The sequence below is a fragment of the Coloeus monedula genome (genome assembly GCF_965178545.1).
Source record: "Coloeus monedula genome assembly, chromosome: 12".
Classification (NCBI taxonomy): Eukaryota; Metazoa; Chordata; class Aves; order Passeriformes; family Corvidae; genus Coloeus; species Coloeus monedula.
This window is the reverse complement of record NC_138792.1, coordinates 8,152,853-8,295,793: the sequence shown is the minus strand read 5'-3', so window position 1 is coordinate 8,295,793 and position 142,941 is coordinate 8,152,853. Positions and strand designations below refer to the sequence as shown.

At 46.1% G+C, this 142,941-nt stretch overlaps 1 protein-coding gene across 3 annotated transcripts; it reads left to right on the top strand.

The window, feature by feature from the left end:
- The first annotated feature begins 55,651 nt into the window (after positions 1-55,651).
- Positions 55,652-120,781, top strand: PAK3 (p21 (RAC1) activated kinase 3). Of its 3 annotated transcripts, XM_082289562.1 has the most exons (16): positions 55,652-55,728; positions 91,213-91,409; positions 96,671-96,771; positions 99,926-99,970; positions 101,016-101,169; positions 102,203-102,240; positions 103,494-103,625; positions 104,240-104,402; positions 108,790-108,853; positions 112,547-112,595; positions 114,278-114,390; positions 115,266-115,383; positions 115,738-115,837; positions 116,268-116,464; positions 118,818-118,955; positions 120,516-120,781. In XM_082289562.1, exons 2-16 carry the CDS (start codon positions 91,235-91,237, stop codon positions 120,603-120,605), a joined length of 1,677 nt encoding a protein of 558 aa, XP_082145688.1. In that variant the 5' UTR covers positions 55,652-55,728; positions 91,213-91,234; the 3' UTR covers positions 120,606-120,781. The 3 variants fall into 3 exon arrangements, with proteins under 3 accessions (XP_082145688.1, XP_082145686.1, XP_082145687.1); XM_082289560.1 differs by lacking the exon at positions 99,926-99,970; XM_082289561.1 differs by lacking the exons at positions 55,652-55,728; positions 99,926-99,970 and adding an exon at positions 55,753-55,808.
- Positions 120,782-142,941: the final 22,160 nt, after the last annotated feature.

The following is a 142,941-nucleotide window of genomic DNA, read 5'->3' as shown; positions in this document are numbered from 1 at the left end:
AAAGCCCTAACTGGTTAGGCAGTTATGTAGATCTGCTGCTGTAATACGGTTGACAGCTACAATAGCATGGTTAAGTCTAATTCATTTGTGTATCTTTCCTGTAAAAACTGAGTCTTGTGAAGGTAACCATCACTTCAGAGTCAGTTACACTCAGCTGTGAGCTTGGGGTTTATACCACAGAAACATTTGCCCTAGCACAGGGACAAGTGGGTAGGAGTAAAAGTAGTAAAATATTAACTTTGGATTATACTATTTGTTGCAAAGATGTGAAAATAAGTGAGAGGTGCTTTACCTGTGAATGAAGTACAGTCCTGAAAGATAGAAGTATGGCACAGTGCTGAACAGTATGGTACAGGTAGGGCCATCCCCCTGCCATAGGCAGCAGTGATCCAGAGCATGAATCTGACTGCATCTGTTGTCTGACATAGATGTTTCAATTGCTGAGATTTCAAATTAGTCTGTAAAAACTAGGATAACACGTCCCCCAAAAGCCTTACCAGCAGTTGCAATGTTATTTGAATGCTGTTGTGTGGATTTCTCTTTTAAACTGGGTTTACTCTCCAGAAGCCAGGGAAATCTGAATATTTATCTGCATTAGCAGAATGGTATTAAATGCAAAATCCTTAGCTGCCATGAATATTTATTCTTATCTTAGCTGGCTTCAAACTGCATCTCTGGCTGATTGCCATCCCTGAAGGTTATTTTCACAGAGGTTTTGGAGTGGACGCTCACACACTGATACACCTCTAGATTTCACGTTCCCTGATATTTCTAAACAGATTGTCAGTATTGGCAAACAACTCCATAAAAACAGACAGTCATTGAAGAAAGTATGGGCCCAAAAATACCTTTGGGCATCAACAGATATCGCTTTAAATCATTGTTTCAGTATATGTAAATACTCCCAGTCTCTCACAGTGCTCTCTTAAGATTGAGTGCCTTGAAATTATCCTCCTAGTTGAAGCCTTAGCTCTTCAGATAGAATAAGATACATTTTGAGATCCTAAAGGATTTTTTCATTTGAAAACTCCCCAGTAATCTTTCTTTCAGTGCATCATATTCTACAAGGTTTCACTATGGAACCAGTAGTCCATAGTCACAGGTCTGTCGAGCACAGCACGGTATGTATAGCATCTCCATGGACACACTGGGACCACAGTGGATGAAGTGTTCTTCAAGTACACTGGAGGGGGTTTCTGAGTGTAGAACTCTCTAGTTGTGGGTGTTGGCCCTTTTGGGTATTTTGTGGGTGCTGCTGAGTACTGGCAGCCTGTCTCCATTCTTAATCAGTGCAGAGGGTGAGTTTAAGTATTATAGAAATATATTAATATTTAATAAGGCCCTACAGTATGATTCTAAATTTACCTAAGAAAAATCATAGAATAATTTAGGATGGATGTGACTTGTGGGCTTGGTATAGTCCAACTTGCTGCTCAAAACAGCACCAATTTTTAGCAGATTACTCAGGACTTGGTTCAGTTAAATTAGCACTACCTCCAAAAACAGAGATCCTACAATCTCTCTGATGCAATTTCAATGTTTGACCATCCTCATGAAAAAAAAAGTCTAATCAGAATTCCCCATGTTTCAGTTTGTGTCTGTTACCTTTCACTGTACACCTCTTGGAAGAGTCTGGCTCCATCTTCTGTACCTTCTTGGTAGGTAAAGGTATATGCATAAAAAGGTAGATAGAGAGCGAGGATAGAAGAGATGTGAAAAGGGCCTTTTCATAGCTGCTTTTCATTTCAGGCAGCCTTCCTAAGGTTTACACCATGTGGTTTACTCTGATGTGAAGTTAAGATTGGCACAGCTGTAGCCTTGCAATGAACCTGTCTCCTAAATCCTGCCTTTGAATGCAGCCTTATGTGACAGACTGCGGACTGTGTTACTGGACTGGATGAAGTGCTGAATTAATGTGTCTCCTTCTCTACCTCTGGGGTTTTCCAGGACCCTCTTGCAGTTTCAAGTCATGAAACCCGTTCATTGGCATGTTTTTCTTTCAAGGGATTAATTTGATTTTGAGGTGGATCCATCCTGTCATATTTGTACGGCATAAGACATTGCCTTCCCTGATACCAAGTGTGTCCCAAGCAAAGTCACTGACCAGTATCAACAGTTTTCCAAATTTCAAACCTTGGGCACCATCAAGTAGCAGGATTATCTGCAAGGCAGCTTGTGACCATGAGCATCAAACACAGTGGAAGTTACAGATTTCTATGGGAAAGGGAATGGGAAAGGGAGAGGGAAAGGGTAAGGGAAAGGGAAAGGGAAAGGGAAAGGGAAAGGGAAAGGGAAAGGGAAAGGAAAGGGAAGGGAATGGTATGGATCACCTGTGCTGGCCTCACATGTCACTAGGCCTCATAAACAAGAGATTTGGAAGAGTATGTGAAGAGCATGAAGCTGCGTCGGGAGAGGTTTAGGTTGGATATTAGGAAAAGGTTCTTCACCAGAGGGTGGCTGGGCACTGGAACAGGCTGCCCAGGGAAGCAGTCACAGCACCAGCCTGACAGAGCTCAAGAAGCATTTGGAGAATGCTCTCAGACACATGGTAGGATTACTGGGGTTGTCCTGGGCAGGGCCAGTTGGACTTGATGATCCTTGTGGGTTCCTTTCAACTCAGGATATTCTGTGGTTCTATGATTCTATGAACATGTGTCAGCCAAAGCAAAATGGAAATTAAACTGTGTAGGAGATAAAACCACCTTTGTAGGTGAAATAACGAAACACACCATTTATGACTTCTGAAGTTGAGAAATTTGTATTTAACTTTTGCCATCCCTCCCATGTCCTGGACCACTGCTCCTTTCTCCTATGTTGTTGTTAGATTGTACGGAGTTAGTTAATAAAACCTTTTCCAATAAGCTCAAGCAGGTTAATGCACTTTGATATACATATGGTATTAAAATATTACATATTTAATACATTAAAAAACGTATTAAAAAATCAGTGAAGCACTGATTGAATTTTCAGTAACAATTTCTGTTCTAGTTCTTAATGGCTGATTTATGCAGAGGTTAGCAGAGAGCAATAATCAAACAACGTCTCTTACATAATCAGGATCAGCTGGAAAAACTGACCTGCTGTCTGGCAGTTGGTGTGAATGTTGTATTTTTGTGGTAGCATAAGGACTGCAATATTAGAGTAGGTCTGAAGGTCACCTACTCTGCTGTTCTAGCCTGATATGACTTGTCCTGGGCAGCTCAGGTGACAGTGTAAAGACCATATGATAGGAACTTGCTGGCCAGTCCATTTCCCCACATTGTAGCTCATTTTCTTGCCTTCATAGATCAGCACACAGATCAATATGTTTTTCAGAAGTTTGTCCTTATAAATTCAAGGATGCTTGAATTCAAGCAGCAGTGATACTAAATTCTACAACAGGCTACCTAGAGAGGATGCAGCATCTTCACTGCTGAAGATTTTGGGGAGTAAGAAAGCAAGTATTGCTAAGAACATAAGTATTCAAGTGGGGGGTTCAGGTCTGCACCATCAGTAAAACATTGCTGAGAGCTTTTATTTCACACACAGGTGGTCACTCCTGAATGTCTGCAGGACAACCTCTCTTCCTTGCCCACCTCCCAGATGTTGCCATCAAAAACATCCCTTTCATCCTGCCTGTGGGTGAATGTGCAGCACAGGGCTGACTGGCAGGGAAGAGGCTGTGACACTGCAGCTTTTCTGCCACGTTAAGTAGTTCAAAACATGTAGGGTGTGGAGCTAAGCAAAACATGGGAGAGGTTACCATTTCCCTCTTTCAGGATGCTGGGGTGGTTACACAAATACATAAAAATATGGGATAGAGCAGTGGGAAAAGATATGTGTAGAAATACCCGTCATAATTCTATTGAACTCAACAGGAATTTATGCCCTGATCTCTAGGTTTGCTCTACACCTAACCTTTAATGTATTTAATCAATCTTCCCATTGCTCAAGGGCCTCATCAAAATTTGATTAGCCCTTTTAAGGAAAACAGTTTATTGCTGAGTAACAGTGAATCAAATCCTTCAGATTAATTAAAGTCAGGAAGAGCCCAGAACCAAACAAGGCGGTAAGATCGCTGACCTCTGTAAGAAGCCCTGGAAAGCCTGCTACTGAAGGAACTTTCTCTGCTCATCCACACAAGCTCCTATAGCAGACCTGTGGTACTCTTTGGAGTACACATTGGCAGGACAAACTTATCTGAGAAAGAGGCTGTGAGTACAGGAAGATCCCCATTTAGTGCTGAGGTCACAGGACTATTATCAGCTGATTTGGGTTCTTGTCCTGCCGTGAGAGACTGGATTGTTCACTTAACCTCCCTGCACTTTGCATCTTCCAGATAGAAAACTATTTTTATTTATCTCTTTGAGATCTCTGTAAAAAGGATGCTATGTATCATTCTCAGTCTTTACAGACAGCTAGAGGCAAAACATATTAAAGGTCCGTAAATGCAGCACATTTTGGCCTGGCAGGTCTTTAATGACTATTTCACTGGGACTCCTTAATAGCTGCAAGAACTGAAATGGAATATCCTCCTCTTTCATAGTCAGAAAGACACTTAAGACAGGTGTCTGCCCAGGCCATTGTCCTGCACAGAGTGCACTGGGAGAGCACATGCCCACATGAGGTTTCGTCAGAGTGTGGGATTTCATTTCTGCCGTACCACCTGCAAATCGTGGCAGCCATGTGACAAATGGGGCAAGAGCCTTTTGCCTGTTTTCTGGGACTTTCCCATAGGATCAAAAAAACTGTCCATTTTCATTTTCAGGTTAGTGCTTATATTATTAATTAATGAAGAAGGGGGATAAAGAGGTCTGTTGGCTTTGCCCCTCCTTAATGTTTATCAGGGGAAAAATTATACCTTGAAGAACTGTTTATTTTAAGATTTTTCCTCTGCTAACAGCTAACGATGTTTACCACTGATCTCCCCAGCAGGGGCTGTAGTGTCTTTGGCTCTGAGCCTGCACAGGAAGAATAAGGGAATAATAAGCTGAAGGGTTGTTTTTAGGGGATTTTTGACTGTTGTTTGTTTTCTTCATTATCTGTTCAGTGCTTGTCTCCATGAGAAAACTCTAGGTAACCATAGAACTGAGGAAATTCTAGTATCTTGGGAACTGAGGAGTGAAAGATGAGAAATATGATGGAGAGCAGATTTGCAGGCAAGAAACTGTTTATGTTTATACAGAACATTCAGCACTTGCCTGCAGTGCTTTGGCTGCAGTGTGGGTTTTTTCTGTAGACCACCCCAACAGAATCTGAGAAGAATAAATTAGATATTAGAGATCATCTTGAAATAATACTTCTGCAATCACATCCCAGCTCTGGCTATAAATATCCACCACAAAAGCAGAGTAATATCTATATGTAGTGTTTTACTGTAATGTTTGTGTTTGTCTTCCTTCCTTCACTCATTCTCACTCTGTGACAAGTGTGAGAGGTCTTAGCACTGACAGGAGGAGATGACACTTCCCCTCCAGCACAAGTTACTGCCTCGCTTCTGCTCACCTTCACCACTTAGGAGACACCTGCAACAGTGGAAAGTTCTTCCCCCCAAAGGTAGAGCCAAGAAATGCTGCTAGATTTACATCTTCTCTCTGTTAAACAATGCTCAGTATTAAGCAGAGTGGGCCATGTTCCAGTGGCAAGATTGTAAATTGCCATTTGGTATAATTTTTAGAAATTCCATCCCCAGAAGTATCTGATTGGAAGGAAGTTCAATGAAAATTGAAATTCTTGAAGCCAAACAGTTCAGAAAAATAAGCCCTAGGTTCCAACACCTAAGCAGCTCTGCTCAAGATTACATGAGGAACCAGCTTTTAGTCCCTCCCCTTGGTGTTTTTTCATATTTCACCTATCGACTACAAAATCCTCAGCCACCTTCTGAACACCTCATCTAGGAAAGGACCCTCCTAATTCTGTGGAGTCCAGTGATCTTGTGACCCAAAATATCCTCCAGTTTATTCAAAAGTTTTCCTTAATTCCATAGAGTTTCTAGAGAATTAATTGTTTTCCAGTAGTTCATAGAGAAGGAAAACGTGCTGATCAAGATACTGAAATAGTTATTTGCTTTAACTGCCCAGATATGGCTTCTTGAATTTTCCAGTCAAGCTCCAGAGGTATTTATTCAAGTAAGATGATTAGATGACTTATTTTCAGTTGGTAATTAGTACATTGGCTTTAGGGAATGAAAACTGTTACATGAGAAACAAGAACAGCAACATCAACAAAAGATTTTCGTCTGTTCCTTATGCCAGTATGTGTTGTGTGTAAATCTGTAATTCTCAGCTGCCTTACCATCAACCATGCCTGGAATCTGGGGTGTGCCTGTGGTGTGGAGTGACTTGCCTTTGCTAGCTCCTCGTCAGGCTTGTTTTGGAGAACAGCTTGGGAAGCTAAAGGCTTGCTGAGCCTGCCAAGATCTGTTCTAGGGAATCCCTGGCACTGTCACCATTGGAGATTTACACTTTTGACTTGGAATGAGATTGACCATCTATTGGACACCCTGCAGATTTTTAACACCAGTCTTTGCTTCAGAAGTTCCCATCATGGGGATCTGAAGGGGGATCCAAGCAGGTGAAGCCATGATTGCAATTTTCTAGAGTAAGTGCAGTGATAAGGAAGAGGTATGTGGGCACACGATACCTGTGTGGATTAACTCCTCTTTAATCCTTTAGGTTTGGGAGTGGAAGTAGCACCCCCTTTTTTTTCTTCCTGTTTCTCAGATGGAGGCAAAAAAAGAAGAAATTATCTCCGCTCTTCTGTATCTTTCTTGCAGAGAGCTTGTGAGGTAGTAGGGAATCTCTTGATTAATTTGCTTCCTGTTCTTTCAAAAATGAGGTTCTTCCTCTAGGTTTTTCCAGATTTGATTTGACTGATGCATATGATGAGTGGAGTTAAAGCATCCTCTTGATGGTTAATAAACAGCCAGGAAAAAAACTCAGCTGAGGATCCCTGTCCAAGGGGCTCAAAATATGATGAATACAGAGTCATATTTTCAGAAAACAGAAATTAATTATTAATTTATTATTTCAGAAATCTGAGTTAACTCAGCCACGAAGACAGACATCTAAACACAAAGATTTCGTTCATTATTGATGTTAAGATATCAAACACATATTCTGGGAGACTTTATTTAAAGTGGAACTTACCTGTGTTTTCTAGAAAGGACAAAATATCTCATGAAAGTTTGCATATGATATCCCGAGTCTCGCTCTGAACTTCTCTCTGGAGAGTCCAGTCCTTGGCTGCTTTTTACTTAACTCTGAGGCTTAAATTAGGAATGGGGTGAAGTTTTGCCTCTTTTAAGATCAGGACAGTCTTAATTTTGAATCCAGGTGAGCATATGGATTTCATACCCTTTTTAAAGAATTTGAGGCACAGTTTCCAATTTTCTATTTGGTATTTATTCTGATTCTCAATGAGACAGTCAAGTGGAAATCAATGTATATGCCATTTGTGCTTACAAGAAATTACAGCTGTAATTACACAGAAAATTGGAAGCAATTTTAGGGAAAAGAAAGTCTAATTTTAGGAACTCTTAAGTAATTTGTCCAAAGTGTTTTAACATACATGAACAAGGACTGCTCATTTCCTTTTGTTGTATGTGCAAAGTTTGAATAAGGGGCTTATGGAGTGCAAGTAGTTACAAAGGAAATAGATTTCTTTATTGCTTGGCTTGCTTGTGAAATACATTTTATGTAATGAAGCACCGATTACCTAAATTAAAAATCCCAGACAATGCTGTTGTCTCGTTTGCTTGAAAGCAGAGACTCTGTGGACAAGGGAAAGCTTGCTTAAAGGCAATCTGTGACCCACTCTGTACCATTCTTATGCTAATGTGAGAATGGGTATCCTGGGCACCATCTGCTGTCCCTGAGGTCCTGGCCTTGGGCATTCAAAATTGGTTTGCTTTATTAATGCTAGGCCATCCAGAACAGCAGTGGTGCATTTGTTATAGTCTATGAAATCAGAAGTTCCAATTGTAAGCATACAGAGATAACTGTCACTTTTAATAATACACTCAAACATGATAGCCACCACTTTTTCCAACCTCTCAGGCAGAGATGCCATCTTTCAAGCTGGAGTTACCTTCAGCAAATACAACAAAGGCCTCTCTGGCTTTTCAGCATGATGGGGTTTTACTTCCTTGGAAGGTCATTTCATTATGTACTGGATGGATTGGCTGGCTCTGCATTTTAACTTTTGTAAATGCCCCCTAGAGAAACAGAAGTGTATCTTGATATAAATCAAAATTAATAAATAGGACATACAGTGTGATTATTTTTGAGGGACTAAAGGGTTGGGTTATCAAATATCCTCAACTAGTCTAATTAAACCAGTTGAGATTTAAAGGACACCATGCATCAGTTTTGTCTAAGCTTATTGTCAAGACAAATGGCTACAATCTCAGTTGTAAGTACCTAATAAAGTCTCATCTAATGATGATTCTGTTTGTGCTTATTAGCTATATGGTTCTTCCTTTGGTGTGCATGGCTAATTAGGAAACAATTCTCATGAATACTTACATTGCTCATTGTCAGGAGCCCCAAGTACAAGTCAAGATAGTTCAGCTGGTAGCCAGCAAGCCACGTGCTCCTGCCCTGCTGCTTGGGCCTGTAGTCTCAAAAGAGGCAGAGCACACAAAGCTCAGAACCTGCATGTCTCCTGCTTCATCCCTGTCAGGCGTGCTGGGCAGTTCCTGAGTTGACAACCAGTCCACTGCCTCCTATAGGACATAGAATCTTGGCTTCCTTCCATTTCCCAGGTGAGGGAAGCAGGGCTAATGCTGTGCCCTGGGTCCCCAAGCCTGTACCAGCTCTGGGAGCATTGGGGCTGTGCCAGATTCAGCCCCAAACTGCCCACAGTGGGGGTACAGGGGGATCTGGAGGTGTTCAGGGTGTGGGGAGGCAGTGAGGCCATGGTGAAAAATGTGACAGCCTGTGGTCTCAGCTGATGGCAAGCTTTTTGTGGTGTCACAGTGAAAGAGTGTTTTATGGCAGAATGGGCATGGAACAGGTCCCCCAAGGCTGTTGGGTAATCCCATGAGCGTGTAATTTTGGGGGTTAGAGTCTGACTCTCCTGATTGCCCCATTTCAACTTGATCTGTATGCAGAATTTATTTATGATGACCTCCGTGAGGAAAAAAAAAATTAACCAGTTACCTAATAAGCCATGCAGCCAACAGGGAGAACAACTTTCAGCAGCTGGTTTTGTCCCCTCCCTTGCCTACAGAGCTTTCTGTTGTTTCTTTCAGTTATGGGTGAAGGAGACAAGCACTCCAGGGCCAGAGAAAATGAGAGTTAATTACACTGTGAAAGGTGCTGGTTCTTTCTCATCCCTGTCTCAGGTGCTTGAGAGTACAGCAGAGCCAGCAGAGTTCTTCAGTACTGTCATTTGCTTATTTTGAAAGCACTGGAAATACAAAGCTGGACCTCTTTCCCTTAAATGAAAACAATGAAGAGTAGGCTTCTTTGTGGTGTCAGCATTCATGTAAGTTGTGTCAAGATCAAGTGAAATTCAGCAGAGGTGGATCTCATATTATGTGTATATTTTAGAAAGGAGAGTAACAGTATGTGTTTGCACTCCATAAAGTTTCTGGTGAATCTGTATTTCAATAGTTTTTGCTGTAAAATCTAGAAGGAATTGAGACATGCTGAGACATGCATAGAGGAGAAAATATTTGTATCTTGAGGACAAAGTTGAACATTTGGATGTGGAAGGTTGTCCTAGAAATCACTCTGGGTAATAGAATCACAGAATCCATCTTCCTTACTTTCTGGGTTCTTGTTTAGGAGACTGTCTTAGTGGAATGCAGGTGTAAAACAGAGGTGAAGAAAGGGGAGACGTGACATTCTACAGAATAATGAGGGGAAAGCTGACAACGATGTCCCCTTTGGCTCTTCTCAGCTGAAGTGCTGAACTTGGGCAGAGACCTGAGTATGTAAGACATGATTACAGACAGATAGGTGGTTACTCTTCAATTTCTCAGTGATTGAGAATGATCAAATCCCTGTGAAGTAGGGCCGTTACTGACCAGAGGAGCATTGCCAGGCTGTTACAGGGGCTGCTGCCCTGCTGCTCTGCCAGCTGCACACATGGAAGTTGTTCAGCATGTAGGTGCATCTGCTTATGAATGTGGTCCTAGAGACACATGCAGAGCTAGTGCAAGCACTGAACCAGGTATGAGGGGTTCAAAGTCCCTGATCTGTCAGGACAATTTCATTTCACATCAGGGACTAGTGTTTGAATCTGTCACATCTCAGCTTAGTGTAATAATAACTGGGTTTGCATGTCCTGGTTGGAAAGACTCCCATTTAAATGTGGATGATGCTTCAGAATGATTCTGCTGCATGAAAATACCACAATAGGTTTGTTTTCAACTCACTGTAGAAGGCACTGAATTACTGAAACTTGAAGCAAGTGCCATGAAGCAAAATAGTTGTCTTCTTATCAGGTCTTGTATGTAATACCTTCAGTTCACACAAACTGGGACTGAAGAGTATATGCAGGGTGTGTGTAAAGGCACAGCAGAGAGACTTAATGAATTGTTTATCATCTGGGGCGCCAATCTCTTTTAATGGTTGGCCAAAAAATTCTGCTGTGCTTGTACCTTGCCTGTACACTCTGATAATTATAGCAGTACAAGGTGTGAAACAGTAAACCTTTCAAGTTGAATTCTGGTGTTCCTACTTGATTCTTCTCTTGAGAGATATGATACTGACAGGGTTGATTGAACACTTTTGAAATATGTTTTTAGTTTCTTCCCTAGAAGTAACATGTGCCACTCCATTGGAAGACAATTGACAGCAACATCTAGGTTCTGGTAAGTGAAGGAAATCAGAAATGGCCAGAAGCAACTATTGTTAGAAATTAAGAGTTGGTGTCTGCACATGTCAGTGCAGTGTTCCTTATAATTTCATTGTTGACTGGGTAGGAAAAATAGTCCTGTTAGCATGCTGGTGCTTACATGAGGTGTAGGGGTATCTGTCAAAATCTATTGAGGTGCTTGAAAAGTTGTGAAATAACATCTCTGCAAAGGATGCGTAAGCTCTTGGAGAGACTGCGGCAATGCTTCCAAGCCTTTATCACAGCCTGGAAGTCTCCATCTTCAAAAAGGCCCTGTTTATACTTGGACACAAACAACAGCAAGGGAAAGTTTGTGTCCAAAGAAGTTAGAAATAAATTGTGAGAAGAGATATATTCGGAGATGGCAGGACTGCAATGAGCAAGTCTTGGTTCTTCTGTGCAAGACTCTCTAGAGTGACAACTTTAGTTAGGGAGAGTGTAATTATTTGCTTTTGGAATGCCTAATATTGTTTCCTTCAAGCTGAGTTAACTTAACTTACTGCCACAGTATATACCATTTGTTCCCTTGTCAGCAGATACTGGTTGTCTTCTGCTCCCTTGTTATAGGAAGGACAGTTCAGGAGGCCAGAGGACAGGGATGACTCTCAGAGACACTGAATGCTGACAGTGGCTCAGTTTTGCTTACAATTATTTTTGTATTTCTGACTTGATCTAAGCTGAACAAGGTACTTAGTTCCTAGGTAGGTATTTTAAGATGCTGAGATATCAGTGTTACACAAATATTTTTGGAAAACTGTCCATCTCTCCTTCTCTCTAAACACAGTGACATTTGCTGCTGCTTGGCACAACGTCCCAGTTGGGAACCAAAGCCTCATGGTTAACCAGGAACTGGCACTAGGAAGTTGGACCTTGTTCTTGCACGCTTTTTCAGACATCACACAGAGCTAGATACAGTGGGTGGGCTTTGGAAGCTGCTGATTATAACAGTAACAGTGGCAGTGCCTTCCTCCCACCTTGCAAAACCGGTGCTTCCAATAGAGCACTTGAGCTGAGGGTACCTGGTCACGTTGGGATGACTGTTGGGTGGAAAACGAGAGCAACATTACATGCTCCCAGTCACCAGCTTCTCCTTTCCCAGAAATCTCATGAGTACTCACCTTATACCTGCAGATTAAAACATATTTAAACCTTAAGAAACATCTCGTGATGTGATTTATATCCTTGCATTTGTGCACAGTCACGGTTCCTTTCTAAGCAGAAAAGGTCCTAGCAGAATACAGGCAAGGAAGAAAGCTGAATAAAACAGTAACAGCAAAGGAGCTGGGAAGAACAGGACTGCTGTTTACCTCCTGCTGGTTCTGTTCATCTCCTGGTGCTGCTGGGACACCTTCCGCTGACAGGTCCGTACTGCATGTGCTCAGCAAGAGCTCTTTCCTCGCTCTCTGTGTGTATGAGGCAGTTCATTTGCAAGGCCTCATTTAAACTGGTAGATGAAAATGCTTGCAGCTCTGCATATGCTTCCTCAGGAGAAAGGAATGTTTTCTCATTCCTGTCCTACTTGATATTTCACAGCTGCAGTTTGTCTTGTGTTCTCCCTGCCTAAGGCCCAGGAAGTGCTGCAATGCACAAGGGTGTAAAGGATTATTTACTTTAGGGCATTGATGCCTACTTTGAAAAGCTGTGTGTGTTTAGTTTGTTTTACTAGGGGCTCTTATTAGAACCGCATGGGGAGTCTTCAGGGAGGAAAGGGAGGCAATGAGTGTACATATCTCTTCCCAAACCAGGTTACAGAAAGGTAGGTCTCTCATTATCTTAAGCAGGCAGGATGGATTGTGATGATCTTTGCTCCTGCATTTATTTTTCTTTCAGAGGGCCTGTACATCCCATTTTCTCCACCTTTGTATGACTCCATCACTGATTGCACTGATAGCTGAATGTCCTTAAGTTATCCAACACAGGTGAAAATGATAGGGAAATTAACTTCAATTAACTTCAGTAGGAACATGATTAGTCCTTAGCTATACCATCTCCAGCCAAAACTGACTCTGGTTATAGTGTTGGAAGTGAAGCATCAAAAAAGAGCTGCCAAGTCCTGATGCCTGGCCTGTGGGCCTCTGCATCATCATGGTAATGGTATGTTGCTGCTCTACTTCTTAGAAAACTTGGAAAAGGAGGTAGACTTGGAAGAATAACCTGGAAACAGCCTTGATTGTTCTTGAAAGCTTTCAGGTTGGTAAACTGTTGAGTGCTCGTTCCAGGGTGATGTAGCAGCACCAAATCTTGCCATTTGGCCAGGCTACTGCTAAGCAGTGCAGCGGTGTCACTTCTGAAGGATAAGGGAGGAGATGGAAGTGTGACCTTCACACCAGTTTGAGATCCTGAAAGTGTGGATGGAGTCTTGCCTCGTGCCCAGCCTGTATTTGATTATTTACACCAATAGGTCACTTTGCCATCCCCCTTCTCCCAGAAAAGAATTCAACAACAGAACTTAAAGAAAGTGGCAAGTCTGAAATATATTAATGTATGTTAAAATCTCCCCCTCTCTCTAGGATCATTTGCATTTTTTAATTCAAGAGGCAGCTTGCAAGTCCATCCATAGTGTGCTACTGATCAGCCTCTCTGATGTCTGGTAGGCTTTTATCAGCTTAGGGTTAATTTGTCCTGCTTTGTATGGGAGTGCTGGAGGACGAAGTTGGTTTACACTTGCTGATGATTGGGATACATACAGTTGATTTCTGCTCCCTCATCTCCCACCCTCAAAATGAGTAATATACAAAGCTAAGTCTTGCCTTAGACTTTCCCCAGACCTCTGGAAACTTTTGGATCAAGGCCTCATGAACAGCCAGGCTTCACACTACTTGATAGTCATTGTGTCCCAAACTTGGGCAGATGTGGATTTAGTAGAGCTTTGATGTCTCTCTCATACGACCAAAGGACATGGATATCCTCTAATATTTCAGGCTGCACGAAATGACTGTTACAATTCTGATGGTGTAAGAGGTTTCCTCTGAAATACATTTTGTGTAGGTTTGTAAGTCCAAATGCAGATGTACCTGTTTACTGAACGTAAGTGTCCCCTTTGTGATAACTGGGACAGACCAGGTAACAGTGGCCACAAGGAGAGAAGACAATTCTTGTATCTTTTTTACCTGGAAGAAACCTGTACAAGAAAATGTACTTCTAATGGGGATATGCACTGCTAATTACTTCTATGAGCCATCAATCTGATGAGGTGGTATATTTTTCCTAAAATCATAGCACCAGAAGTCAGATGATTTATGGGAAGATTCTCTGTTTTTATTTAGAAGACAGTTTCTAATTCTGCTTGCTGAGGAAGAAAGGAAAAAAAAAAAAAGAGAAGGCTTGAAGATGCAAAAGGCAGAAACACCGTAAGGCAAATAAAACCTTTAATATCTAAACCCATCTTTATTGCTAAGCCAATCTCATTATTTTTTAGGATCTGAGTAACGATTTTTGAATGCCCAGGTTGGCTTTGGAACCAAGAGACCTGATTTTCACAAGCTCTAAGTACTTTACTCCAGCTGTCACACCTATAAAAACCACCCATTAAAATCATGCCTGGGCTCCAGTAGTCAGACATCCACAGCTGGGGGTGGAAGAAGAAATGCAGATACATGGCACATGCAGGGCTGTTCCATAGCTGCCCTATAGCATGGTAAATGTGCAGTGTGTTAAGCAATATTGTGGTCTCTTAGGCAGAAACAAGAAATAACAGTAGAGGCTTCTTCATACTATCTTTTATAATGTAAAACATTAATGTAAAAATATTATGAATTGGTTATGAAATCAGGAGAGCTGAGATTTACATCTAAAGAACAAATTAGGTTAAAGGGAGGGTGAAGCAGAGAAAAACAACATGATAGCAAGGGGAAGCCAGAAAGGCTCTTTCTCTGGGGAATATTCTGAAGTAAAACTGAGGAAATTGGGAATTTTTAATTCATTTGGGAAAGGAGGTATGTGGATACTGGTGCAAAGTCTTAATTTTGCATCTTGAAGTGTTATTTTATTACAAATATTGCTGGTTTGGGGTTTTCCTTAAGGCCTCAGCTCTGGGATTCAGGGGTATCTCTCAGCATCCCTTAAGGAATTTCCTATGCTCCTCATCCATGGAAGAGTAAGTGGAAATTTGAGCCAAAGAGGAGACACTTTTCTCTGTCCGCAACCCAAAGACTGCTGTTTGTGTGTATTTATTTTTAATCCTGACTCTTGATTTTCAAGTGGCTGGGGTTAGTGATACTCCATCTTTTACCCCAAGGTCACTGATTGAACCTTGTACTCTTCCTGGTGGAGTTTACCTCATTGAGCACACTCGAGGCTGGGATGGCAGAGCTGCATCTCTGCTACACTTTAATCTAAGGATAATGGTTCTCTGTAATTATACTTCTTGGTCTTTTTGCAGCTCAAGGTTCAAGGCCAGCAAATAACCAGAGAGCAGAAGCACTCAAAGCTTTGACTGTTCTGTAGTTTTAAAATAACATAAGATTGTAAAACAGAAGTAGAAGGGGAGAAATTTCCCAACATAAATTTTTGGGACTCCATATATTTTGTTTCTTTGTATTTTTTTACAGGCAAGCCTGTTGTGAAATGTGGATCTATGTTTGAGTTTTTGGCAACAAATTAGTAAGTCACATGCTCAGTCTTTGCTTTGAGATACTTTTTGTGTTTAAAAGGTGTTATAATAAAAACATTTTTTTCCAGCAGGTCCTCTGGGCTTTTCAGGTCTTTGGATGGGTAAAAAAGTTGACTTGGTTTTTGAGGGAAGACAATAGAAATGTGTGTGTGTAAATAGCAGTAAAGAGAGTCCTTACTGTGGGTGCATGCTATATATTCTACCTGCTCATTTTTCCAATTAATATATATACACCAAACCCAAAAGGCCCTCAGTGAAAAGTGCCAAGCCAAAACCTTACTAACAGAGTACTCTGAATAAGTGCATTTCCTTCCACAATTGTACTCATGTTTTTCAGTGAAATAAGCTGATAGTTCCACCTACATGTTCTCCTGTTGTAGGAGGCCTTTCTCTGTTTGCTGGGGATCTTCCTGAATGTAGAGGGTACACAAATCCCCTCTCCCTGCAAGTGAAAGAAGAGAGCTGTTCTGTACAACATAGTGGTAGCTGGCAGATGAAACTCTGTGTCCACAGAAAGCAAAAAGTATTCTTTTTTCTGCATAAAGGGGCTTAAAGTGGGTTAATTAACACTGACCCCATTTACAGGGATGGCTTATGTGCCTACTTGAGGGAGAAGTTTGAGTTTCGCATGTGTTGGTGGAAATCTCTTTCAGTGTATTTGCAGCCGGGTGCTGGGCTGGACAGGCAATGAAGCCTGACAAATCAAGCAGCTGTTTGCCCCACAATGAGCCAGCTGGTTGGAAATCCAGACTGTGTCCCTGAGCCACCTGCACATTCAAAACCAGGGCATATTTGCTCCTTTAATTACTGTTCCCCCTGGTCCTTGGAATATGGGTTTGTGACAGAGGGCTTGTTCACAGAAGATCAAGAAAGATTTCCTGCTTTCCCAGCCCCTCCGAGGGGTGGGGAGGACAGCTGGGGACTGCTCCCTGCATGGGAGGGTTTCTGTGTGGCTCAGGCGAGGTTCAGCCATGGCAGAGGGGTGGAGGGAAGCTGCTCCTGCTCACTGCAGGCAGGGTTTGTGTCACACCAATGCTGTACATTTTGCTGAACTACAGCATTGCTTAAACTTGAGGGAGGATTCTGGGAGAGATGGAGCCTTAAGGACTTTAAACTTTTCTTTGGATTCATCTCATCAGGTGCGTGGAAGCGGCTACAAAATAAGTCTGTCTTGGTGGTTGTCTGTAGTGTGAGGGTCCAGCTGTGTGATCCCAGCAGAGATCTTACATAGATGTGCTCTCTACCAGCTCTAGGAGTGAGAGGAAAACCTCCCGTGTGACTAATGTAGTGCAACTAACTGGGCTTCTGTTAAATTACTTACTCAGTTCAGTTCTGATGATTCAGTTGTCTTTTGTCCCTGCTGGTCCAGACTCTTTCCTGACAAGGTAACACAGTCCTCATAGCCTTGCTGATAAGCCCTGAGCACTTAAGCGCACAGTGAAGGAATTTACCTGATGCTCCCAGTCTCCACAGGGGATATTGCCTCTTGGTGTCCTCTATCAGTGACTTCTTCTGGTGATGCAATCAGGGAGCTGCTTGTATTGAAGTATTATCAATAACACTGAGAGCTGTCAGATCACTTTGGGTGGATTTGCTCTTGCTCCTCTCTCTCTCTGTGTAGGAGAGGCAAAGCAAACCCTGCATTTCCAGGGAAACAAAAGGTATTGCACTTCCAATAAAACTTCTTTTTGAAAAGAACGATGATAAATTGGCAAACTGCTGAGCAGGGTTGTTTGTGCTGTGGAAGGAAAGCATTGATCCCCCCCAAGACTGACCTCTTTTTTTTGGTCGTTTTAGCAATATAATGGGGAATGGATTAAACTGTGACTTAGTTTAACTCTTTGTTTGTAGTAATGATGTTATGAGAAATCCAAATGAGGAGAAAATGGAAATTGGTATTTAGAGTCTCAGAAAAATGTGGCAAATTAACAACAGTTTCCTATTTTTTCATATTTTTATTGCCTGCTTTTAAAGCCCACAGAGAAATAGAGAAGAAGGTGTGAATAATCTCATTAGAAAACTTGACCAGTTCTTTCCTTCTCTATTTTATCTTGAGAAAGAAAGAGGAAATTCAAACTGAAAAGTGTGCCATGAGTAACAACAGAAAGACCTTATTGCATACAAGGGACTGGACTATAAGAATTATCTGCCAAGAGGCATTTTCAAGGAACAGAATGGGATTTGAGGACACAGTAAAATTTTACCAGTGCTAACAGCTTTGGCAGCTATAAAGCAAAGATGATGTGGAGGGCAGTCAGTTGTGAGGCTTGCAGGCTGCAGCATCTGCTATTTGAGAGGCTCTCCTTTTGCACAGAATCCTTCTGCATGGTGATAAGAGGTGGAACAGGGGGGCAGGACAGGGCTCTTTGTCTGCCCAGAGACTTCAGAGCTTCTTGGAAGTGGCACTGAATAACCAAGAGCGTGGCAGATCATCTTCCTCTGTGCTGCATTAGCTGTTGAAAGAAATTGTACATGTTGTTTAATTAATTAAGTTTCCAAGCTGAATAATAGCATGTTTGCTGGAGAGAAACTTTAATGACACCACAAAGTGTCCTTGAGCAAATTAAAAAGATACTACTTTGAAAGGTAACTGCTCTGAGCCACACAGGGACTTCTGGGAAATGCCTGGGATGTCTCAAGCAGAAAGACACGTCTTTGTTATCAGGAGGATAGTCCATGCTCCTGGGCACCCACAGGGAAAAATCTGCCATTCCCAGGAGGACCTTATAATGAGGCTTCTGGTGGGGAATTCTGCCCCCAGCCCTCCAGTGGGGAAATGGGTGAAGTTCTGAGATCTGACAGCAGTCCTGCCCACACCCTCAGGGAAACCCATCTATGAGCTGCCTTGTGAACCTGAACCCCACAAACCCAGTGAGATTCCCACTGCTCTTGGTAGCTTTGGAGTGGGTGATAAATGCTTTGTTGCCATATTGAAGGGTTTTGGGGACAGCAAACTGAGGTGGGGACTATAAAATGTCAGTCATGCATCCCATGTCTCCCTTCTTCCCATCTTTCTATGTTTTGTTCTCATTTGACTTTCACTTTCCTTTGTCGAAGTCCTTGTTTCCTGGCCACTTGACCTCCTGCAAACCCCCTCTGGTCAGTGGGGTGAAGGGAAGTTCTGAGACCAACTCCTCAGGGTTGAGGACTTTTCACTCATGGCTTCAGAAGAGCTGTTGAGGCAGCCTGGGCCCAAACAGCTCCTCTCGCACATGGGTACCACACCAGCACAGGGTGTGGGGCCTGACTTTGGGTGTTCATTTGGATCTGAATTTGCCTGTGTAGAAAAGCAGTTGGATCAGACCTTCAGTTCGAAACTCCCTGAGGATGAAGCTGTAGGCTGCTCCACAGCCAAGGGGGGTTTGGCTGAGGCAGTGGGTACTTTGGATCAGCCCGGGGGTGGAGTGTGAAGCTCCAGGAGATGCTGGCAGTGGGTGCTGGGGCAAACTAAAGCTCATTTCTTTCTGCTTGGTCCTCTGCTGCCTTTCTGGAGGCTGTTGTACTGTAGCAGAGGCAGGAAAAGTGGGGGTGTCTTCACTCTTCAATCAATCATCTTCCAGGAGAGAGGGACCTGGTGAGAGGTGAGATGTGTGAACAGGGGGAGCAGTGAGGGGATGAGGGTTGCCTTGGGCTTGCCACATTACAAACAAATGCTCATTGGAAAGCTGGTTTCTGGTTTCCATTTCCAGCTCTCCCTGTTGGACTTCACTTGGCAGAGCTTTGGATTTTGTACCTTGCCCTCTGTGAGTGCTGGAGGGAGGTTTCCCGCACAAGGCTGTTTTGCTTGGAAGCATCTGGGATGTGACCCAGGTGTGGGGCCAGCCCTGTCCTGCCCCTTGCTGCTGGGGACTGAGTATGTGCCCTGGTTATGACATGAATCCCAGGATGTCTCCATACTGAGTTTCATTTAGCTGCTGTGTTTTGTGCACTCTGCCAGGTGAATTCCCATTCTTGGTTGTCCCTCAGCAGGTGTGGTTCTGCCCTCCTGAGGCCTCCTTGCTGATGGAGAGGCCATCACAGGACCTGCACCTCCTGGGGAATGCACATTTATTGCTGAAGTGTTTAGGGTGTTAGAAATTACTCTCTGATTCTGCAGCTGACAAATTCCCCTTACAGTAGCACCCTTCCCACTCCTTTCCTGGCCGCTGAATTTTCCTTTGATGAAAGCAAGCAGCACGTGTGTTCAGAGTGCCGGTGAAAGGGAATTTCCTAACTCAAGGTGAACTGTTAGGGCATGTGTGGGCTCCTTTAGGAAAGTGAGTATGTTTGTAATAAAATTTTTCCTGTATAGAGCAGGACTTTTTGATCTAAAAGTTCAAGCTGCTTTTTGGCTTCCATAATGGCTCCCTGGATTGTTTGAAAATCTTGACTTGGTTACAAAGTCTGATACAACCTGTGTGCACAGCAGTCCAGAGCAGAACTTACTGGTTATTTAACTGGAATGCAGGGACTCGGGGGAAGACTGTTAATGCATTTGCAGTATTTTCACTGTGTGTGGTGATCTCAGTGATCAGATCTCTATGCACAAGAAGAACAGGGATGTTTGCAGTTCCTTAGTCCCATGATTTTCACAAGATCCAGGAAAACTGGAGGCACTCCCTAGACAGGAGTGCACTGGACAGACATTCAACAGGTAACACAGTAGACAGCCATGGCAATAGCACACCAGGGACCTTTCATGAGGCATGTCAAGCAGCTGTGCTTTAAAAAAACAGAATGAAAATTACTTTTTATTACCCCCTAAAAGGTTTTGGTAGAAAATTATGCATGATTGAAATAAAATACTTTCCTATTCTTTGATAGAAAGGTGGAAAGCAATCAAAACTTATTTCAAAAGAAAACGTTTCTTTTGTGTTTGATTTTTTTTTTCTTGCTTTGGGTTTTCTTGAATGCTCCTTTCCACCACCACCAGCATTTTTGAACTCCTAATACAATTGCATGAATAAAGCTTAGGATCATTTTAGGGATATTTTCTTTTGCATTTTCCTTTTCCCACTCCTTGGGGAAAAAAAGCCCCCAAAACCTGTGTAAAAATTCCAAAGTGAAACTGAGAAGAAGAAGGCAGCAGTGTAATTTTGTCACTCTGTAACTTTGCCAAAATTAGAGAGGCTTGGAAAGGTAGAAAATAAAAAGGAGGGGACAATAAAAAGCAAGAAAATCCATCTTCCTACTCCTATTATTTGTATCTAGGAACAGAAAAGAGAAGAAGCTTTGAAAGATTTTCATTATAGCAATGTTAACTTCCACTCCCCTCCCTCCTCCTGTCTCCCCATGTGCTTTTCATATGTTTTGTATTCCAGATGCTTTCAGGAAGGAAGGCTGGAAGACAAGAGAAGGGTGTGAGTTTCAGCAAGTCCTAATGAGAAGCACCTTGGGTGTTTTTGTCTCCTGGGAGAGCAGCTTGCTGTGTGCTCCTGCCTTGGCTCCTCCAGCAGCGCCGAGGGGAAGCGGAGCATCCAGGCCAGTGTCACCACCAGGGAAGAGGCTGCTGGGATTTCACCTGAGTGCTGGACCAGACTGACAAACAGTGGTTAACCAGAGCTAAAGAGAGCATTGCAGGCATAGTTGAGCTGAAGGAGAAACAATGTGAATCTAATTTGACTGGGTTGCTAATTACAAGGCTTATTTTTCAGACTCTTCCTGTATCATTACAGGGTGGAGGGGTGTAAAAGTTGGGTGAAGAGTTTCTCTAGGAGCAAAAATCCCTGCTGCTTAGGGGTGTTTTTTCACTGTTGCAATATGTGGGAAGGGTTCAAGATGCAACTGGATTGCTTGGTGGAAAAGAGATATTCAACTAAATGTTCAAACTTTGCAAGAGATCAGTGCAAATGAATTTCTGTTTCTTAATGCTGGGGTAAGGCAACCACCATGTTGTCACAACACTCCTCTTGCAAGGTCTTGCTACATTTTGTGATATGATCTACACCACATGCACCCCGGAGTGTTAAGCATTTCCTTATAATGCATAGGTTAGTGAGAAGAGACTTGTCATCTCTTTTGGGGCTCTCCTAGGCCTTTACAAATTGCAGCAGGAAAAGCACTAGCAGGAATGGGGGCTCCTTGCTGAGCTTCCTGGCCAGTGTTTTTAAATTTAGTACACTTATGATGTGGAAAGTAAATTTACTTTCAATAGGAAGAGCAAGAATGGTTGATCTATGTTCTGTCCATCGCTATCAACAAGATTTGCCTGTCACATACTAAGCTGTGACTGGAGCAAGTGAGCAAGCTGAACAGCTCTTGGGGAACTCTTATTTAAGAAATGAGTTCTCCATTCTCTTTTTTTGTTTGTTTTTCCTGTTTCTGTAGAGTGATTTTCCTCAATTTTATTTTTTTTTAAAGTGTGATGGAGCTATACCTTGTGACAATTTCTTAAAGATTTGTCATCTGAACAGGATTGCATTCAACAAAACCCATTCTTTTTAAAAGCAAGTTTGGTTTCATGATCTACTTGACTTTATCTGTCCAGTTCTGTGTAATCTGGATAGTAACAGTTGCCGTCATGTGTAGTTTTGATCCATGAGAGGCTACTTCTTGTTTGATCCTACTGTTTTCAGGAAAAAGAACTCACGTTGCCAGCTTCTTGTATTGAAAGCTGTGGAAACAAGGTCCAAATAGATTGGCTAAGCAGATTCCTTTGGCCTAGCAACAGTTTGTTTCACCCTGTTAATTGGGTGAAAATGGCTTCTGGAATTAGTTCTGCAGGGAAATGCTCATTTTTGCAGATGCAACACTTACTCTCTGATTGTCTTACAATCTGGTTTCAGCAAACATTCCAATTTTCTGGTTTCAGCAGGCTGGGTTTTTTTGGCAAGGAATATAATTTACCAGGAAAGATAAGCAGGGGGAAGGTAAAAGGAACATGAGCACAACCCATGTAAGGTACTGGCATCGACATCTGTGTGCCATGTTTTGTTCTGGTGAAGGTACTGCAACCAGGCTCTGGATTCAGCGTTGCTCTTGTGATACCAGTTCTGTGTCTGCTTTGGTTTGAGATGATTTACTGTGTGGTGCATTTGTAAGCAGGATATGCCAGAATTAGAACCATTTATCTGCCTGCCTTTTCCTTCCCTCAAATGTACCACTTTCAGCAACAGGGCCTTGATCAAAACCAGTTCTGACTTTTGTCCTTTTCCGGTAAGAAGGGCAGAAGAAGAGGGTGAATATTTTTTGTTTTCAGTCCTTTATCTCTCTTCAGCGTTTTTTTTTTTTCTAGAATGGGTTTGTTTTGCAGATTGGAATTCGAAAGGCAGAGTTGACTTTTCTGCCCCAGGAACTGGCAGAAGAGTCCCAGGGAGCACTGACCTTGTAATGGCCATGGCTGCAGAAAGCTGTGTTATTGTGACAGAGCTGAGTTGTGTGCATGGCCAGCCCATGCAGGCTCAGGAGGTGTGGGTGATGAAGAAAAGGGGTGGACTTACTTTGTCCTTTTGAACAAAACCCCAAAAGCAGGAGCAGACAATGCAGGGGCACTTTTGCCAGAGAGGTGAGGTGTTGTGGTAACTTGTCATCCTCTTTGGTTGAACTGCACATGACTGCACCATGGAAATCAGCCTTGTCAGGGACTAAATGTGCGCCTCACTAACTTACAGTATATTCAGACTGACAGGGTTTTCCCAGTTTATTAGGCTCATTTGAAGGGGAAGCTGGATGTATTTTGCTAGCACAGCGTTTTGGACACCTCTGTGATCTTCAGCCACACTGTTAAACCTGAAAGTAAATTCTTATTTAATATAGGGCTTACTTTTCCAAGTAAGTACAGTACAGTACCCAGCTATCTTGGACTCTGAGGCTGCCTTGTCATTTCCCACAGATGTAAGGGTTGCACAGGGTGCCCTTCCCTCAAGCCCCAACAGCAGCTGCTCACTTCTCCTGACCTCCTGTTTCATAAGCGGCTTCCTGAGCGGAGCTGCAAGCCACCCACCCAGTTCCCCTGTGGACCTGTGAGCCACCAACCCAGCCAGTTCATCAGGAGAGAAGGTGCTGTGAACTGGGGATGAGATTTAACAGAGCCATGTGTTCAGATGAGTCCCACTAGAAGGCAGCCCTGCCCCAAGAGCTCCCGGCAAGGGGCAAAGGCAGTCACCTCCTCAGGGAAGGCTTTTGTGGCATGTAGAAGAACGGGATAGTGGGTCAAATCTGTGCTCTTGAACATTGCTGCTGGACAGATGGTGAAATGTGCTGGTTTGCTTCTTGCATGTAGGGAACAGTGAGATAAATAGCTGCTGCTTTGGAGGGGTGTGGTGGGCAGCAGTGGAGTGGAGGCGAAGGCTCCTTTATCTTTACCCATCTAAAGGCTGCATGACAGCAATTCTGGAGTAAAATTCCCAAAGACTCAAGGTGGGTTATTTTGGGCTGCCTACTTGCTCTGTCTGCAGAGGAGGTTATCTGAATAGATCTGTCCAGACATTTCTAGAGTTTCTCTTTCCCTGGCTATGCCATGCACAGTACTCAGCTTGGCTGTTCACAGCTGACTAAATCCTTTTAAGAATGAGTCACTCCTAAATGAGAGGTGACAATGGATATGCAGACAGCAAGAAGTCAAGAGTGAGATAATGAATATTAGAGAAAGGCTAAACTCAATGGGGAATGAGCAGTATGAACTTGCAGCTCTTATAAATAGCACTGCACTGAAAGGATGGGTTTTATTTAGAAATGTAGTTCCCAGGGAGAACTTAGATTTCTTGACCCATAAGTTTGCATCTGTGAACTTGTCCTTCCTTCCCACCTGTTAAAAGAGAGACGGGTTGGCACAGGTTAATATTCACCAGGGAGATTCCAGAGACAACATCCCCCTCCATATTCACTGGAGTTGTGGATTAGTGTCTGATGAAATGATGCTTCTCCCTGTCAGTCAGCCTTGCCGGCCTGTGGAGCAGAGGAAAACAGAGGGGATGCACTCCTTGTCCCAGGCTCTCAGTGTAACATCTCATGTGGTGAAATCCCCCACTGGCTTATGGCTAAACAGAGCACTCCTGCTATGGGCTCTAGCCACAGTGGCTGCTTTCATTTTGGAGATGACTGTACCTCAGCAGAGACATAAGTCACCCTGGAATTTGTTTTATACATTGGTTTGGGGTGGACATTGGCACAAGGTCATTGCCTAAGGCAGAGATTTGCAAAGAGCTGAGGGGAGTTAATTGTCCAAATCCCATTAAAATGCAATATAATTATAAAATCTCATTAAAATGCCATATAATTATATAGCTTTATTTTATTTTAGTTATTTATATTTTGTGCAATGCACAGGGATTTTTGTGCATGCATGTCTGTTAGAAGCACTCAGCAAGATGAATGTCCCTCCTGGTGATGAAAATTAGCCGTTTACTTTTTCTAATTTTACAGTTTAAAAAGGAATTGTTTGACTATTTAAGAAAGATAGTGTCTAAAAACTTCGTTTATCTCTACTTACATTAAAAATCTCTGCCATGACTAAAAAGACGCATTATTGCTTTTGTCTTAAAATAAACAAATTAGACTTTGAGGCAGCCAGGAATCCTGAAGTAAAATGAGAAAAGGACCCTATGGATGAAATGGTGGCAGAGAAGTGGAAGATTATCTAGTGGAGTTGTCATATTGGCTTCCCGTGGCTTTCACTCATAATTGAATTAAATGTAATTTAGCTGTACATAGATAACACAAGCAGAAGGGTGTCTGAACATTATCTAGTAGCTATGGGAAAAACAGTGAAGGAACTGAGAGAATTTTTCCCATTAATAAATGAAAAGGCTTGTGGGGTTGGGTTTTTAAATTTCTTCTCTGTGGAAATCTGAAGCCAGAAGCAGAAGGGTGGTGGGAGGGAAAGAGGTTACTGTGTGTGTGAAAGCCATTGGGACCTCAAATGATAAGTTGGGCTAAAGGTTGTCCTGGGGCATTTTTTGGATCTTTGGTGGAAAATTATTTTCAAATTGGTCCCAGACAGAACTTCATAATACTGTGAAATATCAGCTTTGCAGAACATCTTCCCTTTGGGAGTGATTCATTATGGCAGCTGGGATTTTCTGTTTAAGTTTGTTTGGTTGTTTTTTCTTTTTGGTAGTGGTATTTTTACCTCTACTTTCAAAAGTTTAGGAAAAAATGTGCTGCTGGTAAGAAAGGTGCAGGGAGGAAGTACTGAGCTGATGAAGAGAGGGTTTGCCCCCTTTACAAAAAACCAGTGATTTGAGGCATGAAGATTTATTAGTTTAGGAAAACACGTGGTATTAAAAGGAGATAGCAGAGCTCAATTTCCTCACATGCTCTGATCTCACTGACCTCAAAGTAAATGGCTTTAATTTTCTTTGCTAATAATGGTGCTTTATCTCAGTGAAGATAGAGCTTTGGAGTTACCTGAATCATTGATATTGTCTTAGACTAAATGATGATCTGTGGTTGGATTATCTTCAGATTTTTTTTACTTTGATGTTTATCTCAAGTGCATCTAGAGTATATGGAGAGGCTGCTGCTGCTTTGGTTTGTTGTGTTTTTTTTTTTTAAGGTGAGGTACAGGTAAAGTTCTCCCATCCAGGTCCCCTCTATCTTCTCTCTCAGCTCTCTGTATCATCCTTCCCAGAGAGCAATGAAAGTTGTCAAATCTCATTTTACCTCACTTGTCTTGGTCCTGCAGACGTCACCTTTCTAGACTGATGGCTGCATTTCCTCCTCTCTGAAGATTTCTCCACTGTCCTTCACCTTTTCCCTCCTGTCAGGCACAAACTGCTCATCTTCCTTTCCCTGATTCCTACCTGTGCACTCTCCTGAAGCTGCTTCCAGCCACCCTGCCCAACACTAGGCGGTAGCTCATCCACTTGGAAGGTGGTGGCATCTGGGAAAGAGTGAGGAGCCATTTCACTCCCATTCTCTCACTTGAACTAACATTAAAAGCTGTTTAGTCTGTTGGGGCATCTTTGACTGCTGACCGTTGGACTTTGACTCTCGTGGGGGAAGTTGTTCTTCCAAGATCCCCAGCAGAACTTTATTTTCTTCCTTCTTAATCTGCTTCAAAACTCTGTCTTTCACAGTAGCATTTATTAAAGAGTATTCTTTAGCTTCTTTTGACAGTGGGCAGCACTGTTCCCATGTTTGACCCAAATCCTCCTGTTATTCCTTTATGCATCCTTAGCTGTACCCACATGTTCCTTCATGCTCTCTGGGGAAGGCTGCTTGTCCTCATTTGGTCCTCAGTCCTGGCCTTGGAAGGTGGGTCTTGCAGGCCCCACAGCAATACTGATGATCAAGTTTATTTTAGAGTTGGCTGACAAAGGCAGTGAACTCGTTGGTTACTGAGGACACTCAGCTAAGTGCTGGTTCCTTCTGTGCACCAGCATCTCAGCTCTTTCGGAATAGGCACTTGCTGCTGTTGGATCAGACTTGCATGTTCTGCACTGTTAATTTCCCTCTGCTACCATCAATCTCTTTAATATTAAGAGACATTAAATATTGAGCCATATTTCAGATCAAGTCTGTAAAATTACTGAGCAAATGTGACCCACAAGGTCAGTCTTTAAATGGTACAAAGGGGCAGAAGTGCCCTGCATCCCTTTATAATCATTTGACATTGGGACTGGAGAACAGTTCATGGGACATCTCACTGAGACAAAAGTGGCCTGAGAAATGGAAGCAGAGGGTACTTCTTACTGGCACCCCTAGTGCTGTTCTCCCTCACAGGTCTTGCTGAATCATGAAACAGGGAAACACGGGGCAGGGGAGAAGAGGTGGATCCCCATGAAGGCAAAGCAGGGTTTCTATAAATTTCTGTAAATATTAGTGCCAACTGCTTCTGCTGTGTGTTTCAGTTCCTTCAGGAACTGAAGAGGAGCAGCAGCACTGGGAAGAGGACAGAGAGGCTTATGTAGGACCATATTAATTTTTTCACACTCTTTTTTTTCCCTGTTTTGTACCTAAGGAGTTGGACATGTAACACTTGTGGTGCATTCAGGTGAGTCTGTGGTGTCACTGTGCATAGAAGAGGAGTCTTTGTTTATTTTTACCTGATTGAAGCAGTCTCTCAAGCAAACCAAAAAGCCACCTACTTTTCATTTGTTGTCGTAGAATATTCTTAACACAATCACCAGTACCCATTGTAGGCAAGGTTGCAGTTCATCTGCTGCACAAGAGCAACACAATCCCAATGCTGGCAGCATTCAATCCATCAAATCCATATGTCTTGAGCCAACTGCTGACATAGGTGCTTTCCACCCCTTTCATTGCTCTTTGTAAAGTGTTCTTGAACTTCTTCAGAAACTTGATAGAATAAATATCCTCTGCTCTGTGGCTGGAAGGTCCTTGGAGCTGGGTTGTTTTGACCAGGAGTGAGCCATGAGCATTTGGGTTGATGAATGTGGAATGTGTTTGCATCCTATCTGAACTGGGCAGATACAAAAGGGTAATCTGCATGTATGCTACATACATACAGTATGTAGTATATGTATGTACAATGTAGTATGTATGTACAGCACAACAGTGCAGGCTACATGTACAATTAGGGTAGTTCAGAGCCCAGACTCCTGCAAGGGACCTGGGCACTGCACTGGAAAGCAGGAGTATTCTCAGAGTGTGCCCAGCCTACAGACTTTTTCCTTATTATAAGATTGAGCCAACGTGAACAGTTCCATTGGCCACAGTGGCACTGACAATGCAGGGACATAAATGTCCACCATATGAACCCTTACGTTTTCTTACCACTTCTTCCTTGCTCATCTTCAAAAGTTTATTATTAGTATTAGGCAGCAACCTATGATAGGTTGTTGAAAATATGTACTTATGCATCTCTTAATCTAGATTTGCACATTTGTCTTCATGCTTATGTGATTGGGAATTCAAATTTTGGGATATTCTGCTTAGCAGCCAGTATTGTAGCTAAGTCCTGTTTAATCTCCCTCACATGGTGAAGAGCAAAAGGCCAGAGCTGTGCTGCCGAGTGGCACAGGAAAGGTCCTGTCCTGCTTGGAAGTGATTAGAGGGTCCTGCTGTTGTCAGTTTTTGAAGTGTTGCCAGGTTACTTGACCAGTCAATAATGAATGCTCATTAATCTATTTTCTGCTATCAAACAGTTGTTTGATAGCCTGATCAATTTATGATTGCCATTTGTGTGATGGCCTCCTGCTGCTTTACTCTGTCCTTTTGTTTTAAGAAAGAGGTGAGGAAAAATCTGAGAGCCTGTGTTTTCCTGAGCTTATGAGGTGGAAATGCCAGAATTTTTTTTAAATTTGCATCAGTATTCAAGATCAAAATCTCTTACAGTGTCTTCTGTGACAACACTGAAAGTATAAATTTAGAAATCACAGACAGTTCCCTGGAGACTGAAGGCCTAATATGTGAATAATCTCACCTCCTACTTCATAACAATATCATAGGGAAAAAAAGGTGTATTATGCATATCTGCAGCTCTGCTTCCACAGTGTCTAGTCTGGTGTGTGAAGTGTGTGTGTAAATATTTGAAGGGTAGATCTCAAGTCCTCAGTGTGGGAGAGAGACTACACAAATAAGGTGCTATAACTTTGTGCTAGCACTTGGTAAGGTTTTGAATCTGCCCTGTAGCCAGGAGCCAAAGCACACTGGTTCTGGGCTTGCAGCTCGTGCAGTTAATGCAAGGCACAAGTCTCACCAGAGTTCATCAGTATTGAGGTGTTTCATGTGCTGATAGTCATGCAGTCCACTTAAAAAGCACAAGTTACCTAATCAACTGTATTTAAAATGGCACTCCAGCTCTGCTTTGTCCTCAGCAAGCATCTCTGGATTGTAAAACTATTCTGAAAGTGGCAAAATCCAGCTAGATTGCCAATTTTTAAAAATAATTATGGAATTGAAGAGGGTTGTTCCAGACTACAGAGTCTGAGGATTTGGGAGTAAGGGAAGGGACAACCAGACACTCTGGGTTTGGAGAAGTCTCTGACTAAAGTACTTGACTGTGAGTTCTTTCAGTTTATACTATTATGTCCAGAATGTCTCTCTCTCTCTCTGTACGTGTGTGTGTATGTATATATATACATAGATGTATGAAGACAATGTACACATATATGTATATATAAATGTGTATTTCTGTGTTTGTACAAATTGTACAACAGTCAGAGCACTGTTGAGTGGCAGTTGTATTTCTCCCAGTCTGGGCAGGGTGAGGAAGAGAACAGGGATGCTTTTGTGGGGGCAGTAGAAGGGGTGGTTGTGCCCTTGTCACTGCCCAGGGTGTGCCATGAGCTCTGGGTCTGTCTGGCATGGAGGGATGCATCCCACTCGGCTGCAGGATGCAGATGTGTCCAGCCCTGGGAAAGGCCTGTTGTTGCCTGCTCTGTGGTGGCCGGAGCATTCCCTTCTCTGGAGTGTTCCCTCTGACATCTCCTGCTAGCACAAACCTCTCCCATGTGTGCTTAAGCTAAAGAGAAAACAAACCCATCCAAATGCCTTTCAGAGTCAGTCCTAATTTTCTGATGCAGCTTGTCCATCTAGTACAGACAGGACTTTGCTCCTGAACATCACTGAGTGTGTTGCTGTGCATAGGAATTTTATAAGAACTATTTGCATCAGTGTAACGGCATTTCAGAAAGTATCTCCTTCAGATCAATTCAAATGCTGCTGAAATAAATGGATGCACAGGTCAGACAGTGATTCATGGACAATGCTAATCAACTCCATGTCTGCTGAACTGCATATTACTCCAGTATTGCTTTCTCAGCGCCACACTCCCACAGGAAAGCTGAAACAGAATGTTGGTCAAACAGGACAGGAATTTTTCCTGTGAAAAGCAGTAGCTGCCAAGGCCTAACTGTTGAGAAACGTTTGGGGTTTTTTTGTAGGTGGAAACCTAGTGAGGCACACCTGGGTCTTGTATTTTGGATTCTGACTAACTTAGAATGCTTTTGTGATGGAGAAGTTATCAGCTTTGCACAAGAAATCAATCATCTTGGTTTATGGGAGGAGGAAATAGAGAATTTATCAAGTCTGTGAGATGTAATACAGAGACAGTTGAAGTGCTTTAGATCTGAGTCTTAAGCCATCTGTAGATGCTGGAAGACTGAACAACCACTGAGATCAGAAGTCATGCCTGAAGGGCAAATCACTCCTCTAGAGCATTTGTCATCAACTTATCTCAAAGTGCTTCTTAAATGAGGCCACTTTCCTAATTTCCCATTCACAGTTGAGCAAACAGGCATGGAGAATGACAGGGGGAACAGGCTGACCAAGGTGGAGCCAGGACCTGAAGTTGTTCATCCTGAGATGCAGGAGCAAAGTTGTCCTTGGAGTCTCCTTGCCCTTGAGGTTCCCATTCTGGAGGTATGGGAATGGTCCGGTAAAGATGCTGGAGTAGCTGTGGTGTGTACCTGTGTGCTGGCTCTGTTCAGCCCCTTTGCTGCACAGTCCTCCAAAATGGTACCAAGACATCAAAGGCTGAATGGTTTTCTGATTCTCTTTCTAGGAGCTCTTTAGAATAGAGTAGAATAGAATTGAATCAAATGTCACCTTGAAGGAGACCTCAGCTGCTTCTTGTGGCTCTCTGTGGTGGCCAGGATCCCTGACTGCATTGCAGCGTAGGCACGAGTAGTGTTTAACACCCTGTGTTCTTATGAAGGTATTTCTTCTCAGGATCCAGCCCTCAGGGGAACTTGCTCTCATTGCACTTTTGTGCATGGAAGCATGGGACTGAGAAATCATGGAACAAGACAGGAGAGTGGATCTCATGCAAAGTTTGGGTTCCAGTTTGTGCAGGGAGTCCCAGAGCAGGGCACTGAGCCCATTTGCCCAGCCTAACCAAACCATCACTCCACACTGTAAGTCTGCTTGGTTCTGACTTCAAGACTTGATTCATGGCCCTGGCCCCTCTAGTCTGGGATTTAGTGATGTAATTCCCAAAAGTTTTGATTGATGGAAAACTAGAAAGTGATTAGAAGATCTTGCAATGTGTTAACAAATCACTCACAGATGAGTGTTGATTTATCTGCAATACAAATCACCCTAAATGAAATGGTCTGATTTATCCAACTGACTTGTAGCAGGAGGGACTGATTTAGTGATGCTGAGCCCAGCCATTAATGTACCATGTTCATAAATTGCAGTGGGCATGTGTTAAACTGGGATTTATAAACCCAGACTTTGTGACTTCACCCCATAGCTTTGATGTTGGGCACCTTGAAAGTTCTGTCACCTGTGAGAAGTATTGCCAGGCAGAGGACACTATTGACAACACCTTAGCAGGGATTTCCTCTCTCAGAGCCTGGGGAGGCTCTGCACTTTTGAATTTGGAAATCAGATCAATAATCTTATGCTTTCCCTTTCTCACTCCCAAGTCAGCAGAAAGAAGAGACATGGGAGAGTCCTTTCTGATGGGAACGTGGGGGAGAAGGGAGGGTGGGGCTTTATGCATCTGTCTGTGGGAATTGCTCATTCCTTTATTGCCTGCTGCTTTATGTTTAGTGGAGTCCCGGGAGATCAGCGTGGGGAAGAGGGAGACAGGATTTAAAGTGAGAAGGAATTGCTACCGTCCTTCAAGCTGACTTCCTGAATTATTCAAGATGTGGTGTTTCGCCTTGTAATTCTCACACTGAGGGTAATAGCTTTGTAACTGAACCTGGCAACTGTGCAGAGAACCAAGCATCCTCCCCTAGCCTCACCCCAAAAATTTACTTTCAAGTCTGTGCTGCACACAGTAAGTCTTGTGAGGTCTGAAATACAGCTGTGGTTTTGCCCCGAAAAGCTGTGAGCTTTCCATCCTTATACATTTTTATTTTACAGCAGTACTGGGCTATAGGTAGCCATAATTGGCCAGCTCTGTGATAAAGATGTGTCATTCATATTTTTCCACCAGGACATGCAGGGTGCAGGAGTTTCTTGTATGTAGCAGTTGCTTTTAAATGAAATGACTTATTTCATAACTGTGGGTAGGCATTGCTATGCTTTTAAAATGGAAGATGGCTTTGGCTGCTGGAACAAAAGAGAATCTTAATTAGATTGGGAATTAAAGCAAACTATCCCCCACCACACTCTTCCCCAATGCTAGGTAATGTCAGATAAGGCTTGATTATAATTATAGTGTCATGAATGTTAAAGCTTTCTAATGCACATAATGATGCTTTAAAAATCACCTTCTGCACACCAAGATTTATCAAGTTATCATTGCTGTACGTCTAGATTAATCAATCATAAACAGAGCTTCAGGGGGGCTGAGGAAACTCTCTGAACTGAATGTTCTCCTGAGACCAAAAGTGGACAGGTTGACTGAGTTTCTGTGACTTAATGATCCAGTTTGTCCCTTCCTGTGGTCTGATCCTGGGTGTGTGATGCACAGCAGGAGGAGTGGCTATACAGCACCTCACTGGGAGTGAATACAGATGAACTTGCCATTCCTCTCAACAGGAGTGTTCTTGCCAAAAGAATCATGAACTCCTTGCCTGTTTCTTGGACTTGGTGCTTGCTCCTGCACCAGCCAGGTATGGCAGCCCTGCTGTGGAGGAACTTTGCTGGGCTCTCTGAAGCAGCAGGTTTTGACAGACCAAGGACCTTTCCCAGGTCTCAGATTAAGTGTTCTGCTGCACTGTGACCACCTGAACAGCTTCCAGATTGCAGAGGGCCAGTGCAAACCCAGACAGAAATTTTGTAAATTAAAGGCTGTAGAGGTAAAAAATTGAGATTGTGAGAAAGACTTCCGTGAAGAATAAGCTGTGTCTGTCACTGAACACTGTTGCAATTTCTAGCATTTACTGGGAACAACCAGTGCCACAGAGAAATATTAATTCTCCTTTTTTTTCCCTCCAATTATCATCATCACTGCAAGTAGCACTGTTTACAGTTCTGCGTTTGTCTTTAGAACTGATAGCTCTCTTGTTTAACAACTGTAGGGAAATCTGGGGCAGTCCCATTTTTACTTAGTGACACTCAGAGCACTAAATGTTGCAATGAAATCCCAGTTTTCCTGAAATCAATAGCAACATTTTTGCTGACATCAAAAGAGGCAATATGCGTCTGTAGATGCTTTCAGGTTTTTCCTGGAAAAGCCAAAATAAGGCTAATCTGATCTCAACTGATGTAATTGAAACTGAATAATTATTATACAGTGGTTCTGAGATCCCCAAGCAGATAAGCCCATCGTGTAAAGAAAGGGCTTGCACAAGGCAGTATCAGACTCTGCTCCACAGATGTTATGATCCTGGCCACAAGTCAGGAGATGTTTAATGTGTGTTTAACTTCCAAGCTCATGAATAGCTCCTGTTACTTCAGGGAGAGGACTTGCATGCCTAACCTCCAGGAAGTGATGAAATTCCCAAACCATGCCTAAATGAAGATCTAATACACAGACAGCCTTTCTTGAATTTTAGGCTTCTCGCCTGGCAGCCCTGACCTTCTGCAAGCCTGTGGAGGGCTGATAACTGTGTTTTTGTAGATAGTCTCAGCCAGTTCAGTTAATCTAGCAACGACAATGGCTTCCAAATTCAAAATGCAGAAGATCCTTAATCTGCATGGACTGTGCTTCCCTACTTCTGGGAATTTAAAGAGGGAGAATGCTGTTAAGAGGAGCACTGTGTGTGACTGTAAAATGTAACTACAGCACAATAAACCTTGATCACTTATTAACATACATAGCAAAACCAGAGCAGAATGGAGGATCTGGTAGAGCCTTCCAAAAGTGCCTGAGGCCCTTGGGGTGTGTGGGGCCGTTCTCTACATTGCACCTTGCCAGCTCTCAGGAGTCACCTGCTTGTGTCTGGGGAGGCAGAGGCCAAGCAGTGTGTGGAGAGAAGATAGATGCTTTCTTCCAGAGAGCTTTTTTCATTTTTTTCTTTGATTTCTTCTTGTTTTGTTGCTTAGATCAGTGTTGAGATCAAAGGCATTCTGATGGGATGCACAAACAACTTTTTTTTCTGTGGGAAAGAAGAAAGAAATCCAGTAAGTTATTTTGCACAACTTTCTACTGTACCAGCCATGTTAATTGAGTTTGCTCCTGTGGTTAAACTAAAATAGATGTTGATCATATTTTTGGACAGGCTTTTGGCTTCTGCCCTGTGAAAACTGCCTCCCTCAAGTGAGAATTTGGTCTTTAGGGCAGCATCTCCTAAGCAGTCTCACCTATGACTGGGTCAAGATGTTTACCATTGCTCTGTCAGTCCCAAGAGATCCACTTGCTGATTCTCTGGTCATGTCACTGTGCCTCTGAAAAACTCACCAAATGTGAAGTAACCACCATGTGGATTTTCCTTTGATACTTCCTTGAACCCCCTCTCCACTGGGAAGCAGATGTGTTGGCTTACCTGGCATCGGGCTGAGGAACTGAGGCTTAGTTTCTGTGCTCTCCATTTCTTCAGCTCTCTGTCCTTTCACCTCCTTTCATGGTGTGCTGCCAGTAACAGGGGTTGTAAGTGGTGTAGGACAGGGGCAGGTGTCCTCCTTGTCTGTGCAGAATGGTGCTGTGATCCCTCAGAGAGTGCTTGGAAACTAATACATTGATTAATTCCTTTTTAGTGTGGTAGTAGTAAGAATGAGCTACAGATGCCTTCAGAGGACCCATTCCATTGCTGACCAGCATGCTTTGAACAGTGAATTCCTTTCAGCTGTGTCTCTCCCCACATGTTTTATCCATTTTCTTCATTTCCTTCTCTCCTTTCATTTTCTTTTTATATTTCTACCTCATGAGGCAAGTAAGGATATCATCACAATCTCCATGCCTGCAAGGAGACAAGGATGAGTTCACTAGTGTTTTGGTCATGATAAACAGTCATTGAGTGGCACTGCCAGGCTTTCAGAGGAGAAGAAATCTCAGGCAGAGATTACCATTTCTTTAATGAGAATGTCTGCATAAACCATCATACAATCCAGCATATAATCCTTCACCTTTTCCTCTCTAACAGTTATTTCACTGAAGGAGAGTGCTTTGGGGTAGTTATTCCAACAGCATTTACAGAGCTTCCTGATGCTTCCTTGTAGATACACTACAGGAAAATCCCAACTGGCAATTCATGCTGGAGAGCAAGCATGGGGCAAGTGTCTGTGATGGAGAGGCATGAATGATGAGGGAGCCTGAATTCAGCAAGATGCCATTTTTCTCCTCTGGGCATTCCTCCTTGCACAGCTTGCTGTATTTGTGGCCTAGTTTTAATGAGAGATTTTTGACAATAGATGTGAATGTTGACATTTTCCTCTATTTTTTTTTTTTTCTTCTTTGGGTTTGAGCTGAGCACACACTGGAGTGATGAAGCTCAAGGGTGCCAGATTCAGTTCTACTGACAGCAAGTATCATGTCCTAGAGTCTTCTTTGTAAATCCTGAAGATGGTTAAATGTCTCTTTCCCCCATTATTTCTATTGAAAAGTAGCTTCTGCCTCATCCTTCTGGTCATAGAAACATTATAATTTCCAGTTCAAATTCACTCATGGCCTTTTTATTCTTCTTTGGTTATTTCTAGTCACTGATCTTGACTAGCTATTTTTCTTCCTTGGTGTTTGCCTTTGAGTTATTTCTGGATTGCAGTGATGACCCTTCTCAGCCTCTGTTTGGTTAAGCTAAAAAAAGCTGGCTACTCTGGTCTCCCTGAGAGGAATGTGCCTTATTCTGATTATCTTACCGGTCTTCGTCAGTCTCTGGCTTTTTTTTACAATACACACGTACTGAAGATCAGTGTGTGTGTGCTGAAGAGGGGCCCACACAACACCCTCTGTGTCCTGGCTGGTTCCCCCAGGTTCTGGACTGTTTTAAATGGCTTTGCTCACCACAAGAGTCACATGTGATTTTCAGTAAATACATGGTTTTGTTTTTTAAACCAAAACCCCAACCACCATTCAGTGAATGCAAAAACAAATTCTTGTCTGTGCAGAGTAAGGAATGGTGTGTAATTGTTTGGCAAGTTAAAGGATGGAATTTTTGCTGGGACAGTCCAGGTGCTGAAAGTATTTAAATAGTTTGATTCCCTTGCTCTGTGAGATCAGGACAGTTATTGCCATCAGTCCTTTACACTTGACTGCTCTCCTTTAACTTTTAGTCTCTGCTTCTTCAGGGAGGATCCTGTTTTGTAGTAACAAATGGAACATTTAAACACAGTAGTTACTTGTTGTGTCTGAACTCTCTGATTATTTGCAAATCACAGCAAAAGCTCCCAAACCCAATACAATAAAGTCCATATCAGAGTAAGTTTTGCCAGGCAGCCCAGGTGGTCAGGGTCACAGTGGTCACCTCAGGGTAACCAGTGTGAGCCTGATGCAGTGAGATCTGAGAAAATCTGTACCTGGTCTGCAAAAATTAGTGAGTGGAGTTATTGTGCCATTTGAAAATATGGGAGCTGCAGTAGAAAGTAAGAGCTTCAATGTAGTTGCAAACCATAGGTCAAAATTTCAGTCAGGGTAACAGAAGAATTGATGGCACCATTTGAGTTTCTGCCAGGTGAAGATTGGGCCTAATATTTGTTTTCCCAAGTAAAAGGGTCCAGTCAATCGGGCAGCCTGCCTGGAGAACAAAGGACCAAACCAGATTTTAATTGCCCAATGGCCATTCTTTCAGCACAGATCTGTGTTTATGTGCCAGAATAATTTGGGTTTGTGTCTGACACAGGAGATCTGACTTGTGGAGGGACTTCAGTCTGGGCTGTTATTCTTGGAGGACTGGGGAAATGAGGGTGTATCCTCCCTGCCCTTAGAGTCTGCACCTGAAGACACCTTTCAGGTAGGAGTTGTTTGCTATTGGTGGCCAGAATGGTGAATGATGTGCAAGCTCTCTTTAAAGTAATGTGGGAGGGGAAGGAAGAGAGAAAGAGAGAAGGGACAGAAAGATCCTGAAGGGTTTTCTTCAGCCTGGCTTAATTTGGAGGTGACACTTCATATGTCAATTTAAATTAAGCCATTTCAAAGAGCACCCACCCCAGAGCCTCTGATGCACTCTTAAGACAGCAAGTGTGGGGCACGTTGGGTGACTGACACAGCTGAGGACAGAGAGGGAGGGAGCAGCAGGAGGAGCTGAGATGAAGGGTTTCATGGCAGGGCTGCTTTGTCCCCTGCCATGTGTGATCACATGTAATTACCGGGCTGTAGTTCACCTCTGTTTTCTTTATCACACGTTTGGGCCTAGTGTTCTGGTGTGTTAGGTCCAGGTACCTCGTTCTTATGTCATGTTTTTTTGCAGCCTTTCTGATCTGAGTAAGGTTTAACTAGGAGTCTTGTCTGGGTGTTGAACAGTTAATGTTCAAGAAAGCTAACACCTGCATTTGCAGCCTTGTCCCCTCCTATGCAACTGAATAGCATTTCATGATGGCAGGGAAATAATTCAGTACAACCAGGCCCTACTCTGTGGGTGATGAATAAGCTCAAGTGAAGTAGAGGTCATTCATGTTAATCTGAAGCAAATAGGATTGTGGGACTGGGGGAAGAGGGTGAACCCCCTTTTATGTACAAATTCTATAGCTCAGAGGCTTAGGAAACACTTAATAGTAAACATTTGCAAAGAATCCATGCCGTTAACCTTTTCCGAGGGGAGAGACAAATGGTTTTCCTGCTTCATTTTGTGCAGGTCTCACATTTTGGTACGTATGCAAATTGTGCTGGGTGGCAGTGTCTCATACAAATCAGCCTGAAGTGCAGAGGCAGCCATGCAAGCAAAATGGCTTGTCTTTCCCTGCAGCTGCAGTGAGACTTCTAGCACAGGAGAACCAGGCAGAAAGAGAGCCTGATTTGTAAGGAAGCATCAAGAAGAGAGAAGAAAACCAGAAATCCTCCTAAATTGCTGTCCCACTAGCAGAAACCTTCATATCCATGCTACAGTGCCGCCGTGTGTTTTTGATGATCTGAGGAGCATCCAGCACTGTTTCATTTTTCTTTGGGTTTTGGAGTGTCCTTATCCTGACTTCTCAAGGCAAGGAAATCTGTGATCAACTCATGGCTGTGCAGAACCGGGGAGGTAATGTTTGGGAAGAAATGAACAGCACTTTTTTGAGATTAGGACTGAAACGGGCATGGAAGATAACATGGATGTGAAGCATAAGCAGGTACCTTTGCAGGAATATTGACTGCCTGTTGTAAAGACAGTGTGAGGGCTGGGCATTATTGTGCTGCTGCTGTTCTCTGTCCCAGCTCCTTTGTGGATCTGTGAATCAGGTTTTTTCACACTGTTTAACAGCAGTTACTGATACACCTGCATAGAATCATCCTAATTATAAATCTAATGTGTCTCCAATCCCTTTGCAATATTTCTTTTATGAGTTGGGTAGGAATCAGGCATTTACAATTCCAGGAATAAGTCCCCTGTTCTCTCCCTCTTATACTGTGCTTTTCCATCAAGTGTACCAGGAGCAAGTATCCAGCAGGGTGGACTGAGTTTGACTTTCTGAGTCTGCAGTGTTTCTTGGTTAACATGGCAACAAGACCAAATGTTATTTAATTTTAATGATAGGTGACAGCAAAGCAGAAGAGAAAAGGGAATGGAAGCTGATCAAAGATCATAAAGACATGCACTTCCTTGGCTTTTTTTTTTTTTTTTTTTTTTTTTTTTTTTTTTTTTTTTTTTTTTTTTTTTTTTTTTCCCAGCCAGACCTTTCTGGAGTTCTGGCTCTTTTGACCCCATGGTGCTGGAGTGAGCCAGTGTTGTTGGGCTGGACTGTGGGGGGCTCTGAGCAAGCATGTGCAGAGCACTCCAGCAAGCAGGGAAAAGGGCTGCTTGGCATTACCAGCTTCCCTGTGTAGGTGCAGACACTCCTTGTTTTCAGAGAGGTGAGCAGTGAGAGAACAGTGATGCGGCTGCAGTTTCTCACTGTGCCTTGCTGGATTGGTTCTTGCTTGCTCTTTGATCTTTTTTCACACTGAGTAACAGGCAGCATGACTGCAATGTGATGCTCTGGCTGCAGACTGCATTGTCTTGTTGAAAAGTGAATTGCCTCAGAGCCTTCAGTCTATCTCCTGAGATATTTCCTGTTACAACTAGGAAAGCTGGGATTTCCACGTGATTTTGAAGCTCAGAGTTCTGATGTACAGTGAACACAGTGTACAGTGAAATCCTGTCTCTGTGTTCATTCATTGCTGCTTCTGATCCCTTCTTTTCTCTTCCATTATCTCAAATGCTTTTGGAAACTTCATTTTCAACGCACTGTATCATCTCACTTGAGTTCCCTTCTGTGGGCATCATGGTTCAGTAGGAAATGCAACACTGGTTTGAAATGTTTGCAGACAAGATAAGGAAAAACGCATCTGTGAGTTATTAGGGTCAGGAGTAATGTCTTTTACCTTTGGAGCTTACAGATGTTTTTTGCCTTTTCATCTGCAAAATACTTACACTTTCCAGCATTGTCTGCATCCAGAGGGTGTGTCTTGGCAGGGAATTATGTTGGACATGCAGGCTGAGTGAAGCTGCCTTGGGCATCTCCTGAGCACTCTGGCTCTGTGGCTCAGCCCTTCCGCGCACTTGTATCAGTTTTAGCACTTCTCCTCTGGTCACTCATGAACTGATTCTGTAGTGGGAGACTTTGGTATTTTATTTTGTAATTGTTCGTCCTCACGTGAACTGCAGATTTCCATAAGAACCAGGGCTGCCCTCTTCCCTTGGTACATGAACACCTCTTTTCCCCAGCAGTGACAGCCTGTGCTTGTGACACATCTGCCTCTGCACAATGATGGCAACAGTTGGGTTTTTCCAGTGAGTTCCTGATCAGACCCTTAAAACTTGCTGGAGATTGAGCAAGTTAAATCCAGCTTTTTCATTGACCAGACCATTGCTCTCTAAAAACGATCTTTAGATAAAACCCCCTTTTTAAATTGTGCTAGAGTTGTCCCATTTGTGAGGTGTTGTGTGTGGAGGTCAAATCTTTGGTTAATGTTTCATTTCCATGACCTTTTGTAGATTGTGCCCATTCCATTCCTACCGTGTTCCTGGCAGAAAGGGAGGAGAGATACCATAACACAAGTAATGCCCTCATTTCTCCAGCTTCCCTGAGATACAGATATGTGATTGCCACTTGTTTTTGCAGTTTTTGCAAAAGTAGTTTTTAACTCCAGCCATTAAAAGCATATTGGACTCATGTTGGTTATAAGTGCTAAGGTGCAGGAGCTGCTTTCTAGAGGTGCCAAACACCTGGGAACTTCATCTGAAATGGCAAGTGTTTGGTGCTTCTAAAACCAAGTTTACCATGGAAGGGATCACTAGGAGGAGCCTTTTTCATTTCTCTCCCTCTGCCTTGCAGACATGCATATTCAGTGGTGCTTTCCATGAGCATAGTTGGTGCCATACTGCAATCGCTGGGTTTCCAGCCCCATCATAGGGCTGTTCCACTCAAGGTTAGGTGTCTCCTAGCTTGCAGCTTAAACTTATGGGCAACCTATACCTGCTGCCAACATCATTAAGGAAGAAAGGCAAGATGTAAAGGCTGTGTTTTAATTAGGCCACAATTTAAGTAACTCACTGGTGCACACAGACAGACTGCACACTGTGATTTTCTTGCTCATTCTCACCTCTTTAGGGATTTGTTACCAATCTTTCTCTCTCTGTGGGAAGAACCTGGAAGCCAGGAGTTTTGAGCTCTGTTTCTGGCAGTGCCATTGTTTCACTTGTGACTTTGTGCAAGTCTCTTTGGGTTTTGCTTCTGAGGCTTTACAAACATAGGAGAGACAAACACACTTCCTTCACTTTTCAGCATTGATTGGGAGCCCTAATTAACACTTAGAAAGCAAGGAGCTTTAGACTACAGAGTGCTGCAGACGTATATTGCAATTAATAAATAATAGCACATATGGTACAGGAGTTCCCACACTGCATATTCCAATGGTTTATTTTCATTATTTGTTTACTGCATACAGTCTATATCAGTCATATTATATATCTCCTTAATTTTTCATTACTGCTCAAGAAAAACCTGGGTAGGAAATACTAATACTTTCCCTCCTAAAGTACTGACTTAATGGTACTGTGATCCCAGGGAAGCTCTTAGAGTGTCCTGCTGTTCTTTGGCTGCCAGTCCTCAGATTCCAGCTCTCCCATCATGGCCCTGGTCACAAGAGAAGGGGACAGGTCTAACCAGATAGTCTGACCTGCCATGCAAAATGGATCACAAAGTTTTATCCAAAGATTTCTACTTCCAGCTCAATAATTTCTGCTTAGGTTAGAGCAGGTCATTTAGACAGACATCCAGTGGGGATGCAGAAACTGTAAGTCCCTCATGGCAGAGCCATTCTTTCTGGCCCTCAGCACATTCTGCAAGATACCTGGCTTTCTGAGTGTTGGGGTTCTCTTTGCAGCTGCAACCCTTAGACATTGAGGTTCCAGAGGGCCAGGCAGTCTTTTGAGGAAGAAGCCAGTACATTAATATGTTGGGTGGATATTTTTTGTGTTAATGTCTTGTTATCCAGATAGTGGAAGCATCACTAAGCATCTCTTGGGGTTTCAAGTGTTTCCTTAACTCTTATCCTTACCCTACCAGGGAAATATGTTCATTTTACTTAAACAATTCGTGTAGCATGTTATAGAATGGATCTACCAGATTTATTTCCAGCAGCTGATGAGACCAAAAAGTTTGGGATATTGGAGAAGGCACAGAATTTTACCCCCGCTAGGAAGGGAACAGGAGCCAATGTACTCTGTGTACCCATGTGCTCTGGATCTGGAGAGCTCCACACCGCACTAAGTGGCTTTGGAAAGGTTAATGAAGGGAGAAGGTGCCAGCAGATGGCACTCATGAATACACAACATTGTCTCAGGGTTTTGAAGGGCCCCGATCACTTCTGGCATGTGTAGCAAAAAGTGCAGAATAGGGCAACATTCACCTGCTGAACTCAGACACTGTAGGGCAGGTGGCCAGTGCTGCAGTAAGCAGAGAGCCTTGGGTTGGTGAGACCCTGTTTCCATTCAGAGCAGCTCATCTTTCCAGGCCTGGTGGGTACAAGGGCACAGGAGGGATGTAGTGATGCAGCCCTGCTAGTTCGGTGATGACTGGTGTCACCACCAAACTTTGGGGTTTTTTGACAACAGGATGGCCTACATGGCACCAGGTGTGCTGGCATCAGATGTGGTGGCATGCTCCTGCCCAGTGCCCCTCTCCTGCAACAGACAGTCCAACTGCTGTCTGGTGCAAGAAGTGGCCAGAATTGGGGCTTTATGGTGCTGGCATTTGTTCCTGGTGGGGTGAGCAGCGACATTCAGCTTTCATTAGAAGACAAAAATGGCACACCAGGACATCTGAGGGCACATTTTCAACAGTCAGTGAAGGCAAAGTACAGGCTCTATTTCTGAGCCAGATGAGCAGTCTGTTCCTGGTCCATGGGACTTGTCAGCCCAGCAAAGATTAGTGAGGCGAAAGCAAAGGCTGTAAAGCTCCTCCTGTCCAGCACTGGTGAGAGAAGGTGATAAGGGATTCATTGTGCAACCAGGAGATAATTGACAGCAGTAGTATGAAGCAATGCCAGTTTTTTTGCCACAGAAATTGTCCAGACATTTTGTTCACAGCTGTGATTCACCTTGCTGTGCAGTCAGTCTGTTCTGGACCATGCAGTGTTTCAAAAAGAGCATGGCTGCCACATAAAATCTCGTGGGATTGCCCAAGACTGTATGCAGGACTGAGTGTGAAAATCCATTTTGCTGGTTCAGGGCTTGGGAAAGGCAGGTGGTGAAGGGACTGGACCTCCAAAGGGCGAGCCAGCCTCCTCTTCCCTCACTGCAGACACCAGTAAGTGTAGCTAAGGCTGTACAGTCACTTACCTCCTTGGAGGAGGAGGAGCTGGGTTTCATGTGCCACAGCCTGAGCTGACAGATCAGATCTCTTCGGGAGGTGGAGCCCATGTCTCATGTGATGACAAGCTTGAAGGAGTAGGGGTGGGTCTCTGTGGTGATGTCTGTGTGGAAAAGTGAACAAGAGAGATTTTGGCTTAGCCAAAATGCAGAGTGCCTGTCTTACCTTCTTCTGTGGCTTGATGTGTCTGCCCAGTGCACAGGGAGAGTTGGATGAAGCTGTATGCTGGTAGCCCTTGCTGTAGCTTGACCTGCAGGTGTCAGCTCCAAGGAGACACTGTGGTCAGTGTGACTGGTCTTGGCTAAGGCGGTCCCTTGGGAGCTTCAGTCCAAGTCAACGGGAGCTGAAATGTTGGAGATGGGTAAGCCCATCCTGCTCAGCAACATATGTGTCTACCAGCCAGCTTTGAGTCTGTGGCCACGTGTCACTTTGTCTTGTAAAGAGTGAGTGTGCCCTGGAGTTGCCCAGCCGTGCGTTACTCCCAGAGCTCTGCCCCAGGGAGCTGCTCTCCAGAAATCACTGCTTACCTGCAACTGCAGGGCTGTGTGCAGCCCTCTGAGATGTAGCAAAGACAGCATGTGCCAGAGGGATGGTGTTTCTCTTCCTCTGGTGATGAGGAATTTATCTGGCATTTCCTCCCCTGCCTTGTTGAGACTTTATGAACTTCTGGGATTTCCTCCCCTCACCACGGGATAGCAGTTGTTCCCATGGGGCAAGCACCCCTCTCCTCCTGGAGCAGTGGCTCTCCCCTGGGCTGTGCAAGATAATTGGGCTGTTCCCCTGGTGTGGAACCAACGGCTGTGCAAGGCCACTAACGAGAAGGAGCCAGGGTAGCAACAGGATTAAAAATATGTATGAGCAAACATCTTGTTTCGACTGCAAGGATGCACTGAAGCATAAGAGTCTGGGTCCTGCAGAAAGCCAGAGGCAGAGTGGATTGGCATTCAGACTGGCAGCTGCACAGTAAAGCCACACTGGTAGCACAGGAAAGGGAGGGCAGGAGCCCAGGCTTATTTACACTGGTGTAAGCTGGAGTAATGTCATGGAATCACCTACTACATTTGGCTGCATCCTGTTGGCTGGAGTCCAGTGTAGATACATGGCATCAGGAGAGCATGTGGGATACCACCAAATACAGTACTGGCCTCTGGCTCTCTTCCTCTCTGACAGTGGCCTCCATATGGGATGGGACCTGTCATTGAAAAGATTGTTTGTATGGAATCGTTACCTGCTCCATACAGTGTTGGGAGGTGGATACTGAGTGTGATGCCCCATCCTGGTGGGCTTCATTGGGCACTGGCAGAAGCTGTGTGACTGCCAGTGGAGGTGTCACAGTGGCACAGAGGTGGAGTGGGTGCTCCAGTGGAACATGCTGCTTTTTCCTTCATGAAAAAATAAAGATATTTCACTTTAATTTCTGTTTTAAGGGTGATTGTTCTTGGCTGAGTTGGGTCCCTGTAAAACTTCACAAAGTCATTTCAGGTCATTGAAAGCTGTCAATGCACCAGTCATATTCCTCTCATGCAGTGAAGGATTTTTTTGGGAGGAAGGTTTATGACATATCTTTGCATTGAAGAGCTCAGACTGGAAGGGAGACTTACCAGCTGACTGCAAAGGCATATCCATGACAAGGAAGGCTGTCTTGATACCTTGGCTGAAGAGATGAAGGCCTGATATATCTTACAAGATAAATTAACATGGAGGGAGATGGTTTCTCTGTTTACATGCTGGGTTTACCAGGGATCATAAATCCCTGAGCTTTGTATTTTATGGGTACCAAAAGAAGGAAATATCTCATGGAACATGGAGGTTAGCAGAACAGTTGGGTAACCATGCAGGTTTGTAGCCTTTGTGATGCATGAGAGCACCCAGACACTATCACTGGGACAGGGATTCTCTGACCCCATGGGAGCTTACTGGATTCCCAGATATCAGCAGGCCCAGGGTGGAAGGGGAGTCTGACCTGGCACTGCAGAGCAGAACAGGTCCAAAGCTTCAATCAGTCTCTGTCTCCAGTGGCATTGATGCCACGTGTTTATCTTGGAAATCAGACCCTCCAGCCCCCTCTCATTTATTAGCAATTGCAATAGAAATAATAATTGGATTCAGTCCATTGCATTTAACATTTTAATGTCAGCTGAGGAATTCTTCCTGATCCCAGCTCTTGATTAGGTGACATCTTTGAGCACCAGATTAATAAGACTGACTGCATTCTCTGAACAACCAGCTTTCACAGTCAGAGGTAAGGGCTGAAATGTACTGTCATGCTTTATACACTTGACTCAAGTTGGCCAAAAGGTCATTCTTATAATTCTTGAAATATTTTTTCTTACTATGTTTGATTTTGATCCATATTGGATGGAGAATAAAACTTCCATAGATTTTCCATGAACGGTGTTCTCCCACCCTGTGGATGCATGCTGAAATTGGTGCTTCCTTGAGCTTCTTAAAGGAGCTGTCACTGAAAGTGTTTTGAAAATGTGTCCAATAGGTCTTACCCTCTTCCTATTGACTGTCATGTGGCCAGGGTCTCATGAACATATCTTTCCTTAATCTTGGGTTTCAAAACTCTTCTACTGTTCAGGTAAGACTTGTCAAACCTGGGTTGTTTTGTACACTGAAATGCATAATTCAAGAATCATGAGAAGAAAAAACCCACTGTTTTGTCATAAAACTCATGCTGCACTGCTTTCTCGACTCTGAATTATGATAAAAGGATTATTTCTGGGATAGTGGCCTTTTGTCTTCAAATATTTGGTTCCATCTATGCTATGTCAAAGGAGACTGTAGCTGTCCCAATGACGTGGAAGATAAGTCTATGACATGAACTTCTCCTTGGTGTTTGTACCTGCACCCATGCTTAGCCTTCACTATTGCTTATGGAGTTCCCTTTGTGGCCAAAGAAAACCAAGGGTTTGGAGACAAACAGTAGAAAGACTGCTTGGCACGAACAAATCTTGCACATTTTACTGGCTGTGCCCTGGTGTGAGCTGCAAGTGTGTGCAGGGCAGAAAGGGAAGGAAGGTGTTGGAGAGTGAAGAGAAGAAGGGGATATTCTCCTCTAAAGTAAGCGCACTGAGGTGGTCTGTACATGTAAGTTTAGTTTTTGACACATTCTCCATTTACTATCGTGATGTGGTCAGTCTCACTAATAATCCTTCCTCTGGACCAGCTTCCTGAAATCCTGTTTGAAGTGTCTCATTTAATCAGGTTTCAGAGGAATCTTTCTCTTCAGCCATTGCAAATTGTTTGTATCACAAAGACAGTCTCAGTCCTGCTGCTGTAGCTGTTACTGGGCACACAAAAGAAGAGAGGGGCACTTCAGCCGGTGCAGTTAGTGCCTGTATGCTACAGCAGAGAGCCTTGAATCTTTAATCCAATATCAACCACTTTGCCTGGTCAGCAGCTGGAGAGTTTCTTGCATTTTAATTTTCCAGGTCACAACCCCAGTAAGCTTGAGAAGGGTATTCTCTAAGTCAAGACACACATTCTCTATCATGCTTTTTCTAATTGTAAGGCTTCAGTCTTGCAGGCTGGCGCAGAAGTGCACAGACAACCCTTGTCTCTGGTCTTCTAGTGCTGGGAGGGCACTGCCCTGAGCCAGCCTGGTAGTAAACTCTAACTGTCATGGGATATTCTCCAGGCAATGAAGCCTGCATTTGTGGAAAGGGAACCACATAAAGACCTTTTTCTTCTCCAGGCCCTGTGGGCTGATGTCATCCTGATGCCTATGGTACCTTTGCATTGCAGCATACTGGGAACCCGCATTCTCTAGCCATCACAAGCCATCGTGCAGAGCCATGTGTTTGCCATCCACAGCACCTTTGTTCATACTCACCCATGATACCAGTGGAGCTGTGAAATCAGAGCTCATACTGGTTTAGTATGAGGTTAATTCTCAGATTCACAACATTTTCTGTGGGAAAAGTGGATTTTCAAGGGAGAGCTGAATGAGCAGGAAGAGGCACATGGACATAAGGATCCACTTTCATTTGTGGAAGGGGAAGGAACCACTAGAATTGAAGCAGCCTCAGCTTCTCATCTGCTTTGAAACATTAACTCAGCCCCTCCCCTGTGATACCATAGCTGAGGGTCTAGGGTCCCTGAAGGGTGCAAACCTTTATGAGTGTGTCTGTGCTACAGGCCAGCCAGAGGTAAGTCAGCCTGGGCTTGGAGTCTGTCTGACTGGGTTATCATGGGATGATGAACTGAAAATAAGGTAGAGTCTTTCCTCTTCAGCTTGTCAGTTTCTGGATGTAAGTCTGTATCTCCATCCTGTTTTGTAGTGCCTTGCTGCTCCCCTTCACAGGCTGGTTCCCTTCTGGCTCTCATGGAGCCCGTCTCAGGGCTCATAGGGAAATCATGGACTTCTGTGGCATCAGACCTTTCTGCTTTCACCAGAATACCCTGAAGGCAGCAGGAGATGAGGTATGGCAAAGTTTTCCTAGCAGCTGCTCGACACTGCTTCCCTTCCACAGCAAACAGCACTCTAGTGTCTTCAGTCCAGAATCATCCCCATATGAAATCTTCTGGTGATGGAGCGCAACAAAGAGGTCTGAATCCCTGCCTAAGCCCTTTCTGCTCCTGAAGTACAACTGCATTCAGTGGAAAAGAGCCAGAGAGCAAGATTGTTTTATTGCAAACTGTCTGCCTGACAAACAGGCATTAAAAAGATTCAGTAGTAGTCCTAGGGTAAAAGCTGTTAATTCCATTTCATTTTCTAACAGCTTTATTGGCTTGAATCAGTTAATTTTCATACCTTCCTTTTAGATATTACCTTGATATGATTTTGATCTGGGATGTTGAGATGCTCTGGACAGTCACAGGTTAAACACTGGCCTCCATATTCACTATTTCTAAAACCCTAGAATGTCAGGTACCACCAATGGTTTACCCCTTCCAAGTCTGTACATCAAGGTGGGAGCTCAGCAGGTCTCCTGCTGACAGAGCTGAGATCAGATGTCAGGAGCTGAGGGCTGTGCAGGCAGGGCTGCTTCACACTTACTCCACCTCAGTGCTTCAGTAATTAGTCTTAATGATTACATCGAGGTGAATGTAAATTAAAACCCCATATCCAGACACTACTAAGCCTGAACTGCCACAGTGTGGCAGCCTGTAAAATGATGACATTTCACCTCATGAGCCTCTCTATTTTCATGTCTCCTGGCAGGCACAAGAATTGGTATCATTCCTGCTCCCGAGTAGTTGGGAAGAAAATGGAGAATGACTTGTGTAAAAATCTAGTATGTTGGCAAATGCTTTTCATACTAAAACAAAGATAAACAGCTGGAGAATGGTTTTTATATGTCTCACCCACCTCTAGACATTTTGCAAGCTGAAAACAGAGGCACGGTGATGTGCGGCTCTTCCAATGAAGAATCACTGTTCAATGACAACTATTTTTGGAGAAGATAAATTTGCTGAACTTGCCCATCTTGCCATGGTGGTTTTACTGTCAGATTGTTCCTTTGAAGCGTACTGCACACAGTCATGCATAGCGGTTCCTACAGGGGAAGGGATCTCTCACCTCTGCTGAGATTCTCTAGTGCAGGGGGTTGGGCATGGTCATGTATCAGTAAATCTGGTGCTTGTGCTGGGCTATGACGGCTTGGCCACACTGCCCTGGGTGAAGAATCTTATTCTCTGGTGCCAAGAAGGACTGGAAACCATTCTGTGCTGTTTGGATAGATAGGGTGAATCTTGACTTTCTCAGTCCTGAGAGCAGGTTGAATTCAACATCTTGAGAAGATAAAATTCAGCAGGCAGGTGGGCCATCTTTGTTTGTGTTCAGTCAAATGGGATGTTCCCCATGAAGGAGCATGGTTGATGTTTAAGTGCAAATCACGATTGGACTTTACAGTGCTTGTCCTGAAAAATTCTGGATCCCACTGGTGTTTCTGCAGGAAGCTGTGAGGTGTTCTGTTTACAATCTGTGTTAAGGTAGGGCTTGATACATTCAAGCTGTTAGTCTTGCTACTCCTGTTGGAAGGTGATTTAAATTACAATTTACAAAAAAAAAAAGAGGCCTGGGAGTGACACTGGGGTTCCATGGGAGACAATACTGGGAGGTTACTGTACAGCTGCCACTGACCTGCTGCCCAGCCTGAGCTGCTCTTTGCCTCAGTTTCCCGTCTGCCAAAACTGGAGGAGCAATGCTGCTGGGCTGTAGAGCTTCCCATGGGGAAGAATCACTAAAGACAGCTCTGGTAGGATTGCAGAGCACAGGTATGAGCAGTGTCAGCTCATATTGTTTCCCTCTTGCAAAATCCTCTTCCAGGCTGGGGATCTCCTTGCAGACATTCCTGTCCTTTCTGAGAGAGGCAGGATTTGTGAACCTGATGCCTACATCTTATCTGAGAGTATTTCTGTTATAGGTAATCAACTGTATTTTTGTCTTAACTTTGAATTTTCTATCACACACCTCCCCAGAGTAGGAGAGCACTACGTTAGTTCTACTAGCTCCTGGAGGTGGATTGTATCCCACTTGATTGTTTACAACAGTTGTGAAGATTCAACACAATTTTAATGAGGTATAGCAGTAGTATATTAAGAAATGTATCTATTAAATGCAGTCTTTAGTAGTTGATTGGTATTTAATTGACATGTGTTAATAGTGCTATTACATCTCAGTTAAATCCACAGTTGAAGCACTAATTTTGAATAGGGAAATCGTGGTTTGAGGTAAAAATAGGTATTAAAAGTACAGCAGCCTTTAATATAAAAATTTTATTATTAAATAAAGTGTTAAGTATATTAATGAAGCCTTATACTGACTTTAGCAAGCGTTTACACTTAGTAGATATTTTTAGAACAAACTAAAATTACACAAAAGACACATTCTGTCAATTATTGCTGGAAGATTCATAAGGACTTATCTATGGAGGTAATTTCTGTCTCCTCTTAGGAAAGATTCAGACTTCATCATTTTACAGGAAAGTTTTTAAAAAAGTGTGTTGTTTGACATGAAGGTGGGCATTTTTCTCCAGGAACTTGGTCCTGGGGATCAGTAGTTTGGCAACTGAGCTTCTCCAAGCTGTGGTGTTACTGCCATCCACGAAGGTTTCAGACTGCAGCACCTCAATCCACAGTTACAGCAGCCACAGGGAGGTACCTCGTGGGTCTCTTGAGTACAGGGTGAATGAAACCCATGTTTCACAAGGACAGGGTGAAGGACAAAGAGTTTCCTGGGGTGAGAAGACAGTACATGGGCAGATCCCAGGGGAAGACATGGTGTTTGGTGCCTTGCATGATCCCACAGATTCAGTCTTCAGACTTCAGGGGACATTTCTGTCCTGTCTTGCACCTGAGCTGAGAGGGACCCTCAGGACAGCAGCCATGCATGAATTCTCTTTGAATGAGCTGTGAGTCTCTTTATGAGTCTGTGCCCTGCCCCTGAGCGAGATTTGTAGGACAGGAGTGGGAAGTATTCTAACCATTCACAGCAGCTACCTGCAAATGGGGTAATCCAAGGCACAGAGTCTTTCGGTGCCTTACCCTCCAAGAGGCAGCACGTGAGAGCAGCAGCACGGTGGGAAGGCCTCTGTGTGCCAGCCTCACTGTGTCACTATTCCCAGGCTGTGTTACTGCTCCATGCCCACATAAGCCCTGGGTACTTTCACTACTCAGCAACTTGAATCATTCCCAGGCAGCACCTGTGTGTCCTCCTTGCTCTGTCCTTGCCTGGATCTCAGCGTATCCCAGATCCCACAGCTGAGCAGTTGGGACCCCTCGCTGCTGGCAGGCAGCCTGCCTGTTCCCATCGCTACATGTCGGTAGGTGGTTCCTATCTAATGAAGCTCCTTTCCAAGGGAGGCTGTTGACGCGCTCCAGCATCGCCAGATGGTCCCCTTACCTCTTCTCTCACGCTCCCTCGGAAATATTAATGATCCTTAAACCTCTCTGATGGAGGGGCTCCTTTTTGTGACAACCTCATTACGTGGTTATCAGAAGCTGCCACTATCCAGGTTGTCAGGACAACCAGCCTGATTCAGAGCCGCTGGGAAAGGTCTGAACCTCAGGCAAATAACCATCCTCAGCTCCCAGCAGATGCTCACCCGCAGCCAATCGCTGGGCGCTGGGAAGCCATGACATCATGGGCCAAGCAGGGCCCCAAATTTAATTGTTAGCTTGCAGTGTCCCATTGTGTCCCCTCCCACCAGTGCTTCCCACATCAGCTCCTAGCACAGTTAATCAAGTGCTGCTGTGGTGCCATTTCAGACCCCCCGGGAGCTGCCTGGGCTCGGCAGGGATGGTGGAGGGGCTCCCACAGTCCCCTATGTAATGCAGCCTTGGGGAGGCGTGGGACTGTGGGGCCGAGTGCTGGTGCCTCAGCAGCTTGGCATGGGGGAAAACTGCAGGGGACTGTAATACCCACAGCTCTTACAGGACAGAATAAGTTACTTCTTATTGGGGTTTTGATGGGGATTAATTGATGATCAGAGTTAATTTTATCTGTAAGATGAGCTCTCTGGCAGCTACCACTGAATGTGGGAGATTATTGGGATCCTTAATGGGATACCTTCTTCCCATGAAAACCTGTTGACACCCCATCAGCAGTCATGCTGTATTGCTCAGATTGTGTCATGTTTGCCAGCAAGGTGTGATAAATATGGCAGAACGAGTTCTGGTGTGGATGAAGGCTGTGTCCACCTTCCTGCCCTGCTGAAGCAGAGGGCACTCTGTGCCCTTGCGCTTTCACTAGGGCATATCTGAGCCACCTCTGGAACCATGTATCCCATTAAGGTTACATTCTACATAGCACTGACCAAGGCATCCTGCAGATGTGTATCTGCAGAGCTTTCCTGAATTCCTGCCCTGCTTGGGCGCATTCCCTGTGAAAGCAGGATCAGGCAGATTTTTGAAAGGATTCTTCTTTTTACTCAAGAATTTAAACTCACTGGTCATCCCAGCAAAGCGTACATTTTATTTCTGAAAATGCTGGTGCTTGGTGTCCTTTGCTGAGACATTCAGCCTTGCACACCCCTCTGGCACAAGGTGGGGTGCTGGTCAGGCAGTGCAAGTCTGCAGCTCTGCAGTCAGTTTGGGAGGTTCTATCTGATTAAATTTAAGAGGTGATGTTACTGGGCATCAGGCTTTCGAAGTCCTCAGGCACGTTTTGGAGGCTGCAAGAAGGCTATTTGCTGCTCAGAGCTAAAATATCTTTCTCTTACTTTGCTAGGTGTTGGCTACCTGGCCCTGAATTTCTGTGGGGTTGCATCTTCTGGAAGGAGTTGCCCCTGAGTGACTCCTGGCTGGGAATGCCCCAAGGAGAGGCTGGGAAGCTTGTGCACAGCCCATCACAGAGACACTCCGGCAGAGATGGTTGTGATACAGCCAGTCCTGCCTATTTTAGTACACAAGAAAGGAGCTGTTGGGGTTGGTGATGCACCTGGTCCAGCCAGGTACTTCCTCCTGCTTCTCACATACCAAAAAGCATTGGGCATCGGGGCTCAAATTAGGGCAGCTTCTGAAGTTATTTTTGCAGGATGACATCCTTGCTTAGAGACCAGATGGCTCCTGAAAAAACAGGGTTTGGGCAGGTCCTGCGGGTTGTGGAGGCTGGACCTCATGGGTGGGCGTGAGGACTCTCGAAGCATTTCCAACTCTCTGGGACATCCACATGACAGTCACACAGAATTGATGTCTAGCAGGGACGGCCCGCTTTCCTATGCCCTGTGGGGACAAAGCCATCACCATGTCCATGTCTGGGCCAAGTCAGGCCCAGCCACACTCTGCAGGTCTGGCCCAGCCCAGCCCGTCCCAGGTGGACCCGTGGAGCAAGTCCAGCTTGCACTGCCGAGCCCGGCACCCTGGGACTGTTGTAGATGCCTTGACCATACAGTCACTTGTTTTCTCCCTCTCCCAGCAATGTGCTTGAGCAATGTGCCCACTGTCAGCACACGGAGCTGCTCACAGTGTGCAGCAGAGCCCTCCAGCTCCAACAGGGTCAGCATCATTGCAGCTTGGATGAGGAGCAAGGGAGCTCTGTAGTTTGGGCAATTTCCCCTTTGTGGCCTTTGCTTTTGCTTCTTCTCTTTGTCTCCTTTGCCAGGAAGGCATGAAACAGGCATGCAAAATCAGCTTCCTACCAGGTATGGGACAGTTGGCTTCCATCCAGCAGCTTAAAAATAGCTGGAGAACCCAGAAAGGCTGAAATGCACAGGTTCAAGGGCTTTGTGGTCTCCAAAGGCCAACCTGAAATGCACAGTTGTTTAAAAACCCTCTGTAATTTTCAGGCAAAACTCCACTGTGCACAGTCAATGCTTGCAAAGTTTCTTTGGCTCCCAGGAGACTTGTAGCTTTGGACAGGGCTGAGAGTAAGGGATCTGATCTGCTTTTTCACTGCATGCAGTCACGGAGTCAAGTTTCTGTTCTTTCACAGGGGAAAGGAAACTGAAACTTTCCCTTCATCTGCTCTTGCCCAGCCTTTGGCAAAGTCAGACGGGAGCTGAACTGGGCTTGGTGCTTCAGAGGGCCTGCAGTTTTCTTATGGTGCTCATAAGAGCAGTTTTGCTAAAAGTTTATGCTAAAACTAGATTTTAGTTGGACTTTTTAAAAGGAATGGAAGTGATTCACTCACAGATTCAGTCCTAACATCTGTAATTGCCTGATTTCATGTTCTATCTGCAGCTTTTCCTTGAGCTGCCTTCCTCTTTTGGAAGCCTGTAAGCGGGACACGTACTTGCCATGGCTTGTGGTGCTCCAGGGTGTGGGGCTGGTTGATGACCCACCAGTCTTTCTGAAGCCATCAGGAATGACTTTGAAGGTGGCTGGGTACTGCTGGTGCCCAACCTGCTCAGTCCTTTCCAGCTCTGGGCTGTTTTAAACAGCAGTTTGCAGCAGCCAGTGTGGTTTGCAGGGCTGGGTGAGCCTGTGGGGACCCTGACAGCTCCTTCAGCTGCATTCCCTTCCTCACTGTAGTCAAGGGACATTCCTCCAAAAGCTTTTCATGGACTTTGAAGGGGGAAGAGCCAAAGGTGAAAGCCTGCACTCTCTGCTGACTAACCCACCTTGGCTCAACAAGAGTGTCCTCTGCAGGAGTCACCCCATTGCTTGTCCCAACGCTCTTGGATGCATGCAGTGCTGTCACTGGGGTGGACACTACATGCAGCAGAAAGTGGAAGGCCTCCTCTTCCATTGTTAAGGGACAGCAGATTTGCACAATTCCTGCTGCCCTTAGAGGATCCTGAAAGTCATCTATCCACAGGAGTAATTCTCTGTGGGGGTGGAAAGAACACTGACAACTTGCTCTATGGCTTGACTGTAATCACTGCAGAGCCAGCCAGCTAAGTGACAGATTTGACTCATACTGGGGAAGAAAACCTTTGTGAGATTTCAGCTTACAGCAGGAAGGGACAGTAGTGATTCAGTAGGAGCTGCTTGTCACGTCAGTGTGGACTGGGTGACTCAGTGAGCTCTTGCTTCTGGAGAACCTGTCCTTTGAATGAGCTGTAAGGCAGCAGTGTGATCCCTTGTGGTCAGACAAGATCACATGCCGTGTGGTGGGGCTGGGAGGGTTTGTTATCTCCTCTTGGATGCATGTGGCCTGCCTTACCTTTGCCAATAGCAGCCACCAGAAGGTAAGTCCTCATTCCTTGGCCTTGGCTGCTCCATAATGTGTCATTAAACATACCCAGTGCATCTCCATCAGGAGAGATGCAACAAATCAAACAAAAACAAATGGCCAAAGGTATGCTCACTTTGGTATGTAACAGCACAGCCCTTTCCACTGGTGGCACCCGGAGCTGGTAGAGCTTCCTGCCAGCCCTGGGACCGGGCACAGCCCCAAGCTCAGAGCATGGCTGGTGCTCCCAGCCCCAGCACTGCTCCGTGCCCAGAGATTGTAAAATTGGTCATGTTTATCTGCACATTTTTTTCCCCTGGAAATATTGTAAATGTGAGATCATGCTCATCAAAGCTGGGTCTGTTTCTACTTTTGATACCTTTCATGGAGGAGCTGAACCCGTGGATTCGAAAGGAGCAGAAGGACCACACGTTGCCAAGGGAAGCAAAATTGGAAAAGAATGAAGGAGAAAGGAAAACACAGACCGTGAATAAGACTTTTCTTCTGGTGCGTTGGAGGATGTTTGCAAGGAACTGCCCTCTTTGTCGCAGGAGTGGCCGGAGCTGGTCGCTCCAGCCTCACTCCTGCTGGGCTTCTCCCACGTTCGGATGCGGACAGGAGAAGCCCACAGGCTGTCACACGCAGACGTCATCCGGGGGAGCCCCGAATTTCACGGTGCATTTCCTATTCCCAGCGGACGAAGACCAGGGAGCGTGATGATGCCTTTCAGGACCCATTTCAGCCCCGGCCGGCGCCGGTCTCGCCTCCCAGGTGCCCGCACACCTCCGAGGGGGCACCCGGGCAAGGGGCCTGGACGGCGAGCACCCCCCCGCGCCGCGCTTTCCCTGCACGCTGCCTTGAAACACAAGATTTGCCCCCAGCCCCAGCCCCGGCCCGTGTGTCGTCACCGGCCGCCCGCCGCGCCCATTGGCTGCGCCAGCGCGGCTGCGGCGGCCCCGCGACGCGCGGGGCGGGCGGGCGCGCGGCGATTGGCGGCGCGGGGGGACGGGCCGCGCCCGGGGGGCGCTCGGCGGCGGCGGCGGGGGACGGGCGGGGCGGCGATGAGCGACCGCGGCTCCAGGTAACCCCGGCCGGGCAGCAATGACCGACCGCGGCTCCAGGTAACCCCGGCCGGGCAGCCATGACCGACCGCAGTTCCAGGTAACCCCGGCCGGGGCGGTTCCAGATAACCCCGGCCGGGCCCTGCGGCCGCCGGCGAAGCGCGGTGCCCGTGGCCGGGTCTGCGGCGCCCCGTCTCCTCCCGACGATGGGAGGATGATGCCGCGGGCAGGGCCGGGGTGCGCCGGTGCCGGGGTTGTCTCTGCGTCTCCGTCTGCCGCTGCCGTCAGTGACACCTGTGTTGCCGGGCAGTCGGCGGTGACCGGAGCCCGGTGTCCTGCGGGAAGGATTCCCCGAGCCGCAGAGCCGCGGCTGAAGTTGTGTCAGCGCCGGCACCGGCCCTGGACGCGGCCGCGGTGCGTGTTCCCCATCTCCCAACAATGCCGCCTCTGGGCTGCGCTTCTGCAGAGGAGTGAGAAATTCTGGGCTATAAATAACTCCGCCTTTTTTTTTTTTTTTTTTTTTTTTTTTTTTTTTTTTTTTAAATACTCGTTATTGGCAGCGCGCATCCGATTGACCTGTTCAGCAGCACCTGCCAAGTTTTTCCCAAAATCCGTTCGTGGAAGGGTGGTCTCTCCTTGTGCATGCATGGTGGTGTCTGATGCCACACTGGAGCTGGTCCCTGTACTGGGTTGTCCCTTTGTCCCAGACTTGTACACCAGCCAGCCGAGGAAGTGCTCCAGCGTGATGTCTGGCCGCTCCAGGCTTCCCTCCTCCGGCGGGGGGATGCACTCGGCACGAGTGGCCCCTTTTTCTGGTCATTGAGGCAGTTTTCAGATCCGGTTTTCACTGATACCAGAACACGAGCCTTGTTTTAAATACAGCGAGGTATTTAATGTGGAAGGCTGAGGGAATTCAGGCAGGAGAAGCCATAGCTTCAAAGCGAGCAACATCTGAAAGAGATGGTGGGCCCGGGCTGGGAAGAGCGGGGTTGTTCGGGGGCCTGCAGCCCCGAGGGTTGTTGAGGGGCTGGATTTTGCCTTTCCCCGCGCCGTTCCGTTTGCGGGGTGAGCACAGCGTGTGTCAGGAGTGAACAGCCTGGGTGTCTGTGTAGAGAGTTTGGCAAACCCCCTTAAAGGCTCGTGCCCCTGATGCCCCACCTGCCCGGATCCGACCCCGCGCTGGGCTGCCTGAGGGGGGACGCTGCTTTCTCTTGTCTTTCTGGGCACGGTCGGGGATGCTTGCACAGGGAACCTGGAGGCCAGAGATCAGCATGGGCTTTGCTGAGCGATTCTCGGTCTGACATGGACCGCCTCAGAGCGAGGAGGAGGGGGAGGAAGACGGGCTGTCGGGAGGGCCGGAGCCAGGCTGCTGCCTGCCTGCCCGAGGGAGAGAGAGGGAAGAGGACGCTGCGGCCGGAGGGGTGGTGAGACCGACTTCCCCGGCTCCTCTCGAGTGAATCCACCTTCTCTGTGGCTGTCAGGCGGGGAGGAGGGGGCTCGGGCACAGCTCCGGAGCCGCCCGGGAGGAGGACGCTGTGCCGAAGGAAGTGGAAGTGTGGCACATGGCTGCGGAGGAGCCTCGGGCTTCCAGTCACAGGTTACCCAACGATGTGAGCAGAATACGGAGTAAATTAGGGGTCGGGGGTAATGGGTTGAAGGTCTGGGACATGGACTAGTGGGTTGTTCGAGGCCAGGGAGCAAAGGTTGCCGTGGCAGGTTACGTGCATGGAGGGAAGGGATTGACTTGAGCCGGGTTTTCTGCCGTGAGCACAGGCTGGTTACAGAGGGTGATATTTGTGGCTGTATGGAGCTGCATGGGTTGGAGCTGCATTCCTTGAGCATGGAACTGGGCAGAGGAGCTGGTGGCAGGCATGGTGCAGGGGGCTGGGGCTGGGGGCTGGCTGGCTTCATAGGTGGGGGGCTGCAGGCAGCTGCCTCTGGGCTGCAGAGGAGGTTGTATTCTGAACCAAGATCTGCATGGATGGCATTTCTTAACTGAGTGACTCTGGATAACTAAAAGTAAGTCTCAGTAGCTCCTGTGAGCTTGAGCTCCTGTTACGGTATTAAGTTTCAGGCCTCATGGGCCACTGCTTGCAGCAGCAACAGTTTCGGAGGCAGCTGTAACAGCAGTGCTGCAGGACGCAATATCCAGGGTGAGCTGCTTTGGTTGTCATAGGCCCTGGGCTTGGGCCTTATTCACCTCAGGGCTTTAGCACAAGCATGCTGGCTTTTTGTAGGGACTAATGGGGTCTTTGTGCTCTCTAAACCAACAAGCCCAGCGAGACTCTGTAGGAAGATTCTCTGGAAGTTCGTGAGCATTTTGCTGCTCACTACAGGGAGGAGAACTTTACATTTCCAGGCAGACTGTTGACTGGGCAATTTCTCTGTAAAAATCTGACCAAAACTCAGAAAATGTGTGGAAGTTGGAGTCCAGATTGTCCTGTGTGTCTTGAGCCGACTCACAAGGTCTGGAAAAACAAAATTGGGCACAAGAGGTTGTCTTCCTCCAACCCTCCATATTTCTTTGCAGGTTTTGTACATACAGTTACAGGGATAGGTGAGACACATTAATCTCTGCAACATATTGTTGGTCATAACAAACCCAGCTCTTGTGTTAGCCATCTTCTGGCCTGGCAGCATTTGCTCCTAGAGGAGAGCTGGTTTGTGGGGATAGTCCCACTTTCACTTCCTGTTCCCTTTGCCTGAAGCATTCTTCTCTTTTTCTTTTAATACTTTAATTCTGACTATGGGTCCAAGCATCCTTGGAGCTGACAGTGTTCTGGGATCAAAACCAGCTGGGATTCTCAAGGTCTTTCAGATCTGCCTACAACTCCTCCTTCATTTTAGCCATGTCTGCACAGAACTGGTCGCAGGGGGGATGTTGCCAGATTTGGCTTCCGCTGCCGCTCTGGTTGGACTCCCTGTGACTTTGGGACATTAACAGTGCTGTCACTTTGTGCCTCTCTGGCTTGAGTACTGATTTCTGTTCCTTGCTGTGCTACACAGTGGGCAGGCAGGAGCTCACTGTGATCTTCCTCTTTCATTACCATCCTTTGCTCATGCCAAAGGTCCTTGAAGCTTTTCTCCCAGGAACTTAGTGGGGAGGGCAGCAGTAGAAAGGGAAAGAGGAACGTGAATTAACTTTCACCTGCAGAAATAAACCTTTTCACTCATCAGTGCTATTTTGTGTTTAGCTAGCATTTTCTCCCTGCAGCTCTATTTTGACTTTTACCTTTCAGACACAAATAGTTGAGCTTGCGTATCTTCTTTTATGTTGGCTTTGATTTTCATGTTACTTGAGGAATGGCATTAGGCTGAGTGGTAATTGGTAGGTTTCATTGGGCCTGGGTCAGCACAGGTAGAGACACTGATGTGAATGTCTTATCTCAGACCTGCTGTTGCTGGTTGTCTCCTGCTCCTAGCAGTAATTTTATAGTGGAAAAATATGACAAAAATATCTGTGTTTTGCTAGTGAATAGTTTCAGTGCTTGGAGTTCTGGAGACTTTTTCCAGGTGAACATCAGCAGCTGTGGCTTGCATGCAGTGAAAAGCAAGTGTATCACTGTGCTTTGTTGGAGATAGCCAAAGGACTTTTCATTTTGCATGTTCAATTGCACTGCTCCAACTTAGCTCTGACAGTGCATTGCTCATGAGCTGGCTTCCTGGGTTTTCTGAGACAGGGAATTGGGCTGCAAGGTGCCACTCACTGCTTCAGGCATTGTGGGATGTGGCAGGTGGGTGCACCTTGCTCTGGGCAAGCACCATGGCATCTGCCTTGTCAGTCCCACTGACAGGCATCCAGGAAGCTGGGATGTTCTTGATGCAGTCTCCTGTCCCCACCTTCTGGAGCTCTTGACCCCAGGAAGACTTGGGCAGGGGACAGTCAGGCCTACAAGCGCTCCAGGTCATTGGCTCCTGGGCTGGGAGGATCTTTGTGTCAGCATGTGGCACCAGCCCTACCTGCAAGTCTGGCTCTTAGAGCACTGGGCTAGGTGCCCCTCCAGATACCCTGATGTCCAGTCTTGTATCATCCATCCCCTCCAGAGGCAGACTTGCTTAAACAGGGGCATGTCCTGCTCAGTTGGGGAACCTCTGCCATGAACGTTGCTTTGTTTTGCTCTAAAGACTTATCGTTATGACTGTGTGCATTAAGTATTCAAGGGTAAAATAGTGTTGTTATATATTCAGTGTGCTCATTTCCTAGCATTAGTTTTATTGTCAGTTGCTTATCTCGTAGTGTACTGACAGATGTGACTGAGTCTTTAGTGATGCAGAGAAAAGCACATCTCTGCCCTGGAGTCTTTGCTGCCAGTTCCACAGTTGGAATAGTTTTCAGTGCCTCCTCATGCTGGGTTTGGGGCTCGGTGTGGTACAGGTGCTCTGATACAGCACTGTAAGGCTCATAAAGATGGGGAACAGCAAAGGGAAGGTTGGATACACATCCTTTGCTCTGCTCTGGTCATGTGTACTGTTTTATTGCCATCAGAAGCAAATTAAGGCAATTTGGATCCAAAACATGCGCAAGGAATCTTTGGGTAATTTCATGTTTCTTTATTGTCCCGATGGCAAAAGTGTGCTTTCTCAGGGAATGGAAACAAGGACTTGGATGTGACCCCTTGACTTCTGAAGGTGACACCTGGCACATGGACCAGTGAGCTCTGTGCTGTGGTCCAGCTTGCTGCTCATACATGTGCTTGGCTTTGCCACAATTCAAGGTACTGCAGTATCATTTTTGTCCAGCTGTAGATCCCCATAAGCCTGAAACAAACAGCCACTTTGACATTGCAGTACGGCACAGACTCCAGAGCTGGGCCATTCTCATTTCCTTTCTAATCCTCAAGTGTTGAAAATGCTCTGGCACCTTAGCAGGCTCAGTGTTGCTGTGCAGGGTATATACACAGTTGGGTGCATGTGACAAGGGGGAGTACCAAAACATTTTCTTGCCATGTCACCTGAGTGGGCTCGTTTCTCCAGACAGTTTTGTTGAAGGGGCAGCAGCTGTGCCCCCCCACCAGTCTCTGTCCATTTGCTGGCATCAAAAAATTAGTTTCCTTTATTTAGAAAGGGCACTGGAAAGTACTTCTCTGTGTCTCTCAAGGGGACTGAAAGGCCTAATGTTTTCCATTTTCTGTCTCCTCCTTCTCTATTCGCTATTGTGAAGGAGAAGATCCTCCAGATCAGAAATTTTCGAGGCGCTTCCCTGCAGAGAGTCTAGATTCAACCTGCAGTGCCCAGATGCCAGCTCATATTTATCAGGTGCATCCAGCCATTCCCCAGATGAACCACAGGGCTGCTGGTGCATGGTAAATCTGAGAAGGAAAAACTGAAGGCACACAATTAAAATCCTGGGTATTTGCTAAAACTATTTTTAATGTCTCCTGCCCTCACAGGCAGAAGATTGTGGACTTGGATTTGGGATGCTCTTGATGTGTCACCAGAAAAGCTGTCAGATGTGTGCATGCAGAAATGGAGGCTTGGGAAATGCTTTTAATTGTGATTCTGCTCTGCACAACACAGATTGTCATGCTTTGAGCTCAGGTTTGTTTGTATCAGGGACAGACATTGATACCACAGCTCCTATTGGTGTATGAATATTTCAACAACTGAAACGATGCCTGCTCCAGAAAAGAGATGCTTACATCCGCGTTTGATCTTTTTAGCAAGCCTAGCCAGATCAGGTTGGCATCCTGGTTATTTATTTCCTACAGATGTGGTCTACATTAGCTGTGCTGTGCTATGAATCTCCTCTCTTCGTTCCAGAGAATTCAAGCTGGGAAGAAGTGAGATTTCTAGCCAGAAAAAAGACTAAAGCAGACAGAATTTGCTCCCTGGTTTGTTTCTTTTTGAGGAAGGCACCTTGCACTTTGTAGGATGCACGACCAGAAAGAGGTGGGGTAATATTTGGAGGTATCTAGAGAGGTAGTCTGTGGGGACAGTCTTCTCCCTTCATTTCTGTCCCACATCCTGTACCACACCTTCTCTCCATGCTCTTGTTCTCTCTCCACTTCTTCTTGCATTGGGAGAATGCAGAATCCTCCTTTTTAGTGGCATTAATGAATAATATTTAGTGCTTCAGAAGGAGTAAGCTGAGACTGGAGTCTTTTCTGCAGTATATTGACAGTTCACAAACAGAAGTTGTGTCCTGGACCCTTCTTAGAAGCTATAGTGATACTGAAATGCTAGAACTTCTGCTACCTTTGTGTGTTTCTGAAGTAAATAGTCCTCAAAGCATCTAATTAGGGGGCTTTATATGCCCCAACTTGTAATGCAAACAGAACTTTTGAGCAACCTTTTCTTCAGGGCATGCTCTGTCTTCTCCCGTGGTCTGTGGAGCACTCTGGACACTTGGGGTAAATGCCAGTCTCTTTCATGTAGTAAGGAGAAGCAATAAGAATCTGGTTACAAGGTAGTTTTCCAGTTCTAAGTCCTTGATTTGGTAAGCTCTCTTTCCTCTCACTTAGTGGACACAACAGCACATGGATGAAGTTCCCAGGCCCACATGTGACACAAGAGGTCTGTTACCTTAATCTTGAGTACTTTTGAGTTGCATTTCATGTTGTTTGCATTGCTGATCCCAGAAGAATGGCAGAGCCTGGCCTCATGGGTACACCTGAACACGTGTGACTCTCTGTTTGAAGACTGCATCTATTGCAGTGCTTATCCTGAGTGTAATTGCTTGCGTACTGGAACAGGAATTACACATAGCTGTCAGTGTATGTACCCACAAACAGTCTGGTAAACATAATCCCAAAATTAACCCATAACTGGACTGGCTTTTGGGCAAGGAGAGGAAAAACTGTGCTCTTGCATAATCCAACAACCTCTAAAGCACAAGTTCTCATCAGACTGATGGCTTTTTTTGGTGGGGTCATTAGGCAGAAGATATCTTGCACTGGTCTACCCTGCATCATTGATGAGGCATTGCATTGTGATCCATGGAGCTGGCTGTGTCTGACTGCAGATCCCCCCTGCCATGGAAAGGGCAGCTCAGGCTCCCTCCTGTGCTGACTGGAATTTTGAATGTTGGTGCCAGAAGGCAGTGAGCAGTAGGTGCATGCTTCAAGCATTTTTCTGCACTCTGAGGATCTCAAAGCATATTTTCTGTGAAAGCTGTTTTAAAGATTAACAATAAATGGCTAAAAGTCAGGCCTGGATAAAAAGCAGAGATGTGTTAAGGCAGGGTCTGACTGCTCCAGGGGGGCTGGGTGCCAGGTTGACTCGTGTCAAACACACTGGAAACAAAAGGATGAAGTCAGATGCCCAAGGTCATTGGTAGGGTACTGTCAGACCAGTGGAAGATAGCAGTTAGAAGCAAACATGATTGAAGTTTTGTGTCCTGAACTCACCATGGGGAATAGTGGTGTTGGTGTGGCTGGGGACCTTGAAAACCTAGGCTAGTAGGTGCCTAAATGGGTCCGTGGCAACTAATGAGAACAATTTCCATCCAGCAGTGCCAGGGAGAGAAGAGCCCTGGCACCCTGAGGCCACAACGCTCATTTGAAACACGCAAAGTGAAGGAGCGACATGTTGGATGGAGAATTGCTACTGGTGATATGTTAGGTGTTAAATGCATCCAACACAGGAAGCTTGTGAAAAGGTCTGGATTCAGGATGTGCTTGTGCTTAGCAGAAATGTTCTGTTCTGTGATTGCTGTGAGCAGAAATACAAGGCCCCCCAGCCCCTGCTCAGCTGTTGCAGGCTGGTGCCAAGCCGAGTGTTGTCAGGTGGCCATTGCACACTACGCAGGTGGTCACAGAACACCGTGAGATTTGGAGTGGAAGATGTAGGGATCCCTGGGGACTGGGGATTTAAAGGTGCTTTAGACCCCTTTGCATTGCGTTTTGCTTCCAAGTGTTTGGGAGGGGTGTCCTTGTATGCGTATATATCATATGCAAATGGATTTTGAGTTGTGTGTTTTGTCTGAATTTAGAAAAGGAGTGATTTGCAGAAAGAATCCTCCAGGAAATGCTGCTTTTGCAAGCGCAGGCCTCTTGACTGTGATTTGTGGGGGAGGAAGGAGTGGGAATGAGGGGGAGATTCACTGAGGTTTTCTTCTTTTCTTGTTGCGTTTTGGGAAAACTCCAGCCAAGGCCCACATACAGTCGGATGAATCAGCCTCTCTTTTGCCATAAGTAATTGGCAGCTCTAGCTGCAATGCAGTTTTGATGTATGGCTAATACACTTTTCCTTAGTTAATTGAGAAGAAACACTGCAGTAGACGCATGAGGTTGAGTTGGCCTTTGTATGGAGTCTTTGAGCTGGTAGGGAGATACTGTAGGCTGCTCCTTGAGAGGTTGGAATTTGCTGCAAATGATATTCCATACTCTAGTCTGAAGGCTGTCATTGCTGTTCGTCTGCTATAGAAAATACATTTCCTGTCTCATACACGTGTAGAGAGCACTGTAAGTTGGCACATGGCACTGTTACTCAGTGCAGGGTTTCCTTGGAAGAGTCTGATTTTATAACAACTTCAACAGAATATTCATGCACTTAGATGAGTGGCTGTTCCTGTGCTGATAAATAAAGCATTTTGGCCTTCTCATATTCCTGTAACAAAATGAAAATCACTTGTTTTCTAAAGCATCTGGTGCCAATTCAGACTCAGAGCTTTCTGTGTCTGGTCTAGGATTTCCGCTGGGCTCAGAAAACTTACCAGACAAGCTCAGCATTCACCACTGGAAGTATATGGAGTAACTGGAGGGCTTTCTTGTCCTGGAAACAGGACATGGAGCAATTGCCCTTGGTGGACTAAGACTTGCCAAATGCCTTGTATTTCCTGTTGGAAGCCTATTTTTACATGGAAGGACTATATTACTTTCACAACTGTAGTATCTGTTGGTAAATATTGGCTTTAATAACATACGCTTCACTTAAGCAGAATATCAACAGTGCCGTGAAATAAGTGTGCTGTACTGGGGCAGTAGCATCAGTGTCCTTTTACAGTGTTTTCAGTGGTAAATACCATACCTATTAGTTTCATAGCATTTGAAAATTCATTAGAAACAAGTCCCTTTGAGGAACCTGTAGTCACAAATGTGATTAACTCAGCCTTGGAGTTTTAGTCATGGCCAAAGCTTCATTAAATGTTGCCTGAAAAGAGAGAATAAGCCTGGCCTTGAGTTGTTTTTTTCATGGGATTGCTTCATATGCAGGCAGCATGTGGCCTTCCTCCCTCCAGTTGTTCTGAGGTAGAAAAAAATAGGTACAAATGCAAAGTCTTCACAAGGGGCAAATGGAACAGTTGGCTGTGTAGCATTTTGCAGCTGAAGTGAATCACAGAAATGGCTCTTTTTGCCATGCACCTTTGTAGGGTACAGAAAGGACTCTTGGATGTTTGAAGATACAAAAACAGAGAAAGCAGCATGGCATCTCCTTTCCTTGCATACTTAGCTGAGAAACACCCCTGCTTGTTTGATTCAGTGTGTTACATGTGTCTGGAGAGGGGTTGTATCCAGGCCAGTTGGGCTGTGCTCTTTCTCTCTCCAGTTCACTGGACAAGTGTTTTATGTTTTCTTCAGCATAACTTTAAATGGACATTATTCTACCCCATTTTGAAAAGAACTTGGTATTTTTACAACTCAGGCTGTCGTATAACTAACCTTTTTCTTTCCTGAACAAGGTCATTACATCATGATGCAGTAATCCTCTGTCTGTGGGATAAACCATCCTCTCTCTATGTCTCTGTCTGCTGCTCTTATCTGTGCTTGCTCTTTCTTAAAGTGTGCATGGTGGGGAGGAGACATGAGGGGAGACAAAAAGTTTTGATTCTGGCCTGTTAAACTATGTTTAGAGAGGATAATACATGGGTTGTGAGATGCAAAAGGGCTGTTCTCTCAGAGCTATTGCTTTGATACTTTATCCACAAAGAGAAGCTCCACAGTCTCAAGTCAGAAGAGCCTGGGGATGAAATTACACCTTTGCTAGGCTATGACAGGTTAAACTTTATGGAGATGCAGGTAGCAAATTATCCACAGACTGAATTGCAAAGGAGGGCTTTAATATGGGCTTTAAAAACCTGCTGGGGAGATTAAGTGGATAAAAATAGTTAGTTCTTGTGTCCCTCTTTTTGTCTGTAGTGCTGAAAGCAATCTGCGAAGGAAGGAGGGACAATGTTGTTATCTTGGTCTTAGCCTAGAGGAACCTGAGGGATGGAGCAATGGGCACTGTGGGTGGAATAGGGAAGAACAGGAGCCAGCAGCAGGGCCCAGCCATCTTGCTGCCTGTCCCATTCCCTGGCCATTAGACTAAGCTGCCTCCCTGCTTGTTGCACTTTCTAATTTGTCTTGGATGTGTCTGTATACTTTTTCCCGAGTCAGTTTACACCACAATATGTCATTCATGGCTAGGCTGGGGTGTGCCCAGTGAGATATGGTTCATAACTATTTTTGATTCACTTACAAAGGGATTAGATGACGTGGTTGCCTGGACAGCAGGGGCTGTACTTGGTGACTCAGTGGGTCTCTCCCAGTCCTATGTAACCTGAGGTGATGCCATCTAAGCTGCAGCAAGATGCCCGTGATGTAATTTCAGACTGTCCGGCCTGAGTGCCAGTGAAGGCAGGGAGGCTGCACATGTGTAAGACAGGCTGAAGCAGAAGACACACAGGGTTTGATTCAAAATGAGACCAGGTAACTGAGTAAAGTAGAGCAGATGTATTAGTTGTTGATTCCATCTTTCACCTACTCTGAGGGGAAATAGCCCATACTTATTTTACTGAACAGCTCTGAGTCTGTTGGAGATTAAGACAAATAACCAAGTTGAGTCATCAGGTTGTAGTGTCTCAAAAAACTGCTTAAAAAGATGTCAGGTCCTCTCTGTGGGTGGATGTTGAAGTGGCAGAACTATCAGAGAAACACATCTAAAATCACATGAAGACTTCACTGTTAGCATCATGCCAGGGTTGTGGCAGTGATAGAGCACGTCTTCCAGGCTGGAAGTGATAGACGCCCGTAGCTGTCAGCAGGACAGGACTATGATGGACACCTAGCAGGTCATGCTGGTGTGGGCACAGTGCTGCACTCACATGCTTTTGCAGCTCTCAGAGCAGACACATGCATCGATTTGCTTGGAGTCCAAGCAGAGAACTCAGACTGGGCTGTGCCCATCTGTGGAGACTTAGCTGTGGCTGAGCAGTCCCTGCTCCAGTCAAAAGGGACACCAGTAATAACCACTATATCCTCAAGATATATATTTCTATGCTTTGTACTTGTCCTTAATTTATTAAATCCCCAAATCCAAGGGTCTTCTTATGGAGATTACATGGCTGACAGTATTTGCATCCATGTTTCATCTGTGCTGACTCTGTTGATGCAGGTAGGCTCTGTATAGTTCGGTCCAGTGTCAGTGTTGTAATGGAGAAGGGGAGATTTCTAAATTAGATTAATTGATTATGCTCTTTTATCATTTTCTATTACTAGAAAAATTCTAGCAGATGAGTGCGTACTGATTTATTTGCATTATTGGTTTGTGTGTGCTGTATTCAGTGCAGGTCAGATAATAATCTTTGGACTCAAATTCCAAGGGAATGACCATGTTTGAGAAAAAACATGGTCACAGCAGCACTGTCCATTGACTGACTTTCCAGCAGCCATTTATTATGATAGTTTTGACTTCTTTTTTCTGCCACACTAAATTTCAGAGCAGCATTGATTTTTATTTCTTCATATAACTTGTGATTTGCTGAGTTATAGGTGACAGCAGCTTTCCCCCATCCTTAAGGGGTCATTTTGCATGTGTGTGTGTTTAAAAGCTGCAGAATCACATCTTAAAAGGAAAGTCCTCTAAACATGCTTAGCTGAGTGTAATACCTTTCTTTTTGCACTTAGTTTTAAAGCCAAATATTAGAGAAACAACTCTCAGTGCTTTGATGTGGGTTCCTAATTTTCTCATTGATGCTATTAATATTGCATGCCCAGTTGCTCTGTGGTGGGTGTCAGTGCTCTGTAACAGCAGCCATCTGTGAGAAAGGAGCTGTTTCCTGGCATGGAGTAAAATTTAGGCCAGCTGTGGATGCTGGAACCACATCTTAGAGACTGTTCCTCTGGGCGCTCCCTTCCGTGTGCTTTGCCTGAGACTCGGCACTGAGCAGAATTTCTGGTACCCAGGATCCCGCAGCCTGTGGAGCTGCATTTCTGTGTTAATGTCTGAGCCTCACACTCTGAACGCAGAAGGTAGGGCCTGAATTACTGCCACATTTGGCTTGTGCTGGTGGCATTCCAGAAAGCTGGTTCTCCTCAACTCAAGGGACTCAGCCATGCTCTTGTTCAGTTTGAGCAGTATTCCCCCTGCACCCATTCAGCACAAGTGGTGTATTATGGGTCTAGTAAAACAAGTAATAATGCAGTTGCAGCTCTGGCCTGATACTTTAGAGGAAGCCAGTTTTTCTGTGTTGTTTTCCTGTGATGTTGGGAAAAACATTATCTCTCTCTCCTTTGGCTTTAATTTCTAGGTATATAAACTGGTTAGAATTGTGAGAGCAGGGGAAAATAAACTCTAACCAGCATCCCAGGTAAGTCTTAGATATAGAGAATGTGTGTCTTGCCCGATGTTGAATTGTTTTGCAGTTAAACTTCTGGGATCTGAATGGATTTCCAAGCCTGTGTCAGAGCTCCCACAGAGGGTACCTGACAGATTACTGTAGGCAAAAAATAGTCTGTCAGTACTGTTGTCTTAGTGTGAGTTAACTACCTTGGGGCATCGTGACACACCTTCTAGCCTAGAGGACAGTCCTTATGAAAAGTAATGATCAGTGGCCAAATTCTGCCTGCAATTATGTGGTCTGACCTCAACTTTTCATTTAATTTACAGAATTGTGGTTTATAAAATAGCTATGTTTAATAACACATCAATTCTTACCTTGATGTGACATCCTAGATGGCATTTGCAATCGGAACATGGTGTCAGGATTTCTGCTGTTTTCCAGCACACATTCTTCTTTTCTGTAGCTACCTTCAAAGTCCTTTCCCTCTCACAAGATTTCCTTTCTCAAAAGTTCTTGGGACAGGTGTTTTGCAGATCACTGCAGGCATAAGCCAGTTAACTCAGAAAAGGGCTTCAACCCTGGAGGTGCTTCCTTATAGACAGAGGAGAGATACATGGTTCTGCTCTCTATGCAGCCTTTGGAAGAATGGAAACTTGTTTCTTTGAGGGCAAACAAACCTGCAAAGACTTGGGAAGTGATTCATCTCCATTTACACAGTCTGCAGTATCAGCTTGTCAGACTGGGATCATATGTTACACTTTATGATATAATGCCCCTGAATGTAATTTAGATCAAGACACTCTTAGAGTTTGCAGCAGCCAAAGTTATATTAGTGCTGATGATAATTGCTGAAAGAGTATAATGATTACCCAGCTAATCATGGCTGAGTTCCATCAGAAATGCTGAACACTCACCTTCTGATAAAGGGCCCAGCTTTCAACTGTTGTGAGGCTTCGCTGAGCTGAGAATGGTGCAAGTCCAGACAACTGGCATAGATTCTGTCTTGGAGGCTTGTCAGATACTGGCCACATGGAAATGTTTTATGGGATCAGAAGACAGATTGAAACAGGATTTATGCTTTTTTTTCCCCTCGGACTTCTATGCTATAGAAATCAGTGGAACTAGTCAGAGGCAAAGGGGCAGAGCAACTTCACTCTTCAGCTCACAAGTCATCAGAGATTTGTATTATCTGATGTGAAACCTGTTTCAGACTTAAAGGAATGCAGTCCCAAATCCTTCAGCAGCTCCCAGTTTTTCCATTGCAAATACCAGAACCATGTTTAACCACTGCTGTGGTGATCTTGGAGACCAGAACCTGAATGGTGTGTGGAAGCACCAGGAGCTGTCTCAGTAGGATCACAGAATCGTAGAATGGCTTGGGTTGGAAGGGACCTTAAAGATCATCTGGTTCCAACCCCTTGCTCAGGAGAGCAGCTTGCTCAGAGTCCCAACCAACCTGTCCTTGAATGCTTCCAGGATTGGGACATCCACTTTTTTGGGCAACCTGTTAAAAATATGGAATGCTTCATGAATTTGGGTGGGTTCTTGGTAGTGAAGATGTTAATCTTGGCCAGGCCCTGAAGGTAATGTGCAGGCATATGTGCTCAGTAAGTCTAAGTAGCTTCTGCTTGGAAGATGAGTAGAAGTATTTGCTTCCCACGTGGATGGTGAGGCTCATGCAACTGGAGCTGGATTCCCATGGGAGCTGAGCACTGCCTTCCCTATGCAGCTGAAACTGGCAGTAATTTCTCTGTTGAATTACTGAATCCCATCATATTCTTTCAAAATTTATGGATAAAATGTTTAGCACAGAAATTTTGTCCCAGGGAAGTCCAGATATGGATTCAGATGGAGGCCTTGCACGAGGAGCAAATGAGCTGTACAGTGAGGTCTGGCAGTGTTTCTGATCAGGCTGGTATGTCTTTCTGAAGGAAGAGTGAAAAGAGCTTTGTTTTGACAAAGAGGACATGGAGGCTCTCTGTTGGTAGATGCTATTTGTTGATTCCTCCATAAAATCCTTAATGGAAGAAAGAACTTTTTATGGTGGAAAGTGCTCATGCCAAGTAAAACAACAAGAGGTGGTGGCTTGAAATAAAATCAAGTATTTCTAGGAGAAGCATGAAATGCATTCTATTTTCAATGTGTGCCTTAATGCCGCATCTTAGAGTTTCCTTGATAGCGTTTCTAATCAGCAGGCCTTTATCCATTCTCTACCACTATTAGTTACAGCCTAATGACACATAATTGTATTGGTTCTTTATCACTCAACTTGCCAAGTTGTTTATCTCTTGGAAGGCAGGATGGAGAGGAGAATTTATTGCCTCATGGTCTCTTGATGTTCTGCAATGCAAACATATATTTTGCCAAAGCCTTTGGGAAGGTGCATTATCAGAAATTGTAGGCAATTGCACACCTAGAAGTAAAGGTGTTGCACTCTGCCTGCACTGATCATCTTGCCGAATCCTTTTAATGTGACATTACCGTACATCCACAGAGTTTGGTAAAAAGGAGATTAGTGAGAAAGCTGAGTGATAAACACTAATTTTTGATGTGTGCACATACATACACATAAATTGATTTTTTTGAAAGCTGTTGCCAGCAAGCCATCAAAGCAAATTTCTACTGAGGGTAGGTGAGTAAAGAGTAGAGGTGTGTAGTTCCTGGGGCACCAGAACAACTGCAGTGTTCTCTGCTGGGGCAAATGGTGATGCTGCAGCTAGAGGGGAGTACATCTCTCCTCCAGCTTCTCCATGGAAGTCAGCGTGGGCCAGCTGCTCAACAGGGCACTTGTGTCTTGTGCTGATGTGCCTGCTGGAAAAGCAAACTTGGGAGCACCTTTCAGAACTGCAAGCACAGCTTTGGCAGCAGAGTAGATGTTTCTTTTGTCTTACAAAGAATTAAAGGTAATCTGTGCTGTCAGTGTGGGAGGAGGAATCATTGTGGAATCATAGAATGGTTTGGGTTAGAAGGGACCTTAAAGACCATCCAGTTCCAACCTCCCTGCCATGGGAGACCTTCCATTAGACCAGGTTGCTCAGGGTCCCATCCAGCCTGACCTTGAACAGTCCCAGGGATGAGGCAGCCACAGCTTCTCTGGGCAGCCTGTGCCAGGGCCTCACTACCCTCACAGTAAAAAATGTCTTCCTAACATCTAATCTAAACCTGCTTTCTATCAGTTTGAAGCCATTCTTTCTTCTCCTATGACTACATGTCCTTGTAAAACATCTCTCTCCAGCTCTCTTGTAGCCCATTTAGGTACTGAAAGGAAGTTCTGGGCTTGTCAGAAAAATGGGATCAGCCTGTTTCACTCATAAATGCTCTGCTTTGAGTGGTGTAGACAGCCAGTGTAAACGTGCTTGTGCAAATTCCAGCCTTTGCTTTGATCCATTTTGTGCAATTGGATTGTCAAACTAAGTAGTACTGGCTGCTGAAAGAGTTGGGCCGGCATTTAGATGTGTTGGCGTTGCAGTTTAGATTATAGTAAGTAATTTTCCAGGGAGAGTCTGGCCAGTGTGTTCTGTGTTGTCAGTTGGGTGAAAGAGCTGAAGGAAAGGCTGACGAGCTCCAGTAGATCAAAGTCCTGGTGGTCCTCCCCTCTGGTGGGAGTTACCATCCTTAGAGCCAAGTTGCAAAAATGTCTGCCTCAGCATTTGTTGCTGTGGAGTAGGAAAGTTATCCCAAATCCCTTTGGTGGCACTTTTAAGTCAGCAGATGCTACATAGAAATGGTTTAGCACAGAGACATCTTCCTTTCTGCCAGCATCTCTGGGTGAACAGGAGCTTTTGGCAGAAGGGCTGCTTCAAACAGTCTCACGGGACACAGCGATGTCACATGGCTGCCTTTGCATGTTAAGAGCGTGTGGCCCTGTGCCCATCTCCAGAGCTCTCTTAAAAGGTTCTAGGCCAAGATCATTGTTCACTTTTTATAACTCACATGTTGTGCTTGGAGGAACTGATTTGTCTTGAATCCAGCATCACAGATTCCTACGAAGGATAGATCCAAGTTGCCTGTGGGCATGTATGTCAGATAGCCACGATAATAATGGGACATAACAGCAGTCCCTCCCCTTCTACCTTTTCTAAGCACTCACCAGTCATTAATGAATTAATAATTTGCACAGAATCCCTAGGAGGTGGCCAGGAGGTTGGTTCTTTGTTGGAGGGAGGTTGACTGGAGATCTGACATCCTTGGACTCTCAACAACTCATCTTGTGATACCCTGGTAACTATGTATACACAGCACCACTCACAGGTAAGCGGAACCTGAACTCTTCCCGTTGTAAGGGCGGGTAGGAAGTGGTTTTGTCTTTGATGTCTCCCTGGAACCAGGATATTTTAAAGCTTTTCAGAAAAGAGTGGGAGTGGAAGAAATGCTATTAAGTTTTCATGAAGGAGTGGAAAAATTGTTCTGGGGAATCTGCCTTGCACCTGCAGTGCTGGTGCCTGCACTGAGCCCAGGTTTCCCAGCCCCAATTCTATGCTTTCTTTAGCTGCTCTCTGAGAGAACAGAAATGCTCTTCCCTCTCTGTTTTGTCCAGAGACACATCCTTCTGATGAAGCCTTCCAGAACAGTAGCATATTCCCATGAAAAGATTCTCTTTCAAGCCAGTGACATGTAACTTGCTGAAAAATTCATGACCAGTTCCTGTCAGAGACCTTGGCTTTCCCATGAGCATGGCCTATGCCTGTCAGATGCTTTCAGGGGGGCAGAATCTCAAGCACAGGGTCAGTCCCAGGTGCCCATGGATTTGTTTCAGTATAATTGTAGCCACTGAGAAATGAGGGAATTGAGGCACATTGTAATTATGCAATTGGCCAGAGTCCCCGTGATAAGTCAGTTACAGAGCAGAAGAGAACATCTGATTCTTGGCATTTCCTCCTGTGCTCCTGCACAGGGGGCAGGATGGGAAAAGTCCTTCTGATTTTTGGATTTGATTTGGGCACTGAAGGCTGCTTGAAAGGCTTTAGCTCTCATTAAGAAATTATGGAGATGTCAATAATAGAATTAATTTTTTGAAAGACATCAGCGTCTAAGAGATGTAGGTGAGGATCAGGGGATCAGGGTCAGGGGCTGCAAACATGCAGAGGGGATGCGATCAATGTACATAGCAGGAGAGTATTCAGTGAGGAATGTGGGCCAGGTGCACTTTCCCCCTAGACCTGTAGGCAAGTATTTAAATGTCGGAATATGAAGGTGAACATGTGCAGCAGTACACTAAGGCAAAAGATGATTTTGCTGTCACTGTTTTCAACTGACAGTGATTGCTATTCCCTGGAGTACAGGAGATGATTTGTACAATTCAATTCAGAATATAGATTTGATGTATTAGGTGCTGTGTGTGCAGGGGGCAGAACCAGGGCATTCCAGTTGTTTTGCTTAGCTGGGGACCTTACAACTGCTAGTGGTGAATGCTGGGCTGCAAGAGGAGGAGTTTGGGCTCTCGAGGTGTATATCAGGGACAGGTGGTGACATGTTTGTTAATTTATATCATTTTTGCATCCATAGATTTATGTTGGAAGGATAATTTGATCTCTGAGCACAGATTTCCTAATTCGTAAGTGCTTTGCAGACTGGTGCCTGTGCTCTGGCTGGCTCAGGTTAGCTGCATTCAGCTTCTGATGCCCAGGGTGTGTTCTGTGTGGCACAGGCTTTGTCTGTACAGTCTGCAGGGTCTGCCCTTAGTGCCTTTTCTCATTTAGGCTGAAAGGCTGAGACTTTCACCAGTGGAAAGCCCAGGATTCTGGCCCTTGCTCTACAGACAAGAGTGTGGTTTGTCTAACAAGAATTTACTGATTACTCCAGAAGTGCTTCTAGATTATTGGAATTAGGGATGGCTGTTACTGGCACTTACCTGTATGGTGTCCAGGGATTTACTTAATTCTAGCTGGTGAAGGGCTTTATAAACCTGAGATAAATCACTCTTCAGATGCCCAAAATGTTAGCATTCTGTATAAATATTTTCTAGACAAGGGAAGAAGAATATTTTAAAAACAGGGAGTAATACAGGAACAAGATCTGCAAAATGTTGAATTTATTTAGGAGCTATTGCAGGCTGAACAGAATCTGAAGATAATGAAATAGTAATAAACCATTATGTGATGGCCCACATTTTCCAGCGGAGGCTGATTCTGTGTGCACCATCCTGCATCAACCCAAATTAGACACACGGGTCCCAGGATGAGATGGAGAAATGTGCCCACTGGTACAGCAGGACTTCCATGCCCAGAAAATGATGCGGGGCTGCCCATTCTGAGCCACGGGCTTTGCCTTCACACTTTCTGTCCTCCCAGGGTTTGTGCATTTATTAGCTGGCAGCTTGGCTTTGGCCCCTGTGGCAGGCAGCCTGGTTTTCGGCATGTGGAGCCTCAGAGATGCCCTTGACTTCAGTGGGAGCAGAGGGAATGCAGCCCATCTCATGGCTGGGCCAAGTGTGTCTGAGTCACAGAAAGGGCAAGCAGCCAGGGCTTTTCCTCACAACGCTGAGGAAGCTGTATTCATTTAGTTCTTAAAGGAGTGTTTAGCTCGCCGATTGGAAGAGCCCACAGAAATCTGATACAACATTACTGGAGTCTGTTTGGATACTTTGATGGAAATTGAATAAGACCTGAAATGTATTAAAATCTTTGCACTTGTAGCTGTAATGATGATGCTGATAAGCAGAATTGAATTCAAGATAATAAAGGAGAGCTGTCTTCCCTCTACTGTTACCTGGTTTCTCTTGAATCTCTAGAAATGTCTGCATCTAGATTATTTCAGGTTTTGTTTTGTTTCCCTGTGGTATCATAGTCTCTTTAATAAATGATTAGTGGTTCTTTGTGACAATTTTTCTTCACTCCTGAATGGAAGAGATCCAGTTTCATATCCCTTTTGGCTCTGAGGTGTATAGTTGCAAACAGCTTCTACCATGTCTCTTAACATTTCCTTCTGTTAACAGTTGTGCCTGCACCCTGGGAAAAGTTTACTCAATGCAAGGTAAATATTTTTTCTCTCCTGGTACATTAAGGTTTTATTGTTTTATTTTGTTTCTGATGACAAATAAAAGCTGTTTGAGCTGCAAGAAATTACTAATTTTGCAAAAAACCCCTTCATCTCTTAAAATTGAGTGGATACTTTCGTCCTGGTATAAAGACTAAACAAACAGGATGGGTGGTCACTGCCTTTTCCTAGAGTCTGGTCTTAAGTTTCCCTCTGAAATTTATCACAAGGGGGAAAAAACCTCTGAACGTTTACAGTAGTAGATCCTTGGCTGGTTTTCCACAGTAGCTTTCTCCTAGGCCAGTGTATCTCAGTGGTTGGGGTGGATCTCTAATCTGCCAGGCAGTCCTAGCAAAGACTGGGGAATAAGAGTAACTTTTCGTTGCTGTAACTTGTTTCACCCGGGACAGGGGCGCTCTCGTGGTGCATGTTGTTGACACAAGTTCTGAGGATGGTGCTGGCTGGTATATCATGACATGTAGTCTTGCAGTGGTTGCAGAGGGCAGTGGTTTTTTTCTTGTGATCTGGCCCAAGGAGACAGTATTGCATTACTGTCTGTGGCACTCTGAAATCACTTGGATTATAATTAGGTGATAATTTGGTGTGTTAATCCACTGTCTTCCACTGGGACCTGGACGCATCATTGTTTAAAGTTTCCCTTTCTGCATGTCTTTGCTGCCATTAGTGACCACCAGGAAGTGCTGAAGGCTGATGCTCTCTGAAGAACAGGGGCAATTATCGATTGCAAGTACTCCAGGGGTTGTTTTCATGGTCCTTTCTCTGGCTTGTAACGCAGACAGTGCTGGTGACTAGTGAGGTGTGCATGGACATGTCACATTCCAGGGAGTGTAGCTGATGGCTCCTTTTCTGTCTGAGCACTACTTTGTGGGTAGTAATGCATCAGCTGGTAAATGGAATGGGACACTGGCTTTCCTCACTTGCTCTTCTTAGGTTTGCTGCTGAGGCATGTTGGGTTGCTGTGAGCTGTTGTGTAGGACTTTGGTACCTCAGGGCTGAGCAGGGAAAAGCAGGCATCTGCCTAAGGCTGTAAATTAGGGAGGAGCTGACAAAATCAAGCCAGTAACAGAGCGACTTCCTGTACACCAACCTCTTTTGAGTGGCTGAAGGGACAAGGGCTGATGTAGGTCTCCAGCTCAGGAAGAGGCCATGGGGCTGTGCTGTCCCCAGCTCCTGGCTGTGGCTGCCTCCAGCCTTGCCCTGCGTAGGAGAGGCAGCAGGATGGTGAGCGGCCCTTCGGCTGGGGTAGGACCCGTGTCTGGCCGCATCCCTGCGGTGACCCTGACCCCACCCTCTCTGCTGCTGTAGAGAAACCCCCAGGATGAAGGTCCTTGGCCCTGAGCGCTGCAGTGTGTGCTGATGGCCTCAGATGTTCCCAGACTTGAGAGTCTGCAGAGCTGCTGCAGCTCAAGGTGCTTATCGCATCTTTGGCTCCAAGAATTTCTTTAAAGGCCTCAAAGGTAAATGCAGGGCCAGGAATTAATCTCACTGGGAATAGGTTCACTCGATGATTCTTAGATCATGGTTAGCTTTTGTGGCCTGTAATTTAGTGTGGCTTTTAATTGGTTTCGTGTATTCTGTGGTCTTCCTTTTCTGTTACAGTTTTTTAATCAAACCCTCTTTTTTTAAGGCCTTGGAGGGACATAAGTTTCTACAAAAATGATAATATTTCTTTATCAAATGTGTTTATCATTTCATGTTTGCATGGTCCTGCTGCCAAGCAATGGATGGTTCTGTCTGTCAGCTTCTGTGAAGCTAAAGTGATAATACCTCTGATTTTGTGAAGGGTTTTTTTTAATCAACAGCTTGTATTTGCCCACTGATCTCAGAACACTGTTTTTATTCTACGTCTTCAGCATTTGGTGGCATTTCTCCCATGTAAGATTGCCTCTTATCATTGCAGCTGGCTCTACAATCCAGCTGGAATCAGATTCATCTTTGATTTAATGGCAGAGCAGCAAACGTAGCTGTAGAATGGCTGGCAGCTTCTTGTGCAGAGCCTGACTATTGAGAGTCTGCTGAGGTTTTACTGCGGAGATCCTTCTTTCCACAGGATCATCCTCAGACACTGCATTCACTCTTGTTCATGTTCTGGAGAAACTGCGTTGTGAAGGCATTCTGTTTCCTGTGTGTATTTACCCCATTGCTTTGAGCTGAACCTTGCTCTTTTTGCCTATCTCTCTGTACTGTGCTCTGGACTACAGAGCCTGGATTTTCAGGCAGCCTCTCCATGTGCCCTGGGTTTCTTTAACCACATTCTTACTCAGTGCAAGTGCTCTCACAGTCTGTCACTCTCCCACACTCCCTGATGGTCCAGGTGGCCATGCTGTTTGGGGGCATTTCCCTAGAGCCAGATCAGGCTCCCATCTTACCTAGAACAGTGTATGTCTGGGACCTCTGCTATCCCTTCAGTCACACGCAGACATGGTGACGCACAGCTCTGTAACCAGAATAGTTAATCTTTGCTTCATGATTTTGCCTAAACAATAGTACCTTTAGACAGGCTCATTTTGTCTGAGATCAGACAATATATCAGCTGTTCTGGGTTGGGTTTTTTTTTTAGATACTGACCCTGGCAACAGCGTCTTGCTCATTTCTGATCATTTTCTGCCACTTAGTAAAATTATTTTACCTCCAGTTTTCTTGTCTTTTCCTCCTCATCAGTGTAAAGGCTATGTTCTCACTTCTGTTGACCTGTTATCCCTAGCAATCTAGCATTTCCAGAGGTTTGGTATCCCCCCAGTACTTCCTGTTTTCTCAGCTTGTTGGAGGTATTTTCTTGTTCTTTTTCTCTTCTTCACTTGTTATCCAGGTTGTTTACAGTGTATTGCATGTACTGTGTGCTGACTAACAACATGATTGCTGTCGGGTTTCTGAAACTAACCTGGCTCTTTATTAGGTTCTTTAAAGTCTGATAGATGTGGCAAAATAGAAGCAACCTCTTATCTACATTAACAGCAAATGAGAGAGCCACGTTCCTCACAGAACCAGAAAGAAAACACAGTGAGTAACTTCTCTGAGGGTATTTGTAAAGTCTGTGGCAGGTGTCCCATGCTTGTACCCTCAGCACATGGCTCTGCCTATCAATATGTTCTGCAAGGAAACAAAACAAGAGGCAGATCCCTGCTCCTTGCCCCTGGTGAAGACCAGCTCCAGGCACTGGTCTGTACTGAGGCAGAGCTGAGGGTGCTGTGAGCCTGGAGGCTGGCAGAGTATCGCATCTTCCCATTGCTTCTACTGTTACTTCTGGAATGGGGTCTGGAAGGGAACGAGCCTGTGCTGTTCACTGTGGATGTGGATATCTTGTAGCTAGGTACCCATTTGAGGTGGCAGTTGTTGCTGAGGAGCAGCAGATTTGCTGCTGTCTCTGTGCTTGTGGAAATGTTCTTCACAGTTCCAAAAATCAGCTGGAGTTTGTCCATACTGGGAGTGGGACACACTGGGGTACAGCCCTGTTGAAGGTTCCAGGTGTGGTTCTATATGAAGCAAGCATGGAGACCTCTCATCCTGCGTGTGCTCGCCAAGCTGGAGGGTCACGAGCCATCTCTGTGTCAGACACAGCTCAGGCACAGTCACTGCAGCTCGACTGCTCCTCGCTGGCTGTGTCAGTGCCCTCACACAGGCTCAGCAGGCTGTGTGTCCCTCCTGGGATCTATGCCTGGGCGAGCAGTGCACCTCCAGACCCTTGGCCCTTTTTTTGTATTGACTGAGGAATAAAGACAGGCAGAGAAGCTGTTAAAATTTTCTTGGGCACCTTCTCTCCTTGGGTGCTGCTTCTCTGATGTCCTCCCCATTTCTCAGCCTGCTTTTCTCATAGAATATATAACAATGCAGCTATCATTTTGTACCTCATAAAATCCTCAATTAATGTACTTCAGTTTTCTTTAAAGCCTGAAGTTGTAAATAGGAAGTAGGGGTGTCAGAGAGTAGTAGACTTCACCCAGAAGCAGAGTAAATGTTGATGGACTGTTTTAAGAACAAGTTTCTTTGCAAAGCTTTTATGCCATAAATTTGATGTGTGTGTGGCACAAGAAATCTATTTTGGGTCCTGTTGTTGTCCTCTTTCCTCTTTCCTTGCTGTTTTGTTTACTTGTTTCTGTGCATTTTGATGGTTTCTTATTTTTGGTGCCTTCTTTGACCTGATACAAGATTGCATTAGTGTCAGCTGCTGCTCTGGGAGTTGGTACTTTTGTAGGGATTTGCAGTAGGATCTAAGGCTGCTTTAGAAGAACTTACTGAACAATGAAGGCAGTTCACTTTTACAGGAGCTGTTGCAGATGGCTCCACACATTTTGGACAGTGATCTTGAGATGAAAGTACCCTGATGTGTTGGGAACGGAAATGTCTTGGCTCTTGTCTACTTATTTTAAAAACTTTGTGTCCTTTTGCACCAGTGACTTGCAAAAGTGCTCCCACGTTCTGCAGACAAGGCATCTGTGCTTGTATGGAGAAGTTCAGTGGTTTGTCCTAGCAAAAATTTGCAAGAAACAGGAATGAATCCCAGAAGTGTGAATACCTGGCAGTTGCTCTAACCAGGATTTGTAGCATGTGCATTTTCCAAAACCAGAACAGTCCCTGCTTGCTCAAGTATTTTCCCATATGGGGACTGAGGCCAGGGTGTTCTGGATGCCACCACCTTTGGGGGCTTTTTGTCCCATTCCAAGCCCAGTGTCCTTACCTTGATGGTTGCAGACTCTATGCAGGAGGCTGTGGACAAATGCAGAGGAATTGTGAGTAGATACCCAAAAACCTTTATTTTTTCATTTAGGTCATAAGAGGATGGTGAACTGTTTTCCTGTTGTAATGAGAAGTCAGGCAAGAAGGAATCTCCACTGCTCCACTAGTCTGGAGCAGAATATTATTTTTTGAGCAATGAAGTGTTAAATGCTGAATCCCTGTTTAAGCAGTTTAAAAATATCATACCATTGTGGTAGCTGAGAAAACAACAGATTTTGTGTGTGGTCTTGTCTTGCTTTCAGCACATAGGTGTCATTTCTTCCCTGACCTATTTAAGAATAGCATTTGTACATTTGTTCTCCTAATCTTCCCATCCTGCTGCTCTGAAGCCAAGGTCTTGCTGGCAACTAGAAATAAGTAAGTGCATGCAGCAACTGCTCCATTTCCCCCCTCTGCCTGCTCCAGATCCATGATACCCCCAAGGTAGACAGGCCATTACACACTATAAGATCACTAACGTAGCAGGTGAATATTAGATATATGAAGTTAGTCAGCTGTAAATAAAAGGCCTGGCAAAGAATAAAAGGCAAAACATTGTCCCTGAGGAAGTAAATGGGGATATGATGCCTTCCTGCCCTAGTGCCCTAAAGAGTTGATGCAGCATCTGGACCATATTCACCTCCCAGGTGAAAGGCATGTGGCAGCCTGGGCTTTGCCCTTTCCTTCCTCGGAGGTAGGAGCTGTGTCCTTCCAAACATACCATAAGGCCTTGAGAAGATTGGTACAGCAAATCTTCTCATGTGGTGTTGGTCTCTCTGTCTCTTGCTTATGGGATTTGGAGGTTTCAAGTCCATCCCATGCTCTCTTTATTAGTGGTCTTTATCCAGCCCCAGTAGCTATATCCAGAGGACTCCCTGTTCTTTATTTTTGCTTCTTGCAGTGTGGTTTGTCTCCCAACTCTCCCTGGCAGTCCTGGGGTGGCCTTAAGTCATTTACATGTCAGATTCATCCTCTGACACAGGGGTTTAATGTTGTTTATTACAGCAAGTTTCTCAGCTAAGGATTGCAACGGCAAAATGAGCTAAAAGGTGACTGGAAGGTGCTAGAAATGACAACTGTCTGTAAGTTTCAATTACTGCATTTTATTGCTGCTTCCTTGTCTCTTCCAGAGTTCTCTGGTGATTGTTGTTGGCTTGGCCTGCATGTGTCTACTGAGCCATAGGCCAGTGGTTTATCAACCCATGTAGTTGTCAGTAGTCAGGACGGGGTTCCTTCCGTCTTGTTGCATTCCTGGAGAGCTGCACATGTCTTGAGGCAAAACCAACTCTTGGCCTGCCTGTGGGGACCATTCAGGGAAAAGGGCCATGGCTGTTTCTCTGGTGAGCACTCTTAGTGTGGGCTGGAGTGGTGCTAGGCTGGGGTTCAGCGGGTCATGTTTATCATGGCACACCTTCTGTGAGTGTGTCAAGCAGAGAATAAACTGTTGAAAAGCAGAGAAAGCAGCAACACCTGCAGAGAAACCAGGAAAACTGGTCCTTTATTCTTTTTTACCCTTCCTTCTTCTTCCAAATGTTGGTTTGGGATTTTTTAATGTAAACAAAATGAGAAACATAATAGGCAAGATGCCAAATGGTTTATTAAAAGCAGCCTTAGTGCACCAGCTAGAGTTCAGTAGGAGTTTAGGGTGCCCAAAAATATGAACTCGAGGACTTTTTTATTTATCTAATTTTTATTATGGAAGTCCAAGCAAGAAGAGGCTTCCTTTGATACCATTTACAAGGTAAGAGAGAGAATAGTGATGGGAGCAAGCTTACATCTGCCAAACCCTGTGACTGCTTTGCCCTGTTTGCTGGTTTTTAGCCTGGGTGTAGATGTGGATCAAAACTCTGCTTGAGAGTGGCCAAATTCAAGCTCCTGTGCTGGTGGTTTGTAGTGCTGCTGGTTTGTTTGTCAGCCTTTCCTGTGCTGCAACAGGACAGGCTGTGTGAATAGGACATGAGGTGACTGCCTTGGAATGCTCCAAGTCCATCAGAACCTCAGGTGTCTGCCTTGGGATGCTCTGGGTCCATTTTAAGATGGTTCAGTGAGTTTGGTGGGTAAATGTTGCTCTGCTGAGAGTGTAGACAGAACCCACCGTGTGGTCTTGTGCATGGAATTTGGAGACAAGCCCTACACTCAAATGGATGCACACTGGAGAGGTGGGAAAGTGGGGAAGAGCAGATAGGAGGTAGGAGAACATGGTAGAGAGACTGGCAAGCTGTCAAAGGCCAGCAGAAGAACTGGCAGTTCAACCTGCACGTTGTGAATCTGTGTTGACAGAAGAAAGCAGAGTGTTCCTGACAGCATGAAGTGATGACATGGCCCTTACGTGGTTCCAGATACATCGGTGTAAGGGAGCTTTGTATCTTCTACAGAAAGGGACATGCAGGATGCATAAAAGAAGATGTTTGCATTGATGCAATACCACAGCAAGACTTTTCCTGGGCATTTCTCACATATGGGTGGAGCATGTGGAGTAGCCTGCTACCTTACTAGGCTAATGTAGATTCACCTTCAGCTGCCTTTACCAGAGAAGATGAGAGAAGGGGTGAAATTTTTGTGCTGAGTTGCAACAGTTGGGATCTTTGAATGCAACAAGAGTCTGCTTCCCACCATATTAATATGAGTATTGTTCTAACCCTGGCAGATCAATAATTCAAGGTGCAATTGCACTCTTAACTGTTCCAGGAGCAGGCCCAGATTTGGGTTTTCTGGACCACTTTGGGGCTTTGACTGGTCAGCTAAGTAAGCCACAAGTGTTCAGCTTGAACCTGCCAAAGATCCAGCAACTTGTTACAAAGTCTTCCTGTAGTGAGGGACTGCTGCCCGTCAGCTGGGTTGGAGTCCATTTTAACTGTCAGTAGCCTGCAGTAAGGGCTGGCATCTCATTCCTGATCTTGGACAGTGCTACAGGATTAACTCCAAAGTTGCTAACTCAGATTAGAACTCAAACTGTTTTTCTTGGCTGGTTTTAATCTGAATTAAGGTAATGAAATTTTTATTGTGGCAGTCACGATGCTGGTGTCTCCAAAGCTTTTCTTTGTTTACATTTGAGTCCTCCTAGAGAGCAAAAGTGAACCTTAGGCCTAAGCTCTGAACTAGGAATAATAAGGTCCATATGGAGAATTATTTCAGTCTATCTGCAATGGTTTAAATCCACATGTCATTTCACACAGCCTCTTTCATGTGTAGACAAGGGCAAGGGATGCAATCCTGTGGAATGTGGGATGTTTGAGAGGCACGGTTGATTTTGAGACATCTTTTCCAGCTTTGTGGAGCCCTTCAGCTGTGTAAATAAAAAGCAAACAGGGAGTGGGGTTTTTTTGTTTTCCTTTTGCATATAAAAGCCTTTTCTAGGTACTTTTTCATAGTTTGTTATCTATCCCAGAGACGTGTTTCCCATTACAGTAAAAGGAAAAAGGAAAAAAAAGGGCTGTGGTATCCTTCACTTTTTTCTCCTTTAGCTGCTTCTGGACTGTCCATTGCTCTGTCAGTCTTGGCATGTCTCCAGATTTAGTAGCGTAGAGCACAACCTTTTTGTTTCAAACCATGATTCAAAAACACATGACAAAAATACCCATGTAGCTGTCTGAGTTTGGGTATGAGTGGGTGGAGGTGCTGGTGGCTCTTCCCAAGGTAGTCAGGAGGGTGGAAGCTCTCCCCTTGCTCTCTCTGGGTGGCAGAAGTGTCCTTGTGATCCAGCTGGCTTTTCTACATCATCAGGGTATGTCCATACCTTTGTTATATGAAGTAAAGTCAATTTTTATTTTAAAATAGTCACCATTTCACAGGCCACCTTCTGGTGCTGCAATGTTGCGAGGTGTTCACTTCATGTAACCTGTAGGAACGTACTTCCTTTCCTTCCTGTGCTGTGCTGAGGTGTAATTACTGAATACCTGGACAAGGTTTAATGGGGAAAGCTGTTTCCCTGCCCCACACCCTCTGTACACACACATCTTCCCCTCCTAGGTCATGTAACCGTCCCAAAGCTCAAGTGGTTTAGTAAGTGGCCAGGATCCCAGCAGGAGCACGGTTTGAATGGATTGCTTTTGTTTTGATGTGATCAAAAAACACCCACAAAGAAAATACGTTGGGCTAATAGGGTGTTCTCCAGTGGTGTGGAGAGGAACTCTGGTTTTTCTTTCACAGTGTCCTGCAGCTATGCTGAAGCCTCAGCATCCTTGTTCATGTTATCTCACATTAAGCACTGGTTAAGCACAGCCCTTAAGTATACACTTAACTTTAAACATTGCTGGCTTTACTATGCAAAAGTAATTCCATGTTTTGCTTTTTTGGGGCCACAGCCTGAACAGCCACAGCTTTGTACAGAAGGGGAAAGTGAGAAAACCTGGACAAGTCCCAATATTCTTTGCATTTGGAAAAGTGAACCTGTGTGAGGAGCCATGAAACCTTTGTAGTGGGAGCAGGTACGGAGTGCTGGGAGTCTGAGGAGCAGCAGTTTCACCATGTGGGAAGAGGCGTGTAAAGCGGGTGGGCTGAGGGGTGTTGGGAGATGAAAGCCAGATGCATTTTGTAAAGTGCTGCCTGTGGTTGCATTGGCAGTTTGCAGAGAAAGAGTTGAAGAGTTGAGGAAAGAAATGTAGTTAGATATGTGGATAGGTAGGTTATGTGTTTGAAGAGGGGAGATGGATCCTTGAAAGCCATGAACTGAGACATGTTGTCGAATGCTAATTAAGCAAGGGGGAAAATATATTTTCAGGTTATTTCCATCAGTTGTGACAAGCTCCACTGTTTCAGTCCGTTCCCAGCTCTTAGCAATTTAACTGGGTGATTCAAGGTCCAGACAAAGGACAAAATAATTTAAATTTGAAGAAATGTTTAGTCAAAACCGTTAAATTTACAGCTACTGCATGAATGTACCTTTTGTATTCATTGACATTCTGTATTCATTATTGCTGCAAGTGCACTGTCAAGATGGAACTTTAAACCAATATTAGTAAGTCACTATGTAAAACTCTTACTGCTGCAATTCCTAACAGAAGTTTGTTGATCCCATCTCAGAATGGGTGTTTCCATTCCAAGTACTTGTGACCAAGGTAGTTTTACTTGGATACAACCTGAATTCAAAATATCCCCTCCACACAGAGAGCTTCTTATGAACAGCTAGTTCAGAGGCCAAAAGTTACTTGTAGCAAGTACAGAGGATAACTTCTGAATAAATGAATATATTGGAGGAAATCATAAGCTGCTTACAGGGTGTTTGCAAACAGGAACAGAGAGTACATTCAGCAAAGAAATTACTTGGTTTGAATAATTTGTTCAGCTCAGAGCATGTTTACCTGGCTGTGAGGGGAATGGGGAAGTTTAATTGGCAAATGTTGGTATTGTGCTTTGAGACAGTTGTATGAAAGGCAGTATGAAAGGGAAGTGTTCTTCTTGTTTCTAGGGTTGTAATTCCTTCTGTAGTTTGTGTGAATGCAGCATTTTCTTCAGGGTTGTATAAAGAAGGGATGCAGTGGTTGTTTTGCAACACATGTGTGTGAGGGAGGTCCTAGGAAAGATGTCTTTACTCCAGACAGCGCTCCGGCTGTGTCTGCCCTGCCTGCAGAGCCTGCCCCACACACCTGCCCAAGGTCTTCAGGCACCCGAGGGTGGAAGCAACTGAGCACAGACTGCCCAGGGGGTGTTACAGACCCTGAGTACCCAGACAGAGTTGTCTCTGCTTCAGCTGATGCTGAATATGGCTCATTTTTTATCAAAAAGGCCTTGGTATTGTATTTTAAATTTTGCAGAAAAGACAGTAAACATCTTTCACAAAAGTAGTGAAATCATGACTGTATCTGTTCTGTCCAGCTCACCGTCTGCTCTTTAACGGAGCTGTAAGAAAACTGCAAGTAAACATGCAGATGCAGAAGAACAGATACAGGTCTGAACTAGGCTGGGAAGTACTCTGTAATACCTTAATAGAGTGTCTCAGTACTCAATATCTGGAGAGAATCCTTCTCAGTTACATCACCATTGATTTTTTTGAAATGGATGAGTGTCACTGGGAGCAAAATTTGGCCCATACAACTAAGTAATAAATATCTTTTTGCAGGAAGTATGTTTATAAACAAAGAGTGAGCCTTGGATCTTCGAGTTATATTTGTAAAGCTACTGCCTGAGAATTGGCATGGTTCCTTCCAGTCAAGGGATCTTGGAGACAGTTTTGCTGCATCACAAGCTGCAATAGTATCTCTGAGGCTTTGAAAATGAACACCAGTGTCTCTGCAAACAGGATACTATTTGTGAGTTTTAATTGGAAGCAGTCATGTCTGAATGCTGCAGACTTTGAAATAGCAGGGCTAACATTTAAGATCTATCCACAGTGTTCCCCAGATACACAGAGGTGAAGAGCTTGCTGAGATCAAGGCCCAGCATGAGATTCTGCTCTGAACTTGAACTGAATAGAACAAATCTTTTGTGTGTATATGCTGTTTTGAAAACATTTGGGTGCTTCAGATATCTTCCTTCCTCTCCTCCCTAGCTTGGCAAGAACTAGATGCAAAAATATTACAAGACAGGCTTTTGCAAAGGGGGAATTGAGTCACAGAGAAGCTGAATGCCATATATTTAAAGTCAGTGTTCGTCTTCTCACTTAACAAAACTGGTGATTGGAAGACATGAGGAGGAAGGAAAGGGATGTTGGATCATCTTCTATAACCCTGTAATAGTTATGTAGAAGCAACTGACCTGTCTGAGAATTTAATTTTAGCTTTTGCCACTTGGCTGCGAAAGTTCTAGCTAACACACTGAAGTACACTGTTGTATTTTGGTACAGTAGTCTGTCTCTTTAAATGCTTCCTTAAAGCCAATGGGCAGTGACAAGAATTTTCTCTGGAAGTAGGTAGATATTGGTCACCTGCCCTCTTTGTTGCACAAGTGTGATTATCTTACAAATTTCTTTTAAAAGGGTTACCAGCACTGCCTTGGTTGCACGAATGGGGTCCTTGAGGACTGAGATGAGGAAAGTCCTGTTGATTGTGTACTCCATTCTCTCGGTGAGCACCAGCTGACCTCTCCAGAAGCTGTCCCTGCTGACCGCCTGGGTGGCTCTCATGGCCTCAGTGGCATATGGTCAAGTGCTGTGGTAGCTGTGTTGTTTCAGCCTACAAACCAACCAAAGCAAACCAGCACAAGTCTACCAAAAAGTCACACCCCAAAACCCCCTAACAATGAAGAAAAAGCCTAAAGAAGAGAAAGAACACCAGAATTCAGTGGACTGAATATATGGATACTCCATAATAATTTCCAGTAGACAGAAAGGGGGTTTTGAAGGAGTTGCCCTATGCAGAACTAGACTAGCAGGACTGAGGACTTGTTATTATGACAGGAAAACCTGCACCCAGAATAGAGAGTATAACCTGAGTTATCTGCTGTTGACATTTCTCTACAATGTAAACCTGAGAGATTCCTCAGCTGAATACGTCTTATTGGCCCTCCATTCTTTACAGATTTTCTCTAAGTTTGGGTTGGAGTAAATCAGTATAAAACACTTAAAATATGAAGTCTTAGGTGATAGTGAATGTTCTTTTGTCGTGATGCAGTGGTACATGGAAAATCTCTAAATTAGAATGAATGGAAGAGCAAATAGATTCCTCTGATCAGGAAAACCATAAATTTTAAGTCTCTTGGTGTGTATTGCCTTGTGGTTTGCTTTAGTCTTGATTTATACCAGCTTTAGAAAGTTAATATCAACCGTTAAACCTTCTAGGCTATCTTTCCCCTTCTTTTTTTTTCTTTTCTTTTCTGGTTTACAAGTGAATAAAAGAGCTTTGTACAGTTCTTGAAACTGAGCCTGAAACAGCTCTGAACAAAATATAGTGTTCCTTTCAAAATCTTGGAAATAATTACATCATAGGCAAATTGGGCCAGAAACTGTTAATAGTATTCTTTGTGGGATGAAATCCCATGGGAGGACCTATTTCAGCAGACTGGCATTGTTTACAAATAGAGGCAGTGACAGATACAGTTGTCCCATTCTGAAGGACAACTGAAACTATAATGGCCTATAATGGACTTCTCAGAATAACTGCCTTGCTTTTGATAACAAGCTGGAAAAGGGCATTGGTGCTCCTGTGGTCAGCTTCACGCTGACCATCCTGGGAGTAAAGGCTGTATTTGGCACTGGAAAACTATTTGTAGGTGAGTTAAACAGAAAATAAAAGCCTCTCTTGCATAAGCTCCTGGTCTTTGGGAATTGCTGGAGGAACAGGGAGCTGTGTCCAGATGTCTCTGCTGGGCTTCATAAGCTGGGAACTCTGCAGAGAAACCTGGACATCATGGGCTTTCCCTTCACCAGGATAACGAACACAGCATGTGTGGATCTCCCTGTTACCTTGTAGTGGTTTTCATTACTGGCTACCCTCCCCCCCCCCCCCCCCCCGCCCCCCTTATTAGAAAATCTTCTGCATTTCAGGATGGAAATCACAAAGATTAGCAATATGAACTGTTAGACCTCAATCTACAAAAGCATTTAGTTCTCTAGGTAAGTAGGCTAGACTGTACGTGAAAACTAAACTGGCACAAGCTGTAGTCTGGCCACAATTATAGCTGTTCCTGGGTGATACATAGCATGTTACTGCCTGTGTGTGTGCTTCTGCAGGAGGGTGAGCTGTGTTCCTCCATTACCAGAGCACGTCTTTACCTGGCCGGTGGGGCTCTGTGGGCAGAGCCGTCTCTTGGGAACCAGACACATGCTGGGGACCGTGTCTTTCTCTGAAGGATCACGTTTGCTTTTCCAAGTGGTGTGGTCAAAATGACAAACACATCTTTCTCTCTAACAGCTGCCTCCAATACATGACTCCATTAGTTACAAGTGTGTGATCTTTCCCATGCTTTTAGGCCTGAAGGGAAAGCTCTAGAGAATGACACCTGGTCACTGGCTTCCTGTGGTCCAGTGTTACCTGCAGTTACAGGTGGAGGTGAGCAAACCCATGGTGTAGAGGAAGCCTGGCAGTTCACACTGGGTGAGCCTATGAGTAGACATCCTCTTTGGATGGTGAACTGCCGCAGTGACCGCTGCTGTCCACTGCCCAGGCCAGCTCCAGCAGTGTGCGGCAGGAGTAGGGAGCAGCTGGAGGCACGGAGCTTTAAGGCTGCTCCTCTGAAGCCTCTGCTCTGCCCAGGGGAGCGACAGCCCCAGGCACGAGGCAGTCAGCAGCCCTGGACCCAGGGAAAGATAAAAAGTACCAGGAAGGCTTGCCACTGGGACGTAATCCAAATTTATTGAAGGGGGATCCATGATGAGCAAGCAATACTTGCAGTGTTGCTACACCTTATAAAGGGGGATTGAACAAGGGGAGTAACCCAACTAGGGACCAATAGGCGGATCAGGAGGGAGGGACGCTGGATGGAAGGACTCACATGTGGTCCAATGGTCTTGGTGGGTGGAGGGAGGGGGGTCACATGCCCCAATGGGACGTCGAGGCTTAGGGGATTTTCAAGAGGGGAGGTATCCGAGGGGGCAGGGTCTCGGGGGATTGACGGGGACCATATAAGGGTAATTAGGGAGGGCTTGGGTGACAGACACACAACAATCCTGAACTCAGGGAGGGGTTTGGGTGATTGATAGGGAAGGTGCCTGAACAAGGGAAGGGGATAACCTTTTTTGGGAGCACTGGGGGAGCGGCTTGGATCTGGGACAGATCAACTGGGAATAGAAGTGGGGAAGGTAGGGACGAACCATTAGGGTACAAAGAACATACAAAATACAATAAAAACATTGCACCACCACAGTGAACAATGAACTGCCAGCAGAACAATTGTTAGAGCTCTTCCTAATTTGCTGCAGGGAAAAGATGCTGGAAAAGTTCAGGTCACTAATTTAGCACAAACCAGTTGACGGCAGCTGGGAAGATGCTCATTCAAACTGCTCCCCTGATGGAGGTGAGCAGCTGTGGGGTCAGTAACAGCTTCAAGTGTGTGTTTGTGAATCAGGATCTCCAGGATCCCTGTTCCATGCTGTCTGTACTAGGGAGAGGACTGGGAACAGCTGTTGCTGGAGTTTTCAGCGGTGTGACCTTGGGATGGGTCTGTGGGATCCCATGGAGATCCAGATGTTTGGGGACGGATGCAAACTAGAGATGTGATGGTATATTTCATTTATTTTTCTTTTCACTGGACTGATGCTTTGAATCTCAAAACTGGTGTTTTGGGATTTAATTTAGATGAAATTAAATATGTAAGTCAAGTAATTTTAAAAAGTTACCGTTTTATGTGTGGTAATTTGAAAATGGGAACAAAGGCTAAAATGCTCACGTCATGAAAAAGTCTAAAGTGAACATCTCTAAATGTTTCAGTTGATAATTTAGCTTTAACTTGTAAGATAATGTCAGTTAAGGCAATGTGGATTTCATTATCTCCTATTAATGTACCAGCCATAAATCTGGCAAAATTACAGTTATATCAAAATAAATGTGACTGTTGAAAATGTTAATCTCCATTCTAATAAAAAAACCAAAGCAACCCAAGACCAACCATGAAACCCCGAAAACCCCCAACCATGGCGGCTTTACCTGACCAAAGGACAAGCAGCGCTGCTGTTACCACTGGAGCTTCAGGACCTCTCGTTGTGTGACAGTCACCATGTTTGGCTGATATTCTGAAAAAAACCCTACAGCTTCCATAGCTGAAAAACAAGCTGCTTCCCTTTAAATTTAAGAGAGTAGCTGATGAATTCAATAGCTTGTTTTACCTGTGAACCAGCATGAGGAGAGATCCAGAACACATTCACAGTGATATGCATGTGCCTTCTGTAAAAGGAGCAACATTGATTTTAGGGGATGGAAGACAAGGTGCTTGTAGAATTATAACCTTTAAAAAGATGCAGTATAGCCCACATTACTTCTGATCTGTCTGAAATTGTACTCTATTTTTGGGTCTTAAACCAGTTAATTTTATGAAGTGTTGCTTGCTACCCATATCCCCTTAACAAGCACCTTTTTTCTTACATCATAAAAAATGGTTGACTACCATGCAAGCTAGTTTCAGTAAATCATTTAACTTTTACTTTGGAAGTCTGTTTTAGAGTAAAATTTGGATTGTAAACAACTATGGGGAAATAGTTGTAAATAAAAACTTCAAAAACCTGTAACAGGGGTAAAGAAATCTGTATTTTAACAGTAATACATTGGTTTTTAGGAATTGGCTGCTGAATTTATTTACAGCAACCAGCAGCAACCTTATTCAGAACAAACTTCTAACAGAGAGATTTTCTTATGCACTCAGAAAGCTTTTCCTGCCGTCTTTCCTGCCCAGGCCACCAGCCTTGGCATCGTCACTTGACAGGCATGTTTTGTGTTGTGCTTTGCAGGAGGCTGTGAGGGCTGCTGAAGATGTCCGATAGTCTGGATATTGAAGAGAAACCTCCAGCTCCACCGTTGAGAATGAACAGCAACAATCGCGATTCTTCAGCACTAAACCACAGCTCAAAACCGCTTCCCATGGCCCCTGAAGAGAAGAACAAGAAAGCCAGGCTGCGCTCCATCTTTCCAGGAGGAGGGGATAAAAGTAAAGTATCAGCAGTGTGGATGGGTGGCTCCTTCTCTGGGCTTTCTGGTTGTTACTGGTTTTCGTGTTTGCTTTCTGCCACTGTTTTTTTGCTGTTTCAGTGCAGGCCATGGTACCAAAGTCTTCTGTTCCAATTATGCTAGAAACACATTTCAAAAGAGGAGGAGGTGTTCAGTCAGTTACTTTCTTGTCTATGAAAGACACTAAAATGTGCACACATTGTGCAACTTGCCTTTTAAAAATAACTTTATAGTTAAGCTGGGAAATCCTTTCCTTTGGATTCTGCTTTACATTAGCAGTAAATACAGAGATGAGGTTGTGTACTTGTGAAAATACACTTACAGAAGTGAGAGGGCAATATGCCTGATGCTGGGGTTTTTTAATGCACTTATATTCCAGGAACAGGAACAAGGCTCTTCTTGCTTGTTCCTTTTGCAGTGAAAGTGGACACAGAATGGCTTGGTTTAAAACCTGCTAGGTGTGGATCAGCAAGAGAATCTTTTAAACATGCAGCAAACAGCATTTAAGTTGCATTTCAGTCACATTCTTTGAAATGGATTTGTGGACAGGAGTGTGTTTTGAGTTAGCATATTTACAGGTTTGAGGGAAGGGATCTTCTTTATTTCTAGTGCAATGGGAACTGATGGGCTACACCTGCAAGGCTGATGTCACTGCAAGGCCACTCTTGGTTGTCTTTGGAAGGTTGGGGTCACTGGGGGATGTTCCTGATGATGGAAACAAAGCAAATGTCACATCTGTCTTTAAGAAGGAGGATCTGGGGCAGTGCAAGCCTGCCAGTTTCACCTTGGTCCTTGGGAAGGTGGTAGAGAAAATCCTCCTGGAAACCATTTCCATGCAAATGAAGGATAAGAATGTGGTCAGGAATAGTCAGTGTGGATTTGTGAAGGGGAATTCATGCTGAACTATACTGACAGCCTTTTACCTTGAGGTGACAGGCTTGGTGGTGAAGGGGGAGCAGTGGTTGTTACTTCTGCTTTAGTAAGGTGTTCAGCAGAGCCTCCCACAGTATCCTCACAGAGAGATTGATGAAGTACAGTATAAATAAGTGTACAGTGAGGTAGACTGAAAACTGGCTGAAATGCTGGGCTAAGAGGTTGTGGTCAACAGCATGAAGTCCAGCTGGATTTCAAGGGTGATTCTGTCTTCAGTGTGCATCAGTGTCCCTCCAAAGAGAGCTCAGAACTATGGAACTGCAGTCATTCCCTTGGAGCTCCAGCTTACCTGTGCTGCTTGGCTGCCTCATTCATGAAGCTTCATGAGGTTGTGTGGAGCAGCTGGAGACAGTCTGGCATTCAAAACTCCTCACAGGCAGTAAAAGGCACACTGGCAGCCCCATTCCTCCCCTCAGCTGTGTGCAATCCTGATGACTTCTCTGATGGGAATGCTGAAACTGGATGGGCCCATTTCTCAGGCAGACCTGGCCAGTTCACTCTGCAGATTGTTCCCCCAGATGTCTCCTTCTGGGAACAAAATTATTTTTCAATTGATTCTTTTTAAAGGCCAAAATGAAAGTCTCTCCAGGCTTGTTTAACTCCTAGAAAGACTTGGGTCACTTCTTCCCCTGAGTGTTAGCAGGATGGTATTATCCCTCTCCAAGGAAGCATTTCTTAAGTAGGAGATGCTGTGTGAAGTGCATGCAGAAAAGGGGAGACCCAGAAACAACCCCTCCTGGAAATGATCAGTGACATTAAAAATGTAATTAACTACCAGTCAGAGCAATCTTAGGGAACATACAAGTGTCATGATTTTAAATGTGACCATGAGGAAAAGTCAGGTAAGATTTATAGCTTAATTTTGTTGGGTGAAATAATAAATGGAGGAAGTTTAGCTTGACTGGCCAAGTCCCTTGAGGTAGTTTCACTGCAGGGTTGGTTTGTGGGTCAGGGTATCAGTGGGCCTGTGTGTGCTTCACAGACTCTGTGACACATTTTTGAGACTCCTGCTTATAAAACAGAAGGTGATTGATACATCTGCTCTCAGCTAGTGCAGTGCTTTGCAGCACCACAATGTCAAATCCATAGTTCATCACTGGTGCAAGTAAATAGAATGTGAAGAAAACGGCGTGGCAGGGTTATTTTGTCTGAACCTGCAGGAACTTTGTTGCCTTTCATTTGCTCACCAGACAGGAGGGATATGAGGATGAATATGGTACAGTGTGTTCTCTCCAAGGCTGTGGTGTGTGCCAGGACTGCTGTGCCTGGGCACCAGGAATCTTTTGCAGTCCGTCCCCTGCTGGAATGCAGCATTTTCAGTTACAGTTTGAGTGCTTGTGTTTAAAACCTTGTTTTGGCAAGCCATTGATGGCTCTGTGGAGCCCTTCCGTGCATCTACAGTTGAAATAAACCATTTAGGCAGTAGTGTCCTGCCGCTCCCCATAGCACCTGACCTTGTGTTCTTGTATAGCTCCTCTTGCTCTCGTCTCTGGGCTAAGGTACCCCCAATTCCTGAGGGCAGGAAGCCAAGGCAGACAACTAAAATAAGTTTCCAGTGTCTTGCAGGCAATCTGTGTGGAAAAAGGAGCTGAACCTGTTCTGCTGAAGCTGTGAAATTGGCCTTCCTGCCTCAGAAATAATCATGGTGATGGGAGCCACAGTGGAGTCACAGCAGTAGTGCTTCATTCAGCCGAGGTGTTACCTCAGCAGAAATGACTTGGTTCTTCCAGTTGTTTGATACAGGCTTGCTCTTTCATTAAACCACCTGTGACTGCTGTAAAATAAATTCACTCTGTGTGTTGTGCACTGGGGATTCCATGAAGGCACTGTAGAGCATTCAGCCTAAAGAAATCAGGGAGAAGTCGACCTGCAAAGCTCAGATGCCCCCTTCAGAGGTCCCCATCCATGTTAAGTTCCTGGGTGAATGCAACTTCCATTGAAGCTGCTTTTATACTTGGCTGCGGAGTGGAGCAGAGTCTGGCCTTTAGGCATCTGATCTCCTCCTGTACAGAAAAACAAGAAAAGAGGGAAGGAGAAAAACCCAGCAGAGTAAAGATCAGTGAAGGAAGAAAAAAGGACAAGGCTACTGGAGGAGCAGAGCAGAAAGAAGGATGGGGGGACAAGTGTGAATGGCATTGGAAAGGAGAGGGAATGGAGGAAAGAAAGTGAGTTGAAGAGGAGGCAAGCAAACGGGGGCATAAGCATGAGGTTAAACCCTCCCTCTGTCTCTGAGAAAAGCTGCCACTTAGCTGAGTCACATTTTTCTCCTGAACAACTGCTCTTTTAACATGATGATGGTGATGCAGACTGTGGAAGTCAGAACGATCTTTCCTTCTATTTTAATCTGTCATAGGTGCTGAGATGGTGTGGAGGCCTTCATGGCTAACTCTGTGCAGCAGGAGTGTATTGTGAGGAGGCATTTACAAGGAAATCAAGTAGGAATGTTCAGTACAAACCCCTTGCATCCAGTCAGTCAGGTGCTTCAAAGAAGTCATGCCTTTTCATATCATTTTGCCAGCTTGTGTGAAATAGAAATGATTTGATTTGCGGGGTCCAGACAGAAATGTCAGAGTTTTTAGTCTGAGGAGAGGTGAGGGTGTAGTAAAGAGATGTTTAATTCCGTATTTCATTTGTAGTGTATCAGTGTTTGGAGCATAGGTGTTCTATCACAGTCTGGTAGGCACAGGTCCATGAAGCAAATGAGCCAGATCTTGGGGAATGAGCCGGAACACTTGTCCTCCAGCAGGAGAGTCCTAGAATGGACAAGTGCTGCTTTTGGGGGACGTTTTATATAATCCCTTATTTCAGTTCTAGGTTTGACTGCTGCTTTGAACTGAATTTGATAATCCTTTAAATCTAATTTTCGCTGCATTTGCTTGCAAATGATGACATAGAAGAAGCCAGTTTTGTTATCTACACACAGATGACATCTTCTAACTGCCAACATCTGTCCTGAAAATAAAACAACATCATCTTAGTGATAAAAGAAGGAGAAAGCCTTTGCATTTGTATTTGATGCATTGCTGACATCTTTACTGAATGCTAAATGAAAATATTTCATCAATGAACATTGTGTAGGGGTGTGCAGCACAGACAAAGGATGACAATTATTTAATGAGGATAAATGCAGCAATGCAGAGAAAGGATTAGAAGCATTCAAAATAGACTGTAAGTACAAAGAGCAGAGCATCTTTCACCTAAAGGAGGCTGTAAGGTAGAATAAGAAATATGCAAATAGAGGCCTTGTGGAGCTACTGGCTGAGCAAAGACAGACCTGGATTGGGAGGGCTGCTGGTACATAGTGAATCCAGCCTTGGGTGAGACTCCTAGGTGAACCTACGGAGCTGGCAAACATCATATTAAAACACTGCAGGAAAGTGAAGGCAGCTTCCCTCAGCCCTTACTCCACTCATTCTTTATCAGGGTCAATAAAACTGGGCTGAAGTGACGTTTGTCAGCAGTCAGACGTGCAGAAGGATGACCACGAGGGATATTAGTTTCAAAAGGTTGTAAAGAGGGAGGGAGATGAGAAGCATATGCAGGTTGACTGACTTCCAAGTCTGCCTGCTTAAGTAAGATACTCCACACTCTGGGAATACTGGTGGAGTGATTTAAAAAGAAAAGAATTCTGGAGACTAATAAAGCCTGCATTTTATGATTATATGTCTTAGTTAATTGAGATCTCAAATGAAGCTTTTCCAAAGACATTTATGGGATTCTGTTGCTGGGCAGATTCTGTGTTTTCTAAAACAGAGCTGCTGTTTCAGCCTTTTGGTTGGAAGAGGAGTCACCGCATGAGCTGCTAGTTTTCACAGAACCTGTAGGAAAAAAAAGGGTATCTAAAAGAACCTTTCCTCTCTGATCTGGCTGATTTTGAAGTGGATTCAAACTATGTTGGAGAACAGACACACATACACATGCGTGGCCTGTGTGATTTACTTCTGCAGGAACCCACAAAGTCAAACAGGAACTAGTTTCCAGATATGAAAACTGAGTGAAAAAAAAGAGCTGAAAACAGAAATCATACTGGTTAGAGATAGCCTAAGAAGACTACTTCATGAACAGCTTGCTTTGGCAGCAGTCACATTGGCTGAAAGTAAAACAAAATAAAATAACACCTTCTAGACCTTCCCCAACAGGGGTTGACAGGTTGGTGTTATGTTTACCTGGATCTGTTTCTCAAGTTAGATGGTTGTTAACTGATGTGTTTTCCACTTTTAAAACACTGTTTTGAGCACACCTGATTATTAAAAGTTTTAAATGAAAAGCTGTACAGAAAATAAGTGCTTGCTAACATTTTGCCTCTAGCCAACAAGAAGAAAGAGAAGGAACGTCCTGAGATCTCTCTTCCTTCAGACTTTGAACACACCATTCATGTGGGATTTGATGCCGTCACTGGAGAATTCACAGTAAGTAACTGCTGTATTTCGTGTTTACCAGAACTTCTAGTTTCTTGATGGTAAAATAACCTCCTATTGCCAGAGACATCAGATGACAGCAGCCAGGCTGTGAAGAAAGAGACTTTTATTTGTTGGGCTTAGGATTTGGAGTGTTTAACTTGTGATTCAGGCTGCTTTTTTTTTTTTTCTCCAAGGATTGTCAGCAGAGTGTCTGTGAGAAATGAAAACTAGGAAGAACGTAGGTGTATGCTTTTACCAGTCCCCCAAAGCTGCTACAAGGGTTGGTTATTCAGTGTCTTTGGGAAAGCATAAAAAGCCCCCTCCACGTGCATAGTAGACAACCAGCCTCAAAGTGGAAAGTCCAGCTGCTCTGCAGGGAACCCTTGGAGACACTCAGAAAGCAGCAGCATTGTGGAAGTCCATCCATTTTAATTTAGTATCCTTCAAAATATGTTTATACACTAGGTGATCAGTGTTTCTAGCCTTCATGTATTAATAAAATAGCTGTCAGCTTTTGCTTCTTAAATCTCAACAAAGAGTTGGGAAAAATGAATCCAATGGAAGCTCTTTGAAGTGTGCAGGGGGCTTCAGAGCAGTTTTTCTCAGATTACTAGTAGGGTGCTGAAACTATTATTCCTTAAAGCTGAGATGGCAGTGAGCTTACGTTTTGTTAAGCTGTGGAGGTGAGAGGGAGCATTAGCAACTCTCCTGCCACCAGTAGTGCCCTGTGAGCTGAGTGGTCAGACTGTGTAATCACCATTGTGGACTGTGCTAGTGCTGACTGGCTGCATACACCAAACAGGATGGGACAAATCATTTGCCTGGACAAAGGATGGCTAATTTTCAGAATTTGAGCCCTAAATGTGATTTCTTCATAATTTTTTTCTTTGATTGCTACTTCTGTTTTGCAAAGCCGTTTCAGAGAGCTGGAAACTTTCTGTGTCCTACAGTAGCAGTTGCAACAATAGGAATAACAGTAGAAGAAAAAAGACACATCTAATGGCAGCACGTCTTCAAAGGAGTAGTGAAATTGAATTATCCTTAGTAATTAGGAAATACAGCTACATTTAAAGTAAGTGGACTAGTTAATTAGGCTTTTTAAAATAGATGTCATAAAATCTTACTTCAAGATTTATTCTGTGCCAAACCCTAGGGCTTGACTAAATGCTTATTTTAAAAGCCCAAATTTGTTAATTTTTGATCAGAAACTTTGCATAAAGCTTTTAAAATTGTTTTCCCTGCCATTTATCCTGGTTTTTCCTTTTTTCCCCTCCCTTTCTTTCCCTGTAGCCATTTTATTGTTCGGGTTAATCTTCAGTGCCGTTCTCCTTATCTTCATATCGTATTATGTTGCTTTCTGCTTTTGTTTTCTCTTTTTTGTGTTTGCATCACTTCTCCTTGTCTGTCTTCACCTTCCCACTTTCCTTTCTCTCCCCACTGGATGTTCAGCTGTTCTTATTCTGTATCTATTCTTCCTTTCAGCCTTCTACCTTTATTTCTATCCTGTGTTTGAGACATTTTCCTTCTGACTACATGCAAACACGTTGGGTCACACTCATGTGCTCTCATAATCTGACTGATGGTCAGGGTCCTGGTTAGTTCATGTCCCTGCCAGCTGGAACAGAAAGGAGGGACATCAGGCTTAACACACTTCAGTTCTAAGCAAAAGCACTCACTGTCTGTATTTCAGGGATCAAAGTTTGGATCATTTTTAATGTTGTTATAATCTACCAGTGTAGGTATTGGTATACTAGGTATTGGTCCCAACTAATCTCAGATGCAGGCATTCCATTACACACTACATTAGGCATGTATGATTTGTCCCAACCTGGATAAAACCTGTGTATCAGCTGGGTAGTCATGTGGTAAGTACACCCTGCAAAGGGCCTGCCACTAGCCCGTACTCTGTTCTGATATTCCCACTGTCTAGTGATCACGCTGTCTGTCTCCTTCAAAAGTTTGGAAGTGCCATGGGAGTGTCCAATCAATGTGCAAACATATGGGGGTTTTTTGTTTGGAATTACTGCAGCTGTCATGCCAGTAGTGCCTGCTCTCCTGGTTATATGCAATGCGTTGGGCCATCTTCCGACACCAAACCATCGCCCCCAGCTGCATCCCCTGATTGCTGTTAGATGCATCCCAGTGCACAGTTGCATGGGCTCCTGAGTTCTGGCTTTCAGGCTTGAGCACCAACCTGTGTTGTCCATCATGAGCAAATATTACATCTCCATTTCACTGTGCTTGGAGCAACCACATTTGCTAAGAAATAGGGCTTTTAAAGCAGAGAATAAAATTGGTTGGAAACTGTTGGGTGAGAGCATGTTGCTGGAGCTTTATGTTCCTTTATTTGAAAAAGGAGTTGCATTTTCTGAATGAAGGACAGTGTGGTTAGCAGGCCTTTGGGGAGTGTTTTTTGTAAGGCATGCATGTTTGAAACCATTTCCTCATCCCCTACCTAGAAGAAAATGTGGTTACCCACCAAACTTTTAAAGCTTCAAGATTATGACATTAGTAAGTGGGAAAAGTTGTGGCTGTAGATCCTAAGAAGTTGCATGTTCCTAATCTAATCAAGCATTTCTTTACAATTGTCCTGATTTTCAGTCTGACACACACAGATTATTTGTGTTGTGACAATGCACAACCTCCCAGATTTCACAATCTGACTTTGACCATCTGCTCTCTCCACTGGTCAAATGGTGATCTTGGGGCTGGAGAACCCCCAAGCCTGGAAAAAAAACTTTTATAGAGCCATTCAAAAATGGTAATCTGGCTTCAAAACTAGGCAAACAGCAGAAGCAGATTTTTCTCTCTCTTTTTTTTTTTTTAAATTTTAAATTGAGAAAGGAAATCACATGTAATTTTTCTAGTCACTTGCTATTAATACTCAGGAATGTATTTTTATGAGGAGAGAAAAACTGTTTAAAAGCGAGAGGAGGGGGAATGATGCTTCCAAACTTTGGAACGGTTGTGGTTTTTCTGTTTTCCTAAACCTGCCTTCCTGTAGCCTGTCTACCACCTGATCTATTTGGTATCCACCTTGTAACTCCCATTTTAGATGGGACTTGCCCACTTTGGCCCATTGGTTTCCTCCTCCTACCACCTTCTAAGTTGTCCCACATTCTGTTTTAACTTTCTTTTCTTTCTTTATTTACGTCCATTACAGCCAGATCTCTATGGCTCACAGATGTGCCCAGGGAAGCTCCCAGAGGTGCGTCACAGGCCCCAAATGCTTCTTTGAGATGTCATAGCACTGCAGCAGCAGGTTGATGTGTGTGCACTAGATTTGTTGCTTGGCTTTTCCCACTTTTTTTCATCAATCCTAAACTTTGGAAGCCCATGTCACACATTGTTTTTTGGACAATTTCTGAGAAGAAGCTATATGAAAGTAGATAGGGGTGGCACCAAGGCTAAGGTGTCGTTTTTCCTTCAGTGAGCTCTGCAGTTTGCTGGTCAATGTCAGCTGTGCAGTAAAGGGGGGGAATGACAGGCTGCCAAATCTAGGGTATTATCCTGGATAACTAAAGCAAGTTTTCATCAATAGAATTTCAGTGTAGAGCTGGGGCTTTTAGTGATTGGTTCAACTTTCAAATTCTACCTCACCCATAAGATGTCCAAGAATTCATCCAAGGAGTTGGCACTCTCAGCCTTTTTTCTGAGTCCCTGGTTTCTGTATGTTTGCAGTAGAGAACCTAGAGACATCCTTTGCAGCAGTGGTACACCTCAGTGTCATGATTTTGAGAGCTGAAAGGCAGATCCTGTACCCTGCAGCGTTCCCTGGTATGCTGAAAATTAATTGTAACAGGGTGGGATTTATCTTTGAATCAGACAGCAGTGATCATTTCAGCAAAATGTGTTTGCATTCCTAAGCATGAAAGGTCCAGTGTAAAGCTCCTAAAAGACACTGTGTTGTCCACCAGTAGATAATATTCTTGTTATGCCTGCCCTGAATCACCAGGCAAACAAGATTAAGCCTTAAATCATTATTCCATGGAAGAGCAGAGTTGTTTTCCAGAGAAGTTTCATGCCCTTTTATTCCTCTCACAGTCATTACTTTCTTTTCTTTTTAAAGTTGGGTCCTGATTTTAGCTAGATTTTTGATAGACAAGAAATGATTGCATCTAATTTTAATTGTAAGGTGTCAATCAAAATTTCTGCAAGTAATCTTACAGGGAGCATGGGATCTTGGTAAAGATCTGTGAGGCTGCAGATTTTAAATACTCTAAACCCACTTTGTTTCCACTCGACGTCTACAGGGCATTCCAGAGCAGTGGGCCAGGCTACTACAGACCTCCAACATAACAAAACTGGAGCAGAAGAAGAACCCACAGGCTGTTCTAGATGTTCTCAAATTTTATGATTCCAAAGAAACAGTTAACAACCAGAAATATATGAGCTTTACATCAGGAGGTAAGTAGACGTCTCCCAACAGGGGAGGTCAGGCTCCAAAGCGAGTCAGAGCAAAGTTCAACATTCAAGTGTTCAGGAAGCAACCTGAACCAATTCCACCTTGTGGAATACTCCTAAAATTAATTCTAGTTCTCCCTTTTTTTCCCCAAATATTATTAAAATAGTAACCTTGCTTTGTTGCTGGTTTTTAGAACTAACCAAGGTTTTGAAACAAAAATGCCATTAAGATAGCATTAGTTTGGTAGAGCTCCTGTTGACAGCTTCAGCTGCAAAACGGGGTGTCTGTAGCCAGCAGGGTGTGGACAGCATTTGGAATGTCACCTGCTGGGGTTCCATTCCCTTCACAGGATTGTCTGTGACAGTGGAGTCTGTCATTTCCTCAGTTTGAGGGTTCAAACCAAGACAACTTCCAAAATGAAGAAGCTTCTCAGAGGTCTTTCTAAAAACTGTGCGCTTATCTCCAGGGTTGAGAGAAAGCATCTTTTTTCCCAAATTCCATAATTAAAGGATTTGACTAATTTGACATTTCCTGTGTGCTAAAATAGCAATTCCCTTTGTGATGAAATGCAGGCTTCAAAACAGTTCATCTGAGCTCCTGAACCCAGGAGCTCTTCTCGCGCTTTGTCAGAATAGAGCTGCCATGGCTAAGGGGGGTTTTGGGGAAGCTTTTCTGCGAAGATGTTGTTAGCAAGCTAATGAGAATGAATGTGTGCAATTTATTGAAAAAAAAATAAAGCACAGGAGGGAAAGGAGAAAAAGCTGCTTTAGCTCTTCGGTGGAACAGAAGCATTGCCAGTTAAAGAACAATTTGCATTTTCTTGACCAAATTTCTATTTACTTTATTTACTGGCAAACAGGGCAAAAAATAGACATAGTCTGGAATTTTGTCCTGTTCTCTTCCTTGCTGTTGCTCCTGAAGGGATGGTGGGAAAGAAAAACGATCTCTGTTTGGGTTGACTTGTCTGTGGGATTCCCCAAAACAGGCAGGGTTTTTTTCAACAGCATCTGGTTCATTCTCCTTTGCTCATTGCAGATAAAAGCGCCCATGGATACATAGAAGCCCATCCGTCGGTGAGTGGGAAAGTAACCTTTGATGTTCCTAGTGTTTAAGAATTGTGGAGCAAGCCATGAGATTGCCCTGGCTGATTTTTAATTTTCTGTTGGAGATCTTTTAAAAAGGTGAAAGTCTGGTTTAGCAGACAGAAGATTGCTTGCTGGTTTTAGCTATGGTGTATATAATTCACAACAATATGCAGCACTGCCTAATGAGCCCGTTTTAATTTAGTTTTAACAATTTAGAATCTCATTTCTATCAAATTTCATGATTCCTCCTTAGCACAGCTGGATATATAACTGAATATAAATATGGTTATAATTGATATGTAACTCACTGGAACCATTGAAGGAAAGTTTAAAATAACCATCCACTCTAATTAATGCTGGTTAGCAGTCCCAGAGATGTAGGAGTGACATACACATTAATACTGACCAAATTGGTTAGGGTTATTGTTAGTGAATTAAATCGCAAGTGACTGAATGGGATTTGGCTTTTCTTTTAAAGTGTTAAGTAACTTCATGTGATTATGTGAGGTTTGTGATTACATGGCCAACTGTGTATAATTAAATTAAAACCATCTTTGAATATTCACACTTCAGATTTTCAATCAATGCCACTTTCCTCAATCAATGCCACTTCCCTTATCCTTAATAAAACACACTTTTCAGAGGAAGTGTGGTGTTCACCAGAGCAGAGTAACCTTTCCCAGTGGCTTTTCCAGTGGATATGGACACTTTGGCAGATGCTGCAGTATTTTCTTCTAGCAGACTGAGGCAGTAGTGAGACAGTCAGCACGTCAGCTTTCCAAAATTACCGACTCAGGTCTCCTTGTTTGCTGTGGCTTCCCTTACTGGTATTTCTACTGGACCAAAGGGATGGCATTTTAAAGAGAGTGCCAATGAGATATGAATATGTAGAATGGTGCCTTTGATTTGCTTCAGTTCTCTTAAGTGGGCTGTTGTAGTCAGCTTTAAAGCAGTTAGTAAACACTTCACAAGGCACATTTTCATTTTTTTGTTTCACCAGCAAATTTGGGATGATACGATATAACCCCCTGCCTCTGAGCAGCAGCTGAGACTGGTGGAGTTCAACACACTTAAAGCTTTAAGTTGTGTTGTTTTGTGTTTAACTTAGAACTTAGGCCCATAGGAGTATGTGCATGTCTAGATTGGCCTCTGATGTCTAGGAAAACTAAGGGTGTAGGTAGCTATCAAAGCTCCAAAGTGGCACGATAGTGACTGTCGCTCACAGTACTGTCTGTCCACAGAGCACAAAAACAGCATCAGAACCTCCTCTGGCTCCCTCTGTCTCTGAAGAAGAGGATGAAGATGATGAAGAGGAGGAAGATGACAATGAACCTCCACCTGTTATTGCCCCACGGCCTGAACACACAAAATCAGTAAGTGCCAGCTTTGGTTAGGTCTGTGTTTGGTGTAGTGCAGAGCTGCAAGTTTCTGATCAGACAGCATGTGCCATTTGGGGCTGAAGGTGCTGTGGGCGGGAGGCCTGTCATGACACAGAGCTTCACTCCAGCCACTGACACGGGGAAAATTGGATTTGAACTTTCACATTCAGGTGTCAGTTTCCTGGGGTTCTGGTGGGGGACATGACTTTCTCTTTGTACCAGGTAGGAGGTACCATCATGTCCTTCAATGCTACGAGTGTGAAAATGAGCCACTTTGTCCAGCTGTGCAGGCTCCCTGTCAGCAGGGAGAGCAGTCCAAAGATGCAGTTCATATACTGGCAAGATACATATGACACACTGTCCCCTGGAGGTACCTGCCCCTCTCCATGGAATATATCAGAAAATCCATGAAAATTGAACATGAAACTGGCCATGAATTTATAACCTTCCACTTTTGCTCATTCAGTTTGAGAAGTGGACTGCAAAACTAGTTTTAAAGTCCTGGATGTGGCTGACACGATCTTCCTAAGGGTTTGCATTTGAAATAGGATCTCAGGGGGGGATCTCTGCCAGCCACCTTTCTGACACAAAATAATTTCTTGTCACAGATCTACACACGCTCTGTTATTGAACCTGCCGCTGCACCAGCACCAGCTAAAGAAGCCACCACTCCCCAACCTGAAAACTCAAACACAAACACTCTGTACAGAAACACAGACCGGCAGCGAAAAAAATCCAAGATGACAGATGAAGAGATCCTAGAGAAACTGAGTATGTATTGGGTATTTTGAGTCTGCTAGAGCAGTGTGTTGCCTGCATGTGTCAGCATTAGCTGTACCAAATGTTCCTCCTCAGTTTAGTGTCACAGAATCACTTACAGCTCCCTACAGAAACTGTTGTGCTTCAAGGCAGTGAGAGAATACTCGGGGTGTTCCTGCTGCCTCTGAGGGCAGCTGGGACTGGGTTGGGTTTGCCTGAGCTTCCTTTGGTGCTAAAGGCAAAAGCAGAGATTGTTTCTGGTTGAGCAAAAGGGTGTGACCTACTGAACGATGTAGGGAACTCCTGTATGCTAATGGCCAAATGGAACAGAATGTTTGGGTTCCTAAATTCTCTTTAGACTCCTAACTTCTCATGAGTCACTGGAGTCAAAATACTTCGCAAAAATCTGTTGGGTCTTGGGATTTTTGTGTGTGGGAGGTTTTTTTATTGGTGTGGGTTTTTCTACCAGTAGACAACTGCAGCACTAAGCTGGTTCCTTCAGCCTCAATGAGCTCTCCTTGAGACAGTTACACATCTTCCAGCTATTCTCTTGCTGTCCTTTTCATAACTCTTACTGCTCCTCCTTCTTCTTCTATAGTTTGTTTTTATAATAATTTTACAATTTTGTCAGTGAGATCTCCTTTGAAAGGAGCATCCGCTATCTGTTCCTCAGATAACATGGCACTTTTTCATGGCTGATTTCCAGCCAGTTAATACTATTAGAATCCTAACTGTTGGCCCCAACCCCTGTGTGGATCATACTCTAGTGAGGCACATCAAGCCCTTCATAATTCTGCAGTGCAACCAATTTAATTTGTTTCTTGCATGTGATAGCTACCAGTGCAGTGTTCTCAGATTAAATGGTTGGGTTCAGAACAGAGCCCAGCTTACTCTGTGTCTACCATTAACTGTTAGTAAAAAAAGCAGACTGATCTACACCTCCTTGTGTCAGATCACAAAGGCAATAATATGTCTTTAATGGGGGCAACTGCTTGTAACAGGGTCCTGTTTGGCTATGGCTTTTTCTCAGTGGTTGCCATTGCTCAACCTTCTTGTTATACCTGCCCTGCCACTGATGGCTGCTGTGACTGCACAGACTGAAGCTTTCCTTAGCTGTGAGATTTCAGCTGCTTGCATAGAGTTTCCTGCATCCTTACCAGGTTGACATGAGTCTCAGAGTCATTAGGGAGTATCCACAGGACAAATTCAATAGCTTTAGCTGAGGGCACAATAAAATAAATTCCAGAGCAGATAGTTACCTGCAAGTATGTCAGCTTACAGAGAGAGGAATTCTGCTTCTTCAACTGATGCTAAGCATTTGAGGCACGCTTCCCCCATGAGATCTGCAGGTACCCTGCATCCATGAGCTCAAGTATGTGTATCATTTATTCAAGCTGCTGTATATGCCAGGTTGGGACTGACCCCTGGAGTTTTGGGGGATTATATCTTTGAAATGTTACATGCTTTCATGCTTTTTGTTTCTTAACAATTTGCTACCAAGTGAGCAAGGTGTCAATGTCTGCCTTGGGCAAATTGTGATGTGGGCACTGAAAATATTTTTGTGCTTTCATGAAGCTATCTGAAAACAGGCATGACGCTTTTTTGTTAGAGTCTTGAACTAATTATATTTAAGCAGTGTGGTGCTTGTTCTGTTTTATTTTAACTTGCATGACTGCTTCACCTTGCCTACTTCCCCCACAACTGTTTTTATGCTACTTTTAGGAAGATGTTCTCTGCCCTCTTTTATCTAAAATTGCTTTCATAATTCTTTTCTGCTTGAAATAACTTGGGTTCTTTTAGAGCTTTTAGAGTTTTATTAGTGAGTAAAACCTGTAATATTGCGATAAGATCAAACAAAATTCTGTCTGTAATGAGATCATGACTGTGTTCCAGTGATAACTATAAAACAGAACTGGCCCAATTCAGCTTTCTTATCCACTTAATTTAGGACTTGATAAAGGAAAGTGCTTAAAGACATCAAAATAGCTGATAGGTTTATCTTTTGTCCAGAGCAGTGAGTGCTTGTCTGAGTGGGAGCTGCATACCTGTCACTTTGTTGATTTTAGTGCTGTAATGTTTGATGTACATTGGCTTAAGCACAGGAAACCAGCCACAAACAATTACTTTGGAAAAGCAGCTGCTCAAGTCTTGAGGAAAAACTCTGGAAATCTGAACTTCAAAATTAGTGGCAAATTTGGAAAATAATTTTAAAAAATCTTTCTTCTTCAGTCCTTCTCTGTATTATTGTCTGAAGTGAATGAACTTCCATGAACTTCTGATATCTGTTCTAATAGATACACAGTTCCATTAACTTGCTGAAAATAGCACCTAGCCAGGCAATGGCAGCACAGTGTTGTTCCTGTTGTACAGCCCAGCACAGAATTAGAGCAGTGTTTGATTTACTGCTGCAGAGCTTGTGGGGTTGTGAGCCATAGGGTGGGAGACAGTCCCATGTGGGACAGTCTGGCCCCATCACCCATTGTGGAGCTCATGCCACTGAAAGCTAAAGTTAAACCTTGCCCTGCTTGATACCTTCTTGCCCATTTGGGCAAGAAGGAAAGAAAGCAGTGATTAGGATATTTTGTTTGTGTCTAATGAAAGAGCCAAAATCTGATAGACTCAAACAAATCCAAAGGCTTGATAAAAGAAACAATATTGTTTTTTCTGGTCTGGTAGTTTCCTTGATACAATGCAAACCATGAAGCCTAAGGTGGTGGCTCAATGCAAATGTCTTCTAAAGATCTACCTTGGAACATACATCACAGAAATAGCTTAAGAAGATGAGTTCAGAAGGAAAGACTTCAGTGATCTGCAGCATTATTTCCTTGGGCTGATCTGGCTGTATCTCTGTATTACAAATACAAAGACATACTTGTTTACCTGTGCATCCAGAACAAAACTAGATGATGCACCATTCCCTCTTAGTAGTAACAAACACCTCTTCCCCCTGTCCAGGCCATTTTTATGGAGCAGAGGTCTTTAGCATCCAAATGGGCATCTGACTGGATGCCTAGCCAGGAATCCTGCCTGCCTGCAAGAAGACAAGGCATCAGCACCATCTGGTACACTCCCTGCTAAAGCAATTTTGCAGTCCTTGGTAAGAGCGTTAATGGAGCTGCAGGAGGAGGTTTCCTTTGCCCCACAGTGCTCACTCCCCTCGCCCTGTGCTCCAGGAACGCCAGCCAGGGCTGATGGCCGGGTGAGCCTGCCCACTGCCCGGGATGCCCGCACAGTCTCAAGTGCCCTGAAGTGGTGCAGCCCTGCTGTGCCAGCCTGCATTAGTTGGATGAACCGAAGTGTCAGGAGCCCAAGCTGAGGATGTAACACCTTCAGAACCTGTTTAACTTTTCATAGTTTCATCTCATTGAAACGCATGGCATAAAACAAAGCTCATTCTGCTTCTCTAGAGCAGATCTTCACTACAAAATAACTCTTCAGTAGAAAAGAACATGACCAGAGGACTCTGGGACTCCCTTCTAGCTGACTAGAAGGAGGGATAGGAGATGAGAAGGTGTAAACCTCCTGCTCACACTATGGAGCTGGACCATCCCACTGCTGCAGCACAGAGCTTCCAGGAGGCAGCAGCCCTTTGTTTGCTCTGTCTTCTGCATCATATCAGCTGGACTCGGCATCCTTTTGGGCAGCTGTCTGTGTCACACCAGTGCCCCAGGGGCACTGCTGTCCTTGTTACCCATCCTGCTGGTTTGGGGAGAATAGCATATGTGTAGTGGTGAGAGGCCAAGTCCAGTGTGAGTGACAGGTCCATGTCATGCTGAAAACCAGCAGTGTGGTTCTTCAAATGGTGCAGGGCAGGGACGTCTTCAGACTTTAGCCTGGACACCAGTGATGGGGGCTAAAACTCCATCATTCTTGATTGTAACATGAGATGCTGTTCCCTGCAAGCATAAAGGCATTCTTTTGGCAAACTGCTGAAAGGTTGAGATGATCTCCTCCTCTCCTGGAAGCACTTACAATATTCTTCCTGTTCCAAAACTAGTGCCTGTTCGTTAAAAAGTGAACACAAAGTACATTTAATCTTCAGAAGTTTTAAATCTTTCATTGAATCAGAGTGTTTATTCCCAAGAAAATAAAGGCACTGTTGTTGAAGCTCTCCTTAATACTTGTAGAGAACACTTGCCTTGCTGCCTGTTGTTTTCTAATCTGTCTATTCTGAATGTTTCTCCATATGTTTAGTTTCCTGTCAAGGTAACCCTAAAGGACTGTAGAAAATCAGTGGTTTTGGAGGCCATCTGTGCTATGGAGCTGCCTCTGTTGTTGTTGTTGTTACCCAACTGACCGCAAATGGCTCAAAGCCCAAGACAGTGGGACTGCATTTCAGATCTGCTGGAAGGTGGGGTCTCTGTTTTGAAGTGAGAATCTTACATTTTGTTTCTTTCAGGGAGCATTGTCAGCGTGGGAGATCCTAAGAAGAAATATACTCGATTTGAAAAAATTGGCCAAGGGTAAGTCTGATCCCAGTTACTTATGCAAAACCGTGGGCCAGGTATTTTGCTGGGGCAATATGAAGCATGAAGACAGGCAAGCTCCAAATGTGTTCAGATATGATCCGATTTAGATCCTCCTGTCTCTCAGTACTGGTCAGAATTTATAACTGTGGTCAAAAGGAATCATCAAAGACAACTTGATGCTGACAATATCTTATTTGCAGCAAGAAGCAGGGCCTGAAGTATTTCCTGTCCCTCAAGGGTGTGGCTCTTGTTTGCTTATTTTCTTAAGAGAAATCATTTTTGTATGTCTCAAAATAATACGACCATGCTCAAGAAAGGAAAAAAAACATTATTAAAAGAGCAACTCATCATCTGATAGCTGTCAGCTGAGAGCTCTCAATAACATTTATTTCAAATATTTGCTTAAAATAATACTCAGTGATCAGGCTCATAGCCATGTAGTTTAGAAATTGAAACCAGAGATGAAATAAGCTCTTTTTTCTACAGAGGTTGTAAAACCCAAAAATTCAGTAATAGACACAGTGCCAATGCACTTCAGAGGAAAATACATCATCTACCTCATGGTGGATCCCTCTTGGATCCTGCAGGTTCTAGGCATTTACTGAAAATAATCACCCAAGCCATTCGCTTTTGAAACCCAGCTTTGCTTACTGTAAATTGGATCAATTTGAAAATATTGCCTGTGTGAGGAGGCAAGAACAAAAGAACTTACCTTGACATTAGGTATCTGACTTGCATTTTAAATACAGACTGCCTGCACCATTAGCGTTTCCTTGGCAGTTTTGTCATTCCAGGAGGACTGGCACCATCTGTGTACCAGGACACTGCTGTCAGTGTAGGACAGAAGCTGTTTACTGGCATCAGGAGATATTTTTCTGCCTTAACTGTTTGTGAGGTCTGAGCTCAGAGCAGCCTGTTGGTAACCTAGAATGGATATGTACTGCAGAAGGGCTGACACTCACATTTTGTCTGTCAGGTTTTATCTTAGGTCACTCTGGTTTGGTAGGGCCCTTGTGGGAAGGTGTTTATGCTCCATTCATTGTAAAAAAAACCTTTCTCAAATTCCAACTTGCTTCCTACTTGAAGCTTTGGTTCTTACTGTCTTTTGTAAAATGTCAGTGGATCCTTCCAACTGTGCCCCTTTCTTAGAAAAGAAGTGTCAGCTGAGCAAGAAAGCAGAATAAGCATGCATGTGAAGCAGATTATTGCTGTCACTGTGAGAATGTGACCATCTCCCTCAGTGTCTTTTATTTTGATAGTCCTAGGAGTGAGCTTCTACAAAGGTGCCTTGACAACTAGTGGAAAGACAAGTGGCTGGTGTATGGCTTAAAAGGATGTCTAAGTTGATTTCCTCCAGCTTTTTAGTACAGCCTGAAGATTGCGTGGCCTCCTTAGAGAGGAGTGAGTGTGCTGCCGTAACCGACTCACGCCTCTAATACTGCAGGCCACTTTACTGTGACAGGGAAAGATCCTAAAGAGCAAGACCATCAGAAAGGTAATGGAACAGGATGATCAGGAGGACCCAAAGTGATGCATGGCTGGGGTTTGGGTGTCTGCAGCAGTGCTGGGATGTGGCACTGCCTCGGCAGGTGCTGATGTGCTCAATTAATGCAGGTGCCAGTTCCTGAGCTGCCACCTCTGCAATGAGTTGGGTACAACTATGCCAAAGGCAAGTGTAGTAGTGTTGGAAGTGAGCAGGTTTTGAGTAGCTGCTAGTGGGAGCACTGCAAGGCAGGGAGAGGTGTGGCTGCTCAGAGAACTGCAGGTAGGGAGAAGTTGCTTATGTAAGGAAAAGCAACTTGTCGAGCACATTGCACTTCATGGCTTCATACAGCTGGGAAGTTAATAAACAGTGTGGGGGTTTTACAGCCGCTTTGTAGGGAACAGTAGTCAGCAGGCCTGTGCTGCAGAACAGGTCAGTGCTGAGTCCCTGTTTTGTCGTCTGTCTCCAGCTGAGGGCTGAAAATGTTGCTGACACCAGAGGAAACTTAGTTCTAACTAGCACTTGATAAAGAGGCTGTGTTTGCTCAAGCAGTGTTAGCTCTCATAGCAAGACAAATGAGTATGGAGCCATGAGCAGCCTGGTTTGTACTGCACTGCATCACAGTGACACAGATCTAATGGGGAGTCCTTGCCTAACTGCAGTAAACACAAGGTGCTGCAGAACTGATTACAAGTTACTGATCAGAAATGAGTTACTTAGAAGTAAAAGTTTGTAATGCAGAATGGCAAAGCCTTTGCAATTAATTCACAGCTTTGGTTAAATTACCTTTATCTAAACTCCTCACAGGTGGCCTGGAGCATTCCAAAAGCATTCAAATTTCAGGAGCTGTTTTGAAATAAAGCCTCATATGACTTTGCACACGAGAATCATCACAATGTTAGCAATTCTGAATAAATGTTGTTGACTTTTTATGAAAACAAATTGGATTAATCTTGTCAATTAGTCATAGGAAAATGCATTTGCCTTTATATTAAAAGAATGCATAGCATCCCCAATGAGAGCATTGCTCTCAATGCAGACATAAGGTCTCTGTTGAATTAAACTGCTTCTGAAATATTTCAGCCTGCAGGTAAATGAACAAGCCAGCGGATCATGTGAAAAGAAGCAAACTGATTTTGTCACTTTCAGTCCCTGGGACACTTGCTGGATGCACATTCCTGCTTCTGAGAATTCCCTCCCTGGCTCTCCATTGCCTTGCTGCCCCTGCAGACATGGGCTTCTTAAATGATGGCAGTGTAAAGCTGTGGTTTAGCTCAGAAGGAAGGCCTTCAGAAGGAGGGGTTTGCAAGCCCCCAGTTGCTTTGAAACCCAAAAGAATTTCCTCTGACTGGGGACTTTCCGGCCCTTATCATTATAGGGGAAGAAGAGGCAGATGGCAAACCAAACCCCACCCCATCTAGTCTGCATGTGAGCACACCATTTATTTCTGGTGGCTCTGCAACACAACGTGTGTGTACCACAGAAGCAGCACATGGACACCATGCAGAGTCCTCCACATGTTAGGTGCACTCAACAGAAGTAGCTGCCTACGGTTCTTGAGACACAAAGAAGCTCTCTAAGGATCCTCTGTTCTGATTCCTTCTCAATTTGTGTGTGAAACAATAGACGCCTTAACCTGCTCTAGCTGTGACCTCACAGGATGGCTGGAAAATTGTTTGCTTGCATGCTGGAGAAAGTTGTATTTAGATCTTCTCCTCACATGGCTGTCATTTGTTCAGGGTTCTCAGAGTGACTGTGTGACATTGCCTGAGTTTGGCAGATGGATTCAAATAAGAGGTGTGAGAAGGCCGAACTGGATTGTGTGTTACATTTCATGGAAAAAACACAGACACACAAAGAAAAAAGGGAAAAAAACTAAATACAACACAGCAAAATGGAAAATAATTAAATATATTATTTTCCAGTTTTTGTATACAACCCCCACACCCTTAGATTTTGAATTAAAATAACTTGGTGTGTACATTGGAGATTTGCACCAGCCCCTTTTCTTCATGTTGGACCTCATTTTTCTCTTGGACACCCTGCATGGCAGAGGGCTGGTGGGCTGCCATGCTCTTGGCTGAGGAGTAGGTGAACCCAGGTGTTTTATAAACACTTCAGGCAGCAGAGCTCTTCTGTCTGGGCTGGCTTTCACTTCCAAGGACTAAGGTGTTTCTCAGTTTCTCCTGCTGTTTTGTTTCTAGGGCTTCAGGAACTGTTTATACGGCGATTGACATCGCCACAGGACAAGAGGTAAGTGTCAAAAATCCCAGCAGATTCTGCAGCTGTTGAGTGCTTTCCCCTCTGGTGTGAGCTGTGGCTGGAGCTTTGGGTGGCCAGTAGAGCTGTCCTTCAAAGGCTGTTTCTCTGAAGCACGGGCAAACGTCAACTGGCAAAATCCATCATCTGCTGTCTTCAGCTTTTCAGCGAAAGGTCTTTAAGGGCAGTGTGGTTCTGTGCCTCAGTAACTGAACACTTACTGTGGCCATATGTTTGCCAGCAACACTGGATCTGAGGTTTTCGTAAATGCCTGAAAAGGTGCCTTTGAATTCCTAGAATCAATGAGAGCCTTGGTGCTCTCTGTGCTTGGCTGGATGCTTCACCCAATAGATCTTAAGGCCAATTTTAAGAGATTAATTTTTTTACTTACTCTGTCTTCAGAACAGGTTGGTGCTCTCCACAGTATTGTTGATCCCACCCTGCTACCATGTTATATTATCCCTGAATGTTTTTTTTTAATAGAGAGAAATCTGCTAAGAGATTCCAACAACCTTTGTGCTGATAAAAAGTAGATAATTTTTATTGCCAGTATAAATGTATTGGTTTAGAAATTGTTCTGGCTCTGTTCCCCATTGTGCATCAAGTTGTGCTGTTACAGAGAATGTTGGTCTAGATACACAATTTAATTCTGTTCATTTACAACATAAAATCTGCCTGTGCATGTGGCCACAGACTGGTTAGGAATGCAATTTGTAAAATCAAAAGATGTGTCATGGTTAAAGGCCTTGGGAGAACCCTGGAGGTGGCCACAGATTCGCCTGTTGCTGGGAGGAATAAATAGCTTTGTTATATTGCTTGATTTCGGAAAGACTGTCCATAGATGGCCAGAAAAAAGGAGGGCAGGGGTATCTGTCAGAGAAGGACACCGTCTCAGTCTTAATTACTAAATCTGTTAAGGCATCCACGAGCTGATGGTGACTGCCATCATTCAGGCCCAATTTATCTCAGTCCCAGGTTTGAACAGTAATACTGTTTACCATTTGTTCGATCACATGTTTGGTCTTCGAAGTATAATGCAAGACATAGTTCAGGAGAAATCATGTTTTGGAAATTTAGTTTTGTGTTTCAGTCATACTGCAGCTGGTAAGAAGTCAGTTGTGTTTTGGTCTGGTGTCAGTGACAGCCCGTTACAGTGATCATATTAGTGAAAGACGAGGTTGTGTCTCAGAGAATCCCACTGCTCTTTGGGGCTCCAGCTTCAGGTTCCTGAATTCTCATTTCTGGCTGTCAGCAGAGATTCAGATCTGAATCTTTCTGGTAGTTCCTTATACACCTGCAGTGCTGCATTTGGTAAATGCACTTAGATTGGACTCTCCAAGGGGTCTAAAAGGCCTAAGCCTTCCTTATAACCCTAGGCATATCCATAGAATACCAACACACGGATTATTTCTTTTTAGACCCTGACTATAACTGCAAATGTAAACTGTGTTAAAGAATTTTCTTTAGAGGAGCAAATCAAAATTTCAGAAGTTGGGAAGTGCTAGGATTGTGTTTTTCTTACGGAGCAACATCTGTCATGTATGTCTGTGTTTGCTTTGTTATGCAATCAAGAATAGCAGGTGATGTAATCAAAAATCATGTAATTGTTCACTGCGTGTTCATTCTGATCTTGTGCAACAGACTACTCAGGTTAATGGTTTTTAATGTCATTTTAGGTGGCCATAAAGCAAATGAATCTCCAACAGCAGCCCAAAAAGGAACTAATTATCAATGAAATCCTGGTCATGAGGGAAAATAAGAATCCCAATATTGTTAACTATTTAGACAGGTAAGTTGTTCTGGTATTATCACGGGAATGTTCATTTACACACTGCAGGCCAAAGGTTAAAAAAACCTTTTGATCACTACAGAAGATGGAGCTCTTTATTATTTCTCTACTCATCTCCAGTGGATGGGAGGAGATTGCATTGGCTCTGCATTAGTCTTTTCTGGCGTACATAGTTTGAATTCTATTTTCAAAAACCTGGATCAGCCATATCTTACTAAAACAATGGTCTGTCAGCTCCATGTTCCAAGTACCTCAATGTTGTTTTGTTCTGGGGTTTGTTTTTTTTAAAGTTGATCAGATTTTCTGTGTCTTGTGCAAAGTGCTGACAAACCATCCTAGAAATTCTTTCCTTTGGGCTGTTTTCACTATTTTCTATTGCTGGGGATGCCAGGAAGACTAACTTATTGTTTCCAGAAACACCTAATTTGACAATTTTTTGATTGCCTTTCCTGTTTCTGAGTTTTGCAAGGTTTTCCAAACACTTGACCAACTTCTGTCCTCAGTGGTGCACACCCTCCTCCCATGGATAACTTTGAAAGTTGTGTTGCCTCGCTCCTGGGGTTAATGATGGAATTCATGAGTTAAGATGATGAACCATCTGGTGGCAGGTGTCCTGGTTCCAGATTTATCTTTGCTGTTACTAAAGTGCATTCTTCACTTGCGTGTCACCTAAGACATCTCCATTTTCATGGATGTGCCTTTCTCATGTAGACTGTGCAAATTCCAAGAACTGTGTAGCCTAGAAGGAATGTCCTTTTCATTTTATTTTGTCTTTATTTGCAAGTGACCTGGAGACAAAAGTCAGTTGTACGTTATGATAATTCGTTGATTTAGCTGTGCACATTCATCTCCGCAGCATTGTTTTCTCCTTTCAGCTACCTTGTTGGTGATGAACTGTGGGTGGTGATGGAATACTTGGCTGGAGGTTCTTTAACCGATGTTGTCACCGAGACATGTATGGATGAAGGACAGATAGCTGCTGTCTGTCGGGAGGTGAGGTATCCCACTTGTGCTTCTGTTTGCATGGACAGGATGCTGCTTCTGTTTCTGTGATGTGTTGTCATTCATTATAGGGAGAAGAAAGAGCAGATCCACTGCAGCGGCAGTCATTCTGTCTGTGTTTGCAGGGGACAGTCTGTAGCAACAACTGATGTTTCCCTTTCAAAAGCTGATACAAGACATGACTCCTAACAGTGTTGGAGCAGCAAGCTCTTCTCTTGACAGCACTGTGTTCAGCCATTCCTCACCATTCCCCTAGAAAAGAAGGATCTTAGAGCCATTTCCTTTCTTGTGTGATGAAATCATGCCATGAATTTTTGCCCTTACATTTCTTTTTTCTCTTATCAGTGCCTGCAAGCCCTGGATTTCCTTCATTCCAACCAAGTGATCCACAGAGACATCAAAAGCGACAATATTCTTCTTGGGATGGATGGATCTGTCAAATTGAGTAGGTATTCTTGGTCAAGTGCAGCATTCCTGGATGTGGGGTGTGGGATTGCTTTTGAGTGACGGCCAGTTCTCCAAAAGTGGTGCAGGTGGGAGTGCCTGGTCCCTTGCTGAGGGCACAGCTGCAATGTGCAGAGACGTCTAGAGGGAGACAGGGTGTCAAGAGTGGCTTTGCTTTGTGTATGATCCTTCCAGATTGGAGGGAGTTACAGTCTAAAGCTTCAAGTGACTAAGTAAAAGCCACTGCATGTAACTTGAGGGTTTCTTTAAGTGGCCAGTTCCATACTACCTTGGCTACAGCCCCGAGGAATCACAGCATGGCTGCTTTTCCAGCTAGATTCCACAGTGCATTCTCAGACTTAAAGTGGGGGATTCTTTTGCTTGGTTTCATAATTCAAGCTGGCTTTAACAGTATTTGTTTTTCTCCTCAGCTGATTTTGGCTTCTGTGCTCAGATCACCCCTGAGCAGAGTAAACGGAGCACAATGGTGGGGACTCCTTACTGGATGGCACCAGAAGTTGTAACAAGAAAAGCATACGGCCCCAAAGTGGACATCTGGTCACTTGGGATCATGGCAATAGAAATGGTGGAAGGAGAACCTCCTTACCTTAATGAAAATCCTCTCAGGGTAAGGTGAAATATCAGATACTGCTGTCTTTCTAATCTGGGCCATATTTTGTCTTCCATGAGGTAAAGTCACATTTACATCAGCTTGAACTAGTTCTACAAAGGCCCACTTCTAAAAATGTTCCTACAGCACATCAGTATCTGCTGTAACTTTGATTGGATCACTGTGAGAACCTCAGAGGAGAAGTGACATGTGCCTGTGCAGAAATTTGCCACTTTGGCCTTCAGCGATGCTTGAAATTTCTCATGCCCTTTTTGAACTCTCTTTGGCTGTATCTCCAAATGACAAAAATTTTCAAGTGCCATACTTCTCCAGTTGGGGAATTTTTATGAAAAGCATTGGAGCTGTACCTGCAGGCACAGAACTCTTTTCAGTCTCAGGCTGATAGATTACCTGAACCTTCCAGGAAAGGTCACTGGTTCTAGTAATGCCATCATTATTTATTATCAAACACATTCTAAAAGTACCTTTTAGCACAGGTACTTTTAGTAAAGTAGTGTATTTTGAAGTTTTCAGTTTTATCCTAATGTCTTAAAATGAAATGGGCAGGTCTTACACCAAATGAGTGTGTAGTAGTGGAGGAAATGTATACCAGGATAAAACCTTGTGACTGACAGCTGAAACAAAATGCTGCACAGTTAATTCCTAACACAATGCGGGAATTTATGAGAAAATTAATTTTTACCTATTACATACATATTTTTTGTAATTAGAATAGAGCATGACCTTTAGCTTTGTCCCTGCTGTAAGGCTGTGCTTTCTCTGGTCTGTGACACCCAGACTGTGTATTGCAGACTGACAGAAGAAACTACAGAAGGGTCAGGACATACCCCCCAGCTGCTTAAGAAAATAGTACATAAATTATACAAATTTCAGTCTTTCACTCTTTTTGAAAAAGGTTCCTGAGTTTTCTTGGAAGACTGCCTTTGCTTTGGTACTTGCCCTGGGGTTTTTGGTTCCAGGGCACACGTGTGGAGTGTTGTGCGCTGTGTCACCTCGTTAGGGTGGATAAGGAGGAAACAGGTTTGGATTCAGAGTGGTGCTGAATAAGCAGAGTGCACTGTAGCTGGCAGGGTGGTGTTAGGTCTCTGTCACTGCAACCCTGTTGTACCAGCAGAGAACTTTACACATCACAGTTTTGCTTGTTTCCTGTGAACCCATATTTCACTTGCGAAAAATGCAGTTGCCTTGTATAAGGCAGCAAAAACAGGTGAAAAGAATCAGCATTATTGATCCAGATGCTGAAAATTCCCTGCTTCCTTAATCTCAAATGTTGATTGGGGCTCCTCAAGAAGCCTCAGGTCAGCTGTTAGAATCATAACTGGATTTCCTATTTCTGACCAAATTCACAGTCAGATATTCTTGAGATCTGTGTAAGAGGTCTCAGCTGCCTCCAAACAGGAGAGCTTATAAAGCAAGACTGCTTTTTACAGCAAAATTTTTTTAGCTGATAGCGCACAGTAGTTGTTGGATTTCTTGTAATATATAGTGAATAAATTTCTTTCATAGCCCAAGCCACTTTCTCCATACCAAGCTTTCAGTATTCCAGCTGCCAAAACCTCCTGTTTCTTGCCTGGCTTGAGGCTTCATCTTCTGGGATGGGGATGTCATTAATGCATTTACTTGAGTATTAAAATTAGTTGAGTGTTACCACAGGGATGGAATTATTCCTTTTTCTGATGAGACTATTAAAAGTTTTACCACGTAAGTGAAGCTGATTTGAAATTTAGAAACTGCTGAAAGATAGTTGAAGGTGGCTCCTGTCTGCCCAGTTATGCCTTTTCATCATAATATATTTGTGCATGCAACTTCACATGTCTGTTGAACATGAGGCTCCAAATGTTTCTGGTTTTTTATCCAAGGAATAAGCTGATGGATGTCTTTTTTTTTTTATCCAGTAACAATTTTTTGTCAAGAACAGAGCAAAAGACTTGATGAGTTTTGTTTTATGGAAGCCATACTGTAGGGACCAGTGAGCACTGCAGAGATGCATTTTATGTAATAATCCTTTGAAATAATATATTTAGACCACACTGACTCTTTAAAATGGCCTGTAAAGCTGTGTCAATACTTGGAGAAGTAAAATGTGCTGATGTAGTTCCTACTAACTAGGTCAGCCAATGAAATCAGCTGTCAAGGCAAGATCATTTTGATGTTGGAATAGCTGTGACTGCATCAGGGTTTTTTGGGGTTTTTTGCTGGGTTTTTGTTGTTGCTGTTGTTGCTATAGGAAAGTCATCTCCAGCCCTCTGCTAGGGAAGAAACTGCCAGTGGAGATTGAAGCTTAAAAATAGGGTGTATGTGAACGTTTCTGGGTATGAATGAAACAATCTTCTGTTTCCTTTGTCTCCAGGCTCTGTATCTGATAGCTACAAATGGGACACCAGAGCTGCAGAACCCGGAGCGACTCTCAGCTGTGTTCCGAGACTTTCTCAACTGCTGCCTGGAGATGGATGTGGACAGGCGAGGGTCTGCCAAGGAACTTCTGCAGGTAAGATACGAGGCAACTGCAGGTGAAACAGATGTCCAGGGGATCAGTTTTCTCGTCAGATAAAGGCATCAGGCAGATAAAAGCATCAGGCAGCCCTCCCCCCCATATGAATGTCCAGTCTTGGTGCTTTCCAATGTAGAATCCTACAACAGTTTGGGTTGGAAGAGACCTTTAAAGGTCATCTAGTCTGACTGAGCCAGGATCTCTTAAACTAGGTCACATCGCTCGGAGCCCCATCTGGCCTGACCTCGAATGTTTCCAGGGATGGATTTCCACCTACAACATCCCTGGGCAACCTGTACCAGTGTTTCACTACTCTCCTTGTAACCAATTTCTTAATTAGATCAAATCTAAATTGATCGTCTTTGGGTCGAAAACTATTCTCTCTTGGTCTGTTGCAACAGGCCTGCTAAAAAATGTGTCCCTAACTTTCTTACAAGCCCCCTTGAAGTACTGAAGAGTTGCACAGTGAGGTCTCCCCAGGGCCTGCCCTTCTCCAGGCTGAACAAGCCCAGCTCTCTCAGCCTTTCCTCAGAGGAGAGACATTCCACCTCCTGGTCATTTCTGTGGCCTTGTTTTGTACTTTTGGGAGTACATTCAGTTGTAACTCTTGGCAAAAGAACTGAAGTAGAATGATACCAGGTATAGAGACCTGAAATGGTGGTGGTGGGGGAGGCACCCAGTAAAAGCAGTCGCAGCCAAGCTGTCAGAGATTTGGCTGTGGGAGGGAGGAGGCTGTGGGGAGTTCACCGTGAGCCTCAGAGGGGGCCCCGGCTTGTCCCTCCTGCTCCTCTCTTAGAGGTTTCTGCCACTATGCCCCATTTTTAGTGGTTTCTGCCACCCAAACAGGGACAGCTGAACAGGACTTGTCCCAGCCCTGTTTGCTTCCTGCACAGTCAAGCTGCTCCAGATTTGCTTCCAGATTTTGTGGCAGAGAGGGAGCTGTAGAATGTGCCACTTGACTGTCCCTGCTGGGAGGGAAGTGCCAGCCAGCACAGGAGGGCTAGGGGATGGAAAGGTAGACACTGCTCTCCCTGCAAGCCAGAGCTGACTCCATCAGCACTCTGCCACTTGTCTCCCTGCTCTTGACTTGCTGCTGAAAACCTGTACCTCAGTACAGGTCTTGAGAAAACACATAAGCCTAAATCCTACTGGGTTAAACATTTCTTAGAGGTATTGGAGTTTCCTAAAGAATGACTTACACGCATCTTTTTTGACAATTAACACAGTTTGTGTCTTTAGAAAGGAGGAACCTAAGTGAGTCTTTTGAGCTTCCTGAAAGGAACAAAGCTCTGGGGCAGCAAGCAGCATTCCCAGAGCACTGGCAGGGCAAAAATCCCAGCAAGCTGAAGACACCTGGATAAATAGATTGGTAGGTGTGTGGGCCATGTTTGCCTGTGATAGCAATGTTCTGGACGTGAAGGTGGAAGTGCAGATGGTCCCCTCAGTCCTATTTCTGAGTATTTCTGGTAATGAGTGGAATCCTGCTTGAGCCTGTGAGGAACTGAGTTTGGAAAGTAATGGTTCCTTTTTGTTGTTTTTTTTTTTTCCTTTGTGCAGCATCCATTTTTAAAATTAGCCAAGCCGCTCTCGAGCCTGACTCCTCTGATCATTGCAGCGAAGGAAGCAATTAAGAACAGCAGCCGCTAGCACTGCAGGTCGGCTTTCTGCCCTGCCAGCTCGGAGCAGGACTGAGAACACAAACTCTGTAAAACCTCAACTCTCGTGCTGCGGGACAGATGGATGGATGAACAAACCAACGGTCACAGTCATGGTGGTAGGACCACCCCAGTTCCTCAAGGAGTAAAAAATTATCATTTGTCTTCTTCCTGCTTTCTGGCTCCTTAATTTATTTTTAAGATGAATCGGGGCTAAGGACAGAGAGGTAATGACAGAAAATGCTTTGCTGCCTCAATCATTTCCAAGATAAAGTAAATTCAGTTGGAAGATTCCCTTCCTTCTCACCCTGTGAATAAGCTGTACATTCACTTTTAAATTGTCAGTTCTTTCTTAACGATGTAAAGTTGTGTTTATGGGGTTTTTGGTATGGTTTGGAATTGGAGAAGGGCAATTCTTCATTCATCAACTCCAGACTGCACTGCCTTTTGAATACAGCCCACTCACAAGGTTTTGCCCAGTCATGGTACTTCTAGATGAGGGAGAAAGTGCAATTGCATTTCCAACCAAAAAGGAATGAAGAGTGGGACAGACAAAAACATCCTGTGGAGATACAGGCATTCAGCTGGGACTGTGTAGTGTTTTAATTCTTGCCAATTGGATTTGTACCCCTAACTGCAATCTCTCTGCCTGGGTGAGAACCTTACTCAACTGAAAAAGCAGAAAGATCAGTCGGTGTGCTGAGAACAGGCTCATCTGATGCAAAGCTGTCAGAGCAATGTGAGGGGAGAGGGGGCCCAGCCATGCCTGGTGCTGATCCCCAGCAGAGCCCTGGCAGAGCCCAGAGCAGCCTCAGCATCAGCAGAGCCAGGCTGGAAGGAGGCACTGGTGGTGACAAGAAGCAGCAGCCTGGCCCTGGGTGCCTCTTCCTGGGACAGGACTAATCCTCCTGTCTCAGAGCCAAACTGAGTGTGGGCTGCTCCGCTGGGAAATCATGGCCATGCTGTGAAATGTGCAGCCTGATGGAATTGGCCATCCTGAGTCTCTGCAGGAGTGGAGAAGGGCAAACAGAGCAGAGCGGTGGTGTCTCTTCTGAGGGTGCCTGTTCTTCTCCCAGCTGTCTTGTAGCTTCTGGGAAAGGTTTGTAGTGTCTGCGGAATTCTCAGCAGAGGGTGAGGGAGCTGGGCTGCTCTGCAGGCTCCTGCACAGGTGAGTGTCCTTCAGGCACAGGAATTCTGTCCTGGGAATCAAGGCTGACGCGAGGGACAACCTGCACAGTTCAGATCTGCAGGAGCCAGTGCAGCAGCCAGCCCTGTAAGAAAGCGCCTTAAAACCTGGAGTTGTGCACTGAGCAAGAGCAAAGGTGTGAAATGCAGAGTGGATTGCAGAATTACTCAGAGGCACCAGGCCAGCATGCTCTCTGCTGTCCTACATATGGCAAGCACTGCGTAATGAAGCTCCGAGTTGCTGCAAGAGAGGGAATCAGGGATGTGCCTGAGGATTGTGCTTGACTAGTCAACAGATTTGGAAGGGAGCAGAATATTTTCAGAATGCAATTTGTGTTTTATTTATTCATTGCTGAAAGACACAGTGTGGCTTCACTCAGTAAAAGCATTTGCACGGCGTATTTGTTGCGTTATTTTAGGAGTACAACTCATGCAGGACCTTCAAAACAGCAACTGAAGCAACACACCCAGTGAGCAAAAAAACCCCCACAGTAAAACAGCTTTCTGCTATAGATCTTCCTGTTGGCCTGGTCCTGAAAAGGGTTAAGTAGCCTTTAAGGCACTCACTGCCTTCATGTCTGGCCAGCAGGAATGAAGGATGCTTAGGCTGTTCTTGAATCAGGCCAGGAGCTTGTCTGGCTTTGGTGTCCTGTTTAGTTGCAGTCTTTGTGTGGCAAGTGTCCTTACTGCTGCTACCCTCGCTTGCGCTGGCCATCCCAGTGTCCTTGGCAGAGGCAACAGGCAGAGGCAACCCTCCTTGAGTTACCACAGCTAAGTAGGAATTAACTTTTCTTCATTACTTGGGGAGCACAACAGGTCTGATTTTTCAGATGCCCAAATAACACGCTGAGGCGAGCAGCTACGGTTTCTTGAGCTGGGAGAACATCAGGAGGAGCTGAGGGAGCTGCCAGAAGCCCACAGCTGAAGCGACAGTGGCTGACACGACCTGGAGCAATGGCTGCCAAGCTTTCCCTCCATAAAAAAAGCCCCTGGGGAGCAGGAGTGGCCAGGACAAGCAAACAGGCCATAGCACAGCAGATGGTGCAGAAGGGCATGCAGGAAGGTGCTGAAGCCCTGCCAGCCTGACCAGGGAACAGTGGTGTCCACCCAGCAGAAAGCCTTGGCTTCTCTCAGCTCTGCACCCACCACGACCCACGCAGCGGCCCAGACAGAGCTCTGGTGGGATCATGCTGCCTGCCAGGTGTCAGCTGCAGGCTGTGCCCTACTCTTAGGCCAGTCCTGGTGGCAGCAGCACGAGTACAACTGTGGGACGTGTCCACTTTGGGCCAGAGCTGCAGCAGGAGGTGAATAGCGGCAGGAGTATCCGAGCTCACTGCGCCCCTTTCCAACATTTGCCTGGCTAAGGGGGAGATCCCAGCTGATTGGACTATGGCAAATGTGGCATTGATCTACACGAAGACCTGGAAGGAGGATCTGGGGAACTACAGGTCTGTCAGCCTGACTTCAGTGCTGGGAAAAGTCATGGAGCAGATCATCTGGAGTGCCATCACACGGCACATACAGAACGACCATGGGATCAGGCCCACGTAGTGAGGGTTTGGGAAAGGCAGGTGCTGCCTGACCAGCCTGATCTCCTTTTACAACAGCATGACCTGCCTAGGGCATGAGGGGAAAGGCTATGGATGTGCCTACCTGGAATTCAGCCTTTGTTAGTGTTTCCCACAGCTTTGTGCTGGAGAAACTGGCTGCTCATGGCTTGGATGGGTACACTGTTCTCTGGGTAAAAAACTGGATGGATGGCTGGGCCCAGAGAGTGGTGGGGAATGGAGTTACATCCAGCTGGGGCTGTCACCAATGGTGCACCAGGGCTGGGTACTGGAGCCAGTTGTGTTCAATATCTGTATCAGTGATCTGGACAAGGGGATCAAGGGCACCCTCAGTCAGGTAACACCAAGCTGTGTTGGGGTGTTGATCTGCTGGAGGACAGGAAGGTTCTGCAGAGGGATCTGGACAGGCTGGATTGCTGGTCCAAGGCCAGTTGGATGAGGTTCAATTAGGCAAAGTGTCAGATCCTGCACTTGGGTCACAACAACCCCCTGCAGTGCTCCAGGCTTGGGGAAGAGTGGCTGGAAAATGCCTGATGGGAAAAGATCTGGGAGTGCTGGTTGACAGCAGCTGAATTCCAGCAGCATACAACTACCTGAAAAGAGGTTGGAGCAATGGGGGAATCGGTCTCTTCCCCCAAATAACAAGTGATGGGACAAAAGAGGAAATGGCTGCAAGTTGCACCAGGGAAGGTTTAGATTGGATATAGGAACAATCTCTTCACCAAAAGGCGAAGAGACTGGTCAAGCATTGGAACAGGCTGTGCAGAGCAGTGGTTGGGTCACCATCTCTGGAGGGATTTAAAAGATATGTAGATGTCGCACTTGGGGACAGGTTTAGTGGTGGACTTGGCAGTGCTGGGTTGATGGTGGGACTCGATGAGCTCAGAAGTCTTCCAACCTGAACGATTCTGTTCTGTTTAGAAGACTGTTTCTCTTGTGAGGTCCCATTTTTGTCTGTCAGCTCAAGATCTCTGTCTGTAGGAAAAGCTTCCTTGCGAAAGAGTAATTCGGGCTGGAGATGGGCTGCCCTCAATGTGTAAAGCATTCATCAGGATGAAACATGTTTGTATTCCTGTAAGAAGTGAAGAAATGAGTGACAGTTTCTGTTTCCAGTATATCTTTTTTTTTTCCTGTCCACAAAAGAACAGACAGCCGTCCTTTAAAAGGAAAGCACTTTGTAATGGCACATGTTCACATGTTTCCTGGACATACACTCTAAATATTTCTGTTGATAAACTACACTGATTGCGGAAGGGAGGAATTTCCTATTTATTTCCTTTACCTATAAATATTTCAGCATCTCTACTTTAAAAAAAAACCCACCACCACAACTTTCCAGAAGATGGCAGGTATGAAAAAAAAGGAAATCAAATGGTAGCTTTTTTTTTCTAATCAGTGTATGCCTCAGCATACAGAATATTGTTGGCATTGACTTTTTAAAGACAACTGCTGTTCTAAGAGGCCTTACTTTTTATTTTATTAAATACTACATTTCTTTTTCTTTGCATCAGCAAATCTAGAGATTTTTCTTTTAAAACAAATTCCTGGGAGGCAGACAAGATTCAGCAGAAATAATCTCTGCCAGTGGCTGTTTTCAGCATGGACTTGCCCAGCTGAGGCTGTGTGACATGCAGGGAAACATTACCTCCAGTATCCCTGTGGCTCCGTGCTTGGGACAGTCTCTGGTGCTAATTCTCACTCACTAGATACTGAAAGATGGCAGCTGTGTTTGTATCCTCCCAGCCTGGAAATTAAATGTAGAAAAGACACAAATATTTTTTAAAAAAATCAACAACACAAACCCACAAAAATCCAGTCCTGAGGAGGTTAAGTCTTGTACATTATTTACAGGCTCATAGAGTATATTAGGATTGACAATAGTATTGACCTTGCAGAAAGGAAAGAGACAAATACTGTAAAATCTCTGGAGCCACCTCGGGTTTTCTGACTGCTATCCTCAGATCAAGCAATTAGTTATATATATTTTTGAAGTATTAGAAATAGGCTGTTTCTGTTGAAAAATGAAAACTAAAAGTTTCAGACACTTTCATTCCAAGGTTTTAAGATTGGTTAATTGTCTTCATTTTAAAATTAAACAGTGAAATACCCTATCCAGGAGCTTGACTATGATTCCCATCCTTGCAATGAAGACATGTGAAAATAATCTGATAGCTCACTGTGGTTTAAATGTGTTTTGGGACAGAAGCATTATAACAGTAAAGTCAGGGAAGTTTGAGAAGCACAGAAAAGTTTATTTATTTAAGAAAAAAAAAGGGAAAAAAAAGATAACCATACCTATGTAAAATTCCATACAGCTCCTGCATGCACTCCTGGGAACCTGCACAGGGGTGGATCTTACAGTGCTCTCAGGGTTGGATCCCAGACTTGGGCTGGAGTTACATTCTCACTTCTTGTGTCCAGTGCTTCTGTAAATATATGTGTATTTATTCTTCATCTTTGGCTACTTGTTGGCCACTCCACTAACAGACAAAAGAACTCAAGGGTTTGTGCTGAATTTCTTTGAGGCCAGTGGCTGCGCTTTGGCAGGTCTTTGAGTCAGTCCTTCCCCATGTCCTGCCACCAAAAATTAAGCACATTCTAGTCACCGCAAGAAGGGAAATACCTGTCTCCGGTCCTCTAGTTCCTCTAGTTGTAGGAAATGTCACTGTACTCTATTGTCCATATGGCAGTTATTTCCAATATATAATCCTTGGTGTGGCTACTGAATATTCCTCACACTGAGCATGTAAATATCTGTATTTCTTAGTCCAGTCCTGAGCAAATCCAGTGAGCAAAGAGCCAGAGAGAGCCTTGTGACATCTACCATTAAAGGCAGGAGTCAGTGTTTCTTCGCTTGACACCCAGAGCATGCACTCTAGTGCCAGCTTTGCCTTGCTAAGTGCTACCAAGCCAGTGGTCCATACACCTTCCTGGTGTCCATGTTTCCTCTTGGACCATTCATTCATGCCCAGATGTGCAGCAACTTAATGATGGGTTGATGAAGACCTATAAATACAAGTGTTCATCTCCTTTTTTTTTTCCTCTCCCCAGGTAAATATCTTCAATTTTATCCCAAATTTTCAGGAAGCAGACAAAGGATGACCTTTTTCTTTCAAGAAAAACCATCCAAGTTTTTTCTGAGTGTGATTTGCACTTCAGGGATCTTTGAAACTTCTCTTTGCTTGTGTCTGTCCTTGAGCTGACAGGGTAATTTTATTTTTCTGACTGAAACTTGCAGAATCTCACCCATCTCTTTTTGGATGCAGTTTAGAGCTGAGTGCCATAATCCTAGGTGTGCATCGTGCCTGCAAACCATTACTGGCCTGAGCCTACCAACAGTTGTATGTACCTTTGGTTACAAGAGTAATCTCAAAAGAAAAAATGGTCTTACAGGAAAGAGGAGGAGGGATGCCTGTATGCTCTGCATGGGTGCCCTTTGGGCTGCCACATGGGCACAAGCCTGCAAACTTTGTTCTTGCTGCTTAGCAGTTCCCCCAGGCAAGCACTTGAGTTCTGCAAGAATCTGACCCTGACTGAGGAAAATGGGGGCAATATCATTAGTTTAAGTTGGCAATATTGAAAACTACTAATTGATTTAATAGCCTGTGATCACAGTAGCTTTGCCCTGCATAGTTTTCCAGCAGACCACACATCAGCTTCAGCACTTATGTGTCAGGTACCATCTGCTCTGTTTGGTGGCACCTTGTTTGCAGCTGCTGGAGGTTTGTGAGCAACACCTGCTTTGCCCAACGAAGGTACAAAGCCAAAAGGAGCGTAGTTGGGTGCCATGGCCTGGGTTGGCAGCCATGAATGCCAGTCGGAAGAGCTGTCAGACACATCTGCACACACCTTTGAATCACAACTCCCTGGTGTTAAGGGTTTATGGATGCCAGCCACTGGAACAGGTTCTGACCCTGGTATCCAGAGGTCTTTTCCAACAGAAAGGATTCTGCAGTTCTGTGATTCTATCTGCTGGATTCAGCTGGGTCCATGTTAGCAACTTCAGTTTGATCAAAAAGTTTCCTCTTGGTCAGCTCTTGTGGCCTAAGGCTTCAGCTCCTTTAGCTCCCAGTGCTGAGCTGCTCATGCTAAGTGAGACAACTCGGAGAGAAGAATACAGTTCATCCAATTTCTTCTGGGACACTGAGAGGGCAAGTTTGTGAACAGGCAAGTATTGTTTATGTGTCACCTCTCTGTCCTTCATGCCTTTCAGTGCTTTGAAACAGCAAAGAGCTTTCTCCAAGAGTGCAATGAAGCAGCTGTTCCTTCTCCCAGGTCTCGCTCTTCCCAGTCTCTGCACTTGACTGGCTTTGTCCCTCTTGCTGTGCCCTCTGTTCCTCTTGTGCTCCGTGGCTGCTACCCAGGACTGTAGAACTGGCACAGATCCAGTGGTCGAGACCCTCATTTCTCTGTCCTTGCAGCTGCCTGATCACAGCAGCCTTTTCCACTTGGAAGCTCCATATGGAGAGAGTATCCCCACCTCTGTTGCCTGCAAAACCTTATGGAGCCCAGGGCCTGCCATCTGAAGTCAGTGCATTGAGGGCTCCCAGACGCCTCAGGCTGGTGTGACTCCACTGCAAATGGGAGGGAAGAGTAGCAGGAGGTTGTTTTGAAATGTCCATTTGCTGCTGCTGCTGCTGCTTCTGTGTATCCAGCCCTGCCCCAGGCTTAGGGATCAGATTCAAGCACTGCTACTGCTCCTTCTGGCGTCAGTGAGAATTTGATTGTTGCTGTCAAAGCCAGCAGAAGCGGTCGCTGAAGCAGCGGGTGCTGATGGTGCCCCAAGCCCTGGGACTGGAGGGGCCCCTTGGCTGCGGGGCTGGGAAGGAGCTGCCCCTTGTTCTCACTCTGCCTCACGCAAAGCTGGGCCGCTCACAAGTGGGGCAGCACAGCAAACAGGCAGCCTGCGAGTCTCTTCCATCCTCGTCTCTTGAGATTTTTCACCTTTGAGCTTAAGGTCTACAAAGGCAACTGCTTTTGTCCCACTGTGTATCCCCACGTTAAGCAATGCTGCTAAATCCACCTGTAGCACAGCAGCAGGGGAAAGGCCTCAGCCCTTCAGTGTCAGGAGCTGCCGGGCTCTGCCTGAGCAGCTCAGCCAGCAGGAAGGGAGCTGCTCCATATGGGAACGAGGAGCAAAGGACTGCAGCACCTCCTTCTTGGGCAGAGCCAAAATTCGGTGGGGGAGCAACAGAGTTATTCTCGTGCACTGGTGCATCAGCACTGCAGGTGCTGTGCCCACAAGCACATGGCTCGAGATCTGCAAAAGAATTCTGCAACTCTTGACTGGGTCAGGGTGTCACCAGTGCTAAACTCCACTTTAGTCCAAAGCAACCAGTTTACACCTCTGCTGGTGTCTGCTAGATTTTTTTCTTCAGGGTATCCAGACAAAAGGAAACAGAGGAGGAGCCTACATTTTCATTGTTGAGCAGAAATGTATGTCATTTTGCTGTACATTCCTTTTTTAAGACGTGTTATCTGTTTAAAAAAAAAAGAAAAAAGAAAAAACAGAAAAAATACGAAAGAGAAAAAAAACATGTGTAGTGAAAAATCTTCTGTAACTTTGGATTAAGAGGTAACTGATCTTTTTAAAAAGAGAACTACGTTATTTACTTTGCAAATGTGCTGATGGCATGGATCCATCTCACTGACCTCAGCATCCTTTTTTTAAAGATTTTGGGTTTTGTTTCCAATATTAAGTTATTTTAAATTGTGGTTGAAGCAATAGGAAATTGAAATATGGATTGTGCATGACTGTGTCTTGAGTGTAAAAATATTGCAGTTTGAAACTTGGACCTAAAGTATTGCAAATAAAAGTTATAAATACCAATGGATTGTGTGACAGCAGATTTCCTATAGCATGTGCAGCATCAGAAAGACTTCATCAGTGTGGCTGTGGGTGCTTTTAGCTTTGTCCTGTGCCACTCTATGATGACATGAAACAGGACTTAACCTGCCACCAGCCCAGGCCACCCTTTGCTACCCCAGCTCCTTGGACCTTGTGTCCACACAAGCAGACACAAAGTGTTTATGCTGCTTCCCCCTTTTGCACAAATCCACAGAAAGCTGGGATTTTTCCAGGTCTCGTGTCTCCATTGTGCCATATTCCTAAAGAACCAGCAGCCCCTCCAGATGAATACGGTGAGTTACACAGATGCTTGTCAGCTCCACTTCCTGCCTAGAAATCTTGAAACTGCTTCTAAATGCTGCTCACTACAGCTCTTGGACACCTACTCACACAGAGCTGGGATAAAAATGCCCTGGATGCCAGCTTACAAGGTGAGTTACGCCAAAGAAGGTCTATGTGGGAAATCTCTATCCCTGCCTATCCTTTTAAGAGAGCTGTACACGGGAGTGTGCACAGAAGTGTCTTGTATCTAAAGGAAGGAATGTGCAAGCAACGTGACTTTCACTCTCCGCGCTCGTTCCGCAGCCACGGGTACAAAGACATTATGGGAACCCTTGTGCAGACAGAGCCTTCTATCCCTGTAGAAGGGAGCGCGGCGGGTGGGGGCCGTTGGCGGGCAGCGAGCCCCGGGCAGCAGGCGAGATCCGGCTCCGCACCTGCCGGGCCCTGCTAAGGCTCAATGCCGGCTCCTCTGCAACAGCAAAGACCTTCAGCCTTGTCACTGCCCAGAGGGGCAGTGCCGGCCCGGCCGCACAGCTCGTTTTCCCCACAAGTTGCAGGAGGTGAGAAGGCAACACTTGCAAACACTGACTGCGAGCCGCAGCGCCGGCTGCGCACCATTAACCTCAGCTCTGGGACCACTGTCTGCCCCAAGCTCCGGGGGATGCGGTGGGAGCCCTGCTGGGCTCCGCCCTGGGGCCATCCTCCAGTGCCAGCTGCAAACAGGGAGCATTTAGTTGCCACCAAGAGCCCAGCCACGCGTGGAGGGGAGCTGGTGCAGGTGCGGCCTGCGCTGCTGCCTGCTGTGCTCTGGGGCTGCTGCTCCCCGCAGAGGGAACTGCACTGGCGTGCCAGAGGAGACAAAGAAGCTTCAGCTTAAGCCGAACTGAGCTGGGTGGCTGGGCTGGCAGGAGTGGGGAGGGTCAAGGGCATTCACAGAGCTCATCCTGCTGCAAGGACGAGGAAAAGTGGCAGTGGGAAGCTAACAGTGAGGAGAGCTGAGGCCTGGAGGGCAGCTCTTGAATGACACTCAGGTCTCACCGGACCTCTGAGACATTGCTGCTCTTCTGCCAGTGACAGGATGAGTCCCTAAACCTGGGGCTCGCTCCTCCTCCTCGTCGTGGTCAGGGGCATCAAGGAAGGCTACAGTGCGACAGAGACTGCCCTGAGCTGGCAACTCACTGGGGAAAAGAGGGAGGGAGCACTTGTGAAGTAAAAGGCAGGTGGGGCAGAGAACTGTTCAGAGAAGGGCTGAGCTAAAGCTTGAGCAAGCTGAGAAATGCCATTTGGGGTCATCCCAGATTGATTTCATTTCACAAGTTATTGAACAAGTTTATTTGGGGCGGGGGGGGGGGGGTGTCATGTTTTCCCCTGGAGGCGTGCACTCTGCAGGCTTGAGCTGCGTTGCCGAAATGCTCGGGCACGTCTCTGCTGCAGCTCACACCGGTTCTTCTTTGGCTTCTTCCGGCCCGGTGCTGAGCCGCAGCAGAGCCCTGGCGGAGCCCAGAGCAGCCTCAGCATCCACAGAGCCCGGCTGCAAGGAGAGAAAGCAGAAACCGCCCGTCACTTGAAGGCTGCTGTCCCCCTTGTCCCAGCCGCCCGTGGTGCCCAGGCCGCGCTGGCCGTGCTCAGAGCGGTGCCCGAAGCCGCCCGTCCCTGCTGCCTCTGGCAGGAGAGCAGGATGGCAGGACACGTGCCACCGCCCGCAGCCAGCCGTGGCAGATCCACCTCCTCAGCAGCTGCCCAGAGCGGGATGCTCCTGTGCTCGCTGCCATCTCCCAAAAGCCCTTATCCCAGCCGTGCCAAGAAGACGGGGACCCACCGCACGCCACCCGCCGCCGGAAGAAAAGCTGCTCCCAAGCCATGTCCTCGGCCTTCTCCAAGGCCACGTGCCATCCACGCCGCAGCTGGTCCCAAGCGCTTCCCGATCCAGACTGGACACCACCTACAACGCTTCCTTGAAGAAAAACAAACAACAAATTAATGAAAAGGGATTACAGACAAAAAGGAGAAACAAGAAAAAAGGTCAAAAATCTTCTCTCTGTCGGGGGCCTGAGGAAGGCCCAACCTTCCCTACATGCTGGGGAAAAACCCACCCACGGGCGAGGGAAGCCCACGCTTTCTCCCTTCCCCCCTGCACTGCCCCCCCACAGGCACGGCGAGCCCAAAGCAAACAAGGGGAGTGGAGCAGCCCGAGCCCTTCCTTTCCCGCAAAACAAAGCAGCCCGTGCACAGCTCCTGGAGTGCCACCTCTGCTCCTGCCATGGGGGCTTGTTTGTGTCGGGCTGGCTGCCCCAGCCCCAGCCCCAGCCCGGGGAACAGTGGGTGGTGGGGGCTGTTGGCAGGGCCAGGGGCCGACTCCCATTTCGTAAGCACCCCAGCCCATCCCGCCCGCCCCGCCGAAAAGCAGCTTGGCAGCCGGCTGAAGAATTAGTTGCATCCGCCCCAGCAAAGGGGGGAACCTTTGCTTCCCGGCCAGGCCGTGCAATGCCCAAATCTGGGAGCATCCCCCTGGGTGTGGACTCATCTGTAAATTCGCTGTGGAGCCTGGCTTTGAAGAAGGTGCCAGAATCGAAGCCCATCATCTTCAGCTTGCCGGTGGCCAGGTCGAGGAAGAGCTTGTCGTCCTTGACGTCGTCCTCCACGTCTCCAGACGCAGCAGCCCCACCTGGTACAGCTTCTCCAGGGGCTCCTTCTTCCCTGCGGCTGAGAGCAGGCTGTCAGTGCCCCGCCCAGGGCCCCGGCTGTCAGTGAAGCAGGACAAGCAAAAGCAGCTTGCACGGCGGCTACCAGTGCTGGGAAGAGCAGCTCAGCTCCAGCACAAGGGCTGCGTGTTCCCATCTGACGACCCCTGCGCAGCGATACAGGCAGGGCAAAAAAGCCTGCGCTTCTTGGCTTCTTCTTGCCAAGGCACGTGTGGAGCTGTAACTTACCGGCTCCCTGGATCAAAGTGTGCCTGTGGCTCTCTCCCTTCTTCTATGGATGGTGAATATCCTGCAGCCAAGGATCACACGACAGGTCTTCTAATGAGGGCCTGTCCAAGGAGTGCAGGGACAGACACCATCTGATGAGTTCCTTGCAGTCTGCGGGGAGAAACCAGAAAGCGCCGGTCAGTTGCAGAAGGCTCCTGTCCGCTTTGCCCCACTATTGCCATGCCCAGGCCATGCCATGGGGGCTCCGAGCTGTGCCTGAACTTTCCCGTCCATCCTTTGTTTTGGAGGAGAGCAGGAGAGCGGGGCATGTGCCACCTCCTCGGCAGCTGCCAGAGCGGGATGCTCATGAGCCCGCTGCTGTCTCCCAGCACTGCTATTCCCCCCGTGCCGCAGAGATGAGCATCCACCTTGAGAGAGCCGTTGTGGGAGCGACAGCTGGCCCCAGCTGATGTTCCGGCCCTTCGGGAACGGGTGCTGCCCGCAGACCATCTGGTGCAGCACGATGCCCAGGGACCAGACGGTAGCTGCCTCGCCGTAGTACCAGCCAAAGTGGTTCCATTCCGGGGGGCTGTACGATGGTGTTCCTACGGAACAGAGAGGCAGTTCATTAGGGGGATGCTGCCTGCTCCCGGAGCCTCGGCCCAGCATCCCTGGGCACGCGGGGGCCGCACCAGTGGCACGCGGCGTGACCCGCTGCCCTCTCGCCAGCGCCTGTGACTTGTGGACAAACTGGGGGTCGTAAAAGAAGCCACCGGTGTCGCAAGAGGGCAGTGGAAGCCCTGGCAAGGCCCGAGCATTCCACGCAAAGGGAAAACCCGCTCAGTGCCGGGGAGGGGGGAAAAACCATGCCTTCACCCTGCCTGCCTGCATTGCCCCAAAAAACATTCTGAAGCCAAGGCAAGCAAGGCGAGCTCAGCAGTCCAAGCCCTTTCTCGCCTGCACACCAAACCCGCGGGTGCACAGCTTCTGGGCCCCCCGTCTCTGCTATCCCCACCCACGGGTGTGTTTTTGTCACGCTGGCTGCCCCAGCCCCAGCGCCAGTCCTGGGCAGAGTGGCTGGCGAAGGCTGCCAGCAGCGCTGGAAGATGGCCCCCCGGCCACCCACACTCAAAAGCAACTGGGCTGAACACTCGGTCGTGGCATCAAAAGGGAGAATCCCCGCTGCCACAGCCAGGTTGGGCCGCGAGATGCCGGCACCGGGAGCCTACCCCGGCGGGGACTCACCTGCAAAGCGGGTGTAGGCTGTGTCTTGCAGGTGGGTGCCGCAGCCAAAGTCGATCAACTTCGCCTGGCCGGTGGCCAGGTCAACCAGGATGTTCTCTGGTTTCAGGTCCCTGTGAAGGACCCCGCAGCTGGTGCAGTGCCGCACGGCCTCCAGGACCTGGCGGAACAGCTCCCGTGCCACCTCCTCTGACAGGAAGCCCCGCTCTCGAATAAAATGAAGCAGGTCCTGAGAGTGCTCCGGCCGCTCCATCACCAGCACCACGTTGTTGGGGAGCACGAGCCACTCGAGGAGCTGCACCACACCAGGGAAGCCGGTGGACACCTTGTCCAGCAGCACGATCTCGAGTGGTGCGCTGGTGCCGTTGGGCTGCGGGAGGAGCACGATGCCGTCAGTGGGGCTGGTGCCGTGCCAGGGCTCGCGAAGGCCCTCGCCCAGCCCGGGATGCTCTGCGCCCTCCGCTGCCCCCACGCCCGCTCTCCCCCGAGGCGTCCTGCTGCCTTCCACCCTCCCGGGCCTCGGCTTATCCCCGCCCGTCACGCCCCGGCTTCTCCCGCTGCCCACCACCCCCCTCCTGCCCCCGCTCACTCACCAGCTCGCCCCAATGACGGATGCGGTTCCGTGGCACCCGTTTGATGGCCACCTGCAAGCCAAGGGGAGCAGCGGGTTGAGCTCGCCGCCCGCCCTGCCGAGCCCCATCCTCCTTCTCCTGCGCCCTCCTCCTCCTCCGCCCCCCTCCTCCTGCGCCCGCCGCCGGCCCCGCCACTCACCGGGGCGCCGTCCGAGAGCCGCGTCGCCGCGAAGACGCTGCCGAAGCCGCCGCGCCCCAGCAGCGAACCCACCCGGTAGCGCTCCGTCAGGCCCTGCTGCGCCTTCCCTGCCGGCGAGACGCGGCCGTCAGCGCTCGGCCCGGCTCCAGAAACGGCCCGCGGCCGCTCCTCAACCGCCCCGGGCCGGGTATCCCCAGATGTTGCCTCTTTCGAAGGGGACACCGGCGGCTCGGGGGCGGGGGCCGCGCTGCCGAGCGGAAGAGCTCGGACCGGGGAAGACGCCGCGGACGCGGCGGGAGCGGCCGCGCCGTCTGTGTCCTCGGCGGGTCCCGGGAGGAGCCGGGCCCGGGGCCGGGGCCGGAGTCGGGCCAGCCGGAGCCAGAGGCTGGCAATGCTGCCCAAGAGGCAGGCACTGATGCCCGCCCAGCAGCGCCACCGCCAGTACGGCAAGAGCCGGGCGGAGGCGAGACCGCGGCGGGACGCCCGGGGGCGGGGAGGGCGAAGCCCCGCCCGGGGCCGCGGGCGGGCCGGGCGCATGGCCCGGCCTGGCATGGGGAGAGGGAGGCCGCGGAAGGGGCGGACGGGGTGGAGCACTGAAGGGAGAGCGGGACAGGGGATGCGGGACACTGGGAGAAGGAGAGGAGGAGCAGGAGAAGGAACGCGGAGGGTCTGGAGAACCGCTGCTTTTGTGTTGCTCTTCTGCTGCTGCCGCTGCTGCCGCTGCTGCTGCTGCCGCCGCTGCCGCTGAAGCGCTGGGAGCGTTTGTCCGCGTGTCCGTGTGTCTGTTGCCCGGGTGTCCGTTTTTCCCCCGCGCGCCCCGCGGCCGAGCCCCGCGCGCCCCGGGCCAGCACGGGCCGCTCCGCTCCGGGGCCGAAGCGGAGTCACGGAGCATCTCTTCCTCCCGCAGCCGCGCCAAACGCACCGTCTTGTTTAGCTTCTTCTTCACCAGATTGTAACTCTTCCTTGCGGCAGTCTTGCAACTTGCCCCTGCTGCTCGCTCGCCCCGCGCCGCGGTCTCTTGCTTACGAGCAAGCAAAGCGCTGTCCGCACCTTTTGCCTGGAGCAGAGCAAAGTGCTGAATGAGGCGCCTGCCAGCGCCAGGCAGAGGCAGCCCCGTGGGAGGGCAGAGCAGGACGTGAGGAGGGAGACGTGCAGCCCCTGCGGGGCGCAGCGCTGCTCCCCGGCCGCTCGGCGTGGGCAGTGGGAGCGGCGGGGCCGTGCCCGGCGCGGTGCCCTCGTCGCCAGGGCTGTTGCTATTTTCTTGTCCGGTTCCAGGTGAAAATCGGAGGCTGCCGATAGGAGGATTCAAATAAAAGAATGGAAATACTCTTTTTGCCGAGTTCTGATGCCAGTCCAATAGAGCCGCTCAGCTCTCAGCTGTCTGCCTCCTCCCTGCCAATCCAGCACTTTCATCCGGGAGCAAAGGCTCTCTCTGCAAAGAAACTGCAGGCTGGATTCCTTCTCCTGCTGTTCATTGACACAGGTAGAAAAGCAGACTAGTTTGGATGCTGAGTCTGTCCAAACAGACAGTGAACTTTGCCATGTGAAGCCAAGACACGGAGTCCTGAGCCCTGCGACAGTGTCATGGGAATCACCTTTGTTGCTTCTGCTGTCTATTGTCACTGCTGAGGGTGCAGTCCCATGGGAGCACATGCCCTGTCTCTGGAAGCCAGAGCCGAGCAATGCACTGGGCTCTAAAATCTTCCATTGGCAGGCTTCTGGCGTCTCCAGCATTGCTTTCAAAGCCAAACAGGGAGAAGGCAAACTGTGTGTAGCTAATGATACTGTAGAGTGTCTCAAACTTGCTAAGTCCTAGGTCTTCTAGGTAAGATCGTTTTGAAATGACTGTGGGGTAGAACTAGTGCAAGACAGAAAAGGGGAGCCTAGAAGGGAAGCAATTCATAGTATACGGGAACATCTTGGGCTGTTTCTTTCCGTTGGCATGTCACTTCTGGGAAGCTGTTTTGCTTTTGCAAGAATCTTGCCCACAGTGATGTCTGCTCTTTCCAAGACCCTTTCCTGGAGACCTTGCTCGAGCTCCTGTCACAAGATGTGCCATCACGTGCAGCTTCTCTTGGCTTGCCACACTGTGTGTGCAGCACGACTCTGGTCTGCAGCAAAGCAGGACCAAGGTTTTGAGAGCTTGACAACTTGTCCTTTCTCCTCCTGGTGGAGTAGCGAGTTGTGCGGTGGGTAAGGTTTCCGTCCTTCCTGTTCTAGGCTAAGGAAACAGGAGGAGGGGGTAGCAGCAATTGTTAGGCTGGCTGAATGGAGAGAAAGAATCTCCGGAGCCTGCAGCCAGAAGTGGAGAGCTGTGGGCTAATCCTTCCAAGCTCTCAGTGGACATCTTGCAAGTGACCTGGAATGTGAGAATGGTCTGACAGAGGCAGTTGGTTTCTGAGTTCAGCGTAGATGCTTGCACATCTGGTGCGTTGGTGCGCAAATCAAGAGTACAATCGGTTCATGGGAAGCACCAGAAGAAGCTGGAGCTCTCCGAGCAGACGACTGGAAGAATCTGCAAAGGAGAAATGTGGGAAATGACTTGGTGTACCTTGCCTGGAAGAAGGGTAGTTTTTTTCTAATAATTCCTAATCCGTTCCCTTGGCTTCTGACTTTCTTAACAAGGCCGTTTGCATCCCCGATTCAGCACGAAGCGAGAGGCCCGGGCTCGCGGAAGTGCGCCAAAGATTCCTCCGCAGTGCCGCTCAGGTGGAAAGAGGAGCGGGGCGCCTGAGCAGCCTCCGGAGAAGCATCCCGCGAGGTGCGATTTGCGCCGTGCTGGGAGAGGAGGAGGGGGAGGAGGATGGGCCCTGCGTGGCAGCAGCAGCAAGTTTGGGCCGCAGGACATTGCGCCTGCGCCGCTGCCCCCCAATGGGCGGGCGTGTCCCCGGGGCTGCGGCCCTGGCAGCGCGTCCGCTGAGCTGCCCACGCTGCGGGAGCTCCCCGGGCTGGGCTGGCCTTCCCGCTGGGACTGGGCAGCAGGCTGTGCTCTCACTGTGGTCAGCAGCAGCGGGACGTACCTCTGGACAGCCACGTCTCCTGCTGCTGGGAAGAAGCAATGAAGCGAGTGCAGAAGTTCTGCTTCCTCTTTCTCCCGGTGGAGTTTTTCGTTTCATTCCACAGTCCAGAGGCAATTTCTGTGCTGGCCTCTGTCAGCTGATTGTATTTCAAGAGCACCAGCAACAGGGCTGTGTTTGAGCGCTGTGAATGTGGCCTGTATGGCTTTCATTCTCCTCGCGTTAGTGCTCAGGGGTGGTGGGCATTGCAGTATCTGCTGATCCTTATGCCTGCGACAAAAAGACTGACTTCGCTGTCGTGAAAGCACCGTGGACAGCCCTGCTTGAAAGCGGCAGTTGCAGTTTGGCTGAAAAATGCAGGTGGCAGCCGTGGGGTCCAATTCACAAGGCAGAGGCAACAGCAGCCTCCTGACGGCGCATCACGGTGAATGAAAGGGTGCAGAAACCCGATCATTTCTTTCTCTGAATTTTGCTTCAGGAATGTACAGGCAGGCTCTGAGGAACCAGGGGTGTTTGTGGGGGACTGTTGTTGTGATCAAGAGATTCAATTGGAAAAAGAAGGTGTTATGCATTTTGAGTCTTGACTTCAGGGCTTAGTCAGAAAGACCCAGTAGAGTAAGAAAACACTGGGAACTTGCAACTAAGAGAACACAGAGCGTTTAGTTAGAAAGCAAGGACTATTTAGTCAAGGCAGGAGAGATGGAACAAAGTTTTTAAAAACGTTACAAGTAGCAGGTGCACAATAGTTTGCAGAAAGAAGTATTACACAAGCATTTATCTTTGGGAGAAAAGTCTGATGTTGCTATTAGGGAATTGATCACGACTATTATTGGTTAGCAAGCTTATGAACAATTTTACTATTGGCTATCCAGGCTCACACTATTCTAACCCGATGGTGAAAAGATTATAAAAGCTATCGACACTTTTAATAAACGTCTCTGGTTATAGCCCGACTGGCGACCGCATTTCTTTGATGCGTCGCACAAGCAACGTGACTGACACTTTCACTCTCCGCGCTCGTTCCGCAGCCACGGGTACAAAGACATTATGGGAACCCTTGTGCAGACAGAGCCTTCTATCCCTGTAGAAGGGAGCGCGGCGGGTGGGGGCCGTTGGCGGGCAGCGAGCCCCGGGCAGCAGGCGAGATCCGGCTCCGCACCTGCCGGGCCCTGCTAAGGCTCAATGCCGGCTCCTCTGCAACAGCAAAGACCTTCAGCCTTGTCACTGCCCAGAGGGGCAGTGCCGGCCCGGCCGCACAGCTCGTTTTCCCCACAAGTTGCAGGAGGTGAGAAGGCAACACTTGCAAACACTGACTGCGAGCCGCAGCGCCGGCTGCGCACCATTAACCTCAGCTCTGGGACCACTGTCTGCCCCAAGCTCCGGGGGATGCGGTGGGAGCCCTGCTGGGCTCCGCCCTGGGGCCATCCTCCAGTGCCAGCTGCAAACAGGGAGCATTTAGTTGCCACCAAGAGCCCAGCCACGCGTGGAGGGGAGCTGGTGCAGGTGCGGCCTGCGCTGCTGCCTGCTGTGCTCTGGGGCTGCTGCTCCCCGCAGAGGGAACTGCACTGGCGTGCCAGAGGAGACAAAGAAGCTTCAGCTTAAGCCGAACTGAGCTGGGTGGCTGGGCTGGCAGGAGTGGGGAGGGTCAAGGGCATTCACAGAGCTCATCCTGCTGCAAGGACGAGGAAAAGTGGCAGTGGGAAGCTAACAGTGAGGAGAGCTGAGGCCTGGAGGGCAGCTCTTGAATGACACTCAGGTCTCACCGGACCTCTGAGACATTGCTGCTCTTCTGCCAGTGACAGGATGAGTCCCTAAACCTGGGGCTCGCTCCTCCTCCTCGTCGTGGTCAGGGGCATCAAGGAAGGCTACAGTGCGACAGAGACTGCCCTGAGCTGGCAACTCACTGGGGAAAAGAGGGAGGGAGCACTTGTGAAGTAAAAGGCAGGTGGGGCAGAGAACTGTTCAGAGAAGGGCTGAGCTAAAGCTTGAGCAAGCTGAGAAATGCCATTTGGGGTCATCCCAGATTGATTTCATTTCACAAGTTATTGAACAAGTTTATTTGGGGCGGGGGGGGGGGGGTGTCATGTTTTCCCCTGGAGGCGTGCACTCTGCAGGCTTGAGCTGCGTTGCCGAAATGCTCGGGCACGTCTCTGCTGCAGCTCACACCGGTTCTTCTTTGGCTTCTTCCGGCCCGGTGCTGAGCCGCAGCAGAGCCCTGGCGGAGCCCAGAGCAGCCTCAGCATCCACAGAGCCCGGCTGCAAGGAGAGAAAGCAGAAACCGCCCGTCACTTGAAGGCTGCTGTCCCCCTTGTCCCAGCCGCCCGTGGTGCCCAGGCCGCGCTGGCCGTGCTCAGAGCGGTGCCCGAAGCCGCCCGTCCCTGCTGCCTCTGGCAGGAGAGCAGGATGGCAGGACACGTGCCACCGCCCGCAGCCAGCCGTGGCAGATCCACCTCCTCAGCAGCTGCCCAGAGCGGGATGCTCCTGTGCTCGCTGCCATCTCCCAAAAGCCCTTATCCCAGCCGTGCCAAGAAGACGGGGACCCACCGCACGCCACCCGCCGCCGGAAGAAAAGCTGCTCCCAAGCCATGTCCTCGGCCTTCTCCAAGGCCACGTGCCATCCACGCCGCAGCTGGTCCCAAGCGCTTCCCGATCCAGACTGGACACCACCTACAACGCTTCCTTGAAGAAAAACAAACAACAAATTAATGAAAAGGGATTACAGACAAAAAGGAGAAACAAGAAAAAAGGTCAAAAATCTTCTCTCTGTCGGGGGCCTGAGGAAGGCCCAACCTTCCCTACATGCTGGGGAAAAACCCACCCACGGGCGAGGGAAGCCCACGCTTTCTCCCTTCCCCCCTGCACTGCCCCCCCACAGGCACGGCGAGCCCAAAGCAAACAAGGGGAGTGGAGCAGCCCGAGCCCTTCCTTTCCCGCAAAACAAAGCAGCCCGTGCACAGCTCCTGGAGTGCCACCTCTGCTCCTGCCATGGGGGCTTGTTTGTGTCGGGCTGGCTGCCCCAGCCCCAGCCCCAGCCCGGGGAACAGTGGGTGGTGGGGGCTGTTGGCAGGGCCAGGGGCCGACTCCCATTTCGTAAGCACCCCAGCCCATCCCGCCCGCCCCGCCGAAAAGCAGCTTGGCAGCCGGCTGAAGAATTAGTTGCATCCGCCCCAGCAAAGGGGGGAACCTTTGCTTCCCGGCCAGGCCGTGCAATGCCCAAATCTGGGAGCATCCCCCTGGGTGTGGACTCATCTGTAAATTCGCTGTGGAGCCTGGCTTTGAAGAAGGTGCCAGAATCGAAGCCCATCATCTTCAGCTTGCCGGTGGCCAGGTCGAGGAAGAGCTTGTCGTCCTTGACGTCGTCCTCCACGTCTCCAGACGCAGCAGCCCCACCTGGTACAGCTTCTCCAGGGGCTCCTTCTTCCCTGCGGCTGAGAGCAGGCTGTCAGTGCCCCGCCCAGGGCCCCGGCTGTCAGTGAAGCAGGACAAGCAAAAGCAGCTTGCACGGCGGCTACCAGTGCTGGGAAGAGCAGCTCAGCTCCAGCACAAGGGCTGCGTGTTCCCATCTGACGACCCCTGCGCAGCGATACAGGCAGGGCAAAAAAGCCTGCGCTTCTTGGCTTCTTCTTGCCAAGGCACGTGTGGAGCTGTAACTTACCGGCTCCCTGGATCAAAGTGTGCCTGTGGCTCTCTCCCTTCTTCTATGGATGGTGAATATCCTGCAGCCAAGGATCACACGACAGGTCTTCTAATGAGGGCCTGTCCAAGGAGTGCAGGGACAGACACCATCTGATGAGTTCCTTGCAGTCTGCGGGGAGAAACCAGAAAGCGCCGGTCAGTTGCAGAAGGCTCCTGTCCGCTTTGCCCCACTATTGCCATGCCCAGGCCATGCCATGGGGGCTCCGAGCTGTGCCTGAACTTTCCCGTCCATCCTTTGTTTTGGAGGAGAGCAGGAGAGCGGGGCATGTGCCACCTCCTCGGCAGCTGCCAGAGCGGGATGCTCATGAGCCCGCTGCTGTCTCCCAGCACTGCTATTCCCCCCGTGCCGCAGAGATGAGCATCCACCTTGAGAGAGCCGTTGTGGGAGCGACAGCTGGCCCCAGCTGATGTTCCGGCCCTTCGGGAACGGGTGCTGCCCGCAGACCATCTGGTGCAGCACGATGCCCAGGGACCAGACGGTAGCTGCCTCGCCGTAGTACCAGCCAAAGTGGTTCCATTCCGGGGGGCTGTACGATGGTGTTCCTACGGAACAGAGAGGCAGTTCATTAGGGGGATGCTGCCTGCTCCCGGAGCCTCGGCCCAGCATCCCTGGGCACGCGGGGGCCGCACCAGTGGCACGCGGCGTGACCCGCTGCCCTCTCGCCAGCGCCTGTGACTTGTGGACAAACTGGGGGTCGTAAAAGAAGCCACCGGTGTCGCAAGAGGGCAGTGGAAGCCCTGGCAAGGCCCGAGCATTCCACGCAAAGGGAAAACCCGCTCAGTGCCGGGGAGGGGGGAAAAACCATGCCTTCACCCTGCCTGCCTGCATTGCCCCAAAAAACATTCTGAAGCCAAGGCAAGCAAGGCGAGCTCAGCAGTCCAAGCCCTTTCTCGCCTGCACACCAAACCCGCGGGTGCACAGCTTCTGGGCCCCCCGTCTCTGCTATCCCCACCCACGGGTGTGTTTTTGTCACGCTGGCTGCCCCAGCCCCAGCGCCAGTCCTGGGCAGAGTGGCTGGCGAAGGCTGCCAGCAGCGCTGGAAGATGGCCCCCCGGCCACCCACACTCAAAAGCAACTGGGCTGAACACTCGGTCGTGGCATCAAAAGGGAGAATCCCCGCTGCCACAGCCAGGTTGGGCCGCGAGATGCCGGCACCGGGAGCCTACCCCGGCGGGGACTCACCTGCAAAGCGGGTGTAGGCTGTGTCTTGCAGGTGGGTGCCGCAGCCAAAGTCGATCAACTTCGCCTGGCCGGTGGCCAGGTCAACCAGGATGTTCTCTGGTTTCAGGTCCCTGTGAAGGACCCCGCAGCTGGTGCAGTGCCGCACGGCCTCCAGGACCTGGCGGAACAGCTCCCGTGCCACCTCCTCTGACAGGAAGCCCCGCTCTCGAATAAAATGAAGCAGGTCCTGAGAGTGCTCCGGCCGCTCCATCACCAGCACCACGTTGTTGGGGAGCACGAGCCACTCGAGGAGCTGCACCACACCAGGGAAGCCGGTGGACACCTTGTCCAGCAGCACGATCTCGAGTGGTGCGCTGGTGCCGTTGGGCTGCGGGAGGAGCACGATGCCGTCAGTGGGGCTGGTGCCGTGCCAGGGCTCGCGAAGGCCCTCGCCCAGCCCGGGATGCTCTGCGCCCTCCGCTGCCCCCACGCCCGCTCTCCCCCGAGGCGTCCTGCCGCCTTCCACCCTCCCGGGCCTCGGCTTATCCCCGCCCGTCACGCCCCGGCTTCTCCCGCTGCCCACCACCCCCCTCCTGCCCCCGCTCACTCACCAGCTCGCCCCAATGACGGATGCGGTTCCGTGGCACC

Coding starts and splice junctions, on each gene's coding strand:
- PAK3 (XM_082289562.1), top strand. CDS start 91,235: ATGTCCGATAGTCTGGATATTGAAGAGAAACCTCCAGCTCCACCGTTG. Junction 112,596..114,277: donor ACATCGCCACAGGACAAGAG/GTAAGTGTCAAA, acceptor ATGTCATTTTAG/GTGGCCATAAAGCAAATGAA. Junction 118,956..120,515: donor CTGCCAAGGAACTTCTGCAG/GTAAGATACGAG, acceptor TCCTTTGTGCAG/CATCCATTTTTAAAATTAGC.